General features: G+C 37.2%; 7 protein-coding genes across 14 annotated transcripts; 4 read left to right on the top strand and 3 right to left on the bottom strand.

Annotated features, from left to right (window-relative positions):
• Positions 1-9,486: 9,486 nt before the first annotated feature.
• On the bottom strand, positions 9,487-17,479 carry LOC106871813 (uncharacterized). Of its 3 annotated transcripts, XR_016242922.1 has the most exons (3): positions 17,340-17,479; positions 16,627-16,741; positions 11,690-11,827 (listed from the first exon to the last, which is right to left on the bottom strand). XR_016242922.1 is itself a non-coding variant. In XM_014918461.3 (2 exons), the coding sequence occupies exon 2, from the start codon at positions 11,482-11,484 to the stop codon at positions 10,102-10,104; it is 1,383 nt and encodes a 460-aa protein (XP_014773947.1). In that variant the 5' UTR covers positions 11,485-11,827; positions 16,272-16,413; the 3' UTR covers positions 9,487-10,101. The 3 variants fall into 3 exon arrangements, 2 of the variants coding, with proteins under 2 accessions (XP_014773947.1, XP_014773948.1); XM_014918461.3 differs by lacking the exons at positions 16,627-16,741; positions 17,340-17,479 and adding an exon at positions 16,272-16,413 and having other exon boundaries at positions 9,487-11,827; XM_014918462.3 differs by lacking the exons at positions 16,627-16,741; positions 17,340-17,479 and adding an exon at positions 15,709-16,354 and having other exon boundaries at positions 9,487-11,827.
• Positions 17,480-32,084: 14,605 nt separating this feature from the next.
• LOC106871815 (uncharacterized) lies at positions 32,085-40,935 on the bottom strand. Of its 2 annotated transcripts, none has more exons than XM_014918463.3 (2): positions 40,827-40,935; positions 32,085-35,449 (listed from the first exon to the last, which is right to left on the bottom strand). In XM_014918463.3, the coding sequence occupies exon 2, from the start codon at positions 35,139-35,141 to the stop codon at positions 33,981-33,983; it is 1,161 nt and encodes a 386-aa protein (XP_014773949.1). In that variant the 5' UTR covers positions 35,142-35,449; positions 40,827-40,935; the 3' UTR covers positions 32,085-33,980. The 2 variants fall into 2 exon arrangements, with proteins under 2 accessions (XP_014773949.1, XP_014773950.1); XM_014918464.3 differs by having other exon boundaries at positions 40,525-40,863.
• A 20,055-nt stretch (positions 40,936-60,990) lies between these two features.
• On the top strand, positions 60,991-74,964 carry LOC128248588 (uncharacterized). Of its 3 annotated transcripts, none has more exons than XM_089356681.1 (2): positions 60,991-61,581; positions 72,611-74,964. In XM_089356681.1, exon 2 carries the CDS (start codon positions 73,043-73,045, stop codon positions 74,477-74,479), a length of 1,437 nt encoding a protein of 478 aa, XP_089212807.1. In that variant the 5' UTR covers positions 60,991-61,581; positions 72,611-73,042; the 3' UTR covers positions 74,480-74,964. The 3 variants fall into 3 exon arrangements, with proteins under 3 accessions (XP_089212807.1, XP_052826136.2, XP_052826135.2); XM_052970176.2 differs by lacking the exon at positions 60,991-61,581 and adding an exon at positions 62,654-63,139; XM_052970175.2 differs by lacking the exon at positions 60,991-61,581 and adding an exon at positions 64,012-64,188.
• On the top strand, positions 63,967-94,895 carry LOC149134453 (uncharacterized). 2 transcript variants are annotated; one of them, XM_089356678.1, is made up of 2 exons: positions 63,967-64,188; positions 88,401-94,895. In XM_089356678.1, exon 2 carries the CDS (start codon positions 88,701-88,703, stop codon positions 90,492-90,494), a length of 1,794 nt encoding a protein of 597 aa, XP_089212804.1. In that variant the 5' UTR covers positions 63,967-64,188; positions 88,401-88,700; the 3' UTR covers positions 90,495-94,895. The 2 variants fall into 2 exon arrangements, with proteins under 2 accessions (XP_089212804.1, XP_089212803.1); XM_089356677.1 differs by lacking the exon at positions 63,967-64,188 and adding an exon at positions 83,075-83,227.
• Positions 94,896-111,868: 16,973 nt separating this feature from the next.
• On the bottom strand, positions 111,869-112,198 carry LOC149134452 (uncharacterized). The gene has a single exon (XM_089355918.1). The coding sequence runs from the start codon at positions 112,196-112,198 to the stop codon at positions 111,869-111,871; it is 330 nt and encodes a 109-aa protein (XP_089212044.1).
• A 5,206-nt stretch (positions 112,199-117,404) lies between these two features.
• Positions 117,405-121,840, top strand: LOC106871808 (uncharacterized). 2 transcript variants are annotated; one of them, XM_089356687.1, is made up of 3 exons: positions 117,405-117,527; positions 117,800-117,964; positions 120,266-121,840. In XM_089356687.1, the coding sequence occupies exon 3, from the start codon at positions 120,517-120,519 to the stop codon at positions 121,462-121,464; it is 948 nt and encodes a 315-aa protein (XP_089212813.1). In that variant the 5' UTR covers positions 117,405-117,527; positions 117,800-117,964; positions 120,266-120,516; the 3' UTR covers positions 121,465-121,840. The 2 variants fall into 2 exon arrangements, with proteins under 2 accessions (XP_089212813.1, XP_089212812.1); XM_089356686.1 differs by having other exon boundaries at positions 117,417-117,527; positions 117,800-121,840.
• A 14,266-nt stretch (positions 121,841-136,106) lies between these two features.
• Positions 136,107-136,775, top strand: LOC106871803 (uncharacterized). Its single transcript, XM_014918449.1, has one exon. It carries the CDS (start codon positions 136,107-136,109, stop codon positions 136,773-136,775), a length of 669 nt encoding a protein of 222 aa, XP_014773935.1.
• Positions 136,776-144,179: the final 7,404 nt, after the last annotated feature.

Below are 144,179 nucleotides of genomic sequence, written 5' to 3'. Positions count from 1 at the left end.
CAAGTCGCCGCGACTGGATGGTCTATCCTACGAATTTTTAAAAGTATGCCAAACTTGTTCGGAGACATACTGGCCGGTGTCTATGCAAACTGGCAGCAGAATGGGAGAATTCCCAAACCTGCAAGCCGGGGAGTGATGACACTGATCAGGAAGAACCCGAGCAAGGGGGAAATTATTAGTAATTTTCAGCCCTTAACTCTGTTGAATACAGAGTTAAAGATTTTGGCCAAAAGTTTTAGCAACTTGTCGTGGCGATCTTGTTGGAGAGGTGCAAACATGCGCCATTCCTGGCAGGACGATACATAACAACCTTCACCTCATACGCTACACCTTGAAGAGGGTGGGTAAAATTCCTGGCAAAGATGGGGCACTGGTAAATTTAGATTAGACTAAAGCATTCGATAGGGTTGACCACCGGTATCTGGCAGCGGCCGGACTGGATCAGACTTTCCATTGTTGGATCAACGCTATGTATAGCGACATCAATTACATTGTCCGCATGAAGATTTTGTTTTTTGTTTTCGAAACCGTTCGTTATTGAAAGTTCAGTTCGCCAGGATTGCCTCCTGTCCCCGTTTTTGTATGTGCCCTTGAACCATTACTGTGAAGGCTGGAGGCATCGGCGGGTAATCTGCGTGATCTATGCTACGGGAGAGGAACAATTGCGTATGCAGATGATGTCTCCATAATCGTGTCTGATGAAGAGCAGCTACCTCATGTAGAAAACGCCATCAAATGATACGAAGTGGTGGCAAGAGCAAAAATTAACCAGGACAAATCAGTCGGCTTGCAACTCGGCACCTGGAGGGGCAAGCTGATGCATCCAATAGCATCGAAGGGCGTTGGAAAGACAGTCCGGTTAAGTTGCTTGGGGTCTGGTTTAGACCAAATCTCCAGATAGAGAAAAACTGGAGCGAGGTCACAAGCAAGGTGACTCCCCTAACCCAGACCTGGTCTGGAAGGGCGTTATCTTTGCTAGGTAAGGTGCAGGTTGCACAGGTGCTTATAGCATCTGTGATAACCTACCGGCTGACCATTGTGCCTTGCCCTAGGTTGTAGCTGAGCAAGATGGAGCGACTCCTCTTCTGCTTTTTGTGGAGGGAAAGACCACTTGTGAGGCGCTCTATCTGCTGTCAAAAACCATTAAAGGCTGGGCTAGGGATGCCTTGGCTGATGATGTGAAAGTTCGCGCTGAGGCTGAGACACCTGTGGCTCTATCTGGATAGTGAGCAGGTGTGGTCACCGCACATAAAGTTCTTTCTCCCGCAATTAATGTTCCGGCAGGATTTAGGCCCATGGATCAGGTGGAAACCTAGAATGGGTGACTGGCAGAAAGTTGTGGTGAAAGAGTACAGCAGGGTTCGCCACCATCCCCTGCTGGAGCCTTGTGGAGCTTTAGGTGTTTTCGCTCAATAAACACTTACAACGCCCAGTCTGGGAATTGAAACTGCGATCCTATGACCACGAGTCCGCTACCCTAACCACTGGGCCATTGCGCATCCACTGGGGAGCAGGTAAGACATTTCATTTTCAATTTCTTCATTATTGTATTCATAAATTTTATTCGTTCGTTATATGTTTTATGTACCCCACTGTATTATCTGTTCGTGTATTGTCACCTCTTTATTAAGCTCAATAAAAGAAATCAATTCGTAGTTTGGTCTTCAAAGTTCAGGTACAGTTTACATTTCGAGTTAGTGTGTTGGAAATATTGATTGTTGGTTCGTTGCGGGTTTGTTACTGCCACTGTTTCTATTTTGTATTGTTATAACACTGTTACTGTGTATTTTTTATCTATCGTTGACAATATCAACCGTACTACGATATTGGAGGCTTTAGAGTATAACAGGAAGCAAGCTTCTTACCACACAGTCATGCCTGCACCTCGGGATTTTTTAAAATTAAAAACACAATGTCGGAACACAGCGGTAGAGAGCATTTTGTCCACCCACTTTTGAGTGCCAACATAGCCATGATATCAAAGGTAGGTATGTTGGAGCTGAAACAAATTTAACACATTTAAGTAATTTTTCTTACCATTATGACAACAGCAACATGCTGGCTCATAGAAATCTGACAAGAACTTTAATCATACTGGAGGAGCATGGAGAGATTGTGGATATAAAAACCACTCCCAACCCAACAGGACTGGGATTCTTAGGGAATTTCAGATACTGGTTGACCTGGAGGAAGTCACTCACAGACAATTTTTTCTCTTTCTGGAAAAGCAAGCAGATGCCGGTGTTAATAGAGGGCTGAAAACCCAAATCCTTCGTGTGCTGAAAATCAAACCAAAATGCCCACCACTGTTACTACCAATTCTAGCGAAAGAATTTTTTCCTTATACAGTTAGTGAAAACACTAAAACAAACATACACCCATCTCTTTCTTCTGACTCAGACCTCACGAAAGCAAAGGCCCCATCAGAAGATGAAGATCTGATGAAATCAAGTGAGACAGAATTTGACACAGTTGATCAATGTTGGTATCTATGAAGCAAAAATAAATCATTTGCACAGTGAACACTCACACCTGAAATGATGCATATTCATTCTTGATAAGTAATTGTAGATTCAAATGCAGAACATGTTAAATTGAATCTGTGTCAAATTTAAGGCAATGAGACATTACAGCATAATAGAAAATCAATCACAAAATCACACATCAAAAGCATCAACTCCATCATTGCAAGAAGAAAATCTTGAACAATCACATTTACAACCACAAACTACTAAAAAAAATGACTAAAACAAAAATAAACACCCAAACATAACCAATGGCCACACACACATATATTTCCTTTATCAACTTCACTTTTGTTCAGAAGAGCAACATTGGATTGATTGAGGAAGTAATTAACAAGAACTTTCTGACAAGTGGGGAGGGTTTCACTAAACTTTTTACTCCGATAAAATGCTGATACATACTGATACCAATGTGTATCTAGACTTCTTTTCCCACTTACCCCTCTGCCAAGAAGGTTGCTTTAACAGCCACATCTGAAGAACAAGATAAATGGTCTCTTCACTTTCTTTTTCTTTAACTTAAATGGCTGCATTAAAATAGGCTGTGTAATATCTTTCAAGCAAAAATAAATTACTTCAGTATAAAGTCTGAAATGAGGACTTGCTTATGTATTTTTTGTTTTGGTTGATTCAAGAACAAAATATGTTAATAGTTCTTGTGGGAGTCAAAGGAAAACTTCTTTCTAGGCGAAAGTGTTCATATAACTCATGCATGTTCTAGGGAATCTGGGACACCTGTATTTTGATGTGTTGTGTCTTGTTAGCCAGATGCTCCGTGATTATTTATGTCTAAACAATTTCCAGTAGATATGATTTAAAATTTCATCAAACTATTTGTTGATCAGTGTTGGTATCTGTGAAGCAAAAATAAATCATTTGCACAGTGAACACTCACACCTGAAATGATGCATATTTATTCTTGATAAGTAGTTGCAGATTCAAATGCAGAACATGTTAATGGCTGTTGTGTACGTTACAGGAAAACAACTTTTCTTTTCACACATAAATGTTGTCATAGTACACTGGAATCATTGATAAAAAGTATTCTTGATCTGGACATGTGTCTCGTAAGTGAGAAGTATATCAGGACCTGTTAGTTGAAATAAGAGTTGATGGCATTCATACATAATCTCAGTTCACTTCCATACATTCTGTTAGACTCCAACATAAAATATGTTAAACGCTGACATAGGGTTACGGTCAAATTTAAGGTTAGTGTTAAGTTTTAGGGTTAGTGGTTTTAGTGTTAGGTTAAGGTTTGGATTTATGGTTAAGGTTAGGCTTCAGTTTTAGGTTTAGGTTTACAGTTACCATGGGGGTTATAGTTAGGGTTAGGGTTAAGCTTAGTATTAAGATTAGAGTGTTATGCTTAGGTTTCAAAGTGTGGTTCAGGTTAGCTTTAGTGTTAGGTTTAAGGTTAGGATCAGGGTTACAGATCAGAGTAAGATTGAGTGTTAGGATAAGAGTTAATCTTTAGATTATGGTTAATGTTGGTGTAATTATCTCAGGTTAGATTTAGAGGTAGGGATTAGATTAGTGTTAAGTTTAGGAGTTAGGGTTAGGTTTACGCTTGAGATCAACATTTAAGTTAATGTTTAGTTTTAAGATTTGGATTCAGGTTAGGAATAGTATTTGGGCAGGGTTGAGGATTAACATTATGATTTAGGTTTAGGGTCACGGTTTAATGTTAAGACTAGGGTTTATTGTTAAGCTTAGGTTTTGGGTTAGGCTAATGTTAGGGTTTGATTTGGCTTTAGTCTTGGGGTTCTTGTCAGAGTTAGGGTTCAGGTTTAGGTTTGGGTTTAGGAAGAGTGTTATGGGAGGGTTAGGATTATCATGAAAGTTAGGATTAGTTTCAGGCTTAAGATAAGAATATGTTTTAAGGTTAGGGCTATGATTAAAGGTTAGTGTTAAAGGTTCAGCTTAACATTAGGTTTCAGTGTTAAACCTTATGGTTAGTGTTTTGGGTTAGGGTTAGAATTAGGGTCCAAGTTAGTGTTAGGTAAATTTTAGGATCAGTAGTGGATTAGGATTACGGTTATGATTAGGAGTAGTGTTAGTTTTAGAGGCAGGTTTAGGTTGAGGATTAGGTTTTAGGATTAGGATGATGGTTACCATTAGGCTGAGTTTTAGGGTTTTGAGTTAGAGTTAGGGTCAGTCTTTTAATGTTATGGTTAGTTATGTTTAGGGTTAGATTTATGCTTAAGATCAGATTTAGGGTTAGAATGAGCATTAGGGTTTCGATTTAGGGTTAGAGTTATGGTTATGGTGAGCTTTAGTGTCTCATGTTTGGTTAGGGTTAGGTTAGGGCCAAGGATAAAGGTTAGATTATGTTTAGATTTAGAGTTTGGATTAGCGTTTAGCAACAGGGTGAGGGTTAGATTATTAGCACTAGAGTTAGGTTTAGGATTAAGTTTATGTTTAGCGTTCAGGTTAATGTTACACTTAGTATTAAGGTAATGTGTAAGTGACAGATTAAGTGATAGGGTTTGTGTTAGGTTTATGTTAGGAAGAAGAGAGAGATGTGAAATATATGTATGAGTGTGCTCAAGCATATGTGTGTGTGTGTCTGAATAGATGTAGACATGGATATATAACAAAGGGAGAAAGAAACATATTCTTACTAGCATTTCATTCCCAGAGGTAGCTTCTTCATGGTTGCTGGGCCTGCTAGGTAGACATGTTCATGGATAGAAACCAGATAAATTTTAAAATATAGTTTTTTATTTGTTTCATTTATTAGTCCACAGCCATACTGGGACATTGCCTTGAAAGAATTTAGTCAATTACATCAACTCCAGTACTTAATTTTAAGTTTGGTACATCTCATATTGATCTCTGTCAAACAGACTAAATTACAGGATATAAACACAGAACACCATTTTTCATGTGGTGTTAAAGTAAAGACAGACATAAAAATAAATAAATAAAAACTTACAAACACATAAGTAGATAAAATATATAGATATCACAACTTTCATAACTGGAAGTTTTTATGGGACAATCTACTGAGGGCAATATGGTGGTGGAACAGTGAGGTTGACAGGACCATAAAAGAGAAAAGATGGACTTGGAAAGACTGGAAGAGTTGGGGTAGCAAAGAACCATATCAGATAGCTAAAAGAGAATCTAGTGTCATGTCTAACTAGAGTTGAAGCAGAAAGAAAGAGGTTTGCCTATGTCTTACAGCATGAAGATCAGAGACTTGAGGTGATCAGCATTCCAGATTGCCAAACAGTATGTTAGAGAGAATTGGGATGTTGCGGGAGAAAAGTGTGTATGTATGCCCTTGGTGATCCTGAAAAGAAACACATGGAAGAGCAACGATGAAAGGCTATTAAATGTGGAGAATGAATGGGAGAAAGGGAGTTTCCTTCATGTGTACCCAACAGAGAAAGCAACTATCCTAGTTGACAGTAGCATGATAGATAAGGCAATTTAAGATATGAAGATAGGGAAGGCCCCTGATCCATCAGGGATCATTGCTGAGATAGTTAAGATATCTGGTAGATAGTAGGAAGCTTAACAGAGAAAGTTGTGTTTGTATGTGGAAAATGTACAGAAGCCATAAAGACTATAAATACATGGGGAAACTGATTTCCTCAAATGTCCCAGAGGCTCTCGAGAAGTAGTAGATAATTTCTACCTAGGTGACCTAATTAGCAGTGGAGGAGGATGTACTGAAAATAATTGCTAGAATAAGAATAGGATGGAAAGAATTCAGAGCGCTTTTGCCTCTGTTGGCAACCAAAGGTCTTTCTCTCCAAGTGAAAGGAAGATTGTATGATGCATGTATATGAACTGCAATGCTACACTGCAGAGGACATGCAAAGGCTGGAGAGGAGTGAAGCTGGTATACTCTGCTGGATGTGTAATGTCAGTGAACATGTGCGTCAGCGGATTAGTATATTGAGAGAAAAGTTAGGTATATGAGGAATTATATGCAATGTACAAGAGAGGAAACTGCACTGGTTTGGTTATGTCATGTGAATGAGTGAGGGAAGTTGCATAAAGTGCTGATCACTTAAAGTAGGGCAAGAAAACATGGGCTGAAGAATTGAAGGCCAATCTCAAATGCTGAGCCTTAAGAAGGAGATGACAGAGGACCAAGATATGTGGCACATTGTTGTACTCAAGGAGAACCACCTACCACAACAGAACTGATATCCTAAAACCAAGTTGCCATGTAAAAAGCACTAGTGCTGGTGCTAGGTAAAATGTACCCAGTATGCTCTGTAAAGTGGTTGGCATTAGGAAGGGCATCCCACTGTAGAAACCAAACAAAAACAGGCTATGGAACCTGGTGCAGCCCCTGGTCTTGCAAGCTCCTATCAAGCTTCCCAAGCCATGCCAGCATGGAAAACATATGTTAAATGATGATGATATATATATGAATATCAACAGATATTTAGACAATAATCTTGTCAAACACCATAGTGGTGTGTGTTTGTGTATGCATGCATGTATATATGTGTTTGTGTGCATGCATGCACATGTATATACATATATGAGGGTGTGCTGAAAAGTTTCTGGTTCTAAGGGTATCATGAAAGTCCTGGTTGGAAGCTCAACCTTCTGGGTTCTTTTACAGGGCTTAGAAAAACTGAGGAAGTGCTGCAATAAGTGTGTGAACCTGAGAGGGGATTATGTTGATTAAAATCATAATTAACTGATCCTCTGTATTTTCTTTTACCCAAAGCCAGGAACTGTTCAGCACCCCTTGTGTGTGTGTGTTATCATCATCAACCATTTCACATCCATTTTAACAGTGAAACTTCTGACTTCAAGCAATCCAATAAAAAACAGTGCATTCTACATGGTGGCATTTAGAGCTAATCTTCTGCATGAAAGAATTTTCATTTGTTCTTTCAAAGTCTCAGGAAAAATGCACTGTACAATTTGTTCCTTCCTTCCTCTTTCTATAGAAGTAAACCAATATCTTCAGTTATACTTTGTTAGTCAATTTACTGACTGTTTAGTCTGGGTAATGCTGGTTATTTTGGCTAGTTTGTTATATCATAGATTCATATAAGGGAAATAAAAGATGATGTACATAATCCCAAAAGTATCAAAGGATTCGTGAATTTCACCAATTCTCCTTTTAAATGATAATATAAATTAACACAAAATGCCACCCTCTCACAAGTACCAACAGAGAACATCAACTTGTATTACATTTCATTCTAAACATAATTATTACAAACAACAAAGCACATACATCTTCGATATTATCGAAACTAACATAAAAATTACAGCTCTACAATACTCATTTCTTCTTGGAATCTCACATAACATCATCAAATGGGTTTTTTTTTTTTACCATCAGCACATCTCAAACAATCGAAACATATTACTACATACTCAATTATTTATTTGCAATTAAACAATGATATGGATTTAATACCAAGTCAATCGGTGATCATCAGACACTGTCCTCTCACTCTCAGCACAGATTTTCACAGAAGAGGAGTTTATGAAAGCCATCAACACTGCCAAGAACAACAAATCACCAAGAGTGAACAGATTCAGCAATGAAATCCTAAATGCTACAAGAAAAGCAGTCATACAGTAGTTGTTAAATACTTGAAATAGGATCTCTGAAATAATTCTACAAGAATGGGAAAATAAGGTAGTTATGTACACAAACATAACAAGTCTGTATGAATGAATTAGAGAGGTGTGATTCAGCTGTCAAATATTCCTGAGCTACATGTATGATGTGACATCAGGGTCATGCGCAGAGCATCATTTAACCTCATGGTACATCATAATGAAGTATCAGCAGTGCTAGGTGTTGCATACAATCAGTTTCAATGACTTTAGTGGAATCCAGAAATTTACACTCAGAACAAGTCTCATTTCATACAGACTATTAACTAAATTGGTTACTGTCATCAAAAATATTTACAAGTACTTGAGATACTGTGTATGATATTATGGATACAGCAGCTGCTTGTAGCTCCTTATAAAACTACAACAAAGATGAACCTTTCTTCTTTCATCTACCATTGTAATTCACTTATTGTTATAACTTGGGATAACCAGGGATTGGTTCTTTATATAGTTTAAAGATTATTACCTCTTTCAAACCTAATATTTACCTGTGATATTGCAGCCTTGGCAATATTTATAATAATTGGCATTGGTGCTATCTTAATAGCTGCAACAAATAAACAAATTTGTGTTGCTAGGCAACCAGCATCCAAAAATAGATGTCATGATACTGAAAATATCAAAACATCCATTTACCTGAAGAGTTCTATGGAACCAATGACCATGTCACTAAAACAAAGCTCGTGGAATATAACTGAGATGCATCAAGATGTGGGAACTATTATCGTTAGGTCTGAGTAAGTTATGTATGTCAGCAATTTTACTAAACAATATTTTGTAATAGTTTTTCCAGTGATTTGGGAATAAGAAAATCTTAACTTTGCAGAAAATACTATCTAACAAATATAGTTATGGTAATGATAATTATTATATTTTAATTAAAAATTTATAAAATTTTTATTTGTGCATAAATTTAAATATATAAATTTCTTTATTTTTATTCAGAATGATTGTGCCTAAAAAATCTTCTCAATAATATTATTAAATTTTGGGATAGTCATTTTTTTTTTTTTTTGCTAAATAAACACAAACACTATATATTCATTCTTCACTCGTTTATTACTGTTCTAATTTTTTTAATGTCCATTGTCCATAAATCTTTTGTCACACATCTGTGACCTCTTCAGCAACCCTTTCTGTCCATGTGTGTCCTCCTGCTCCACTTAATCTTGGACAGTGGACATAAGAAAAAAATAAGAACAGTAATAAACAAGTGAAGAACAAATGTATAGTGTATGTGTTTTTTTGGCAAAAAACAAAAAAAAATTACAATCCCAAAATATAACAATATCTGTTTCAAAACACAAATCTTGCAACACAAATTCATAAATGCAACTTCTCAATAATATTTTCTTTTATATATGTATTTATTTAGCATCATGACTTTTGAATGAAAATCATTTTCTCCAAATTTCACATCTAGAAGGTCTTACTCCTTTGTTTTTCCAGTCATGTTTAATGAATTCTATTTCCATAAGAAATTTTAATGACAAACAACAGTGAATAGATCTTTCTTCAGAATGTATTTATGGATTACAAGACTAGAACTCAATGAGGGACTTAATATATTTCGCAATGATAATCGTTGTCTTCAGTCTGCATTCAACTCTGGATTAAAAATGTAGACTTACTTCATACTGAATGATTCCATACAAAGTTTACAGTGATATAGTTCTATGTCCAGTCTATACTCATTTAGCAACTATTTCAAGTTTATAATTTACAAATAAGGATTTCCAAAATATTTTTGTGTGAAAATAATTCTCAAACAAGACACATTAGTAGACTACAAGATCATAATTCCAAGATCCAAATGATTTCCAACATATTTCAATTTGATAAAAGTTCTCACATGTGTGTATGTTGTTGGAGTGGAAGTTTACTTTTACAAAAGAGTTTCTCACACTTTACAGATATGAGACTTCTCTCCAATATGTATTCTGTTGTGCCTTGTTAAAATAATTCATGAAATAAAGTTTTCCACAATTGTAGAGGTTTCTACCATTGTGATAACATTTGAGGATTCTGACAGTCTTTCTCCAGTGTGTATCCTTTTGTGTCTTGTTAAATCTCTATTATTGGCAAAAGATTTCTCACATATTTTACATTGATAGGGCTTTTCTCCTGTGTGTATTCTTTTGTGTTTTGTTAAATCACCGTGAGACACAAAAGATTTCTCACATAATTCACACTGATAAGGTTTCTCTCCAGTATGACTACGTATGTGGATAACAAGACTTGAATGCTGAGTGAAAGACTTCCCACATATTTCACAGTAACATGATTTTTCTCCTGTGTGGATTTTACTGTGTCTTGTTAAATCCCCATTATCTACAAAAGCTTTCCCACATATATCACAGCCATATGGTTTTTCCCCGGTGTGACTACGTATATGGATCAAAAGTTTAGAATTTTCAATGAAAGCTTTCCCACATATTTCACAATGATATGGTTTTTCTCCTGTGTGAATTCTTTTGTGTCTGTTTAAATCACTGTTTGAAACAAAAGATTTTTCACATATCTCACAGCGATATGGTTTTTCTCCAGTGTGTCTCCGTTTGTGAACTACAAGACTAGAATTAACAGAGAAAGACTTCCCACATATTTCACAGTGAAACAGTTTTTCTCCAGTGTGACTACGCATGTGGATAACAAGACTCAAATTATCAGTAAAAGATTTCCCACATATGTCACAGTCAAACAGTTTTTCTCCTATGTGTATTTTCTTGTGTCTGTTTAAATCATTAATATTGATAAAATATTTCCCACATATTTCACAGTGATACAATTTTTCTCCAGTGTGACCACGTTTGTGAAGAACAAGATTCGAGTTTTCAATGAAGGATTTCCCACATAATTCACAGAGAAATGAACTCTCTCCAGTGTGTATTTTTTTGTGTCTGGTTAAATTACTATCAGAGACAAATGATTTCCCACATATATCGCAACTATACGGCTTTTCTCCAGTGTGACTACGTATGTGGATAACAAGATCAGAATTATTAATGAAAGATTTCCCACAGATTTCACAATGATAGGGTTTTTCTCCAGTGTGTGTTTTTTGGTGTTTTATTAAAACACTGTTAGATATAAAAGATTTGCCACGTATATCACAATGGTAAGGGTTTTCTCTATCATGTATTTCTTTGTGAGTGAACACTTCATGTTCTGAAAAGATCGTTTTCTTACAAATCTCACAGCAATATTCAGGAATATTTCTGTTTACTAATGTTTTTTTATTAAATGCTTCACTTGCTAAAGGTTTCTCACCACTGAATGTTTGTGTTATTGAGTCTACATTGTTAAAGACAGTTACGTTAGAAGTGTCCAACTCAATGTTTTCCATATTAATTCTTGAGGAATTCTAAAAACTGAGAAATGTCTGTAACTATAATATATTATGGCTCAGTTTAATGTCTTGGATACCATGGTCCTCCATCTACATGTATGAAACATATTCAATGTAAATATACTGTTTACTTACCACTAGAATATTTGTTACTAACTGGGTCTTCTCCCAGTAACTCACATATTGTTGTAGACAAAACACTTCTATTTCTAGGTTATTAAATGTGGATATGGTTAATGTATGCTATACAAGCTAGACATAGAGAGTTCATGACTAGTAGCAGACTTTCTGGTGGAATCTGTGTCCTTCTACAAGTTGTAATGGTTCACTATGAGCACAACTGTAAAGTGAGAAAAGATATGACAGTATAAGACAAAGAAAATATGAGGTATGTATGTATATATATATATATATATATATATATATATATATATATATATACAAATTACGTCATGTGTAAACACACAGAGCTGTGGCATAGGTGCTCATGTCAATATTTGCATATATGTTTGTATATTGCTAACATCAGTTGAATCTGAGAAACTTACTTTTCATTTCATAATTAGTCCAACCAAGTACGTCTAACTTTCACTGTGTTTAGTATTAATAATACTAATAAATAATCCTAACATTAAGATTACATAATTGTTTCTAACATTTAAATAATTGTCTCAAACATTAAATAATTTTTCTAAAATAACTATTAATGATGATTGTTTGTGGGAAGCAATAACAGATTAAGTTTTAGAAATACCTGACCATTTGTGAGAACATCTTGCTTACTACCAAGTGAATGTATGACTCTCTTTTTCCTTTCAGATGCAGAAGGCAGACAAAAAAAAAACTAGATGATTCCTCTCCCTTCCTGTCAGGACAGTCACTATAAACATCAGTGCAATGAAAGCAATCATACACAAGAGCATCTATTTTGGCACAGTACACCACCTCCACCCAAGCAACAACAAATTATCTGAAAATGTGTGAATCCAAGGGAAGAGAGAAAAGGAAAAAGGAAGTTGAACTATTGGTGACTAAACTGGTAATCTCACAAAGTCTGCTCAGTGAGTCTTAATGAAACCACTGATTACAAGAAGTCAAATTTATCTCAAGAGTAGGAAACCCTCTTTAGATATGTTTGGCAACCTTTATAGTAATGGTGTCTTAAGAAATCAACAAGATAAAAATAAAATGTTATCTAAGAAGTGAATCAAGGAAGTGAAGGTTCTGGAAATGGATGCCAGACATTTGGATGGATATGGGAGTATTTTAACTAAGTGAACAACAGCTAACAAACCAAGTATTGTGTACCAGGTATGGAAAATACATCTCTGACTTAGAAACTGAAGAAACACAAAGCAAGATCAGCCAAGAATTACAAGAACCAACGTATCAAAACCAGATGGATAACACTAACTGCTCAGAGAATCAGAAGAATGTAACCATAGTAGCCAGTCAAGAGAATATGATACTAGTATTTGAAACAACTGCAACAAGTAGCATACCTATTACTTTTATTTCAAGGACAAGAGGCATGCTGTGGATAACCCTGAAGATTAACTAGAGGTCTTTGCAAACACTGAAGAAGCCAGGGTTTCTTGAGTCAGTTAATTTAAGGTCAGTGTATCAAATGATGGTTAAGGGAAAAACAACAAAAGTAAACAGTATGATTGATAAGATTATCTGTGAAAATATTAAAGATACCAACACAGATATTAGCAGGTGCTAACAAAGTTGCACAATTGTTCGGGGGAAAAGGAAAGGTAAAAGAACAGCAGGTACCCTGATGGAAAAGGTAGGTACTAATGAAGATTAGTGGCCTCAGGAAAGACATAAGTAAACTGGATCAGTAGAACCAAGGTAAATAAGAAAAAACAGATAAGAGGAAATGTATTACATAAGGAAAATGGAATTGGTACTGTGATTTAAGAATTAAGCACCAGATAAAGTCAAAAGCTGCCAAGATCAGAAAATATGAAAGAAAGCACTTATATGCAAAATATTTTTTTCAATCAAACTTGAAGCATTGGTTTGATATACTATAAGGAAAAGAGATAAACGATATCTTAAGATGAAATGCTGAAGAAAGCAAGTTATGCGGGGAAGAAATTTGGAGAAAATACCAAATACAATTATAAAGTAGATAAAGCAAATGGAAAAGTATGCTGAAAATGTTGAGGTACTGATAAAGATGTTGTGAAGATAAAAACAAATATTTGAAAGTAATTAAGAAAGGTAGAGAAAAGGAAAGCTACTGAGTCAGATCTCATCCATGATTACCAGCTGAAAGGGTTTACAAATATCCATGAAACCAAAGCAATACTATTAAAAGAATATATGTCAAAAGGATAATATCTTTGTGATTAACCTGATATTGAAAGACAAACTGAAATGAAATGTTGTTTCAAATTACCAGCCAATTATGATTCTACCAATTATATAGAAACTCCTAAGAGGGATAATAGCATCTATGTAAGAAACACCAAACGTCTGATGAACAGAAAGTCAGTTCAAAGTAGAGTAGGGGAATGAAGGATTTATTATGTACAAAATGGTCTTGAACAATTGCAGAAAGAAATAGACAAATTGCAGTATCACATGATTTGATCATAGGAATGCATATGACCTAGTCCCACAGTCATGGATGAAGCAGTGCCTAGAATTGTTTTGGATTTTTAAAAAATGGTTTGGCACCTGTTAGAAAATGTAATGCAACATTGAAGAATAGAATCAATATCAAGAAGGGACAGATTAATAGAACTAAAGATTAGAAGAGGAATCTTTCATTGAGACAGCCCCACCCTCTATTGTTTGTTCCATTGTGACACCAGCATAGGAGGGTGGGGCGCTTTGTATATTGTATGTGCAGCGAGTACTCAGTAACCTAAAATGTGTCCTTTCACTCAGGTAATGTGATCGAGGAGTGGGTGGAGAGACAGTGGAAGACCACAATAATTAGGTACAAAGGGTAAAAAGAGGATGGAAGAGACAGAGTTACTGGGGTGAAGCCAGGAGGGGAGTGATGGTCAATAACAGAGGTGGATAAAGCAAGAGTAGGTAATGGTTGAATACTGAAGTCGTCCAAATGAGAGAGGAGTGTGTGATAGCAAGCAGTACAGACAAGGTGAAGAAGAGTGTATTGAGTACAGCTAGTTTGATACAGTCCCTAAAGCATAGGCGAAATGAATGGAAAGGGGAGAACAACAGAGATATGAGGATGGTGGTAGGAGTACCATTTGTCTTTTGTGAGCATTCCAGTTGACAAGATAAGATATTAGAGGCTATAAGTGTTGGGGAGATGAAGGAGATACAGTGATGGGGCATGGGGATATGGGGGAAGGCCACCATTTGTCATTTTTAGTGAGCAACACAGACAGTAAGATTATAAGAGCTGAGAGATAGACAGATCAGTTGATGAAGGAGAGAAGGTAGTCAACAGGTAGATAATACAAGGGTTGGATCAAGGATACAAAAGATGGCATCAAATGTAGGCTTGGCAGGACACATATATATATATATATATATCAGGATTCTACAAACAAATGGCCCAACTTGATATGTAGAAAAGATGTAGGCAGGAATTCCAGATAGTGTATCCAGTGCAAACTATCAACACACAAGAGGTGAAGTGGAATCACAGGAAGGTTAACAGAGAAAGTAGTGCTTGTATGTAGAAGATGAGCAATAAATACCAAGGACACACGGGAAATAGATTTTCTTGAATACTCTGGAGGTAACAGATAGTTTCAGTCACCTAGGTGACTTAATTAGTAGTGGAGGAGGATTAGCTGTAAGTATAGAATAAGAAGAGGATAGCAAAAGTTGAGAGAGTTATTACTTATATTGGTGAAAAAAAAACTCTCGCAGATTGTATGATGGTTTGTGCACCCTACATTGATCAGATCAAAAATTTGCAAGAGTGATTTTTTTTTATTACACATACTTCTCAAATTTATTGCTGAGCACCTGTAGCAAACTTTATCTATAGCTCTAAAGTATTCCTCACCACAATTTTGCATACAGGAAGCAATCCATGAAATCTGGACTATTTTGTGTTTATTCTTTTCCGTCCGGAATCACTCACCAATCTGAACCAGTGATATATTTGGTTGAAATCTCTGTTTGGGAACGCATGTAAATTGATAGTCACTATCACTATTAATAAGATAAATTTTCAAAAAATTTTAAATCGTAAGTTTATATCAATGTATTGTTTACACTTACTATAAAAGTAGTCTTCCCTATCCCTGATGGGCTTCCCATCAGTAACTGTCATAGTTGCTGGTGGTTTCCAAGATCTCTAGCTTTCAGTATATTTTTTTTCTAGTGACCAACCACAAATTGTGTTCTGTAATTGTTTAATTCATGGATTTTCTGTTTCAAGATATGAAATTCTCTTGATCACTGTAAATCTCACCTATGATCCTAGTAGTGGTCCAACATCGGCCATAAAACTCTCTTAACTGTATTTCAGGAGCGGAAAGATTTAGCTGCTATTTCTAGACGATATAGCAACCACTTCTTTTCAGCTTTTAAGAACCAGTATCAAACAATGGAACATACGTTGTGTTATTTCCTTCTTTCTTATAACCGTTTCAAAGTTATGTCAATAATTTATTTACTTCCATTTTTCTTTAAGAAACAAACGGTAGGCGGTAACTAGATTTATATTACCTGTTGGCAGAGATAAAAGGAAGAGTAACAAAAGTCACATGTGAAACAAAGTAAATCAGTTATTTGTAATGTGAAGTGTCCATTGTTGAATGTTTTCAAACTTTAATACTTACGGAAATATTTTATAAATGAGTTATAACTGTAAATGGGAACATAAATCAACAATCGTTATTCAAAGCGGAAACCAAAAGTATGCGCATGCGTAATTATTAGAAGAAACATAACTCTTGTTACATCCCCTAGCTTTCAATATTTAGTTTTTCGCAACATTGTAACTAATGCAATTTGTTTAACTTCATTGCCCCTCAAACATAACCTAATGCAAACAAAGCCTTGCATACACAGCAGCATTTAAATGAACACCGACAGTTTATTGTTAGTTAAGATGTTTTACTGCTAACTCTTTCAGTGCATGTGACTGCTTAGGATTCATTCTGAAATAACGTCATTCAATATATTTATAATCACCTTGCTTTGAGCCCGCAGCACCTAATGAAGTCGTAAGAGTGCCGTCGTGACACATGGCGTGTTTTCAGCATTTTAAAAGTTGGCAGAGTCCATCCTACTACAGATCTGACTATAGCTAAATAAAGAGACAAAGATGAATCACCTCTGTACAGAAATGGTACAAGGAACAAATAAAACGAATATATATTTTATCAATGGAGCTAATGGAAAATGTCAAAATTGGCGAGTACTTTAGCGACGCCAAAATATAACTGCAATTTTATTTTTCAAATCATGGTAAAATTTGGGGTAAAATTCTGGGAATTTGAGATATTCAATACAATTTCTGCTACAAAAAAAAAAAAAAAATATTGGAGTGTTACCAATTTTGTAGCAGAATAACAAATTAATAGAATGGGACTTCAGATATATAGATTGTACGATCAGTAACATTGACTGGGGGCACAAGTATAAGTAATGTACAAAGAAATGATTTTGAAGGAAACATGCACAACATTAGAAAAAACCTTAAAAGTTGCTATTGTAACGGTTTGTATTATGATATATGTTGAAGTCGGCAGTTAGCGATTGTATCGGGTGTTGCTGTTGCAGATGTGCAAGATGAATGAAGAACAGTGATCGCAGTTGTAAAGAAATATTTATTAACTGTTACTTTGTATAATGCCATACCTCGACGGGCAGGTGTGTGTATCATATAAAAACAATAGACTTACCTTTTCTTTTATTCTGCTGCTGCTTATGTTTGGTCAACTGCTAGCTGCCTAACTAGGAAATTAGAAGAAGATAAAGTGAATGTTAAGTGTAGGAAGTCGATAAAATGATACCTTCATTGTGCCTGACATTTAAACATCAGTGGTGTTGGGATAAGACACTGTATCATAGTTGACATTCTCACTGTAAGCCTTCTCTCAGTTGAATTATCTCACTAACTGGATTCTGCCCATGGTCGCCTCTGGGTCATATCCTTTTTACCAACTAACTTTTACCTACAGTGTTTTAGTATTTATAATTATCCAAACTAGTTAGAAAGAGAGACATAGTGTTGAGAACAATGAATTTCGTTGGCGGTCTGTTATCTCTATTCTGACTTTTGGTGAAATAGAAGAGGCTAGAAGGGCCAAGTGGCAAAGACATTATCTGCTTAGCAAAGGCATCTGGTAAATGTAACTGCTGTCACTCACAGAAAAACTATTGTTTTACCATGAGAAAAGTGCTGTTGAACTGTTAAGTGAAATTTGGTGATCGAGGATCAAATCCACACCATGCTTGCATGAATCCATTATATCACTCCCCCTCCAGAGAGGTTCCAGGAAAAGGAAACGAACGATCGAGGAAAAGAAAGAAATACATGGCTGAGAAAAGGTTTTGCATATCAGGAGAGAGGATCATTGAAATGTATACAGGACAATTTTCTATTCGGAGAGGTCCAAATAGCAGTGTCGCTTTGCGTGCCAAAATGTGCACTCAGTCACTGGGCAGTATGGAAAATGAGTTAACGCATGAGGGCGTATACACGAGTGCAGGTGCATATATCAAAATTCACTGTAAAATAAGCTCAGGTGAGCGAGTGAGTGTATTCTCAATCTATGATATCGTAGAGTTTCTTACAGGTTTGCAGTGTGTGAAATGCCTTGAAGCTTTTTCAGAAGTGAAATGTGTCTGGCGCTGGTGTGGGTAATTGCTGAGGTTAGCAAGAATGACAGTGTAGCATGCTGGAGTGATGCGTGAGACAGGTAATTTTCTCTATTTATCATGTGACCAAACAGGGGTCTAACAGAGGGAAATTATGTCTAAACATTAGCATAGAGCATGTGAACATCCAACGTGCATCAAGTCAGGAAAAGAGCTGAGCTGGCACAGACTTGTTGAAAAACAAGGCAGTAGAGGAATAACAGAGTTGTGTGTGCAAAAGGGCTTATGGCTGAGGTAGTATGCTAGTGCAGTGATTACAAATACAAAACAGTGATGAATATACCAGTGATTGAGGCAGTGCTGAATATGCCAGCCAATACATGAGGTATTAAAAGCCTTGAAATGTGCAAGAGCAAAAGTGAGGCATGCTGGCGTGTTGTAAGGGACAAACAACTTTCTCTATGTATACGTGACCATGTAGGGCAAGATTCGTGACAAACGAACTGTAGACAGAAACTTTGTTGAGGAAGTTGGTCAGCAGGAAGAAAAAAGGGACTTCCGGTAGGAAAAGAACAAAAAAATGTCAACAGTGAATGTGAAACGAATCTGAGTGAACTAAACAGAAATAACAGACGACTTAAGCCCTGATGTATGTAAAGTAATAGACATTTGGTAAATGTATTCTCGCAAGGAGTATGAAAAACAAGCAAGAAAGGCATGGAGTGGTGCATGAATGTGACAGTGTTAACATGCAAGTACATGTATGAACGTTGTGTGGTGCAGCAAAAGAAACGAACAGCATAGAAAAGAGCAAACAAAAGTGACAAATTTAGTTGGAAATAATGTCCTTTGTGTAAAGTCTTCTGCTGAAAGTGAGAAAAAGAGGTGCACGCAAAGAAAAAGAGGTTGTTGAAAGTCTATATGAGAGTCATAGGTTTTCAGAAAAGTTTGTAGACAATACAATGACTGTACATCGGGACGAGACGAAAAGCATGTGTGTGTCAAAAAGGTTGCATGTGCGGGCTTCCGTATTTCCTTCCAGTTTCTGGGCAGGTAGCTGTCGAAATGCTGCGCTTATTCGCTTCCATGATCAGTGAAATCTTTGTGCATCGGCAGTGTCGCATTATAGTGAAGTGAATCGTAGATTGCAAAGCAGTATAGAGCTTTCTGTAGCGCGTTGTGAAACAAGTCGAACGAGAGTTGTGGCTTGACGAAAGTGTTGAAAAGAAATCCGTATTTATTTTAGCTCGGGTCTCAAATGTATGTGACAACGTAATGGAACATGCAGTATCAGAAATTCAAGAATTCTTTACAGCATCGGAGTCGGCAAAATGCAGCAGCATCTAGCATCAGAAGGTAGCAATTGTTTTTAGACAGAGTGACCAATGTAACAGTTGTGTGAAGGTGGTGTCATTGGTCACCAGTTGTAACGATATGCAACGGCTCTTGTCGCATCAGAAGGAAGTAGTTCTTTCTAGTCGAGGTTACCGATTGTAATCATGGAGGCCCAGTGGTTAGGGCAGTGGATTTGCAGTCATAGGACCACGATTTCGATTCCCAGACAGGGCGTTGTGAGTGTTTATTGAGCAAACACACCTAAAGCTCCACAAGGCTCCGGCAGGGGGTGGTGGCGAACCCTGCTGCACTTTTTCACCACTACTTTCTCTCACTCTTTCTTCCTGTGTACCTGTATTTTAAAGGGCCAGCCTTGTCACACTCGATGTCACCCTGAATTTCCCTGACAGCTATGTTAAGAGTACACATGTCTGTGGAGTGCTCAGCCACTTGCACATTAATTTCACGAGCAGGCTGTTCCGTTGATCAGATCAACTGGAACCCTTGTTGGCGTAACTGACAGAGTGCACCAATTGTAATTGATGGATGTGACAACTGTTCATGCAAAGGCTGCAATTCTTTGGCTCGGGGTCACCAATTGTAATGAGATGTGTTATAGGCGTTGTTTGCCATTTGTAAGATGAAAGAACAGTGATCGAAGTTGTAAAGAAATATTTTTTTATCGTTACTTCGTATAATGCCATGCCTCAATGGCATAGAGTTATCTTTTATTGTATGTTGTTGCTGTTTATGTTTGGTCAACTGCTAGCAGCCTAACTAGAAAATCAGAGGAAGATAGAGTGAATGTTAAGTGTAGGAAGTTGATAAAATGATACCTTCATTGTGCCTGACATCTAAACATCAGTGGTGTTGGGATAAGACACTGTATCATAGTTGACATTGACACTGTAAGCCTTCTCTCAGTTGAATTATCTCACTAACTGGATTCTGCCCATGGTCGCCTCTGGGTCATATCCTTTTTACCAACTAACTTTTACCTACAGTGTTTTAGTATTTATAATTATCCAAACTAGTTAGAAGGAGAGACATATTGTTGAGAACAATGAATTTCGTTGGCGGTCTGTTATCTCTATTCTTGCTTTTGGTGAAATAGAAGAGGTTAGAAGAGCCAAGTGACAAAGACATTCTGCTTAGCGAAGGCATCTGGTAAATGTAACTGCTGTCACTCACAGAAAAACTATTGTTTTACCGTGAGAAAAGTGCTGTTGAACTGTTAAACGAAATTCGGTGATCGAGGATCAAATCCACGCCATACCTGCATGAAGCCACTACATTATGGTAGTTGAGAGAACCACTAAAATATCTTTAACTTTGCTGGGAGAAAAGCTTGAAACTAACAATTCAGGTTTTGAAGATGTGAAGAGAAAGGAAAAAAATTTTGAATTATAAGTAAAATTGCTACAGACACAAACACACGAATCAAACAAACATCTGTAGTGAAACTACCTCCCGCCATTAGATACAAACTACTATCGCCATTACATACAATCTTCTCATTTAAATATAAATAAATGCGAGCGTAGTAGAGAACCCATTCCTTGTCCATCACGTGACTGATCATTATTCGAATCGGCAACTTCTTCGAATCGTTCCCGCCAGAACGCAAACTGACCAATCACGGCCCCTAATAAGGTCACGTGATAGAGTAAAATTCTGAAGCCTTCGGGAGCCCATAGTTTGTTATAAATAGCTTTAACTCATACCCAATAATTTGTCTCGGTCCAGTTTCTCTTTGAGAACTGTTCCGTGTACCACACGACAGCAGCAGCAGTTCCAGCGACCACTTCAACAGCTTCGTCCAGCCACGATGACCACCGCCGTCGCCACATCAGTAATACGAGTCTGCGACTACTAACCAGCACCTACCAAGCAGCCTCTACACCACCAGCGTCAACACGACTTACTATGTACACCAAACCAAATTACCGCGGCACATCTCTCTCTTCGATTCTGTTAGGTGACTCAGCTTCACCACGGTAAATAAACAGACAAGAAATTCTCAGCCAGCGACGAACATCTGTATAACAAGAATCACGGCCCGGCATCGATGCCACGACATCACAACTAGTGATCAGCACTGCCACACTCAGCCTCTCCTCACTTTCACATACAGAACTTTTCCTATAGTGTACTAACGATCTGGTATAATTGCTCACGTGTTATTGACTCTATCTGCTGTAATAACTCACACATGTATCACTCACATACACACTTTTCTTTGTACGACGGCCTGTCTTTGATTATGTTCTTATATGTCGCATTCACACTCACACACAGACATACATCTGTAACGCTATAATAAATATCTGTTATTCATCTAATACGGTTGTGGTCTTTCATTACTGGTCATCTATGTTATCGTCGCATAACATATCATCTATATCATCCATGAGATATATAATTATGTGTTCGACCGTGTGACACGTTTAAATAAAAGGAGTCCTCTGTTTTTCCATTCGTCACCATTTCTCCTTTTATGAGTTCGCACGGTCGTACCTTACACATCAAAACATAGTTGTGGGTTTAAGAAGTTCGCTCCCCAATCATGTGATTTTGGGTTCACTGCAACTGTATGGCACCTTAGAAGCAAGTATATTTTGCTATAGCTCTGGACCAGCCAAATGCTTGTGAGTAGTTTTGATAAATGGAAACTAAGAATGAAGCCCTAAGTTGTGTATTTGTTCTCTCTCTCTCTCTCTCACTCACACACACACACACACACACACACACACAATGTAGCATATAGATGGGGTTATAATCCAAGTTATGCACTTGTGGAAGCTCATCTGCACATTCCAGTAATCAAATGTATGTATATAGATGTTTTATTTTAAACGCAGTAGACATACTACTTGAAAATTCTGGAGAATTATATTTGCAGAATAAAACAAAAACTGGAAAATTTGGAATATCTTTAATTCCATATAACATGTTTTAGTACAGGATATGAGTTGTAGTGGATTCATGCAGGCCTAGCGTGGATTCAATCCTTGATAGCCAAATTTCACTCAACAGTTCAACAGCACTTTTCTCACGGTAAAACAATAGTTTTTCTGTGAGTGACAGCAGTTACATTTGCTAGATGCCTTTGCTAAGCAGAATAATGTCTTTGCCACTTCTAACCTCTTCTATTTCACTGAAAGCGAGAATAGAGATAACAGACCGCCAACGAAATTCATTGTTCTCAACAATATGTCTCTCCTTCTAACTAGTTTGGATAATTATAAATACTAAAACACTGTAGGTAAACGTTAGTTGGTAAAAAGGAGATGACCCAGAGGCGACCACAAGCAGAATCCAGATAGTGAGATAACTCAACTGAGAGAAGGCTTACAGTGAGAATGTCAACTATGATACAGTGTCTTATCCCAACACCACTGATGTTTAAATGTCAGGCACAATGAAGGTATCATTTTATCGACTTCCTACACTTAACATTCACTTTATCTTCCTGATATGGCTGATCTGGACTGTATCAGTGATGTTAATAGTCAACACATTATATCGGACATAACATTTGGCACCCCTGATGTCTTAGCGGCAATAAACAAAATTAAACACAATTCAGCAGAAGGCCCTGATAGGTTCCCTGCTTGTATCCTAAAGGTGTGTTGATACCAACTTGCATCTCCTATTGCTAATCTGTGGAGGAACTCACTGGATGCTAGCTATATTCCTGGAAACTTTCTGTCCCAGTTTTCAAAAAGGGAAACAAATCACTTGCAGTGAACTATTTCCCAATCTCACTCACCTCTCATATCATCAAGGTATTTGAGAGGGTGGTGAGATCATGAATAACCCACTTTCTTGAAAGCAACAGACTGCTGAACCCCAACCAACAGGGTGTTCTGCATCACTTTGATGACATTGATGACATTTCGAGAGCTTTGGGAGAGGGCTCCAACACCAATGTCATCTACCTTGATTTCAGTGAGGCCTTTGACAAGGTTAATCATAAGATTCTCTTGAAAAAACTATCTAACATTGGTGTCTCTGGAAAGTTACTACAATGGACCAAGTGTTTCCTAACAGACAGAACCCAACACGTAGTCAAAGGAGTAAAATCAAGCCCAGTGAAAGTCAGTAGTGCTGTTCCACAAGGCACTGTGTTGGGCTCACTTCTTTTCCTCATCTATAGTGATACGACCACCGAAAAACAAAAACAAAAACGTTATGTCCCTTTTCCACGAGCTGGGTTTGAAACCGTGTTCTAGTTGTTCAGGTCAGTGGTATTTCCTTTGTCCGGTCAACGAGCACGGTTATTTATGGCCGTAGGAACTTGATCTCTGACCCTCTCCGGTCACCGAGAGTTTAAAGTAGATAGGAACTGTGAGAAACTAACCCAGCTTTGGAGGGGGGAACGCAGCACTGTTAGGTACGGTATGCCTATCTTTCTGGCTGATTACCTGACATAAATACGGGAGTGTAGATTTGGAAGCCCAGTGAGTGACAGGAGCAGTCAGGACAGAAGACCAGTCGGTGTGGGAGAAGCGGTCAGTGAAGAGAAGCCAGATGGACAGAGCAGTCGGTGAGAGAGACTGACAGAGAGAGACTGTTGGCAGAAGAGACCAGTCAGCGAAATGGATAGAGTCAGTGAGAGAGAGGAACAGACAGAGGGAACTGTTGCGGCTGACACGTTGATGTAGTAGCAGATTGCGTTTGGCCGAAGTAAAAGAAATTTGTTACGGTAAATGTTTGTTTATATTTTTTAAAGAAAGTGTACTTGCGTTGTCAAATGTTTTGTAAAGAAAAGAGGAAAAAAAAAATGAACTCTGTGTTGTTAAAGGTTTTTGTGAAGAAAAGAAAGAAAAAGAAAGAACTCTGTTGTTAAATGTTTTTAAAAGAATAGAAGAGAAAAAAAGAACTGAGTTGTTAACTGTGTTGTTAAAAGAAAGGAAAAGAAAAGAAAAACAAAAGAAGCAAAAGAACTTTGTTAAATGACTCTTGGTAAACGAACTTTGTAATGTGAAATGAGTGAAAAACTTTGTGATGTTAAATAGTTGAAAAGAAAAGGAAACTTTGTAATGTTAAATGTTGAGAAGAACTTTGGGCACTATCATGCTATTAGCTGTCAGAAGTGAAAGTGCTCACTGCCTGCTAGTGAAGTATCTGTCTGTCTGCCTGCATGCCTGTTGCTGGCCTGTCGATTCTTTGGCTACTGACAGCTAATACCATGACTGGCCGGAGCGAGCTATATGTCTGTCTGTCTGTCTCTCTCTATCTATCTATCACTCGAAAGTTCTCGCGTCCGCGCTAGCTAGTCGTGATGGACTCCTGATTCACTGGGCGTTCGTCGTCGCACGCGAGTTTTCTCTCGGAGATCCACGTGCGGCGTAACAATATCAATGACATTACTAACATCATTAAACACAGCAACATAAGAATCTTTGCAGATGATTCCAAGATCCAGAAGGTCATCAATATAGTGGGTGACCGGACATGCCTTCAGTCAGATCTACTGGCTGTCATCCAATGGGTGGAAAAGAATAATATGCTGCTGAACGAGGACAAATTTGAGTTAATCCACTTCGGAAAAGAGAATACCCTTAAACTCCCACACTCCCTTTCTTCAGGTGAAACTCTCATAGCATCAGAGACTTGGGAGTAATTTGTGGACAACAACATAAGCCGGGCCACTCATATAAACAGCAAAGTTGACATGGCCTGCAGAATGTGTTCCTGGATTCTCAGAACCTTCCAGTTGAAAGATATCCAGACCATTATCCTTCTCTTCTCCACTTTTGCCCAGCCCCACTTTGAATACTGTTGTCCACTGTGGTCTGTCCACATGAAACAAAGTATCATGAAAGTTGAAGCACCTCAAAGGTCAAATGTAAAAAAGATAGATGGCATGACAAGCCTTGGCTATTGGGGTTGACAAGAAAAACTCGGGCTTTATTCTCTCTAACACCGCTGTGAGTACTACATCATCTGCCTGATGTGGAAAATATTCCATCAGCATTGCCCAAATGATGTTGGCATCACCTTTGAGATACACCCAAGACCTGAGCCCCATGCTATCCGCCCATGACATAAATCATACTCACATCATATAACAACAATACAGTACAATTATTTCACTTCAATTGACACCACTCTCTTTAAGATTACACCAAAACACATTAAAGCAGAAACAGACCCCCATAAAGTCCAAGAAGTCTTTGGACAAATTCTTTCAAGAAATCCCAGATTTGTCTCTGTAAGCAATAACTCTCTACTTGAGTGGGCCATGTTGTCCGATTCCTGACTTGAATGACTTCGCCAGGTGGTGCTATTAAGTTCGACATGGCCTGGGCCAATACTGGCCAAAACCTATTGAAGTATATATACATACATATATATGTGTGTGTGTGTGTGTATATATACATGTATACATATATATATGTATATATATTATATCATCATCATTGTTTAACGTCCATTTTCCATGCTAGCATAGGTTGGACGGTTTGATTGGGGTCTGGGAAGCCAGGAGGCTGCACCAGGCTCAAGTCTAATCTGGCAGTGTTTCTACAGTTGAATGCCCTTCCTAACGCCAACCACTCCAAGTGTTGTGGGTGCTTTTTACGTGCCACCAGCACAAGGGCCAGAGGAGACTGGCAACGACTACGATCAGTTGGTGCTTTTTAAGTGCCACCGGCACAGATGGCAGTCAAGGCGGTGCTGGCATTGGCCACATTCAGATGGTGCTGTTTATGTGCCACCGGCACGGGGATCACAATTACAATTTCCATTTGATTTTGATGTACTTGACTCAATATGTCTCACACACATATATGTAAATTTCTGTGATTTTCCTACCCTGTATATTTTCTTAATATGATTTTAGTAATTTTGAAGTACATTTTTATGAAAAATTATAACGTATAAAGATGAGACATGTGCTATTTTGTCTCATAATTATATGTTAATTTTTGGCGACCCTGCTGATGAGAACACACATCACAAATCATTTTATTTGTTCATTAATGTTTGAAACCTAGTTACAGGTGGTAACTATTGTAAATGTTTTTATTTTTCATTCCCTTCAAAATTGCTCTTAACTGTGAATCGGACTTTAACTGTTCCTTCTAGCATGCAAGGTGTCCTGTTAGGGTCACCTCTTTTGTGTTTAAATGTACACTAATTTTATATGATGAAATATGTTGTCTTTTGACTATTTTATACATGCTAGCCACTGGTAGAAAAATTTCTGTAATTTTCCTATATATATATATATATATATATATATATATATATATATATATTCTATATATATGAGTGTGTGTGTGTGTGTGTGTATATAAATATATGTATATATATATATATATATATATATATATATATATATATATATATATATACACACAATTCGAACACAGACAGGTGTTCAGTAGAGCGGAAATGGCACGAGACCAGACCGGGGTGTCATTGCCGAGATATATGTAGTGTATGTATCGCTCTACTGAACACCTGTCTGTGTTCGAATTGTCCTTGCACAGGGGCCATCTGGACTCCCGTTTGCACTGTGAACAGGGTTTAATCTTCTCTCTTAGCTCCTTTGCGCCATATGGGCTCAACTCTCCTCCCCTCTCTCCCCCTCACACCTACTTCCTCCCACTCACCTCTCCTCTCTTGCTCTGACTCCTACTTCTTCTCTTCACTCTTACCCATCTTCTTTCCCCCTTTATCGTCACCCCACCCCAACCCCTACACAATCCAACCTCACCTTCCTTATCCATCCCATCCCTCATACCCACTCCCACATACCCATCTATATCCCCACCATGAGCCTGCCCACATACCCCACCTCTACCCCCCTCAGCCTACCAACATACCCCACCTCTACTCCCCTCAGCCTAACCGACACCCCACCCTTGCTTGCCCTACTCTCGCCTCCCCACCTCCCAACACCACACCACACCACAACACACACACTGGCACTGACCACTTCCCAGCCCCACATTCACACACGTCAAGGTCACCAGCCCTCTTCTACACGTACATACATGCTCTCTTCTACACACGCACGTGCACCTTCATTTTGGGATCACCACTACTTTATTATCACCCCTTCTTCCTAGCTCTCCTGTGTGACCCCTCTGTCCGGCATTCGCTATGATGTATCGCTAGCCACTACACATTCTTTATTCTCTCTCCTTGTTTCTTTCTGTGGAAGAGCATAAGCTTGAAACATTAAAGACTTTTTCACTTCCTGAGCATTAAACTAATACATGTCTGTTGTCTACACCACCTGTCTTCATCTTTTGGGGTTTTTTTGTGAATTCTCCCCACCTATAGATATATATATATTATGTATATATACTGTATATTTCTGCATATAAGATGACCTTTAGATGAGATAACGTCAAAATTTGTAAAATATTTCATGAATTTATCTCATATCTATAGTATAAAGATGACTGCTAAATTACAAAACCATCTGTGCTAGCTTTTGCAACAACAGGTATCTTTAGAAATATTGGTCATGCAAAGATGATGTTATCACAATTTTTTTTTTTACTCTTTCTTCTTCTTTGCTTTTGACAGCTTTTGTTTTGTTTTGTTGGGTTTGCTTTCATCTTTTCCTCTTTTGGCTCTCACACCTCTTTGGTCTTCTGGCGCGTTGGGGCTGAACCTGTATCATTGTTTCCCTCATTTGCAGTCCCCTCAAACGTGGCTTTTGCTTTGTTCTTTTGAGGGATTGTTGGGCCCTGAAGGTTTCTTCCATCCTTTTTGTCATCCTTGGGGCAGTTGTCGAATTAAATCATAAGAACAGAAGAATTTGTGTTTTTTTCGCTCTATCTGAGCTGTGGTTCTAGAGAAATTATTACTTTTAAGTGCCGCCACAATGAAGTTGTTGGGTGGGTCGCCTTCGGAGATCTTCCATGCATGCACGAACAATTCCAGCTCTTTTGATGACCAGTTCTGTGACATCTTTACTTTACTCGGGATATGGGAGAAAGCGAGTGAAGTAGTGGGACAGAGAGAGCGACAAGGAGATTGGTCAGGGAGGGATACAGAGGAAGAGGGGGAGGGAGAGAGCGGAATAGAAGGACAGAGAGGGGAAGAGAGAGAAGGAGATTGACCTGAGAGGGAGAGAGAATGAAAGGCAAGGAGGGAAAGAGGGTGACAGGTTAGCAGAGGGAAGTAGATAGGGTAAGAGAGAAAGAGAAAGCGAAGCAGAGGTGCAACAGAGAGTGAGAGCGAAATGGGGGGGAGGGGACAGAGAGAGGAAACTCTGAGACAAGGAGAGGGGAAAGACCATGTCAGGGATGAGCAAGCTATATATTCATGTACCTATATATACATACATGAATGTGTGCATATGTGCGCAAGTACACATTGTTACAATAACGAAATTGTCTATAGATACTTCGTATATATATATATACATATATATATATATATATATATATATATATATATATATATAGATAGATAGATAGATACTTCGTATATATATATATATATATATATATATATATATATATATATATATATATGTTATATAAATGTTATTTTTATTATAACACTAAATCATTAGAAAAGGAAAATATATTAAAAATTTAATAACTTATCTTACCTTTGGCTGGTTTGCAAGCTAGTTCAAAAGCACTTACCTTTAGAGGGGAGAGAGATATAAACAATAACAAACCTCCAATGTTAGTAGTTTCCGTAATTTTCCGAATTTTCAGTATTTTATCTCGGAAAAGTTGCAGTTATAGAGGTCGTTATTCCTCAAAGATCTGAAGAATAACAAACGTAACCAGTGTAGCTATCGTGTTTTGTTTTTTCCTTTCTATTTATATACCAGTACGACATGTGTTGAATTTGATTTAGTGCCTTCGTGTTGACAGGGTTTTTCCTAGTAGACGTAGCTACTATTATTGAAAGGGAATATTCTTTGAAAATGTATTGTACGTATAATACTTTTTAAAGCTATATTTCAGCTACAGACCACTTTAAGTTCGAATCACATCAATCTCACGGAGGTGCTGCAATACTTTTCTGGAGCTAAGTGCTTCACATTTTACCAGCATGGCACCATACATATATATATATACATATATATTGGGTTGGCAACTAAGTTCCCGCCGTTTTTTTAAATTTTGAAATCTATTTTTTTCGAGAATTCTATTTTTGAATCATTTTGGAATCTATTTTGTTTTTTTCTAGTTAATTTTAGTTAATTCTTGTTTATTTTCAGATTATTAAAATGGAATGTCAAGTTAAGATAAATGAACATTTTCAACACCTTTTTGCTTTTAATCAAGGTTCTAAGGCCGCAAATGCTGCTTGCAACATTTGTGCTGTGTCCACTACCCACTAAAACAATCTAGAATCCCCTAACCCAGGCATATGCCAATATTAGCCGTAAAAATAATACTCAGTCTGGTGTGATGATTCGAAAATACAACACATAAAAAACCTAACGGTATATCTTTCTTCTACCCTTCTGAATAGATTTTGCCTAAAATAATGATTTTACTAATTGCTATTTAATCTTTTAGGTTTAATTGAAACAACTGTAAGGGACTATACTTGATTTTTGCAGATAATAATTTTTTATTAAATGCTATATCTCCATTTTCTTAATTTCTTTTGAATGCTTATATATATATATATATACATATATATATATATAAAGTGAAGTATATTGCCACTTAAGTGTGGCTGACCCCTAGGGGTGGATGTTACTGTTGCTTTTAGCCCCAGGAGGACATCTCCTCCAGCTGGCTTATCGACACACTACTGTGTCCTGTTTGCCAAGGGAAGTTATCCCTCTCATCGTGATCTGTAGCACGAACGGACCCGGGTTTCAGGGTTATTTCCCTTCGTCAGCGTCCGATAGCCACTGATCTTTGATGAGAGAGATAAATTCTTGGCAATCTTATGTATACTTTTCCAGTGAAATTCTTCACTGATATCGAAAAGGTGAAAACAAGCAATGTTAATTCTCTAAATGAAGTATTAACAGTAACTGCACGATAAAGTGAAGTATATTGCCACTTAAGTGTGGCTGACCCCTAGGGGTGGATGTTACTGTTGCTTTTAGCCCCAGGAGGACATCTCCTCCAGCTGGTTTATCCACCCCTAGGGGTCAGCCACACTTAAGTGGCAATATACTTCACTTTATCGTGCAGTTACTGTTAATACTTCATTTAGAGACTTAACATTGCTTGTTTTCACCTTTTCGATATCAGTGAAGAATTTCATTGGAAAAGTATACATAAGATTGCCAAGAATTTATCTCTCTCATCAAAGATCAGTGGCTATCGGATGCTGACGAAGGGAAATAACCCTGAAACCCGGGTCCGTTCGTGCTACAGATCACGATGAGAGGGATAACTTCCCTTGGCAAACAGGACACAGTAGTGTGTCGATAAGCCAGCTGGAGGAGATGTCCTCCTGGGGCTAAAAGCAACAGTAACATCCACCCCTAGGGGTCAGCCACACTTAAGTGGCAATATACTTCACTTTATCGTGCAGTTACTGTTAATACTTCATTTAGAGAATTAACATTGCTTATATATATATATATATATATATATATATATATATATATATATATATATATATATATATATATATATATGTAACCTCGTGGGCATCGGTACCATTTTCCTCTTTCTCCGTTCTTCCATTCTCCGAACTTTCCATCTTCCCGACGAAGGGCTACGCCCGAAACGTCATACACTCTCTCTTTCCTTTCCTGAGCGTCCAATAATACTATCCATATCACGTCCTCACTTTGTTGTTTTTTTGTTATTGTGTTTTTGAACTATATATATATATATATATATACATACATACATACATACATACATACATACATACATACATAAAACAACATCAGGTTTGGTAAAGAAAAGGTTATCACGTACCTACCTTGTCGCTGTTGTGATTATAGAGAGACAAAGAATTTTATATATATAAATTAAGCACATGTATTAAATGTTAATTTAAGGGTTGATATGTAACTGTAAATACCTTGCACTGTTGCAACTACTACGATAATTAGTAACTGGTAACTGAATGGGTAAATGTGTAAAATAAGATGATGTTAGTGTTATCACATTAGAATTAAAAGTGAAACAATATTAAAAGTTATGGAGATGTACTTGCATAGCAAGTGACCTGATCTGAGATCGTGTGCTGGAACGAAAACAATTGCAGTGTGGAAGGTGTTTATAAGTCATTTAAAATAACACACAAAAACCATTAGATTCACTTCAACATTTAAATTTAATTTGTCAAAATATTTTCATCGCTTTGAGACTGCGACCTGTTCACTGACAAAATTCCATGCAGCACGGAATTTTGTCAGTGAACAGGTCGCAGTCTCAAAGCGACAAAAATATTTTGACAAATTAAATTTAAATGTTGAAGTGAATCTAACGGTTTTTGTGTGTTATTTTTAAATGGCTTATAAACACCTTCCGTGCTGCAAATATTAAAAGTGAAAGAATAAAAATGAAACAATATTATATCACATTACAATATAGATGTTATTTTTTCACTTTTGACACGTAATACCGAACCAGTCTAAGAGATTGCTCCGGGCCCACATTAGGTTGGAAGTTGAAAATTTTTTTAGCCCATGACACTCCATGGACCCTGAGTAATACATATGTAAAATTTGAATAAAATTGGATGGGTAATTCTTGAGTTTTAGTGAAGTACACATACAGACAGACACACATTCTCAGTTTCATATATAGAGAGATTGCCAGTGTTATTCTCAGAGGCTAGAATGGAGGCATCTATTTCCTTGGTGGTGTTGCCACATCTGGTCAGATACTTGCAGAAGGAGGACATGGTGGTGAGATGCTCCTTAATTCAGACATGTAGTGGTTGTGTTGTGCTACCAATGTAGTGGTTGTCACATTTGGAGCATCATATTTGGTATACTTCGCACATATGTAAGCGCACATTAGAGTTGCGAATGGGACAGTTTGTTAGTGTGCAGGGCTGTTGTACTGCACATGACCACTTCATTAATAGGTGTTTGCATAGCGACGGTCCTGAATGGGCCAACCAAATGTTGAGTCCTTCCCTGCAGATAGCCTTGTAGATGGCCAAGGTGGTTTTCTCATTAAAGTGAGGAATCTTCAGGAAACAAGCTTTAGAGAGATTCCTGTGACATTTAGCTGGCCTGTATTCTGGTATGGAGTTAGAAATGGATGTAGGATATCAGTTGGCCCCCAAGTGTCTTTAGGAACTGAGTAACATGTGCAACCCAGCTGGTGTGGTCACTGCATCTTTTGCATATCTGGTTGATCTTGTTATGTTCATAGTTCATCTTGGCCATGATAGAGAGGGCCAATTTATAGCAGATGAAGAGGTCCTGGCAAGTATATTTTCTGTAGAACACTGTGTCAATTTTCCCCTCGTCCATGATGTTTAGCTGAAAGTCGAGCAAGAAGAGAAAACCATCACTGTTAAGGTGTTCAATGGTGAAGCTAATACATTGGTTCATTTTATTGAACTTCTCCAGTATAGTGGAGACATCTTTTTGGGATGGGGCGAGCATGAGAATGTTGTCCACAGACCTGATGAAAAAGGTATATGCATGGCAGACGCTTTGTGCCCTATGCTCCAACCAGTCTAAAGAAGCAATAGTGAGCAGGCCTGAGAGGCTGGACCCCATAAGCAGGCCTGAATACTTTTTGTAGGTGTTGTCCAAGAAATCAAAGTGTGTTGGTGACTATAACTGATAGTAGCTGGTGAATGTCAGAGGAGGTAAATCTGAAGCAGTTTAGGTTCAAGGAGGCAATACATTCTCTGATTGGGTCAATCATGGGAACCGAGGTGTATAGGGAGACCAGGTCTAAACTGAAAGTATACCTGTTGTGTCTGAGCATGTCAGGTTTGAGACAAAGCAGTTGTTGGATGACCTCGTCTGAGCTGTTGACATGACCTGGGAAAGTTGACAGTAGGGGTTTCAGGATTCTGGATAGGAGCCATGAGATTTTGTAGAATGGTCTCTCTATACCAGAGACTATGGGTCTGAGGTCCATGTTTATGCATCTCAATAAGATGGTAAAATGTAAGCATTCTATTGTTGTGCATGGTGAAGTTCCTTTTTATCCTTGCTGGGAATTCACACCGGTTACAGATGTTGATCTAGGTGTTGTTGATCAGTCAAATCGTCCAACCCATGCTAGTATGGAAAGCGGACGTTAAACGACGACGATGATGATGATGATGAAAAAAGGCTTTCCAAAATATTTTAGCGGAAGCGTTATTATCAAATGAGAGTACACTGATAGAAAAATGATAATTCCAAGACATTGATTTCCATCATATTTCACCATGATAAATGTTCTCCAATGAGTGTATGTTGGTGGACTACAAGTTTAGATTTGTAACCAAAGAATTTCTCACATTTCACAGTTAAAAGAATTCTTTCTAGTGTGTATTCGTTTGTGTGCCTTTAAGTGACTGTTAGTCTTAAAAGATTTCCCACATATATCACAATGATAAGGTTTCTCTCCAGTGTGTATTCTTTTGTGTTTTGTTAGATCACTATTATTAACAAAAGATTTCCCACACACTTCACAGCGATATGGTTTTTCTCCAGTGTGACTACGTATGTGAATGGTCAGTTTAGAATTCTCAACAAAAGATTTCCCACATATTTCACAGTGAAAAGGCTTCTCTCCAGTGTGACTACGGTTGTGAACTACAAGACTGGAATTGACAGAGAATGATTTCCCACATGTTTCACAGTGAAATGGTTTTTCTCCAGTGTGGATTCTTTTGTGCTTTGTTAGAATAATGTTGGAGACAAAAGACTTCCCACATATTTCACAGTGGAAGGATTTTTCTCCAGTGTGTATTAGTTTGTGTCTTGTTAAATTACTGTTAGAGACAAATGATTTACCACATATTTCACAATGACAGGGTTTTTCTCCAGTGTGACTACTTTTGTGGATAACAAGTTTTGAATTATTAATGAACGATTTCCCACAGATTTTGCAATAACAGAGGTTTTCTCCAGTGTGTATTCTTTTGTGGCTTGTTAAATGAATATTGGAAACAAAAGATTTTCCACATAATTCACAGCAGAAGGGTTTTTCTCCAGTGTGACTACGTATGTGGATAACAAGATTTGAATTATTGGTGAAAGATTTTCCACATATTTGACAGTGATACGGTTTTTCTCCAGAGTGTATGACTTTGTGTCTTGTTAAATCACTGTCAGAAACAAAAGATTTGTCACATATTTTACAGCGGAATGGTTTTTCTCCTGTATGACTACGTATATGAACAACAAGATGAGAATTTTGAGTGAAGGCTTTCCCGCATATTTCACACTGAAATGGCTTTTCTCCAGTGTGGATTCTTTTGTGCTTTGTTAAATTACTGTTCGAGGCAAAAGATTTTCCACATATTTCACAGTAAATATTTCTGCTTACCGATGTTTTCTTATTAAGTGTTTCACTTGCTAATGGTTTCTCACCACTGAATGTCTGTGTAATTGTGTCTACATTGTTAAAAACAGTTATGTTAGAAGTGTCCAACTCATTAATGTCCTCCATTTCAATTCTTGAGGAATTCTTAAAAATTAAGAAATGTCAGTCTCTATTATGACTCAGTTTCTTGTCTTAAATCCCATGGATTTACATTTGTGGAAAATATACAATGCAGATACATTTTCTACTGAATAGATCCTCTCCCAGTCAGTATTGTAGACAAAAATGCTTCTATTTCTACATTAATGAATGTGGATATGGTTAATGTATGCAGTGTAGACTACAACACAGAATCCATAAATGAATGGCAACAAACTTTCTGGAGGAATCAATGTTCTTCTACAACAGGTTGTAATAGTTCAATGCTAGCACAACTGCAAAGTAAGAAAAGATATGACAGTATAAGAGTGGATAAGACTGATGTTGGATAAAAAAAATGCACGAGTACATGTATACAGTAGTTCAATATGCATGTTATAAGTATGTGTGCGTGCGTGTGTGTGTGTGTGTGTGCATGCACACACACATGCAAACAGGAATCCCTTGCTTTATGCAAATAATGCATTCCTGAAAATCTGGCTGTAACACAAAATACCATAAAATGAAATTAGTTTGCCTATTGATTTTCATGTTATCAAGTGAGATTGTGTTCCTAAAGACAATTTAAAAAAAAAAAGCACAAGAAAACAACAGGAAACAAGCAACACAATCACCTTCAAAGATGAAATTAATTTCTAAACTCACACAGTAGAATATAAGTATATACGTAAAAATCACAAAAGCATATCAAGAAGAATATGGTTAGGGAATTAACAAGAATCATATCATAAGAGTACATTCTTACCCCAAAAGATGTTGACTACTGTGTGAGGGATGTAGGTAGATATCATTTACTATCTTTATCACCAACATCAGCTTAAGAGGTGAAGAACTTATCCAAAGTTGTTTGTTGTTTATAAAACATAATCTTTTTGTACAGCTCAGTGAAGGAACAGAGCTCATTGTAAACTCCTCTTCTAATTTTTGTTATATTCACAATTAGGATCATTATCAGCAAAAACTTGAAGATCTTCCTCTATAAATGCCAATACTTTAGCAATAATTTTTTGTAGTCAATTTTAGAGATTTAGGAGGAACTTCCATTGTCTCAGCTTGTTCTTTTTCTAACAGCACCAGCTCCTTATTAGATAAACTTTCGCTCTGGGATACTAGCAACTCAATCGCATCATCCTCTATGACTTCTTCAAATACTAAATCCTTTGCAAGTATCACAATATCTTTCTGAATTTGATGTAGTCTCTCTGCTTGGGGATACAGTCTGGCCTTTTATTTTCCCAAGTACTATTCAAAGTTAAAGGTTTCACTTCATCCCATGAGCTATATTACCATTATTTTGAACTTCTTCCCAGAATCTCTAACTGTAGGTTTACCCTATCTGTCAATTGCTTTCATAAGTTGTTTGAAAGTTATTATATGATATGCCTTGACATTAGCTATCACACCTTGATCCACTGACTGGAGCAGAGAAATTTTATTCTTAGGGATATATTCTACTCTCACATTATCAGAAATGTCATCTAAATTTGCAAGGGGTTTGATGCATTATCTAAAAGAAGCAATGCTTTGTTGTAAACATGTCTAGCACTGTATCTTTCTCCAGCAGGACAAAAACATTTGTAATCTACTCTTTGGAAAGGCTCTTAGTCAATCATGCCTTGTAATTTGAATGCCAAATCAGAGGTAGATTAAGCTTTGTGTAACTCTTGAAAGCCCTTGAATTTTCATAGTGACACACAAGTAGGGGCTTTAATTTCATATCACCAGCAGCATTTCCTCCTAAAAGAAGTGTCAGACAATTTTTGGAAACTTTAAATCTTGGTGTTGATTTTTCTTCTTGAGAAATAAAACTTGTAGCCGGCATGTGCTTCCACAAAAGTGCAGTTTCATCAACATTGTATACTGTTCTAGTGTGTAGCACCCTTCAGCAATCATTTTCGTCAACTGCTTGGCATAATTAGTGGCAGCCTCTATGTCAGAACTCAGTTTCACCAGTCAGTTTTATGTTGTACAAATTCATGCACTTCTCAAACCATTTAAACCAGCTTTTACTAGCCAAAAAGGAATTTTCCTTAGAAGTTTCACTTTCCTTTTTCTGCAAATATCACAAACTTTTGACCCTTTTGAATTACCATCATGTTTATTGGCACAATCAACACAAACATGTGTTTGTGTTGACTATATAAATTTGTGGATTTTTTCATGCACCATGCTGCTCCAAGAAAGCTCCTAGTACTGGTGGCTATTTCTTTGGAGGATACATTGGTGATGATCAAATGCTATGAAAAAAATGAAAAGATGGTACTGATAGTGCATGCCAATGGCTTATGTCAGACAATGATATCTGCAATTATTCATGATATGGTAAGGGTTTCAACTTACATCCAAGACATTGCTCCAAAGTTGAAGAACACCAAAATTACCAATGAAAGAGGCAAGGCAAAATCATTGGCGAAATGGAGCAGCTTCTTTCCCTGTGGTTTCAATGGCAACTCATTAATGTATCCTTATATGCCAGATGATAATTCAAGAGAGAGCACTTTGTTGAACAATGACCTTAAGAAGTATCCCGAGGAGATGACAAAGGATTTGAAGGCCACTTCAGGATGGTTTAGGCAATTCACTTTTCTGAATGTTACAGTCCAAGGCAAAAGTGCATCAGTGGACACAGTAGCAGTGGCTAAGTTTCATACAACTTCAGTGAAGATTATTGAAGACAATGGCTTTATTCCTCAGTAAATTTTCAATGTAGATGAAACTAATTTTTCTAGAAAAGAATACCAGACTGGTCCTTCATAGCTAAAGAGAAGTTTGTACCTAGTTTTAAGGTCTCTAAAGATCATGACTCTCATGTCAGAAGCAACTGCTTGTAAGTTAATGCCTCTCTAAATTTATCATGCTGCAAATCCAAAAGCACTTAGGAATATCCCAAAACATGTTATATGGACGTCAAAAACCAATGTTTGGGTGACAGTCATAATGTTTGAAGATTGGTTTTTCAATCGCTTTCTTCCAGCAGTCAAAAAACTACTGTAAAGAGAGCAAATTTCATTCAAGGTCCTTTTTATTTTAGGCAATGCTCCTAGCCACCCACAAAATGTCATTGACATTTTTCTTAATATTACTGCCTTACACCTACTGTCTAACACCACCTCTTTACTGCAACAAAGCCATCATTTTTAATTTCAAGCATTACTACCAAAGGTGTATACTCAAGCAGGGAGTAGCAACATCAGAAATGGAGGATGGCACCACACTCTATAATTTCTGGAAGACATATGATACTTGCAAGGCATGGAAGAATGAAACAGAAATGCCATTTGGAAGAAACTGTGCCCTCAATTTGTGAATGATTTTAAGGGTATTAACACTTCTGAAGTAAATAAAGAATTGGTGGAATTGTCAAAAGAACTGAACATGGATTTGGAGGAGGAGAACCTTGACACTTAATTGATGTTGATATGCAACCATTCATAAAAGAAGAGTTGATGGAGCTTCATGAACAGTAATAACAAGATGAGAGACACAGCAACTGGGACCAGAACTAAGGCACAAGATGCAGCAAGCTTTTGCATATATGCACTCTGCGAAAATTATGGGGGCTGTTCATGGTGTTTATGTTCCTTATAGAGTTATCCTGGATGACAAGAAGAAAAAAAACATTCAAGGCACTCTAGACAAGTTTTTATTGCACTTTGAAAGTCAATGGTTTGAGTTGCAAATGCCTGATGACGAACCAATTCCTTCAACTTAGATGTCAATGCTATTATCCATGCTTCTCCTCCAACCTCCACTTTTGGCCAATCAAGCACTCTGATGTCACCAATCAGGTAAATGTATAATTTATTTTCCTTTTATTTTTGATTTTTTCCCACCCAAAATATGGTCATAATTTGGCATGCACTGGAAAGACAATCCAGAGAGGAGATAAACTTAGTAGAGTTCATTAGAGACATTGTTGGTTTATTGGTAGCCATGTTAAGAGAGTATCTCATCAGATAAGACTTATTCTGTCTTTCTCGGTACAGACACACTCCTAATATTCAGCTTAATATTCTTGGCAAATAATCTCCGTAATGTCTTTATATAAATTAATGTGATTTGTTGGAAACTTTATATAGTGTGTTGGTTTTTATATGGAAACACACAACCTAACCAAATATCCATCATCCACCTTACCAAGCTGTGGCATTTTTCCTTTTATTTCATTTCTCGAGTTAAGTCGCATGTGTTGGAACCGATTATCAATTTAAGTTGAGGTATGCCTGTACAGATATTACTTTTAAATAGGGAGCAAATGGGGCACAATGAGGAGTTTTTACTGTATTTTTGATGTTGAGGCAAAATATATTTTTTACAAATGTCTACAACCTTACAAAAACTATATCAGCTAAGCAAATGGCCTTCCCTAAATGCATTAAAAAACATTATAACATAATCTGAACATAATTCAGAAAATTATCGCCGTTCTCTTTGAGCATATAAAAAACAAATTTTGCTGAAGCAAAAAGCCAAGATAAGGTAAATTTGCCATTTCAGTTCTCCAGAAAACAGGCTCATACACATCTATATCCATCCCTAGACGTCCGAAAGATCAGAAAAGCAACAAAAAATTTTAAATATCTAGATCAAATGAAGAGGATGAGGGGACAATGGCACATGATATGAAATTAAAGGAACTCGACTGAATAATTAAAAAAAAATCTACATAAAATATTCTCTATAGCTTCTTGATCATGCAGTTAAAGAGAAATTATTGAAATTAGTCATTACTCATTTTACCTAATTTTAAACATCATGAAAATGATCAAATTAGACATTAGTGTGGAAAAAAATTTACTTGGAATCCAGTAGAGAAAAGAATATTGATTGTTAAAAACCAAAAATTATTCAGATATTTTATTAGCAACCTCAATTACAATTGGGTCAAAGTTGAGGGAAAATTTCTTGAAAAAAAAAAAAGGCCATGTCACCTATGTTTCGAACACTTAACTTCAACAACAACTATACTAACCAATCTTTACTCTTAAAGACGTTGCAATATTTGCACAGATTTTACCGAACACGCCATCAAAACAGCTGGGAAGGAGTGACAGATAAAATGTCAACATCGAAAGAATGCCTTTGCAATGTAATGATTTCAAACAGGTAGGGAGGAAATAACGAGAAATCAGAAATAACTCATTTTGCCCCAACAATTTTTTTCTTTTAAGAAATGTTTTCGTTTCTACGATGCTCGGGTAATAACTTCAAAAAATTAGTCTATGCAGTTATTAAAGTGAAGTCTGTAACAATAACATTGAATAGATAACTTTTATGCTCGTTATGTATATGGGTGAACAGTCCAAATAAAAGACAATTATTTACTAAAGTTTATAAAAAAGTGAACAACCTGTGTTGTAGTGGTAATCCAAATAATACGTGTTTTAGATTTGAAGGCAAACTAAACAGTGAAGGACCAAGAAAGCTAATTACACTTAAGTTGGTACGTTATGGAACACCGACCCAGAAACATCAAGGTTGCCCTGTTATCCACAAACATTTATGTTTACCTTAACATGAGATAACTACCAGACATGATATAATTAACTGAACTCAAAATTATGTTAATCACAAACGTTAACGTTTACCTTACAATGTGTTAATTATTACATATGATTATAATTAAATTAAATTAATTAGTTACAAACATACCAAGTAAACGGTGTCATCGATAACATGTCCCTCACTATAAATATACCGGTGACAGATGATAAAGTCCCTAACATAATCTTACTATAATAAGACTCTTGTGTCTTTCTCCGTCACAACGTATGAATGAGAAAAGAAAGAGTGAAAAAAAACAAAGCGTTTCAACTCTGTGTGAGTATATGTGTGTGTATGTAAAAAGCGAGGTATGTGAATATTTGTGTGTGTGTGTGTAATACAAGTAGGCTGGTGATATAATAATACTCTCGTACTTTTCTCCGTCACAACATATAAATGAGAAAGGAAGGGATGATGGCGAAATATGAATGTATGTATATGTGAGTGAACATTTAACGCGGAAAAAGAAAAGTCAAATAACGTTTCAACTCTGTGAGTATATGTGTGTGCGTGTACAAGGGAAGTATGTGAATGTTTGTACGTGTGATTATGTACCTTATAATATAATTAAGTCGTGTTTGTTTATCAGTGGACAAGATATTTCAAGAACCGCAGGATGGATTCGGATGAAACTTGCAGGGATGTTTGGCCTCGTGACTGGCACGAACTGATTAGATTTTGGGATCGATCTGATACCGGACAAGGATTCTAGATTATTTTTCATATTTTCATTACTTTACATGTATATGTAAAGTTTCACACAGTTCTCTTGTACACGCACACACATACACTCACAGTTCAAACGCCGTTTATTGGCTTTTTCACTCCTGGTCTATGTGATATGGAAAGACGGCTCGTCTCGAAAGGCAGTTTAGACCCTACCACATGTCTAAATTCAAAGACTGAACTTTTCGGATCATGTCCACATGTGACCAAATATTTGCTACGTTTTTGGTCCCCTTGAGTTTACTGATTGGACTTGCTTTCTATTTTTGTGTCTCTCTATAATTATTACTTACATTTTTTTTTATATTTGTACTGATAGGACCTGCTGATGGGACTGTACTGATAGGCTCCTATATTGTGTCTATGTATAAGCTTTTCACCTTTTTTTTACCTGGATTTTATATTTTTATAATTTTTTAAATTATTTTAATGTTTTTTTATATAATTATAGGGGTTAATATTTTTGTATTTTTCCACATATATTTTTCTGTTTTCTCCCCTCCAAACTTTTTTCCTGTACGCTTATAGACATGTACAAGGAACTTTATATGTGCGCGTGGATGCGTGCGTATGTAGATATATGCGTGCATATACAGAGATATGTGCGTGCGTATATGGATATATGCGTGCATGCGATATATATATATATATAGAGAGAGAGAGAGAGGGAGAGAAAGAGAGAGAGAGTTGAAAATATATGGAAAAAAAATATAAAAAGTGGAAGAGAAATGCCTTCGTTTCAAATAAGTTAATATCCTTTTATAAATATACACATATATGGATGTCGTGAAATCCAACCGGTTTTCGCTATTCAAATTAGCTTTTCAAGGGACATTGTACAATAATCAGTTCTCGTGACAGAGGGGTTTCATCTTTTTGGATGTTTTAATAATAAGAATGAGTCTAGATAGTAAACCAAGGGAAGCAACAGGTGGCAAGGGGGACAACTGGCTCCTTTTAAAATGGTCAAATTTGTATATTGAGGTGTGGTCTGTACTCTTGTATGAACAAGTTTTCCTTGTTTTGGTGTTCTTGTACTGAGATTGAATCTTTGCATTGGTATAATGGGAAGATTTGAGATACTCCTTTTCAGTTCATGCCATCCAAAACACATCAAAATAAATATCCCATTCAATCTAGCAAAAAGGATCTGCACAATTGTATCTGGCACAACCACGCGGGAACTTCGCCTACAAGAACCAGTGCTAGAAGATCACATGTAATGTGTCTACTAAGACCGAATTGTTCTCAAAGGAAATTTAGCGAAGTAACAAAATGTATACAGGCAAGACAAGTGAAAATTACATAAATATATACAAAGTTATCCGCAAACTAGTTTCGAAATTAATACTTTCTTACCGAAAATATCTGTTTCTCATCAGTACGGACTGCCAAATAAATATAATTCTCAGAATCGTATACTAGTTGTTCCCCACGAATGAGGCACGTGCACACGGTTCTGTTAATTATATTTATGGTAAGATTCAGAAGTCTTCATTTTGGTGCGCTAAATACAGAAATATCTCTGCAGAAAATGGTTTCTGCATCGAATATACCAACTTTGAGAACGTGGTTATGGTTAATTAAATTAAAACATTAGGGTAAAAAATTGGATATTAATTAATATCAATTTAATACCAGGGAACAAGCACATTAAAAGAATCAAGGAGTTGAGAACAATTCAGTCTTAGTAGACACATTACATGTGATCTCCTTCTAACACATTAACAGTCCACCTAGTGGTCTCCTTTATATATATATATATATATATATATATATATATATATATATATATATATATATATATATATATATATATATATATATATATATATATATATATATATATATATATATATATATATATATATATATATATATATATATATATATATATATATATATATATATATATATATATAGGTGCAGGAGTGGCTCTGTGGTAAGTAGCTTGCTTACCAAACAAATGATTCTGGGTTCAGTCCCACTTTGGTAAGTATCTTCCACTATAGCCTCGGGCTGAAAGAAGCCTGTCGTATATATGTATATTTATATATATATATGTATATTTATATATATATGGATGTGTGTGTATATGTTTGTGTGTCTGTGTTTGTCCCTCAACATCACTTGACAACCAATGCTGGTGTGTTTACATCCCCGTAACTTAGCAGTTCAGCATAAGAGACCGATAGAATAAGTACTAGGCTTACAAAGAATAAGTCCTGGGGTCGATTTCTTTGACTAAAGGCGGTGCTCCAGCATGGGCGCAGTCAAATGACTGAAACAAGTAAAAGAGTATATGTGTGTGTGTGTGTGTGCATGCACGTGCATGTGCATGTGTGCATGAAGGCACGTAGCTTAGTGTGTGTATGTGTGTGAAGGCATGTAGTATTCGACTCATGATTGTGAGGTCATGAGTTCAATTCCTGGCGACGCGTTGTGTCCTTGAGCAAGACACTTTATTTCACGTTTTCTCCAGTCCACTCAGCTGGCAAAAATGTATTGCACCTGTATTTCAAAGGTCCAGCCTTGTCACATTCTGCGTCACACTGAATCTCTGAGAACTACATTAGGGGTGCACGTGTCTGTGGATTGCTCAGCCACTTTCACGTTAATTTCACGAGCAGGCTGTTCCCATCTGGGACCCTCATCATCATAACCGACGGAGTGCTCCTTTTTAAGTGGGGACACAATGGCCCTGTGGTTAAGGCAGCGGACTCATGGTTGTAGGATCGTGGTTTCAATTCCCAGATCAGGCGTTGTAAGTGTATTGAGCGAAAACACCTAAAGCTCCACGAGACTCTGGCAGGAGGTGGTGGTGGCGAACCCTGCTGTACTCTTTCACCACAACTTTCTCTCACTCTTACTTTCTGTTTCTGTTGTACCTGTATTTCAAAGGGCCAGCCTTGTCACACTCTGAATTTCCCCGAGAACTATGTTAAAGGTACGTGTGTCTGTGGAGTACTCAGCCACTTGCATATTAATTTCACGAGCAGGCTGTTCCGTTGATTGGATCATCTGTAACCCTCATCGTCGTAACCAACGGAGTGCCACGATGATATATATATATATATATATATACACACACAAATATATGTATATATATACAAATATTTCTTTTTTATAATCAACTTTTTATTTCCAGTTTCCCTGTTATAACTTAAGACAGCACAGCCAGGGGATCGTGAAGTCATGTATAAAAGAAATGGAGAACAGGACCTTTTTTTTTTTGAAAAGAAGAAAAGAGAAAGCAACATAATGAGAATGAATGGAAATTTAATTAATACTAGGTTTGCTCATGTAAACACATGACCAAATTCCTATTCATCAATCTTAAATAATTCTTCACTCTCCTCTTGCTTAGTTTGATTTTTTTAAAAAATATATATCTATATATTACCCTTTTCTATGGAATACAAATACTCATCACATCCCCTTTACATCACTATATCTTATACTATCTTTGTACATTTTTTATTTTACAGTTCCTTCTAACAATTGCATGACCCTCCATATATAGGGCTATCATTTTATCTATCTCTCCCTACTCCTCTTTTTTTCTCTCCATGTTTGGATAAAAGAAATTATATCTTTCCTTAGTATGTAATATACCTAAAATTTTTGGTATTTTATTTGCAGAATTGTGTCCATGTACTCCCCACCTTTTTTCTTTTGCATTCCCCTGCCTATCATCATACCCATTCTAACTGTTACTAGTTTATATTACTTATCGCTGTACCTTATAATTACATATATTTTTCTGCTGATATATGCACACATGTATGCACATATAGTACTTCTTGGTGTCCTACATATCTACACCCATGTGTGCATATCCAGGTATGGATCTTATATGTTATCTATATTATATCTATTGATTTGTGTTTGTTTTCTTATAAATATGTAAGTACTAACATGTATATTAATATGAACGCGTGTATCTGCATATATATGTATGTTTCACATACATATATATAGTACTTATAATGTATGTGTATTTATATTTATATGTGTGTACCTCTTCTCTCTTTGCTCTGGTATGTGTATATTTGTACTGTGTTTTCTTTGATATGTATACTTTAATTGTACAACAACTAATGTGCAAATGTGCCTCTACACACGTATATGTATATATACACAAACTCTTCTCCCTATTAAATTATTTTTCTCCTATATTATGTATAAATTTTGTTTCATTTATGTGCACCCTCCTACTACCATTACATATGTTTCTCACATAATGCTAAGCTAGATTATTACCTCTAAAATAATTTTTTGTTGATACCAAAACACATCTACTGTATAACCTAACACATCAATACTTCTCGTCGTCGTCGTTTAACGTCCGCTTTCTATGCTAGCATGGGTTGGACGATTTGACTGAGGACTGGTGAAACCAGATGGCTACACCAGGCTCCGATCTGATTTGGCAGAGTTTCTACAGCTGGATGCCCTTCCTAACGCCAACCACTCAGAGAGTGGAGTGGGTGCTTTTACGTGTCACCCGCACGAAGGCCAGTCAGGTGGTACTGGCAACGGCCATGCTCATCTCGCTCGAAAAACCTCATGTGTCACCCGCACAAGAGCCAGTCCAGGGGCACTGGCAACGATCTCGCTCGAAAGGTTTCATGTGTCACCCGCACAAGAGCCAGTCCAGGGGCACTGGCAACGATCTCGCTCGAAAAACCTCATGTGTCACCTGCGCAAGAGCCAGCCCAGGGGCACCGGCAACGATCTCGCTCGAAAGATTTCATGTGTCGCCCGCACATGAGCCAGTCCAGGTGCACTGGCAACTATCCCGCTAGAAAGATTTCATGTGTCGCCCGCACATGAGCCAGTCCAGGGGCACCGGCAATGATCCCGCTCGAAAGATTTCATGTGTCGCCCGCACATGAGCCAGTCCAGGGGCACCGGCAACGATCTCGCTCGAAAAACCTCATGTGTCACCCGCACAAGAGCCAGCCCAGAGGCACCGGCAAGATCTCGCTCGAAAGATTTCATGTGTCGCCCGCACATGAGCCAGTCCAGGGGCACTGGCAACGATCCCGCTCGAAAATCCTACGACAGCCCCGCACAAGAGCCAGTTCAGGGGCACCGGCAACGATCTATTTCTATTTCACTTGCCTCAACAGGTCTTCGCAAGTGGGGTTTAGTGTCCAATTTAACTTGATTTCGATTTCACTTGCCTCAACAGGTCTTCGCAAGTGGAGTTTAATGTCCAATGAAGGAAGGAAGGTATGCATAAGTGGACTGGCTGGGCCTTAGATTTATGTCTCACTTGGCTTGCCGGGTCTTCTCGCGCACAGTATATTTCCAAAGGTCTCGGTCAGAAGTCATCGCCTCGGTGAGGCCCAATGTTCGAAGGTCGTGCCTCACCACCTCATCCCAGGTCTTCCGGGGCCTACCTCTTCCACAGGTTCCCTCAACTGCTAAGGTGTGGCACTTTTTCACACAGCTATCCTCATCCATTCTCGCCACATGACCATACCAGCGCAGTCGTCTCTCTTGCACACCACAACTGATGCTTTGTAAGTTCAACTTTTCTCTCAAGGTACTGATACTCTGTCTAGTATGCACACTAACATTACACATCCATCGGAGCATACTGGCTTCATTCCTTGCAAGCCTACGCATATCCTCAGCGGTCACGGCCCATGTTTCACTGCCATGAAGCATGGCTGTTCTGCTATAAAATAAATTTATTTTTTATTAATTTACTCTTCTCCTTCCCAGCTCATTTATCTCCCCTACATTTATTTATCTTTTCCATATTCCTATCTTTATTCCCTATTACAATCTTACTTTTTTCATCTTTATAGTCACACCAAGTATATACTATTTTATTTGAAATAGTAACAACTGTATTTTTGTCTTTACTTATTTTTCTGCATTCTATTTAATACATACTAATGAATATTATTTTTTATGCAAACATAAGTCTCTTTTATACTTCATATTCTATCTTTAACCCTTTTTACCTCTCTATTTCTCCTACCATTTGTTTAACTATCTAGTATTAGCTCTTTATATACCATCTCCTCATGATAAACTTCATTCTTATGTATTGAAAATTTCTTTAAAATACATTGCACTACTTAACGATTTCAAAGGTCAGGCCATATTTCAATTCAAACCTAGGATTGTCTTTACATTAGACATTTCTAATACATATTTTGCCCTACAGTACTTATTTGGAGCTAAAATTTCTAATTTCCATACTCATCTATAGAGGGAACGTCTTTAATACTGCTTTGCTTCTATCTTCAAATAACCATTATAGCCCTTAGTTACAATTAAACATCCAAAGATGACTAACATCCTTTTCTCACAAGGATGAAAATATGAATCTCCTAGATCCAATTTTTCTGCTATTTTCTTTCTCAAGTTCATTGTATTTTCGTTTATACTTCCTGCACTGAAGAGTACATTGATATATTTAATTAAATCAATTTAATGTAATTTTATTCAATCATGAATTTGCATTATAATTTTTATATCTCTGTACAAAACGATCATCTGCAAGAATTAAATTTCTTATACATTTTAACAACTGGTCTCCTCCATTTTTAGATAATTTGATTAATTTTATGGGACTTCTTTCCATAAATTCACCACACAGTAATACTAATATATATATATATATATATATATATATATATATAGATAGATAGATAGATAGATAGATAGATAGATAGATAGATAGATAGATAGATAGATAGATATAATATTAGGGAATACAATTCCAAAACTTAGAGTGAAAATTCAATTTAGCAATTCTAAATCAAATTTCCCAATATATAATACATATATATATATAATTTAGAGAAAAACCAACCATTAAAAAATTCAACAATGAAAAATGTCATCTAGCAAAATAAATATACCTCAAAAACCCTATTCCAAAAATCAATAAATTACTCAATCAATAAATAGCAAATAACAGTAAAAGACTACGTGCGTTTCGTGGCTATATTTAAAATAAATTCAATTTTAGACCTGAAGGGTAACTATATTTTTAGATTGAATCAAATTTATTTTAGATCAAATTGAATTTATTTTAAATATAGCCACGAAACGCACATAATCTTTTACTGTTATTTGCTATTTATTGATTTTTGGAATAGAGTTTTTGAGTTATATTTGTTTTGCTAGATGTTTTTGAATGACATTTTTCATTGTTGAATTTGTTAATTTTATATTTCTCCAACAATTTTCATCCTTTCTTTGTATTTTCATACCTTTACATATACTTTCCCTATCTTTGTAATTATATTTATTTGTATTTTTATTCCATAACGGATTTGATCCTAAAAGTGAATCCAAAACTATTTTAGAACTTGTTATTTCAGTATCTAAAACAATGGCACCATTTGCCAATTTATATTGGTAAATGACTACAGAAATGCTATTTTATATTTATTTTTGATCCATGCCTATGACAAAATGAACTTACCAATATTTAGATACCTCACTCATTGATTCATCACAATATTTCATTATTCTTAATCGTTATTCATCTTTGGAACAACAGAGCCTAAAAAGGACAAGAAACCCAGATAGTGGGACATTTTTGTGCCGACTAGAATTGAACCTGGTTAACTTGGTTTTCATATTTGTCTCCTTCCTTTTTTGAACTAACCAGCTGTATAGATGTAAACACAATTCCTTCTTTCTTTCCTTCTCTTTTCCAATGATACCCCTTTCAGATACACATTCCCACACACACACACACACTCTCTCTCACTGGACAATGATGGCAACTTTTTGAAAAACAACTTTCTTCCAAACAATGCTCCCCCCCTTAAATAGCCACCTGGTTTTGCCATTTTTAAAGGCCAAAAATCAACTTGTCATCTATTAAAAGAACTGACCAGCTGTAAACATAATTTTCTTTCTTCTTTTACTCTTCTTTCTTTCTTTCCTTCACTTTCCCATTGACACTCCTTTCAGATACACAAGCACACACATACACATACTCTCTCTCACTTTACCCCCATTCCTCACCCTCTTTTACTATCCTATATATCTCTCTCCACCACTACACATTCAATAATACTATAAAAAGAGACAAATCCTCTCAAGAAAAATTAAATCTGGAGAATCTACTAGAATAGATGCAAGCGCTAATTTATAAAAACATGTGACATATTAATAAAAATCTGTAAATGTACAACCATCCAGATATCTGAGTACATTATTATTTTTTGTAATAAATATATATCATCATCATCATCATCATCATCGTTTAACGTCCGCTTTCCATGCTAGCATGGGTTGGTCGATTTGAGTGAGGACTGGTGAAACCGGATGGCAACACCAGGCTCCAGTCTAATTTGGCAGAGTTTCTACAGCTGGATGCCCTTCCTAACGCCAACCACTCAGAGAGTGTAGTGGGTGCTTTTACGTGTCACCCGCACGAAAACGGCCACACTCGAAATGGTGTCTTTTATGTGCCACCCGCACAAGCCAGTCCAGGGGCACTGGCAACGATCTCGCTCGAAAATCCTACGGGAGCCAGTCAGGCGGTACTGGCAACGGCCACGCTCAAAATGGTGCATCTCATGTGCCACCCGCACAAGAACCAGTCCAGGGGCACTGGCAACGATCTTACTTGGCTTGCCGGGTCTTCTCACGCACAGCACATTTCCAAAGGTCTTGGTCAGTAGTCATCGCCTCGGTGAGGCCCAATGTACGAAGGTCTTGCCTCACCACCTCAGCCCAGGTCTTCCTGGGCCTACCTCTTCCACGGGTTCCCTCAACTGTTAGGGTGTGGCACTTTTTCACGCAGCTATCCTCATCCATTCTCACCACATGTCCATACCAGCGCAATCGTCTCTTGCACACCACAACTGATGCTTCTAATGTTCAGCTTTTCTCTCAAGATACTTACACTCTGACGGGTATTCACATTGACATTACACATCCAACGGAGCATACTGGCTTCATTCCTTGCGAGCTTACGTATGTCCTCAGCAGTTACAGCCCATGTTTCACTGCCATGTAGCATGGCTGTTCGTACGCATGCGTCATACAGTCTGCCTTTTACTCTGAGTGAGAGTTCCTTTGTCGCCAGCAGGGGTAAGAGCTCTCTAAACTTTGCCCAGGCTATTCTTATTCTAGCAGCTACACTTTCAGCGCACCCACCCCCACTACTAACTTGGTCGCCCAGATAGCGGAAGCTATCGACTACCTCTAGTTTTTCACCCTGGAATGAGATAGAAGTTGTTTCCTGTTTGTTTACAGTCTTTATTGCACCTGAACATCTGCCACAAACAAAAACTAACTTGCTAGTTAACCTGCCTTTGATGTTGCTGCACCTCTTATGTGTCCATAGCTTGCACCGGGTACATATATATATATATATATATATATAATATATATGATATGTGTATATATATGATATATGTACATATATGATATATATAATATATACATATATGATATATATAATATATATATATGTGATATATACAATACAGAGTGGTTGGCGTGAGGAAGGGCATCCAATTGTAGAAACTGCCTGATCAGATTGGAGCCTGGTGCAGCCATCTGGTTCACTAGTACTCAGTCAAATCGTCCAACCCATGCTACCATGGAAAGCGGACGTTAAACGATGATGATATATATATACATATATATATATATATTGTATTTCTTTTTGTGTGTTCTTAAATGGCTTATAAACATCTTCCACGCTGTAATTGTTTTTCTTTCAGCCCACGATCTCAGATCAAGTCACTTGCTATGCAAGCACATCTCCGTAATATATATATATATATATATATATAATATAAATTGAAGTTGGCCGAGCGTTGTTTTCTTTCTTGTCTTGAGGTTCACGGCCAAACGGCTGGGTGGATTCGCGTGAAAAATGGCACACATGTGGAGATGGGTGTATAGATTGAAATTCGCTTTCTATTTTTCCTAGCCCCCATACTTACAGAGAAAATTGATTAAAACAACCTGCGTGCGTGCGTGTATGTGAGTGTGTCACTAAGCCATTCATACATATAATCTCTCTCTCATATACACACAGACCATCAATATTACTCTCTCTGTCTCTTCACACACACTCACAAAAGCAATTTATATACACACTACACATTCTGTCTCGCACAGCCCATCAAACACACCCCTACTCACATCAATTCTTCTGTCTCACGCAACTTCAAAAGAACTTCACTGATACAACCACGCTCTCCCCTTTTTTCCCCAACCACATATTAAAAAAATATTTTCACTTGTCTGGGCATCGCTATTACAGACAAATTCACAATTCGACTCAAGAGATAAACACAAACCACCTCGTGCTGACTGCAAGACTCCCGCCCCCAACTTCTTCAATTTTGACTTTTTTCCGCAACACTAGCCCTAAAAGCCTAGCCCTAACCCTAACCCTAACTCTAAAACCCCAACCCTAAAACCGTAACCGTAGGTACAGAAATGTTTTGAAATTTTTGTCTGAATTTTTCCGCATATTTACAAAAAAAAAAAATTCTTAAAAAAAAAATTTTATAAAGATTTTTGGAATTTGTTTTCAGAATCATAATCCGTATTTTCCTGCATATTTTGAAAAAAAAAATTCTGAAAAACGTTTAAAATGAAGGAAATGGGGGTGGGGGTAATTTAGGAATGTCGATTTTTGCCAAATTTTTTGCAGATTCGTATTCGCCGTAGCCGAAAAGGTGTGTGTGTGGCGGGGGTTCTGTCGGAAAAAAATCTCAAGAAAGGGTGGTTTTCTTTTTTTTGGAGGGGAGCTGTTTTCTGACAGGTTTGAGGGGAGGAAATTTTCATACAGCTGGAGGCTTCAATCAAAACAGGGGACCCGAAATGATAGGGTTGAGAAACGCTGTTATAGATTATGACTAACTGAAAACGATCACAGCCACATCATCCAAACAGACCAGGTGAAACCGGGCTTAGCTGCTAGTATATATATATATATATGGTGTATACATATATATATTTATGTATATGAGCATGTCAGTCTGTATGTGTGCATCACTAAACTTGAGAATTACCCAACCGATTTCATTCGAATTTTACACATACCCTACTAGGGTCTATGGAGTGTAATGGGCCAAAAAAATTTTCAACTTCTTGCCTAATGCGTGCCTAGAGCAATATCTTAGACTGTTTTTGGTATTATGTGTCAAAAGTGAAACAATAGCATCTCTATTGAAATGTGAGATAATACTTTCAGTTTTAATAGTTTCCCCATTAATACTTTCACTATGTATATAATATATACATAGTGAAACTATTATCTCATATTACACACATACATGCACACATATTTATAATGTATGAATGTATATATGTATGCATGTGTATATATATCTGCACGTATATATATATATATATATATATATATATATATATATATATATATATATGTGTGTGTGTAAGGATTTTTGAGCGAGATCGTTGCCAGTACCCCTGGACTGGCTCTTGTGTGGGTGGCACATAAAAGATACAATTTTGAGCGTGGCCGTTGCCAGTACCGCCTGACTGGCCTTCGTGCCGGTGGCACGTAAAAGCACCCACTACACTCTCTGAGTGGTTGGCATTAGGAAGGGCATCCAGCTGTAGAGACTCTGCCAATCAGATTGTTGGCTGGTGTTGCCATCCGGTTTCACCAGTCCTCAGTCAAATCGTCCAACCCATGCTAGCATGGAAAGCGGACGTTAAACGATGATGATGATACAGATGTATGCAAATTAGGGATTCCTTCGGCTGCTTGTTTCTGTGGAAACTGTCAGAATGGTTTGGACGCATCCGATGAGAACCCAATAATGTTCAAAAATTGATTAAGGTTATTCATCTGTGGAGAAATAGCTAAAATTTGCCCTACTTACCATACGTTACATATTTATTATATCATACCTTGATACTGTGTGGACTAACATCCCTGTTGACAGGCCGCTGGTATTTATAGACTGTTAAACACTTTCGGGATGCAAACTTCATAGAGTACCTGCAGCATTTGTTTGAGTATATAAACAGTGTGGATGCTTGTTTCTCTGATGAGAATGATGTGGACATCTCTGATGAGAACTCAATAACGTTCGAAAATCGATTAAAGATGTTCATTACTTTTTTCAGTCTGCAGAGAAGTGGCTAAAATTTGCCGTTTATAATTATACCATATGTTACATGTATATGGATAGATGTATATATATGTGTGTATCTATCTATCTATCTATATATATATATATATATAAGGAAATATTCTGTTTGTTTTCTGTGCTGTTTTTCATTTTGTCCACATTTTTTTCTAACGTCCTGTACCCAGATATGCATCTATATATACATGTAGATGTAGGTATGTACATACATGTACGTATATATGCATATACTCACATATTATTTGTATTATTATATGATCGAATGCACGCGTCCTTTTTGCAAGTAAGTTTTAACTATATTTTCTGATGCTACTATACCTACCTTTGTATCTTTCTCCCCCTCTCGTTCTTCCTTCTGTTGTTTTTCGCCTCTCCCCTTCACTACTATTTTTCTCTCTCTCTCTTCCTCCGTCTCTCATTGCTCACCTATGTTCAACTTCCTCCCCTTTTTTTCTCTCTCTACCACTCTTTCTCCTTACCCCTCGCTGGTCACATGTTACCGGCTACTGCTTTCTTTCTTCTCTTGGCCACTGCCATGCTAGTACCAACTTTTTTCTCTCTTCCCCTCAAGTTCGTCACATCACAGCGTTCAGTATACAGATATTTTTTTCACATCTTTCCTACAGCCCTTCTTTTTTATTTTCACTGTTTCGTTTTTCTGTCGTGTTTTCTGTTTGCCACTTAATTCCGCCGCAGTACAAATTTAATTTAATTTAATTTGTTTCCACGGGAAGAGCTATTCTAACAATGCGTCCTGCCCTAACTCTTCGAAATGCTTAGTTTAGAATAGGAGCAGCTGACGAAGGAAATATTCTCTATGTGGCCTGTTTATGTTGTTTTTCATTTTGTCCACGTTTTTTTGTGACGTTCTGTACCCAGATATGCATCTATATATACATGTAGATGTAGGTATGTACATACATGTACGTATATATGCATTTACTTACAAATTATTTGTATTATTATATATATATATATATATATATATATATATATATATGTATGCATGTATATATGTGTACATACATCTGTATGTATATATACATTTATGTGTGTGTGTGTGTATATATATATGCATGTATGTCTTTATATATGTGTATATATGTATGTGTATATATGTATGTGTATATATATAGATGTATATATATATATATGTGTATATATATATATATATATACATATATATGCATATATGTGTATATATATATACATATATATGCATATATGTGTATATATATATATATACATATATATATGCATATATACATATATATATGTGTATATATATATATATACATACATATAAATATGCATGTATACATATATATATATATATATGTATATTTACATATATATGTGTGTATATATATGTATATATATATAAACACGTATATGTATATATATATATACATATGTATACATGTGTATATATGTGTGTATACATATATATATATATACATTTTTTTATATATACTTGTGTGTATATATATATATATATACATTTTTTTATATATACTTGTGTATATATATATATATATATATATATATATATATATATATGTATATACATTGTATATATGTATATATACATGTATGTATATATATATATTTTTTATGTGTGTATATATGTGCATATATATATATTTGAATATATATATATATATATATGATAAATTAAGAAATGGAGTGAAACGCAGGTGTTATTCAAATCTGTTTACTTCTGGCATATATTTCGAAGAAGACACTGGTATTATTCCTGAGGGAATAAGATGATGTAAAACAATGCAATCATCTCGCGAGGGAAAAAATAGGAACAAAACACATCAATAAGCCATTTTAACCAAATGCGATTACCACGTATATGATGGAGGGAACACTGGCAATTTATGTTTTAAAAAAACTGTTAATAGATTTAACGTGAAAGGCAATTTAGAGAAAGGGATGGAGGAGAAGGAAAGAAATTTACAGAAAATTAAGTGTGGTGAAAGATAGTACGATAGATGAGTGGAAATAAAGCTTTAAGGCATGTAAATAGGGGCTGGCTTGGCAGAAGGCTGCACCAAGCTTCACTGTCAGTTTTGACAGGGTTTTAACGGTTGGATACCCTTCCTAACATCAACCCCCTTATAGAGTGGACTGAGTGCTTTTACATGGCACCAACACTGGTGAGGCTTGTTTTGGCATGGTTTTTAGATCTTGATGCTCTTCCAAACACTAACCACTTTATAGTGTGGACTTGGATGCACCAACACTGGTGGAGTCACCAAGTAATTTACAAGACAAAGATTCTTTGAGAGGGAGTGGGAATTAAAAGAGGTGGCCTTGTGCCAGGTGATGAGAGGTTAGTGTGACAGGGGGATAGAAACAGGTGTCTTGCTGTAGAGGAGATACATGGTTACCCAGTCAGAGAAAGAGAAAGAGAAATATGGTGGTGAAGTGCCAAGGCATACTCTCAAGGTACAGGGATCAATATATAAATGGGATGGTAGAGTATTGTCAAGGGTGCATGAGTAGGGAGTAGGGACTTCATATAAATGTGGGGTTGGGAATGCTATAACTGGTGAAATGTCGGTACATAGAGGAGGTTGGGGACAACAGGACAGTAATGCTACAGTGAGCAGGGCAGTGAGGACAAGACTGGGGAGCGGGAGATAAGCATAAGCATAGTGCATGAAAAAGAGGAAATGTGAAAAAGTGAAGAGGTGTAGTTTGTTTTGTTGGGGTAGGGTGTGTGAATTTTTTTCTTGATACAGTGCTCCCAGAACTCAGTTTCGCTGGGATGGGTGGGTTTTCTCAAGAACCACATATCACCAGTCATCTTGGTCCATTGTCATCTCTTCTGTGAGGCCCAACATTCTGAGATTGGTCCTGTTACTTCATTCCATGTTTTCCTGGGTCTCCTTCTTCCACAGGTACCATACACTTTCAGTTATTGGTACCTCTTTATACTGTTGTCTACATTCATATGCATCACATGTCCAAACTAACTCTTTTGCATGCTGCATCTGATTCCTCCTATGCTCAACTTTTCTCTTACAACCATGGTGTGTAGCCATTCGTACACAAGCATCATACAGTATGCTATTCACTCTGAGAGAGAGTCCTTTTGTTACCAACAGAGGTAATAACTCTCTGAACTTCTATCGTACTCCTATACTAGCAACAATACTTTCAGAACATCCTCCACCAATGTTAACTTAGTCAACTAGGTAACAGAAACTGTCTACAACCTCAAAAGAGCCTCCTGGGCATTTGAGAGAGTTTAATTCCCGTGTGTCCTGAGTGTGTATTGTTCCTGCACATCTGCCACACATGAAGACGACTTCTATTAATTTACATGTGATTCCACTGCACCTTTTATGTATCCATAGCTTACACTGGGTGCAACAAATGGAATTATTTCCGACTCCTTTTCTACATATTGAGCAAGGAAGTGAGTAAGAGAGTCTTATCTGCTTTCTTGTGAACAACAACTTCGCTAGGTTAACTTTAAGGCCTTTTGATTCCAGGTTTTGCTTCCATACCTGGTCAGCCATGTGTGGCGACTCAAAATGAAGTGATCCCATACGATATCAAGTGGAAGATCTTAGAACGGCCAGGTCCCAACATAACGGGAGTGTGCGCTGCAAGCTCTGCATAGCTGAACATGCTAGGATACTCAAAGACTCCCTGAGACCTGGGTTGCTGAGTACTCACTAAGAAATTTTCACACGTGCATCCACTTCAAGCACTACCAGCTGCAAACACGGGATTCCCCGTTTGCTGACTAAACCCAGAAGAGTCCTTACGATCCATTAGCAAGCCAAGTGATATATCTCTTATTCCCCTCTCTAAATAGCTGGTCTAGAAGAGATAACCCGTCCTCACTAATGGCAGACTTTTTATTCTCTGTTTACCAATTAACCAATGACTGTAACAGCTTTCCACCTCCCAAAGGTGAAGAGTTAAATTTGTCTTCGGACTAGACAGTGGTTCCCAAACCATGCGTGGCAAGATGTAATAAGGTGTGCCTCAAAAAAATATGAAAATTACAAACCGAAATTCACTAGAAAGTTCATATATAAATGTCTAAGTGGCAAAAAACTAAATACTACTAATAATTTAAGAATAAGAGTTGGTTGTGTCATTCATTTCATTTAGGCTAATTATGGTGAACTAAATTAGCATCAATCTATCCTCGAAATTGACGTCTTATGGACATATTCAGTGCACGACTATGTTTCAATTTATTTCGGCTATAGCCTCTGCAGTTTTCATGTCAATAAGTGTGAAAAATAAACTACTGAACTAAAGCATATGATGTTGAACTAAATCTTTTATTACGTCCTCATGTAATGCGGCAATACTTGAAGTTTTTCATTGAAAATAGTGGCAAGAATTTCCATCTTTTCAATTAATTTTGAAAGACTTCTCAAAAGAGTCCGATAATATTTGACACACTGCCACTTTTCACAGCTCACTGATCATTTGTCTCAGTTTGAGACTATTAGTAATTTGTGCTCTTTGTGCAATACTATTCATATATTCATATTAACAGACTAAGAGTGGCTGTGTGGTAAGTAGCTTGCTTACCAACCACATGGTTCCAGGTTCAGTCCCACTGCGTGGCACCTTGGGCAAGTGTCTTCTACTATAGCTTCGGGCCAACCAAAGCCTTGTGAGTGGATTTGGTAGACGGAAACTGCAAAAAGCCCGTCGTATATATGTATAGGTATGTGTATGTATATGTTTATGTGTCTGTGTTTGTCCCCCAACATCGCTTGACAACCGTGGTGTGTTTACGTCCCCCATCAATTAGCGGTTCGGCAAAAGAGACTGATAGAATAAGTACTAGGCTTACAAAGAATAAGTCCTGGGGTAGATTTCTTCAACTAAAGGCGGTGCTCCATCATGGCCGCAGTCAAATGACTGAAACAAGTAAAAGAGAGAGTAAAGAGAGTATAAAATGGAAAAGTTTACTAAGATGAAACATAACCATGACGATTATGAATCTGAAAGTGAGTGTTCGTCAAAAGCAACTAAGCGTAGTGATAATAATGCGAAAGCTTGACCAAATCGTAAATATTGCTATAACAATTTAAAGTTTGGGTTTCATTGGACTGGCATCGAGGATCAACCTTTTCCGCTGTGTGTTGTTTGTGGTGAAAAGATGTCTAACGAAGGTATGTTGCCTAGCAAGTTAAAAAGATATTTTACAACTAAACACTCATCTTCAATGTAAAGATCTGAATTATTTCCAAAGATTGCTAGAACAGCAATCTAAACAAAGAAACCATTTTGGCAAAAGGATGAATGCTTCTGAAAAGGCTCAAATCGCGTCTATTGAGAGAGCCGAAATGATTGCACTACAAATAAAATTGCATACTTTAGTCGAGTCGATTATCTTACCCGCTTGTAGAAAGATGGTTAAAATCATGTTGGGTGACGAAGCCGATCAATAAATAAGTAAGATTCCGCTCTCAAATGATGCAATCTATTGGAGAATTATAGATTTATCTGCTGATATAGAGAAAAATGTACAGAACAAATTTCAGAACTCAGAATTTGCTCTACAAGTTGACGAATCAACTGACATTAGCAACAAAGTACAATTACTTACATTTATTCGCTTTATTGATGGTAACCAAACCATAAATCGGTTCTTTTGTTGTGAAGAAATGCCACTCATTACAAGAGGTCAAGATATTTTTGACATTTTATCTGCCTAGCTAGAAAAATAGAATTTATCCTGGAGTTTATGAGTTGGAATATGTACCAATGAGGCACCATCTATGATAGGCTCTATTAAATGTTTTGTATCTCTCGTACAACAGCAAAATCCTAATGTTATACGTACTCATTACTTCCTACATAGGGAAGTACTAGTTTCAAAAAACAATACCAGTTGAATTAAAGTATTAAACCAAGTTATTGAAATGGTTGATATGGATTCTCAAAAACAAGCGCTTACTTTTCCACACAAAAGTCAGATGGCTCTCAAAAGGTAAGGTGCTACGTCGCATACATAAACTCCAGAAGGAACTGCATACATTTTTTAAAGAAGAAAAACATGACTGCTTCTTGAAATATCTACAATGTGAATTTTGAGTTTCCAAGCCAGAATATTTAACAGAGATATTTGCACAACTTAATAGCGTCAACACAAATATGCAAGGTAGAAATGAAAACATTCTCACTTCGACAGATAAGCTAGTTTCATTTAAAAAGAAAGTTGTAATTTAGTAAAATATAGCGGCTGGGTCGTTGGTAGTTCAAGTGTGCGGGTTATTAAATGGAAGACCAGTTAGTATGAATCACCATAAGACATTTTGGTCAAACTAAAGGGTTTTACCAGGTGGGAAATAAAAAAATAAAATATTCTAATAGGTGTAAAACAACTTGCTGCGAACGAATATGAAGAAAAAAACGCGCGCTCGCGAACATCCTGAATGTTCCGAGACGCCTCACCGGAGCCAAGAAACAAAAGAAAAATAGTGTAATAGTTGTAAAACGACTTGCTCTGAACGAATATGAAAAAAAAAGAAAAAATGCGCTCCCGCGAAAGGCGGGGTGGGGAGAGGACTCGGAACATTCTATCGCCTCTGAACTATAGTGTTTGACCCTGTGACAAAATTTTTTTTTTAAATAGTCTAATAAGTGTAAAACAACTTGCTGGGAAAAAATATGAAGGAAAAAAATGCGCGCTCGCGAACGGGGGGGGGGGGCTCGGAACATTCACTTCGTCACACATCACACTCACAGACACTTACACACACACATATTCGTTTCCAGCAAGTTGTTTTACACCTATTAGACTATTTTTAAAAAAATGTTGTCACTGGGTCAAACACTATAAACCAGCAGGCAGACAGACAGACAGCTCCGGCCAGTCATGGTATTAGCTGTCAGTAGCCAAAGAATCAACTCAAACCAGCAGTAAACGTTCCTTGTCAGATTTTTCTACTTTCACTTCTGACAGCTAATATCATGACAGTGCCGAATATTTTTTTTTTTTTTATTTCCCACCGGGTCAAACTCTTTAGTTTGACCGACATTTTTGTGCATAAATATATTGTTTATTCTGTATTAGCCTTTTGTGGTGGAAGCTTGTAGAATGATACAAAAACATGTATGTAAACATACAAAGAAAGTTTTGATTTTGCTTTTGCACTGAAAGAAGTCACATATAATATTTGTATTACAGTATGTATGCATGTGTGTAATGAGAACAGTCATTTTTAGAAAGTGTGTGTAATAAAATATCTTCGTTTACGAACCATATATCTTGTGTCAAGGTAAATAGACATGGTGAGTCGCACGTGGGTGATTGCGCATGGAGCTATAGAGAAGATATGAATCTTTGACCGAAACCTAGCAGGAATTGAGTTTTCTACAGTGTAGCTCAGAACGAGTCTAGTGTCTCAAAACGAAGCTAGACATTTCCTCGATATATTCGTCTGCTGTGCAGGTCGACTCACATGTTACTATGTAATATGTAATTCTGCTACAGCTGAAGGTTGAAATGTCTCCCTGAACACGTAAAAGCTGCATAAAAGAAATGACTCCTATTATATTTGACAAATCTGGAAGAAAAAATAAATTTTTATCTTCCGTCATTGAACATAGAAGAGTATGATTGGGTTCGAAATCTCTTCATAAAAATTCCATCTAATATTGGTCTGAAATATGTGAAGAAGAAGAATTGGCATCTATATCCAGTGATCGCGAACTTAAAATCAAGCACGCTGAGTTACGTATCGATATATTTTGGATTGCTATTACAGGAGAATACCCGTCAGTAGCAAAAAAAGCTTTATCCGTTTTGATGCAGTTTTCCACATCGTATTTATGCGAGTTGGGATTTTCAACCCTCAGTCACATCAAATCCAAAGAAAGAGAGAGGCTCCGTTGCATCGAAGAAGAAATGAAGGTTCATCTTTCTCAAATACGTCCCAATAATGAAAACGTTTCCAAAATCATCAAGCGCATGTTTCTCGTTGATAATTTTGCTTCATATCGAATAGAGAGTAAGTACATGCAGGTTTTCTGTATTTTTAATTAATTATATATTGCTTTATAGTTTATGCTAATATGTATAAAATCCATTTATGTACAAAGTGCGCCAAAATATTTTGACTTCTTGTAAGGTGCGCTGTGTATAAAAAAAAAAAGTCTGGGAACCACTGGACTAGAGTCTAATGAGTCGTCCACGTAACTGCAGCCTTCGTGGATGCGAAACCATTGGTCACTCTATGACCAGACATTAGCTTTATTACTTTAATGTTCAATACTTTACAGTCTGCTTCTTTTTCGGATATATGATACATTGACAATATATATATATATATATATATATATATGTAGAGAATCTTGCATGCATGAAGTGGATTCGATCCACTATAGCCAAATTTAAATTAACACTGCAACAGAACTTTTCCCACGTTGGAACAATGGTTTTTCTGTAACAGCAGTTTTACATTTTCCAGATGCCTTTAGCTAGGCCGAAATAAGGATCTTTTTGGTTTGACGGGCAACACTTGTTTTCTTAACGAAACACTTTCAAACTTGGGATACTGGTAGAATGTGTCATATAAAACATCTTTTCTCTTAGCCTTCTTAACAAAAATTAGTTCTTAATAAGTTATTTCATGTTAAAGTTGTCGTATTTGTGTAATTTCAACCAATCACTGACGTCTATTGAGGTGAAAACAATTACTGCCGTGGAATGTAAACAACGGTGTCATGGGATCTTTTCCCTTGAATAAAATTAGTGCCGTTGTTTGTCAACAACAACTATCGGCGGTAGTTATTTATAACATCGTTCGTGCCTTTGGGTTAGGGTTCGGGTTTTAGAGTTAGGGTTATGGTTATGGGTTTTAGGGTTAGGGTTATGAGTGAGGTTATGGCAAAAATAATCATAACCCTAAAACTAACTTTAACTCTAAAACCGGAACCCTAACCCTAAAACCCTAAAGCTAAAACCAGTACAAACGCACGAACGATGTCATAAATAAGAGTAACACGGGTAGTTGTTGACAAACAACGGCACTAATTTTATTGAAGGGAAAAGATCCCATGACACCGTTGTTTACATTCCACGGCAGTAATTGTTTTCACCTCAATAGACGTCAGTGATTGGTTGAAATTACCGAAATACGACAACTTTTCACATAAAATAAACTACATAAAACATTAATGAAAAATGTTGCCCGTCAAACCAAAAAGATCCATGGAAGCTTAAGGTGGAAATAGCATAATGTGACATGCAAGGAAAATGTTTGTTCAAACTTTAATACTTGAGACGAATTTAACATACTAAGCAAGTATAAAGGTGCTATGTTATATCTGCTTTTTCAATATCCTCAATTGAATATGCAGCCGTTGAAACAGCTAGAGATAGTGTGTAATTTGAAACTCGACCCAAGACAATGTAACAATGGTGAGAGTGGAAAACATCATACCGGCTCAACACCGTGAAATTGGTGCCTGGGCTAAAGAACTGTCACGTGAACAACAGCCGTTGATTAAATTAGATTTTGGTTGCACATATAATCAAGCTGTGAATGAATTATGATTTGAAATTTGGTAAGTTGCAAAACACAAGTTCTAATCCATTCTTCACGTGCTACACGCTTATGTATGTTTCGCAGGTTTCTTGATGTGAGATCATGCTTTGAAACACATAGTTATATTTAGGGACGGTCATATTGCCTATAAACAATGCACAATTTATTTGATTTTCACCTTAGCTTTATTATTAGCTGTTTGCCAGTTAGTGTGCGCGCACGGCTTTTCATCTTGCTCGTGAACGTGAAAGACAATGGCGGCATCACCAGCACATGAAAAACTAAAGAAAAAAAAATGCCATAACAGATAAAACGGCTGATTTTTCATTTGACACCTTGGATACCATCACCGAAAGTTTGTCTTGATTTGGTCTAGTTCTGCTGAGATATATGTATTTAGTAACATCAAATAATATTCAACTGATAGCGTTTAACACAAGCATGTAAGGGTTTAGTAGTAATAGACAAGACAGAACAACAGCCTTTAATTAAACAATATATTCTTGGGACCCACATTATATGAGATGTGTGGAGGTATGCGTAGGTGGTAAGAAATAATGTAATGTGAAGTAATATAACGAAACCCCAAATTATGTTTAAGTAATTATATAGAAGTGCAACACAACGATTCTGGCAAAAGATATTTCTTCGTCCTGCCTTTTATCTACAGGATAATAATTCCAGGATGAAGTGTTGTGTCAAATGTAACAGATTCAACACTTCAGTCTGGAATTATCCTGAAGGTAAAAGGCTGGACGAGGATATATCTTTTGCCAGAGCCGTTGCACTTACAAATTAATCGACAGTAACTCTGTAGAGAATAATCTCCCTTGTTTCTCTCTCTCTAGTCTTAATATGGATTTTCAAATCTGTGTTTTCTTTCTGTTTCGCTCTCTGCCTAATTCTCTTTAACTAAAGAGTTATCCATTATAGTTTTGCTTCCCAAACCTCAGAAGTTAATAACGATTCTTTTGTCCATATTCTCTGAATCACTTATTAAACAAATTTAAACACTAACCAACACAAATCAACCAAATTATTCAAGCAGTGCAAGTAATATCTATTTGCGTAAGTAATTTTTTGTTCCTTTGTTAAGATATTTCTATGTTTACGTTTTATAATAATTAAAATTCATTGGTGATCGGCATATGGATCGTCAAATAGCTTTTAATGAGTATTAGGTTAAATTGTAAACATGCTGAAGATTAGATGAATATTTCAGTCATTCATTCAATGATTTCGAGATAAATATACGTACAGAAATGAATCTAATTAGGTTAATTACAATTGTATTCCACGAAGGAAAATGTTACGAAACTGAAACTGATTTCCTCAATTAATTTTTGGCAGAGTTTCGGATCTGGACGCCCACGTGTTGGATGTTCTCAGTTTTGACAATGACTTTTTTTTTTTTCACCACGGCCTTCGAAATGATGGGGGTATCTTTTTGAAAATTTGATTACCCCCCCCCCCCCCCCCCCCCCTCGTCATCTCACTCAGGATCGATTATGGCCAAATTTTTGTGTTTTTTTTTTGGCATTACGCACTGTAAAACCATGGGAGAAGTCTTTTCAGTAAAAAGAAAATTGTAAATATTTTTAGACGCAAAGATGTGATTTGGATGTTGTTTCTAGCACATCCCACGACTACCTTCCTCGTTTCTTTAGCACTCTCACATGCATTGATGTTATTTTAATACCCCGCCCATAAACACGTCCCTTTGCTGGGATATAAGCAACAAAAGTAAAGGCAGTTATGACTGAAAAATCAGATCTTGTGAATTTTCTAAAAGTCCCCTCCCCACCTCCACCCCTAGAGTCGTCAGCGCGCATTTTTTTTTCATTCTCGTTTTCTACATATTTGTTAACACCCACCAGGCTGGTTTATATTATTTTTTTTGTTCCCGGGTAAAGATCTTTATATTGACCTTTCCATAAATGTTTTTCTTGCATGCTCACACCGACCTCCACCCACCCCTACACATACACAGTTCTTAGGGGATGAACAATCATGATTGAAGTCCAGTTTTGAAAGTATATTCAACTTTTTCTTATTCTGGAACTAGCAGTATAACCCAACCTTGTCCGGGTGTGACTTATTACGCCATCTACGATAAGTCTTGCTAGGTGAAAATCAACTAAAAAAGAAAGCCTTACAATGAAAAAACCCTTGATGTAAATATGCTCATAATTCAAAAGACGATGAAATTAATAGGGAAAGTCTGAGCGTACGTAAATTTCATCCGTCTAATTAGCTATAGAAATGCTTGTGCAAAACAACTTTTTGCACTGCCCTGATTATACATAGCAGGGTAATCCCTTTTCGCAGGAGCTAGGACGGCAATTTGTGATGAAGCAATTGCTGGTGATCTGTTGCTACACAGTTTTGCCAGAATTCTATCAGATTGGGCAGAAGTTGTTGATGCACCATTTTGCATTATGTTCAAAGTAGCTTCTGGAATGTGGTGAATTGCTGCAGTCTGTTGCTGTCTTTCCCCAGCAAACTCTCTTCTTTGGAGGCATAATCTATGTATATATTAAACAGAACAACAAAAGTTATAATAGATGGCAGGGTCGGTAATTTTCACATATCTGTAATTTTTCAGATTAACACCCGTATGATTACCCAACCCTAAACCTAATCCTAACACCCTGACCCTAAAACCGTAACACTAATCCTAACCGTAACCCCTAACAACTCTGTAGTTATGCCACATGAATTATATTTTTGTGAATGATTGTTTACTTGCACGTGTATGCGTTTGAGAGAGTGAGAGAGGAATAGGGGGAGAAATGAATAGAGAACGAGGGCAATGTGTATGTTGTCACAGATCGCGTATGTGTGGTTGTGTGTGTTTTTACGTAACAATGTTATGAAAAATAGGTAAAGAATACTGAGAGGAAGGTTTAATCTATGACTTTGTATGTATCACTTTCTCTCTCTCCCTCTTTTACTCTTACTCTCTATATTATATGTTGAGCGCGTGTGTCAGAACGCTGTTCTAGGTAGAAGGGAAGAAATATAAAAGTTGCTAGAAACAACAACCAAATCTCCCTTAAATCACACAAAGTAAACGGAATTTAAAAAATCTAATTACTGCACTGGAAAGTTTACATCGAGAAAATTCCATTGATGTAAAAAATTTTACAAAAAAAGTGGAAAATGTGGATTTCTATACACTTTTAAAAAGGCTTCACACAGACACAACTTCAGCTTTATATATTAAGATTAAGAAAGGTATGTAAAAATAACTTCTTTTGATTAAAAAAAAAACTTGTGTACGTTTGTTGCACACACACACACACACACACACAGAAGTTGGTTGTGGATAAACATAGTTCAATACAATTGTGACTGGATAAAACTGTAGCATACGACTTGAGGGAAATTCCTCTCTCTCTGTTATATATACATAAATACGGATATAGTAGATAGCAGCTAGCCTTCGGCTGCCCATTTGGACCCTGTTGTGTCCACTACTCTGATTGGTTGGTATTGGCGCAGTTTGTCTCTTACTCTATTGCGCGCCAATATGCAACCCAACCAATTGCAGCCTTCTGATAAGGTCACGTGAGACAGTCTCTTCTAAATCTCAGTTTGCACCGACTGCTCTCTATAAGACGCTAGCTTCACACCATCTCGAAGTCTTTTGGTTCTAGACCTTTTGAGGTCTAGCCACTGACCACAGAGCACACAGCCAGTTCCAGCGACAACACAACAGCAGCCACATGGAGACTCATCAACTCTCGTCCAACAGCATACGGCAATCTCTTTCTTCGTCACCTCCATCTTCTTAACGTCGTCAACATCATCTCTCTACGTACACAGCAACACTCGCGCAGGTTCTATCTCCACACTGTTTGTGAATTACTTCACCATGGTTAGCAGCAAATACAACCTGCGAGAACTCCTGTAACAGGAGACCAGCAGTAGCATTGTAGCCACAACTTCTTATACGACATGTACCTCAACCGGCTCTGCATTACAGCCACAACTTCTTGATACGGCATTTCAACTATTGTGTACCTTGACTATGAGCTGATATTTATCATCCTTGTGTCTGAACATTCTTCTAACGTCATATTATAGACGCTTTCAATGCTCTGTACTTAATGCACACACATACATGATGGCCTGTCTATTATTATGTTTATATGATGCACACACACAGACACACATGTTAACCTATCAATAAAATCTTCTCTTAAACATTCTACTCGGTTGTGTCTATCTTTTCCTTCTGGCACTCATACACATTTATCCTTTTCATATTTATTGTATTGACCGTGCGATGTACTAAAGGAGCCATTCTCGTCACCTCTCCTTCGCATGGTCGTTTACAAAACTAACTTCAGTACAAACTATTTGCTATTTCTATATAAACACAACATGAAAGTAATATGTGGCTTGGCATAGAAAGAAGAGAAAAACCTTCGACAATCTTCTTTTGCTGTGTGCATGGAAATCGTATGAAATATGTAAAAAACCTGTAAACAAAAAAAATTTTGTGAGTGATTTGGTAAAACTTTACCAAGTTAAGTTTTGTGACAATATTTTCTCTCCATACATTCTAATGAAAAATCTAAAGAAAGAGATAATGCCACTCTCTCTTTGGAAGAGAAATTAATTTTGGCAGTGCTAGAAAGGTAGAAGACACCAGAAGTAGCCATGTCATGTAGGAGGTACATTGCCTCCAAAATTAAAGAAAAATGTGTTTACACTTATTTACCATAAAAGAAGGGCATGCCTACACAAGTGCCCCCCCCCCCCTTGACTTTATTTCCTCATAACGTTTAGTAAAATGGATATCTTTTAATGGAATGTTTTTGGTGGGGGTATACAATACGCATCTCTGTCCTTTCCCATTTTTCAGAAAGTTATGAGGAAACAAAATAGAAAGAAAATCCTTACGGGATCAACAACCATGGCTGAGAGTATACTTTTTTTCTTTTATTCTTTTGCTTGTTTCTGTCATTTTGACTGGATTTACTGGAGCACTGCCTTTAAGGGTTTTTAGTGAAAGCAATCAACTCCAGAGCTTATTCTTTGTAAGCCTCATATCAGTCTCTTTTGCCAAACTGCTAACTTACTGGGATGTAAACACACCAACATTGGTTGTCACACGATGGTGGAGGGACAAACACAAATCATCATCATTTAGCATCCATTTGTCCATGCTGGCATGGGTTGGACAGTTTGACCAGGGCTGGTAAGTTGAGGAGTTCCACCAGACTCCTGTCTGATTTGGCATGGTTTCTACAGCTGGATGCCCTTCCTAATGCCAACCACTTCAACAGACAACAGCCGCAACTATCATTTCACTTGACTTTTCAGGTCTTCTTAAGCACAGCATATCGCCAACGGTCTCGGTCACTAGTCATTGCCTCTGTGAGATGCAACGTTTGAAGATCATTCTTCAACGCCTAGTCCCATGGCTTCCTGGGTCTCCCTTTTCCACAGCTTCCTTCCACTAGTAGAGACTGGCACTTCTTCACTCAGCTGTCCACATCTTATGCCCAACTTTTCTCTCAAGATGTTTACACTCTGTTGTGCATATGCACACTGACAGTGCACATTGAGTGAAGCATACTAACTTCATTTCTTTCAAGCCTACGCATGTCCTTGGCAGCCCATGTTTCACTGCTGTGCAGCAGGCATCATACAATCTGCCTTTCATGCTGAGGGAGAGGCCCTTTGTTACCAGCAGAGGTAGGAGCTCCCTGAACTTTGCCCAACCTATTCTTATTCTAGTAGTTATGCTCTCAGAGCATCCACCTCTGCTACTGACTTGGTTACCTAGGTAATGGAAGCTATCAACTACTTCTAGTTTTCCCCACAGGCATTTGATGGAGTCTATTTTCTGTACTTGTGCACCATCCACATCCAAAAACTAGTTTACCTGTTAACCTTCCTCTGATATTGCTGCACCTCTTATGTGTCCATAGATTACACCAAGTACATCTTATGGAATTTCTAACTATGCCTTTCCTGCAGATCGAGCAGGGCCATCTACCTGAGGGGGTTTGTGATTTGTCTGCTTTCTTACTTATTAAGACTTTGGCTTTTGTTAGGTTAACTCTAGGGCCCTTCAATTCTAGACCTTACTTCCACACCTGAGACTTCTTCTCTAGTTCAGGTAGTAATTCAGCTATAAGAACAATGTCATCAGCATAGAGGAGCTTCTAGGGACAGCTTGTCTTATATTCCTCTGTTATTGCCTGGAGGACTATGATGAACAAGAGGGGGCTGAGGACTGAGCCTTGGTGAACCCCTATTTGTACCCTGAATTCTTCACTATACTTGTTGCTAACTCTTGCGTTACTGACAGCATCCCTGTACATGGCTTGTACAGTTTTCACCAACCACTTGCCTATCCTTAGTTTCCTTGTTGATCACCAGATAATATGATTGGGGGACCCTGTCAAAGGCTTTCTCCATTTCAACAAAGGCCAAGTACAGAGGTTTATCTTTGGCTATGTATTTCTCCTGCAGCTGCCTTACCAGAAATATAGCATCAGTAGTGCTTCTCCCTGGCACAAAACCAAACTGCATCTTATCTAGACTTACTCTTTCCTTAATTAGCTGGGCTATGACCCTCCCTGTGACTTTCATCACCTGATCTAACAATTTGATACCTCTAATTATTTCTGTTTAAGTGTCACTTTTACCTTTGTAGCAGTTGACTATGGTGCTGCTACACTAGTCATTGGGTATAACTCCTTCATGTACCACCTGGTTAACTATGTGTGTGACTAGACCAGAACCTATACCGCCAGATATTTTAAGCATCTTGGCAGTGATTCCTGATGGGCTGGGGGCTTATATATGATGGGATTCAGCTTCCATCTACCATATCCATTCACAAGGGTTTGATCAGCCCAAGGCTATAATAGAAGACACTTGCTCAAGGTGCCATGTGGTTGAGAAGCCAGCTTCTTACCACACAGCTTTGCCTGCAATGTTTTGCAATTAAGAAAGGTATGTAAAAATAACTTCCTTTGTTACAAAACTTGTGTACGTTTCTGTTACACACACACACACATTCACAGATTTTGGTTGTGGATAAACATAGTTCAATATAATTGTGATTGGGTAAAATTTCAGTACAAATTATTTGCTGTTTCTATATAAACACAACATGAAAATAATATGTGACTTGGCATGAGAAAAAAAAGGAAAAACCTTCCGCAATTTTCTTTTGTCGTGTGCATGCAAAAATTACAGCTCAACTCCAATTGAAATCCTGATCTTCAATATAAACTTAAAATGAACTTTTTTCAGAAATCGTACAAAATATGTAAAACACCTGAAAACAAAAAAAATTTTTGTGGGCGATTGTCATTTATGTTTTAAAAAAGAAGGGAAAATGGGTTAAATGAGAAGAAAAATATTTTCCATACATTTAGCTGTTCTTTCTAGCATACTGGGTTTTCTGGTGTTGGTATGATACTTTTTTATTTGCTGTTTAAGCAGAAATCCATGTATGCGTGACTAAAGTAAAACAGAGTTTTTAGCTTTTTGAAAGCACGGAGGAGAATAGGGTATTTTGTAAGAAAAATTAAAATCGAAAAAAAAATTTTTTCCCAGGTTTGTAATCTTCGTATTTTTCTGCATGGATTGAAAAAAATTTCAAAAAAAGAGTGAAAAGTTAAAAAAATTGTGGTGGGGAGGGGGAAATTAAAATTTTGAAAATGTGCTTTGTTTGCAAAATCATAACCTCCTATATCGAAAACATAGGAACCCAAAGAAATTTTTTGAAAAAAAAAAAAAACAGAATGGAGTGGGGTGTTTACACTTTACCTCTGCCAAAGTAAATTGGTAATTTAAATTTTTACCACACTCCCACAACCAAGCAACGCTGTGTGTAAGAAAACAGAAAAGTGTGCTATTAAAATAAAATATGTTTTATGTACCTCTTTTTTAAAATCACTGTGGATAAATTCCAGCAACAATCTTCTCAGGTTCTCCAAAAATATAAAATTATAAACAGAAATATTCAGTGGGGTGTGTTCATTTTCAGTCTTAAACAGTGCTTGCAGTGCATTCTTCTCTATTTGATAACCTATTTAAATGGTTTGAGATCTTTGTTCTTCGTCTCATTGAAATTCTAGAAATTAATTCTTGAAATTATGTTTTTGTTGGTTGAAAATTCTCTCCGGAACTGTATATGGTTTGCATGATTGTCATGAAGTGTTGAATTTTGTCACTAAAACTCCACCCTGAGTTCTTTCTCACCTATCAGTATGAAATAAAACATTCTTTGGTATGTGTATTTTGGCAGATGCATTTATGTTAGTCTCATGCATATTGCTTGATTATATGTAACTAGGTCTCTCAGGTATGGGATTTTAAATTGCTTGGTATGTCTTACAAGGCCTTTGGCATTTAGCAGTAAAATTGTGGTGATATATTGGGCATCAGAAGTGACCTTTGGTGTGGTGTTTGTAGCAGTGTCAGAGGTGGCCACTCTGTCTCTTTTGTTGTTTGTGGTGGTGTTGAGTGCTGGAGTGCATAACTTTGATTCTGTATTAGGTAGGGGGGCTCCAAAAGGGGGTCTCAGGGAGTAACATCTCTGCCTTCCTGAGCTAGTTTTTCACCACATTTTTTTAAAATCGTGGTAGAGGCCTTGGTCTCGGGACCACTCATGTTTAGAAACTGTGGTTGGGAGTAAGCAAGGGCATGCTCCCCATAGAAAATCCAGCTCCAAAAAAGCCTCATGATAGCAAAGGAGAATGGTCACCAGCCAGCCAGCCCAAAAGTTGGGGTGGGCTGCACCTGCCTACCTCCGTTTCTTTGGCATTGAGGTAGATCTGGCCACCCCCGTTAACGGGAACAAAACCCAGATTTAAAACACTGGATGATGATTTGATGTAAACAGGTCAGCTGTGTTACAATTCTCTGTGCCATATTTAAAAAAGACTGCTGTTTGGCTGCTGTCCATACTGCATATGTATATTGTTTTTTCTTGCAAGCAGTATGTGCAACATCTGCGTATTTCCAGGGTAGAGATAGTATGTGCTGTGACATGGTTGTGTGCCCCTGCTGATCCTCTTGGCAGTTTTTATTCCATTGGTAGCAGTTCTCACAGGGTTTGGCATGAGCAAATTGACAGCCTATTTCTGTCATTTGCTACCATTTATATAGGACTTAGAGATTACATAGGCTTTCTTTTCCCAAGGTTTCTGTTTCTCCTAGTTCTACTTCGTGCTCACCTTGGACTATTGGCCATTGTCAGCTTGCTCACTTGTTTGTATCTGTTCTTCTGTTTTCTGTTTTTGTTTCTTCGTGAAATTTGGATTTTAATATATCGTTGCATTACTCATAAATGGGGGTGGGCGTTTTGCATTTTATCAGAAATTATATAGTTAAATTTAAAGGCTCAGGTAAATGTTTATACCTATATTTTATAGATATAGAAATGTAGTAAAATTTCTAATGTTGAATCTTTAAGTATCCTCTATGTCTTATACAGTTTCTCTTTTTACTTCAGAATATCAAATGGCATTGGATTAAAAGGATTTTTTACATCAGCTACATCGTCATCAATGTTTATCATCTTTTAGAGACTAATAGAAGGTGTTATACAAAATAGGTATAACTCAATTTATATGTCTGTTGTAGAATAACTGTGAAATATTTCCTCTGAGTGAGATTGTTAATAACATTTCTCTACTTCACTATTTGGAATTTGTACCAAATGTGTTTACTTTCTAACTAGACTTGGAGAAATTTTATAAAGAAGCTTGCAACATCTTCAGATATGGACAAAGATCACAACTGATGGAAATATAGATGTAAAACTATTTGTAAGTACAAAAAACAAGAAAATGAGCCATATCTTGTGGAGGCAATAAAATTATGGAAAACTAATTTTGAAAGAAACTTAAGGAATAAACATTTTTATTCAAGACCTGCAAAGAACATGGGAAAATCATATCTCTGTAATATCTGTGGTTTATCATTCTGTAAAAATAGTTACTTAACTACTCACAAACGTATTCATACAGGAGAAAAGCCATATTACTGTGATATTTGTGGTAAATCATTCTCTCAGTCGGGCAGCTTGACTAAACATAAGCACATTCATGCAAAAGAGAAAGCATATCACTGTGATATTTGTGGTAAGTCCTTCACTGAAGGAAATTCCTTAACTACACACAAGCGTATTCATACAGGTGAGAAACCCTATCACTGTAATATCTGTGGTAAATCATTCTCTAGGAATGATTATTTAACTAACCACACACGTATTCATACAGGGGAGAAACCATATCGCTGTAATATCTGTGGCAAATCTTTCCCACAAACGTGTCGTTTATCTACCCACAAGCGTATTCATACAGGAGAGAAACCATATCACTGTGATATCTGTGGCAAATCATTCCCACAAACATGTGGTTTATCTACCCATAAACGTATTCATACAGGAGAGAAACCATATCATTGTGATATCTGTGGTAAATCATTCTCTGTAAATAGTACCTTAACTAAACACATACGTATACATACAGGGGAGAAACCATATTGCTGTGATATCTGTGATAAATCTTTTTCTGATTACAGTAGCTTAACTGCACATAGACGCATTCATACTGGAGAGAAACCATATAATTGTGATATTTGTGGTAAATCATTCTCTAGAAATTATCACTTAATTACTCACAAACGCACTCATACAGGAGCTAAGCCATATCATTGTGATATCTGTGGTAAATCATTTTCACAAAATGAGCACTTAATTTCTCACAAACGTATTCATACTGGTGAGAAACCATATCATTGTGATGTCTGTGGCAAATCATTCTCTGGAAGTAATAATTTCGCTAACCACAAACGTATTCATACAGGACTGAAGCCTTATCAATGTAATATCTGTGAAAAGTCATTCTCTGTAAGAAGTAACCTAATTACTCACAAACGAATTCATACTGGGGAGAAACCCTACCACTGTGATATCTGTGGTAAATCATTCTCTAGAAAATATCACTTAACTACTCACGAACGCATTCACACAGGAGAGAAACCATATCACTGCGATATCTGTGGCAAGTCATTCCATGCAGGAAGTAACTTAACTACTCACAAACGCATTCACACAGGAGAGAAACCATATCAGTGTGATATTTGTGGTAAATCTTTCTCTCAGAGTAGTGAATCAAATACTCACAAACGTATTCATACAGGAGCAAAACCATATCAGTGTGATATCTGTGGTAAGTCATTCTCTCGAAATGATCAGTTGGCTGCACACAGACATATTCATAGAGGAGAAAAACCATATCACTGCTACATCTGTAGTAAATCATTCTCTCGCAAAAGTCTCTTATCTACACATGAATGTATTCATGCAGGAGAATAATTGTCAGTGTTAGAAGTCATTCTATGAAAAAATATCTACTAAAGATATTCACACTGGTAGAATATAACAATATGATATTAACCTGCTAACACTATATTTTACATAGCTTCAACTATATCTACATTGGTGAGATAGTTTACCATTGTGATAGTTTAAATTAAAACACACAATACTCATGTTCCCTGAAGTTTGTCAATACAACCCCCAATGTGCCTATGTACCCTTTCCTCTTTGTCCTTTTTTTTTTGTTTTTTACTTTTTCGAGTTGTGCATTTGAGCCCTGTATAGAAGAAGCTAATTATAATTTTTTCATTTTTATTATTATTTCATTTTTTTTTTGTATTCCCTCTAACATTTTCTGAAAAGTAAAAGATACTATCGATTCCTTTAAAGTTGTGGGTAAATAGTTGAGTAATGCATTCTCATAAATCAGGGAAAACATCAATGTATAATGTAAGAAATAAAATGCATAAACCATAAAAAAATATTTCATTGGACTGCATTTGGGTATCTTCTGTGTTTAGGATTTTGTACATATTCTTTCATTTATATTGATTTAAACTTTATGCATGTATCCCATCATGGGAACCAACCTGTTCTTGATGAAATATATTTTCTTTTCTTTATATCATGATATTATCATGACCCTATTGTTTAAGTTGGATGTTTATTTGTGAGTGTTAGTTGCTATAAACTTAATATAAATTGAAAGTGGGTGATATTATTTGTGAATAATTATTATCATCATCATCAGTGTTTTAATTTCCATTCTGCAAATTGGTATGGGTTGGACATGTCTTATGCATGATATCTCTACATTTTCTCCATGTTTTGTCATTTCTACCGTGAGGCCCAGAATGGGTGAGGAGGGTACAAGAATTGAGAAGTAGTTGATGATAAATATGTGTTGTAGGGAAGAGTAAGATTAAGGGGTGGATGTAGTGAATGGTAGACAAGGATGGAGGGATGAGACTGTACAGAAATAGGTGAAGAGCAGCTCAATAGTAATGATACAATAGACAAGTGAAATGTGTGGTGTGGTAGGTTGCAAGAGTGTGAGGGAGAGGAGGCAAGCATAGTGCATGGGGAGAGTGAGAAATGTTTGGTGGTGAAGAGGGAGAGATGATTTAGTGGTACAGAAGGGTGGAGAGCACAATATTAAGAATAAAGGATGGATATCAAGTGAAATGATTTTTGGAAGTGAAAAAGATACCTTGTGCAAAGTTTTTAGGAGAGGTTTAATTTGAGAATCGTTCTTGTTGGGGTTTGTGTTTCACAAATCCTAGAGCTACTTCAACAGATGATTTGATGTCACAAATATTGTGTCACAACACTTCAGACATTCCTCTATTTCTGCAAGCTTTGAATTTAAATGTATTTCAAAATTTTTTTATCATTTCTGGATTTTTTTAAAGAAGCGACTTTAATTCTCAGATGTAAACTGGATTTCAGTGGCCTCTTTCCATATGGTTAAAGTAATACCTTGCTGTGAACCATCTGTGATCCAAGTAACACTTGGGAGTTTTGTGAGTTCTGGTGAATCTGTAATCACCGCAATCCTTGTTCTTAGTTATAACATAGTTCAGCATGTACCAGTGACCAGATCAGGGATGCTTCCAGGTGCTTTTGTATTTTTCTACCTACCTAAGCACTGTATTTAGTGCAGTTCCAGTCCCATTCATCTAGAGGTCATGTGGCTGTAGAAGAAGCCTCACTGGCCAGCAAAAGCCAAATGCCACTCAAGGAGGAGAAGATTGTTGGTTGGTACCAGTTTCTTGGGAAATCAATTAAAGGCAGAAAGGAGAGAGTGGCAGAATTACTAAGAGTGGTGACACTACTGTAGAGAGAAACTGAATTTTCCAATCATTTCCAAGCTCAAAAAAGTGCTTCATTTGTATGACAAATGCACCAAGAAAGGAAAATTTGAGCCATTAGAAGAACTGTTCAGTATCACCAAAGTCTGCAGTGAATGGCTCAATGCAGATGATAAAATGCTGTACTCCATCCAACTCCAAAGCAAGGGCAAAGTGGGTTATTCAACAAGCAAAGCTGCAAGCAAGCACACTATCCATCCTTCCAAGAGAAGATATTCTCATGCTGAAGCCTCCCATTCTTTATCAAACTCAACAGCCCTGGATACTTACAGTGATTCTGAAGAAGAGATTGAAGAGTACAATTATGGTGAAGATGACAGAGTTGATCAAAATGATAGTGATAGTGATGGCACTTATTCTTCCACAAGAAGACACAACAAATCTGCAATTGGTACAAGATTTGTAACTGGAACAAACGTCTCTACTAACAAAGCTGTGAAAATCTGCAAGCAATTGTCAGAGGATGACATTGATATCCCAGCTCCTAATCTGCAAGGCATTTACAATGCACTGTTCAAGAAAGCTGGTGAAATGAAGAAACCCTTGATTGATACACTATGCAATCAGAAATGGAGCCTGCATTTCAATGGTAAACATATTGACAGAAATGAATATCAAGCAGTTGTCATCAAGAATGAAGCAAATGAAATCAAGATGGCTGCTCTGAAGCTGTGTGATGGCAAGGCTGAGACCATTACAGAAGATTTGAAAAGCAACTTGGACGAACGTCACTTATTTCAAAGATTATTGCTGATACAATGAGTGTGAATACAGGATGAAAGAGCAGGGTAGTGGTTAGACTGCAGAGAATTTCTTGAGCAAAGGCTATGACAAGCTACAATTCATGAGCTGCCAACACCATGTCTTGGACAGAATCCTGCACATTGGTATAAATGAGGAGCTAACAGGTGCAAGCAATTCATTCAACATCGAATATTTTCTTGTCAAAGAACTCATGACAAGTTATGAAGAACTCCAAGGCTCCTTCCAGAATGGAACTCATGTCATTGAAGATCAAGCTGGTTAGAGAGCTGATATGAAGTTTCTGTTCCACTTAACCCATGCCTTCAGGTTATTCCATGAAAAGCGAGACATACATTTCATCAAGTTTCAGAAAATTCCAAACATCAGTAATGCCAGATGGTATTCGCAAGCAATATTAGCCCTTGTTGCATTTTCCATCATGCCACATGTGAGAAATTGCAGATGGTCTGCCAGTTCATCTTGTATGACTGGGCAGACTACTGGCTCAGTGACCAAGTGTATGGAGCTGAAGATTATGCAGAGCTATTGCAAGCCTTACTATCCTACAAGACTTCTTTGAAATGCTTGACAAACCACTGGAAAGAAGAGCCCTCAAAACTAAACATCAGCAGAAGCAATCAATGCTGAGAGTGAGCAATTATGGTCATGCAAGAACTACACACTACATGCAAGAACAAAGCCAACCTGCCATTGCATTTCATTCTCTCTATTAGACTTGTCGAAACTTGGCTAATGACTAATTTAACTTAAAATGAGATACCTTCTTTTTATTGTTCTGGAATGCAGAATACAGTTCTTTTAACAATTATGGATTAAATGCTTTGGATCTTTTTCTCTTTTTTGTTTATTATTTTCTATCAGGGTTCTAGTTTTTGGAAATCCACCCAAATGCAACTAAGTATATTATATTAAGGTAGTTAGCTAGCAGAAACATTCGCACACCGGGCGAAATGCTTAGTGTTATTTTGTCTGTCTTGATGTTCTGAGTTCAAATTCTGCCGAGGTTGACTTTGCCTTTCATCCTTTCGAGGTCGATAAATTAAGTACCAGTTGCATACTGAAGTCAATCTAATCGACTGCTCCCCTCTCCCAAAATTTCGGGCCTTGTGACTAGAGTAGAAAAGAATAAACCACTATTGTCCCTGAAAGTTGTTTTTTGTATTTACTATGGATTGCTTGAAGCTAACTTTCTTCCTACATCTCGATCCCAGGATCTTATATATATATATATATATATATATATATATATAATATAAATAATATATATAAATATATGCATATATACATGCATATATGGGTACAGGACATCAAAAAAATGTTAAACACAATGAGAAACGAAAATATAGAAAACAAACTTTTTTTTCAAACAACAAAAAGAAACAAACAGAGAAACGAGACATGCAATATAAAGAATATTCCCCCTTCATTAGCTGTCCGTTTCATCTACTCCGCATTTCGAAGGTAAGGACAATACACGACTTCGTTGAAACAGTCCTTCCCGCAAAGCAAATTAAATAAAATTTGGGATTTTTTGCGGCGGGTAAAAGTGTTAACAAGAACAGGACAGCGAGAACAAGACAGTAAAAACAAACAGTGAGAGCTGTTGAGCCAAGACGATAAAAAAATTATTATGAACGCTAGGAAGACAAGCCATGAGAGGAGACAGGCAAAGGCACGTCTTTTCTTTAGGAAGGAAATAGACAGAAAGATAGATCCCCTTTTGTCACGTGTCATCGACGAGAGAGTCAAGGAGGAAGAGTGAGAGAGAGAGGGAATGGTGAAGGGGGGAGGAGAAGAATAGGGAAAGGGTGGGAGAGAAAAACAAAGGATGAAGAACAAGAGAGGGAGAGAGATAGAGATAGAAGAAGAGTGCGCGTCGTAATTATTAAGATAAAACTTACTTGGAAAACGATGCATAGTATTCGATAATATAATAATATAGATAATCATCATCATCATCATCGTTTAACGTCCGCTTTCCATGCTAGCATGAGTTGGACGATTTGACTGAGGACTGGTGAAACCGGATGGCAACACCAGGCTCCAATCTAATTTGGCAGAGTTTCTACAGCTGGATGCCCTTCCTAACGCCAACCACTCAGAGAGTGTAGTGGGTGCTTTTACGTGCCACCGGCACGAAGGCCAGTCAGGCAGTACTGGCAACGGCCACGCTCAGAATGGTGTATTTTATGTGCCACCCGCACAAGAGCCAGTCCTTACACATGTCACGGGTACAAGTGCTAGAAAGGCGACGCTGGGCACAGGTGTTATCCTGATTTCGCTTTCACTTGCCCCAATAAGTCTTCGCAAGCTGAGTTACGTGTCCAATGAAGGAGACGACATTGTCACGGGTGCCAGTCATCGAATATTGCGGATGAAAATCCATTGCATGAGGCTAGCCTCATCTAATTGATGTGGGTCCCAAACATCAAGTCTGCTGACATAATCAAGTTGATGCGAATGGTTTTCAACAACTGATTTGGATATTTGGGGTTATGTAATGGGTTGGTGTTGCTGTCAATCTCTGTTGATGACCAGAGCGAGGTTATCTGAGCAAAATCTTGAAAACCTCTTCTGGCTTATATGTTCCGTAAAAGCATCTTCTCCATACACAGTGCTTTCTTGCCTTTTTTAAATAAAAAAGCATGAGGTATTGGTAATATTAGTTTTGGTTCTCCTATTTCAGAGTAATCCCAAGTACACAAAATGCATCTCGTTGCAAGTTCATGTTGAACTACATTAAAGCGTCAAGTATCTAATGAGTGCACATGCGCAAGAGACAGTCTGCAGTTAGTTACTTGTTAGTGTGCTTGAAGTTTAGTGTCGATGAAAGCTGAACAGACATTTTGGCAAACCCAATATACATATGTACATAAACACACACACACACACACAGAAATTTAAGTCACAATATATGGATTTGTGTAATCCGGTAATGCTCATAAAAAAGCTCCTTAATGTATCATTGATAATGTAAATTATTTGTATATTTTTGAGTAACAAAACAATTTGTCGTAGATATAAGATTTTTCCTATTGTTAAATAATAGTTCATCAAATATTTCTCTGTCATTTATGTGTACATATACACACACACACAAAAGCTTTTGATTCTTTCCACCATGAGCAAATGTTTCAATTTCTTTCTGTTGAAGGCATACCAAGTGAAGTTGTAAGTGCTATCTGCTCTGTCTATGCAGACTGCAAACTTTTCTTATGCACTTCTGACACAGACACCAACACATTTGCAGTCAACGTGAGTTCTCCAAGGGAACACCTTAGCTCCTTTCCTTTTCATTATAGTCTTCGACTATGTACTACAGTACACTTTGGTATTAGAGCAATGCATAATTCTCTATCCCAGCCAAGGTTCATGTTATCCAGCATTGTACCTCACTGACCTCAAATTCACAGATGACATTGTACTCATCTCACATACAATCACAAATACTCGGATTCTCCTCACAAACATGGAGTCACCTTCCATAATCTTTGGTAAAAATGCTGATGTAGGAGATCTTACACTTTCATCAGGGCCCATTGAGTCAGTTACCGATTTCTGCTAACTGGGTTCTCGTATTTTCTCTTGCAGTACTGATGTTAAAATTTATAAAGCAATAATATGGCCAGCATCTGACAAGCAATGGAAAACTTCAAAAGCACCACAGCTGTCATATGATCTAAAACTATGCCTGCTTCATGCTACAGTAGAATCTGTTCTGTCCATGACTCTGAATGCTGGTCTGTTATGGTCGCCCAATTAGATGATAGACATGCTTGACCTCTGCGTAAGGCCTTTAACATCTATTATGCCAACCATATATCAAACAAGTCACAACATGCATCTTTACTGCCCGTCAGCCAGACAATCAAACAAAGGCAGCTAACATTCACAGGCCACTACCTGCGTTGGACAAGTCAACTTGTCACTTTTTTTTTTATATACCAATGGTTCTCAACAGGGCTCCATATGAGCCCTGGAAGTCCATATTAAGATTCTGTTGTTAAAATTTATCTGCAATAAATCGTTTATACTTCTACTATACACAAACTATTTTGATTTTTTAATATAGTTCCTATTATTTAATTATAAAAATACAGTAGGATCTTTTCTGTTTGGCGACCACAGTTTCAAAAATCAAAGTTTGTTGAAAATTTTAAAATTTGGTACATTAATACAGTTTTCCAAGTTGAATTGATGGAGTTATTTCACTCTTTCCAGAAAAATTTAAAAGAAAAAAAACCTTATAGAGGTTTAAAGTTTAATCATTTTCACCCAGTCAGGAAACAGGATTTAGAAGTTATCATTTTGTATGTGACTGCATATTTTGTCAACGTCCTGAAAATGGCACTTGTTTTTTTTTTATATGAAACCATAAACAAATGAATTACGCACGACATATAACCCTCATAGCTTTTTTTATTTTTCGGAATTTTCAGAAAATTTTTATGAATTTGTATTCTATACGTGGGACTTCATACGATTATGTAGCTGTTATTTTTAGCACACTTCACAATCACCTCAATGACAAACAAAAAACGAGTAAACAACACGTATTTTATAGTTTTAAGCATTCAATGTGAATTTAATGCGATAAACAACACAATACAAATTAAATATTTCTCAAAATAATAAACTTATAGCACATTACAAATTAAATATTAAAAAAAAACAAACAAACATCTCAACAATCTTCCCAGGACCACCTTAACTGGATGATGGAGCAGGTCCTCCACATATACTTCCCTAACATAGCTGTTATAATCAACAGCTGTGCAATGGCTCATCCCCAGTTCTTCAAGGTACTACTAAAGCAGCACGGTCCCGAACGCGCAGTCGCGCGTCAGCGCTAGCTAGTCGTGAGTGGTCGATCCTAACCCTAAACACATATTCATTTGCACACGCGGGATAGGGTTAGGGACAGGGTTAGGGTTAGGATCGACCACTCAAGACTAGCTAGCGCGGACGCGGACGCGCGACTGCGCGTTCGGGACCGTGCTGCTTTAGTAGTACCTTCTTCAACACAAAACTGGACTGAAGTTAATTCCTTAACCCATGAGTAAAGGAAAAAAACACTAGAGTCCCAAGAGGAAGGGCGCCATGTGTCTTTCCTCACTGACACAGACTCCATGCATCCTTGGTGCATGCATCGTCAATACATATTCTCACCACGTTTTCTTGTACTCATAAAATGCTTCTTCATTTTGCATAATTTTCTTTTGAGTATAACACCCTTTTCTTGTGAGTACGAAACTGCATCCTCTTCTGGTGTGTGATTTAAGGCCTATTTGGTTGCAATTTTTAGCATACAAGACAACCATCTCAATGACTGGAACATATTTAGTCAACATGTACTTTCTCATAGACAAAATAGTTCGCATGTTTGGCTTGTTACTATGGAAACAGGCATGACTGGCTAAAATTACCCCAAATTTTCGAACTTTAATTGCTAATAACTATTTATTTATGGCAAAAATAAATTTCATGGCATTGATTAGCATATAAAAGTATATTACACTGAATATGAAATCAATTCGAACAGAAGAGATTGAAAATTGGCAGCCAAACAAGAAAAGATCGAATGGGTATAGAAGCCCAGTAAAAATAGGAATTAAAGTGGGTGAGGGCATGGACAAAAATAGGTTGAGAGCCAGTTCTATACCTTGTAGGGACGTATGGCTGCGAACTTATGCAGAAGACAGGACTAGGCATTGTCTCAGAGTTAGTGCGCGTAATGTCATCTCGCAGTCAAAAGAGACATGCTATCGAGCTGGAGTCGACGTTTGCACGTGTACGTGTTTGTTTTGTGAATAATTTTTTTAACACGTTGCATTGAAAATATTACTGCGAGTAGAAAAATAAACGATTATAATTCACTGCAGCTAAAAGACATAAAAGCAAGCTGATTATAATAAATTATAAAATTACAGCTAAAAATATAAAGCCAGTTTGAGAAGATACGAAACTTTGGCTAATGTTGCCTGCTTAACATTAATGTAGATTAGATTTACTAAAATCTATGAATCTCAAATTTAGCAACGAGATAATTTCTTTGGTAATTTGGTAAAAAAAGAACAACATACTAATTCACTGTTTACATCTGATAACGGTAAGTTGACTTGTTTTAAATCTGTATTATTACAAGTAAATAATAGAATTTTTATTTACACCCATTATTACAATATGCGAAGGAGGTGGAATTGACTGCATCCGTAGCTGAACAAAACAAGGCATTGAAATAACCGTAATCAGTTTGAAAGTTACATTATTTAGTTTGTCGCCTGTATGGGTTCTCGACTGTTAACAAAAATATTTTTGATGTCGTTCCTGTCCCGGTACATTGAAGAATCAAACGATGCTCGGCGATTCAAGTGCTCCCCTGCCGTCATACCTGCGATAATGCTAAAAGTATTTTGGGATGTCTCAAAATTTTTAGAGAGTAATATTAGTTTCCCTTGGCGACAGGGCTGGCCTTAGGATGTGCGGGACCCTAATTGGGAACAATTTTGGTGGGCCCCAGATTCCCAGTCAACTTGCACCTCAGAAATTCCCTCCCCCACACCGCGGAGTTTTTTTTTCCTCGTTTTGTTTTCAGATGCTATCAATTAATCTCGCCTAATATACTGCAGAGGATTTTTTCCCCCATTGCGGCGTATTAGGTGATCAGAATAGCGGCTGTTTTATACGTTTAATAACTGCTATTTCTAGTAAACTAAACAGCCATGTTAAGGACGGGCTGTCTTTCAGTTTATTTAGAACAGTGTATATGTATGTATATATATGTATGTATATATGTGTGTATGTATATATATGTATGTGTATATATATATATATATATACAATACCGTTAATAGAAGTGCACTGTGGAAAGTCCTCCAGAAACTTGGTTGTCCTGAAAAGTTCCTTGCTTTGGTTAGGTCTTTTCATGAAGGGTGGAGTTAATGTTAGATGTAAAATGTCGGAGCCTATCTCAATACAAAATGGAGTGAAATGGGGATATTCTGGCACCAACCCTATTTGCCATATATTTTGTGATGGTTTTCTGTATTGCATTCAGAAACTGCAGATATGGTGTTTACATCCATTATCAAACCTCTGGCAGCATATTTAATATCAGGCACTTTGCTGCAAAAACAAAGGTATTTACCTCTATCATAAGAGACCTTTTGTATGCAGATGATTGTGATCTAGTAGCGCACACAGAGATTGATATGCAACACATTTTGAATGCATTCTCTGATGCTTCCACTGCCTTAGGATTGACAGTCAGTCTCAAGAAAACTGTTCTCATGTACCAACCTGCCCCTGGTAAGCAGTATATTGAACCAAATATCTATGTGTATGGTAAATGACTTGGTGTAGTCAATCAGTTTGTCTACCTGGGAAGCACCGTTAATAGATATGGCAATTTGGATAATGAAATTCCATACAGAATTAGGAAAGCAAGTGATGCTTTCGGAAGGCTAGAAAGGCGTCTCTGGAGTCAGCAAGACATATGCAGGAAGACAGAGATAAAGGTGTACAAGGTGTGTGTACTCTCTTCTCTTCTTTATGCCTGCGAGAAGTGGGTCACGTATCGATACCACCTTAAACAACTGGAACGTTTCCATCAGATGTGTCTCAGACGGATCTATGGCATTAAGTGGGAGGACTGCATCAGTGATTGAAATATTGGAAAGCTCTTGTGTTAAAGCAAAGGCTCAGATGGAGTGGTCATCTGGTCAGGATGAAGGATTCAAGGATGCCAAAACAACTCTTTTATGGAGAGTTAGCTAAAGGAGAACGACCTCCACATAAACTAAAAAAGAGGTATAAGGACTTGCTGAAGGCTTTCTTAAGAAATGCTTGCATCTCTCCTGACACATGGGAGGTCATAGCTATTGACTGTAGGTGATGGAGAAGGATTGTGAACGAGGGGACAGCTACTTCTGAGAAATCTCGAGTTGCGCATGAGAAAGTAAGGAGGGATTTCAGGAAGGGCATTGCTGTTGCACTTCCAGATGGTAAGAGTCTTCCTATGATGCTGACCTACAGTGTCTGTGCAAGACCCTGCCTCAGTAAAGCTGGACTCAAGAGTCATCTTCATAGTCATAAAGTGAGATAGATGATTGACAACCAGGCCGCTGATGGTGGTGGTGCTACACCATACTAATCATATCTGTCAGGTATGTAGAAGGGAGTGTAATTCAGTGGGAGGACTTAAATGATCTGAAGCTCAAAATAACTGCGCTTGCAAAGAACATGGTGTCCAGGGCTGTGATGGAGGAGGGCTACAAGAGCTTGAGGTGCATAGAAAAGCCTCTGCTTACCAAAAGTATGCAAGAACAATGTTGGGAGTGCTGTCGTCACCTTCTTAACAACTTTTGTCATGAAAATCAAATTCTCATTCTTTCTGATGAAAAACTTTCATGTTTGATCTGGTCATCAATAAGCAGCCACATTGATTAATATTGATATTTAAACATATTTATATGTTAAAACAATAAAAACATGTCTAACTGCATCAAAACTATCGTTGTGTCCTTTATTGAGAGTGTTCTAATGAGTATGACAGGACTTTTGCAAAACCTGGTATGTATATATATATGTGTGTGTGTATCATTATCATCATTTAACATCCAGAGAGAGAAAGAGAAAGATCAACAAAGCATGGTGATGAAGACCAGCTTCATAACTTTTGAAAGTGTTATTTGAAGAGAGTATGCTGAGATACTTAAAATATCTGGTAGTGTGGGTTATGGCCTAGTCACCTGTATTGCAAACCAGCTAGTTCACGAAGGAGTCATACTCAATGACTGGCATAGCAACACCATAGTCAACTGCTACAAGGGTAAAGGTGATGCTTTAGATAGAAATAACTACAGGGTATCAAACTGCTGGATCAGGTAATGAAGGTCATGGAGAGTGTCATAGCTCAACTAATTAAGGAGAGAGTCTATTTAGATGAGATGCAGTTCGACTTTGTGCCCTATGTTCCTGGTATGGCAACTTCAGGAGAAATACCTAGCCAAAGATAAACCCCTATTGTCATGGAAACACAGGTACTCAAAGGAATTCTATCATATAATACAACCCTCATCAACATTGAGAACAAGCTCAAGGATATAAAAATATGACCTCCCTCAATCCAAACTCACTGAAGTTATTAATCTAGCAACAGAAATTTTGAGAAACAGCACACAAGGTTGTAATAGATACATGATACCTGAAAAGAAAAAGAAGAATAGGTCTTCTCTGCTGTAGGTAACCTAGCTCTTGGGCTAAACAACAACAACAAAGGATGTTTCTGCAGAGAGATTATTATTGTTTACAATGCTATTATGTAACAATATTATATAATGTGAAGGTGTAGCTATAGTTTGCAAATTTGTAGATTTTACACAAAGTCATATAGTCATCATCATCATTTAATGTCCACTCTCTATATGTTTGACGGTGCAAGGTTGTGGAGAGGGAGATACAGAGGTATAGAGGGTGCTATAGTAATTGGTGTCTGATGATAGAAATGAGGGAACATTGAGAATAATAGCAAATAAGAGATGTATTAAGAATGGAATATAGCAGAAGAAAGAGATCAGTAGCACAAAAGGAGTTGATTGGCAGAAATAGTGTGATAGGGATGATGATAAGCAATGGAAGTGGTTCCAGTGGGGAGGGGAGGAGGGATGAAGGTAAGCAGAAAGGGGGAAATGTAATATGTGCCAATTCTGCTCTCAAGTGATTACAGCAGCAGAGTAGTACCATAGATGGTGTAGTGATAATTGTAAGGAGACGAGAATTGTGAGGAATGTTTAATGGATCAGAGTGAGGGAGGAGATGAAGCAAAGCTCCTTATTTATAAGTCATTTTAGGAAATCATTTTTGCTGTGATTGATGTATCTTCATGAGCACAGCAAATCACCTATTATCTTCATCCTCTGTCATCTCCTCTATAAGGTTCAGCATCTTGAAATCAGCCTTCAATACTTCAACCCATGTCTTCCTGGGTCTCTCTTTTCCACAAGTTCCAACCACTTTAAACAGTCAGCACCTCTTCATGCAATTGCCTTCATCCATGTGCATCATTATTACCTTACGAGCACATCTCTTGTGTATACTACACCTGACTCCTCTTATACTTAACTTTTCTCTCAATACATTAGCACTTTGTTATACGTGCACATCTAAGGGAATGAACAGCTTCATTCCTCTCAAGTCTTCACATGTCCTCTGCATTTAGAGCCCATGTTTCACTATATTCAGCATTGCTTTTTGTACACAAGCATCATACAATCTGCCTTTTATTTGAAGAGAGAGACCTTTTGTTGCCAACGGAGGTAATTGCTCTCTGAATTTTCTCCATCTTATTCTTATTCTAGCTACTGTACTTTCAGAACATCCTCCCTCCATTGCTAATTAGGCCACCTAAGATAATAGAAACTATCTACTACCTCTAAGAAGCTTCCAGAGCATTTGAGAATATCAATTTCCTGTATATCCTTACTCTTTAAGGCACCTATGCCTCTTCCACATACAAACACTACTTTCTCTCTTAACCTTTCTGTGATGCCATTGCACCTCTTGTATATCTATAGCTAGCAGTGGATACACTGTATGGAATTCCTACCTACACCTTTCCTACATCTTGAGCAAGGCCATTTACCTGAAGTGGGTAGAATTCTGCCTGTTTTCCTGCTTACTAGAGCTTTGGTCTTTGTTATTCCAAGTTTTGCTTCCACATCTGGAATTTCTTTTCAGTTACAGATTCTGCTATGAGAATGAGATCAACATATATTAGTTCCCAGAGACAACCTGTTTTAAATTCCTCTGCTGTGGCATGGAAGACAGTGACAAATAGGAGGGGACTGAGAACTAATCTCTGGTGAAGCCTACCTGTATACTAAATTCGCTGTATACTCATGGCTAACTCTCACTTTACTGACAGCACCCCTGTACATGACTTGTATGATTTTCATAAACTATTTTTCTACCCCTACCTTCCTCAGAGGCCACTACATTACAGAGCGAGGGACTCTGTCAAAGGCTTTTCCAGGTCAGTAAGTGACAAGTACTATGGTCTACTCTGAGCTAAATACTATTCTTGTAGTTGTTTGACTTAAAAAATAACATTGGTAGTACTTCTTCCTGGTACAAAACTGAACTGCATTAACAAATTAAGAAATAATTCAACTGTTGAGATAAATGTTTATATGTATAGTTTATCAATATAGAAATGGAGTAAAATGTCTACTATTGAATTTTGAATATTTTGCATATCTTATACTCTTTCTCTTTTATTTCAGAATATCAGGTATCATTGGATTAAAAGAACTCTTTACATCAAATACATCATCAATATCTAAACAGAAAAAATAGAACCTTTTTTTTTATATAAATATGTAGTGGAATTACTGTGTAGAATCTGTACAAGATTAGTTTAAATCTAATCAAAATTGTCCCAAGTTACAAAAGAGTTTGCAGCATCTTCAGATATAGAGAAATAAAACAGTTTATACAAATATAGCAGAAGAAATATTTGTTTGGAATAAAATGTAACAAGGAAAATAAGAAAAATATCTGTATATTGCAGTAAGAGAAAAAAAATGATGGAATTATGTGAGGCTCAGGTTTATGGTAAAACACAGTCTAAAAGGATTGATTTTCCTAATGAGATACTGGAAGAAAAAGGAAAATCATCATACAGCTGTGATATCTCTAAAAAATCATTCTCTCAGAAAGGTTATCTAACAAGTTACAAACATATTCATACAGGAGAGAAACATCACTGTGATATCTGTGGTAAATCATTTGCTGGAAGTAGTGATTTAACTAAGCACATACGTATTCATACTGGAGAAAAACCATATAACTGTGATATCTGTGCTAAATCATTCTCTCGTAGTAGTGATTTAACTACTCACAAACGCATTCACACAGGAGAAAAGCCCTATCACTGTAATGTTTGTGGTAAATCATTCTCTCAAGGAAATACCCTAAATAGACATAAACACATTCATACGGGAGAGAAGCCATATCACTGTGATATTTGTGGTAAATCATTCTCTCAAAAGGATCACTTAATTACTCACAAGCGAATTCATACAGGAGAGAAGCCATATCATTGTGGTATCTGTGGTAAATCATTTTCTGGAGGAAGCAGCTTGATTGCCCACAAACGCATTCATACTGGTCAGAAGGCATATCACTGTGAAATCTGTGGTAAGTCATTCTCAGAAGGAAGTAATTTAACTAAACACAAATATATTCATACAGGAGTGAAAGAATATCACTGTGATATCTGTGGTAAATCATTCTTTCAAAAAGGTCACTTGATTAGGCATAGATATATTCATACAGGAGAGAGGCCATATCAGTGTAATATCTGTGGTAAATCATTTTCTGTAAATGATCACTTAATTACCCACAAACGTACACATACAGGAGAGAAGCCATATCACTGTGATATCTGCAATAAATCATTCTCTGGAGGAAGCAGCTTAACTAGACACAAACGAATTCATACAGGAGAGAAGCCATATCACTGTGATATTTGTAGTAAATCATTCTCTAATGGAAATGCCTTAAATATTCACAAAAGCATTCATACAGGAGAGAAGCCATATCACTGTGATGCCTGTGGTAAATCATTCTCTGTAAGAAGTCACTTCACTATTCACAAACAAATGCATACAGGAGAAAATACATATCAGTGTGATATATGTAGTAAATCATTCTCCAGAGGAAGCAGCTTAACTAGACACAAACATACTCATACAGGAGAGAGGCCATATCACTGTGATATCTGTGGTAAATCATTCTCTGAAGGAGGTACTTTAACCACTCACAAACATATTCATACAGGTGAGAAACCATTTCAATGTGATATCTGTGGTATATCATTCTTTCAAAGAATTCACTTAGTTATTCACAAACATACTCATACAGGAGAGAAACCATATGGCTGTGATATCTGTAATAAATCATTCTCTCAAACAAGTCACTTAATTATTCACAAACGTACTCATACAGGAGAAAAACCATATCATTGTGATATCTGTGGTAAATCATTCTCTCAAAATAGTGATGTAACTAAACACAAACGTACCCATACTGGAGAAAAGCCATATCAATGTGATATCTGTGCTAAATCATTCTCTGGAAAGGGAGATTTAACTAAACACAGACGTATTCATACTGGGGAGAAACCATATCACTGTGATATCTGCGGTAAATCATTCTCCGTTAGTGATGTCTTAAATAAACATGTTCGAATTCATACAGGTGAAAAACCATATCACTGTGATGTCTGTGGTAAATCATTCAATATTAATAGTAACTTAAATATACACAAACACATTCATATGGAAGAGAAGTTATATTCCTGTGATATGTGGTAATATATTCTCTTAAAGACATCACTTAATGACTCCTGTATATTCATACAGTCCAATAAACATAATACCATAAATTCCATGAAGAAATATATAACCTTAAATGTATTGACACTAGAAAGAAGTAACAGTATGATAACAACCTCCCAAACTATATAACCACAACTATGATGACATAACTTACTACTGTGATAATACAATAAAGTCATTATTTCAGAATACTCATCATTGTCAGCGTCTTACATCTGCTTTCCAACCTGGCATGGGTTGGAAGGATCATGGTCCAAGTCAGTTCTTATTAAGAGTCACTGCTATCATAGACTGACACTTGTACATGTAATTTTGATTTAGTTTCTATGGGCAGATGTCCTTCCCACTACCAATAATTTCACAGTATCCTGGGTGCATTTTCTCATAGAATCAACACTTGGGAGGTTGTAAGGAAACCTATGCTTTTCTACCTGTTTGCCACTCACCTATTTGTTCAAGAAATCATAGATGATAAAGTGTCACAAATGCAGGTTTTTAAACTACGGTCAACATAAACAAAATAAAAACATCAGGTATCACATATTTTGTAACAGTGATTAGAAAATATATATATAGAGAGAAAAACGATTTGTTTTCAATGTCTGAACGAGAAATATACAGTAACAGTACTGAATAGTAAAGTTTATATGCCAACAGAATGTGGCAGTCCTATAAAAGATGATATTACTGTTGTTTTAGCCCCAGGAAAACATCTTTTCCAGCTGGTTATCGACACACAATTTATGTCCATACAGCATTTGTAAGGGATGTCATTGCTCCCATCTCTAGCCTTAAGTGATACTCACAGACCTAGGTTTCTGAGTGGTTACTCATCCTCACTGTGAGAAGACCACAAGCTAGTGATGAAAGCTCTCTCCACTCGCAAATACTACATATTCTTTAAGTGACACACAGTTGCTGATATCGTAAAGAGCAAAACAATTTGTTTTAAATCTCTGAGTGAGAGATATACAGTAATAGTACCAAGTAGTAACGTTTATATGCCAACAGAATGTGGCAGTGCTATAAAGGACACTGTTACTGTTATTTTAGCCCCAGAGAAACATCTTTTCCAGTAATTATCAACACACAATTTGTTTTTCTCTATACGAGATCAGTGACTGTCGCTTAGAGAATATATAGTGTTTGCGAATGGAGAAAGCTTTTGTCACTAGCTTGTGGTTTTCTCACACTGAGGACCACCCAGAAACCTAGTTCTGTGAGTGCAAATGCTATATGGACACATCAGTTGTAGGGTAGTGTAAATATGATATTTAGAGTAAATATGACAATATATCAGCTGTATGTATCTATATAACACCATCATCATCAAGTGTCTGCTTTCCATGCTGGCATGGGTTAGATGGAACTGGTAAACCAGAGAGCTGCACCAGGTTCCAGTCTGATTTGGCATGCATCCTATGGCTGGATGCCCTTCTTAATGCTAACCACTTCAAGAGTGTAATGGGTGCTTTTTATGTTCCACTGGTACAGCTGCTTTTATGTATCACTGTCATGGGTGCCAGTTATGTAACGCTGGCTTGATGAGTGTTCTCAAGGGCAGCATATCACCAAAGGTTTCAGTCATTTGTCATCACCTCTGTGAAGCTCAACGTTTGAATATCATGCTTCAGCGCCTTGTCCCATGTCTTCTCGGATATACGTCTTCCTTAAGTTCCCTCCACAGTTAAAGATCAGCATTTCTTTATACAGCTATCCTCATGCATATGCATCACATGACCATACCAGCACAATTGTCTCTCTTGCACACCACATCTGAATTTTCTCTCAAGGTGCTTACACTCTGCCATACATGCACACTGACATTGCACATCTAGCAAATCATACAAGCTTCATTTCATTCCAGCCTATGTGTATCCTCAGTGGTTACAGCCCATGTTTCACTGCACACAGGTATCATACAATCTGCCTTTCATTCCAAGGGAAAGGCCCTTATATAAGGTAGTGTATATATGTTGTCTAGAACAAACAATATAACAACATATCACTTGGGTATATATATATAATTTAGTTGTTCCATCCCGTAAGCAACACACTACCTTTGGTATCGTATATAGGGCCAAAGTCCAGATAGAAGGCTCGCACGATTATAGAACTTATACAGGGGCTACAGAAAATTCTTTCAAAACCAGGCTGTATTCGCACAAAAATTCTTTTAGATAGCCTGGCAAAATACGTCTGGCAATTAAAGGAAAATGGAGCCCAGCCTTTCAACGTGACATAGAGGATTTTAGGTAGAGCATCGCCTTACAGACACAGTGCCCATAAAAGACCATTGAAATGCGATCTTTGTTTATTGGAAAAACTGAATATTTTATTCGAAGATAAGAAGGCGCTAAACCAAAGACGCGAACTTTTAAATGCATGTAGACATGCCTCCAAATTTAAAATGTTGGCAAGTAATATACCGTATGGATAGTATTCTTTTATTAATTTACTTGTTTCAGTCATTTGACTGCGGCCATGCTGGAGCACCGCCTTTAGTCGAGAAAATCTACCCCAGGACTTATTCTTTGGAAGCCTAGTACTTATTCTATCAGCCTCCTTTTGCCGAACCGCTAAGTTACGGGGACATAAACACACCAGCATCGGTTGTCAAGCGATGTTGGGGGGACAAACACAGACATACAAACATATACACACACATACATATATATATACATATATACGACGGGCTTCTTTCAGTTTCCGTCTACCAAATCCACTCACAAGGCTTTGGTCGGCCCGAGGCTATAGTAGAAGACACTTGCCCAAGGTGCCACGCAGTGGGACTGAACCCGGGACCATGTGGTTGGTAAGCAAGCTACTTACCACACAGCCACTCCTTCGCCTATATATATATTTTTTTGATAATGTTTGACTCCTTACTATTGGATTGGTACCGCATTATAAATGATTTATTTAGCGTTGTAAGAATTTTGTATAGACCCCTACGTCATTTTAAGAAAACCTTCAACTGTTATATACATAGTTTTTTCTTCTCTCTTGTTTTTACTTTTTACTTCATTCTCTTCTATTTATTTTAAAACACTTTGTATGCAAATTTTACCATTTTTATGGACGATTCGACATATTGAATTCTATTATGCATGTATTTTCGCCCGATTTTAACTTTTATACATCCAGCAGTTTCTTAAAAAGTTGTCTGCATATATACGCTGAGATCTAAAAGGGTTTTTTATGTAGATGTCTGTATTGTAACAACACTTACGTATTCATATGCGTGCGTCTGCGCTCACATATAGGGCCTGGGTTTGCACTTGTGCATATGCAGTTTCGTGCGTGTATGTTTTTGTGTATACATGGGTAAGAGTATATGCTTATATTTATTTACACATACATGCATCTATTCGCGTGTGTGCATCTATGTTATATATGGGAATGTGCGCTTAGGTTCACACTCACACATACTTGAATGTGTGCATACGCATGTATACGGTTATGTTCGCGAGTATTTGCGTACATATCCACATATGTATCTATATACGTGAGGCTATATACATTTTTGTATACACATATATACGCAGTCTAAATTTTATGCAGGTTTACTATATACATACGTTCTTGCTCATTTTCTCTCTCTACTTCTTTCTTCCCATTCCCACCTTTCTTCCTTTTCTGTCTTTCTTTCTTTTTCTCTTTCTTTCTTCCTTTCCTTCCTCATGACAACCACACTTTCCCCCTTTTCTATATTAATAACGTTACTATAGATACGTTACTCTTTACCCCCCCCCCACTCCACAGCTTAAGATACAATTTTTGTTACCATCGCATAAGTTTTTTCGTGCGCAAACTATAATACGTGTGTATGTATATGTGTATAAATTTGTATTCATGTATATATTTGTGCCTTGCAAATATATACCTATATAAGTAGATTGTCTGTGCGTATGCATCTGTGTATTTTGATGTATATATATACATATATATATGTTGTGGATAGCCTAGTATGCGTATATGCTATTGTAATTTTATTTTATTTTGAATGCAGCTTATATTTTATTTTATTTGATTTGATTTTATTTGATTTGATTTTAATGTGTTAATTCGAATATAATTAATTATTTACAATATGTATTTTGAGCCCATTTTTCTATTTAAGGTTTTCTTCGATATTTTTTAAAAATAGGATGAATCTATATTAAATTCATTTGTTTTGTTCATTACGCATCCATGACCATTATTTGAAACAACCAATCAAACGGATCCTTGTGTTTTAAATTTTATATCACTTTTGATTGCATTGTTATTCCTTTCCCATTTCTAACAAAACTGTCCGATGAACGGGAACATGAAACTCCGAGTAACAGTCTTTTGTTATATTTCTGCTGCTTTTAAATAAAGCATATTACTCTACCTCTGGTATTTGAGTACTCTTTTTTCCACCTTGTTGCACATTTCATGTGCTTACTCCGGTATATATATATATATATATATATATATATATATATATATACACATGCATACATATATAGTAAAGTTTATATGCCAACAGAATGTGGCAGTCCTATAAAGGACAATGTTACTGTTATTTTTGCCCTAGGAAAACATCTTTTCCAGCTGGCTATCGACACAATTTGTGTCCCTTGAATTTGCAAGTGAGGTCATCGCTCTTATCTCTAGCCTTACATGATATAGACCTAGCTTTCTGGGTGGTTACCTGTCCTTAGTGTGAGAAAACCACAAGCTAGCGACAAAAGCTCTCTCCACTCACAAATACTATATATTCTTTAAGTAACACACAGTTGCTGATCTCGTATAGAAAAAAAAGAATTTGATTTAAATCTTTGGGTGCAAATGTTATACGGACACAAATTGTGTGTCGATAGTCAGCTGGAAAAGATATTTTCCTGGGGCTAAAACAACAGTAACATCGTCCTTTATAGGACTGCCACACATTCTGTTGGCATATAAGCTTTACTATTCGGTACTGTTACTGTATATCTCTTGCTCAGAGATTTAAAACAAATTGTTTTTCTCTATGTATATATAATAAGAGTACATTTAGACAAATATTTATATATATATATATATATATATATATGAAGGTAGTGTGTTTCTTTGCTTCATTCATTCATTCATTCATCATCGTTTAACGTCCACTTTCCATGCTAGCATGGGTTGGACGATTTGACTGAGGACTGGTGAAACCAGATGGCTACACCAGGCTCCAATCTGATTTGGCAGAGTTTCTACAGCTGGATGCCCTTCGGGATGGAATAACTTATTACAAACTTTGTGTTGATATTGTCCAAAAGGAAATAGTAGCTGTTACTTTTGGTTTCTTGCAAAAGGGATCTCTGCCAAAATTTGAAATTCATTTTACTCGACTCTTCCACCAAGCTGGATCCTTAAGCAGTAATTCTTTGGAGAAAGTTTCTACATATTGTTTTCAAAGCCGTAATGTCCAAACTTGCTAAAACTCTCCTTTTCCAATCTAATTGATACATAATGATTGGGAGTTAATGATGCTGACATAGTATCTTTCATTACATAACATATCTAGCCCCCATCCTCATCAAAATCTGTGGAAATATGCTGTAATATGTTTCATTCTCAAGAAAAGCAATGTTTCTGAGCCTAAAAACTATTGATCTGTCACTCTTCCAACTAATCAACAGTGATGGAGTTGTCAACACCTACTTTCTCCAACACCCTGACTCTTTCTCCTGCCTCATTATTCACTAATTCAGCTACTGTACATGCTGATATGTTATAGACCTTGTCTGTCTCCCACCTCACAGTTGCCTGTATATCTGATATACAACAAAACTGCTCTATGTCACCCAATAGTGGTCTCCCTTCCTCATTTCATTAGTAATATCTTTTGTACAACTTCATCTACTGGAGAACTGATTCCTAATGTCACTCAGTGATGATGCCTTGGCATTGAGATCTATGAATGTAATTTAATATGTGACATCAGTTATGTGTGACCACCAATGAATTGAAAGCTTTCTGTCGGAACACATCATTGCATTGATAGACCTTGTACTAACCCACACTATCACCTATATTGCTGTCCAAGGTCATACTCTGGCAATAAAGAGGGTGTGGGTTACTTGGATCTTTCAAAATATGAATATAAATATAATCGTCAGATTGTGTTATGATTTTCTAATATTTGATGTAGAGTGGTGGGAAATGATCTGGTAAAGAAACACTAATAAAACTTTTTCTGGTCACTTATAGTCTTTTCAATCTAGAACTATTTCAATCAAGAAACAGAAGCTAAATTGAAATAATCAAAAATATTCTAAAAACGATAATTATTTAGTGAAAATAACAACCAAGTAACAATAGTTTTGATACCAGACCATACATATATTAAAGGAAAACAGGAAAGATGAATTTGCAAAAAGGAAAGACAAAAAAACAATAATAGATATAGACTATATTCCAAATCTTTCACAGATCAAAGCATTCAGTACAAGCATAACTTGTCGAAAGTAGAAAAAAATATTAGAAAGAATCAAGAGATAAACTATTGAACTTTAGCCTCCCATTATTTCAGCCAGATCTATCAACATGCAAAGTGTATCAGAGACTGAGCAAGGTTAACTAAGGCTTTGTTGACCTCAAATGGGTTGTATTCCTTTAAAATATATTCTGTCACAAACAGGTAGTACAGAATCACCTTCATGTCATTGTCGAGACAAAAACAAAAAAAAAACTGATATTAAATTGTTCAATGCTGAAATTACCAGTCTGTGAAAGAAGGTATTTTAAAAATGGGCTTTGTAAAGCTACCAAAGTTGGAGGTACAATTTATTTTCAATGATCCACCGACCATAAATAAGATCTTCCAATTCATGGGAACTATAAAATGATTCAACAACAGAAACATTTAACTGTTCTTCTTAGTTTTTTTCTTTCTTTTTATTCTTTTAAATAAAGGATATTGTATATCTTTCTCGGTATGTCATGGTTTCCAGGTATCGTGTGGAAAATATTGATGAATAAAGTGTACTTTGCATTGGTGATATAAATATACACAAATATATATATCACTTCTACTAAATATCCTACATTAAGTTCAATGCATGAATATATTATATGTTAGGTAAATATTTATCGAAAATTCAGTGTATGTATATTTTAGCAGTTGTGGTATATCTATACATTACATTAATGTTCAAGGTAAGGTATGTATAAGTTAGCTGTCATGGTATTTATCTTATATTATTGTTCGATGTATATGTTTTTTACTAATAAGCAAGAAAACAGACAGAACCCTACCCCTGTCATGTAGATTGCCCTACTTAATATGTAGGAAAGGTGTAGGCAGTAGTTCAATACAGTGAACCCAGTGCAAGCTATGAACACACAGGAGGTGCAGTGAAATTGCTGTAAGTTTAACAGAGAAAGTAATTTTTATTTGTGGAGAATGCACAGGTGTCATAAACTCTCAGATCACACAGGAAATTGATTTTCTCAAATGCACTGGAGATTCCTTAGCGGTAGCTTCTGTTACCTAGGTGACATAATTAGCAGTGGAGGAGGATGTTCTGAAAGTGTAATCGCTAGAATTAGAACAGAACAGCGAAAGTTCTATCTGTTGGCAACAAAATCTCTCTCTCTCTCCATGGCTGGGTAACCTTGTATATAGAGTCTCTACAGCAAGATGCCTGTTTCTGTCTCTCTATATTCTGCTGAGTGTTTGGTGTTAGGAAGGGCATCCAACTGTAAAAATCTTGCCGAAACAGTTGCAGAAGTCTGGTGCAGGCTTCTGCCTGGCCAGCTCTTGTAAAACTGTCCCACCCATGTTAGCATGGAAGGTGGATGTTAAGCGATGATGATGATGATGAAGGGGTGGCAAGAGGGAACAGGGGAATGGGGGACAATATTCAGCATTTGAAAAGAATAAGGTTTGCATGGTTGCTTGCCAACATGTGTATATAAATTTAACCCTGCTTTTAATTTACCATCAGTCATTCAATTCACACTTGCTGCATCTACCAGAAGAAGGTGTGGTATACATGATTGTTTATACAAAGATAAGTGGTGCCAGTAATTACTCCACTAGTATGTATACTTATCATATATCTGATGCAAGTGAGCTAGTTATGCCTTTTATATTGTAATACTTTCGCTGCTGGTGTGTTGATGCCAGTGACAGGGAGTGAGGATTGATGAAAGCTTTCCATGCAGGTTTTTAGTACTGAAGAAAGGTTTCTGGTATAAGTGGTGGGGCAGATGTGAGGGTGCACTGCAACGACCAAACCACATGGCTACCCCATAATGGGAACATAGTAATAAGAGAGGTAAGATTTTGATTTTCAACAAATCAAAAATGAAACTTCTAATGATTGATACAAATAAATGTGATGTTTTTAATATTTTTCTCCTCACACACATTTATTCTATTTAAAAAAATTGAAAATTTATGATTTTTCTTTACCTCCTCCCCATTGCTTCTGTTTATAATTTTAAAATATTGGAGAGCCTGAGGTCATTGCTGGGATTTATCCAGTGATTTAACAAAGGTATGTGTGTAAAAGACAATTTATTTTGATAGCATACTTCTGTTAGTAAGTTTTTTCGGTGAACCTGGCGCACAATCAATCCCCATCACCAAAACCAACCTTTCCAATTTTTTTTTCACCAGATTCCTATATTTTCAATGATGGAGATTCCAAATATACAAAAAACCACGTTTTCAAAATTCCCCCCAAAATTTTTAATTTTTAACTTTTTTTGAAATTTTCTTTTTCGATCTACGTGGAAAAATACGGAGAGTAAGAATAAAACTCCAAAATTGATCCACACCCCCATCGCCACCCCATCTCACTGTCTAAAAGTGAAAATGAACAGCTATTTTGTCCGTTTGTGCATGTATAGATTTATAGTGAAACAGCAAAAGGATCACAGCATGTGAAGCCCTCACCATGAAACTCAATACGCTAAAAATAACAGCTAAACGTCTGGAAATTTTTTGTTTGTGTGTGCATGCGTGCAACAATTTCTACACCTTATCCGAATGAAAATACACAGAAATATGTTTTACATGTCTGTCATAAACGTCTGTTTTGTTTTTTCACTTTAAAGGTAAACAATTCTGATAGAAATTTTAAAGTAAAGATAAACACTGCACCCGTTAATATCATGAAATTTTTGGTATTTATTTACAACTAGCAGAAATACCCGGCTTTGCCTGGGTTAAAGAGAATAATGAAATCTAAAAACGCCGCCTAGACTACGCAACCCTCAACTGTTAGTAGCTACGATACCATATTTCTACCTTAATAACTCTCCAATCCATGCCAGCATGGAACATAGACATTAAGTGGAATGCTAGAAGAAAGTTTTCAACTCATATCTATATAAAGTAAATACACGTAATTCAGAAACACGTTTTGTGTATTTTATTTCGTAACCAAACAAACAGGTACAGATTATAAATAATGAAAGGCCAATTTTGGTGATTCATTTGACAGAGGTAGTAGAGAGACAATGCGATGATAAATCTGAGGTTGGATCTTGAAAGTTTGGATGAATGCTGCCTCAGTTAAATCTCTTGTGGTTCCAAATGATGTCATCTGTAGTACAGCGTCGTATTGTCTAATTTTGTTTTGCAAATGTTAGGAATCTTGGTCAGTTGATGATAACAGTTTCTTCAATAGCTCTGGAGGTTGGGGATTGTGGAATTGTTGGGAATGTTTTTAACTTTGGTGTTATATGTATTGCTTGAATTTCTTTGACATGAAATATATGTATTTTCACTGGGTTTGTAAAAGAGAGTTGTGTAGTTCTCGAGTTTTAGGGAGACACACAGACAGACACGCATTCTCATCTTTATATATAGAGATATGTATACACACACACGCACCCAGACACACGTATATATATGTATATCAATATAAATATATGAAAGTCAATGAAGTTTCGTAAAAGAAGGTGATCATGTACATATTTTCTTGCTGTTGTGATTATAACACCTCGTAAACAATGTTCCTTGTTTTCCCTTGTGGAGCATATGCAAATAGGTTTTTTTTGCTGCCCACTCTTGAGCAGCCAACATACAGTTGTCCATGTGAGAAGCAGGGCTCTTCCAAGAGAAGACCAGCTACTGTTATGTTCAGGTTAAAATTTCATCAACATCAAAAATATATGAATTTTCATGGGAGTTATGGCCGTTATGCATAGAATATAATTTCCAAATTGCAGACAAAATTTACAATCGATAAATGTCTTAGAACAACCAGTCTCTCATCTGGGAAGGTCTTGAAATCAATGTTACCAACTGGGGACTATGTGTGTCACAGTGATAATAAAAAGACTCAAAGGAGGTCTGCAACGAAATAATTTTACTCAACACTTAGCAAGTGAATCAGTGGAGGCAAAGATGCGTCTCATTTACTTTACAATTTATGCACAACATTGCAGAAATCACAATGTAAGTATATCTGAAAGGGTAGTCTTACACTGTTGTACCGTTGAATTACAAATAATGCTCATCTGTTATTTTCGGGTTAAAATTTCATCAACATCAAAAATATATGAATTTTCATGGGAGTTATGGCCGTTATGCATAGAATATAATTTCCAAATTTCATAAAGATCCATTCAGTACTTTTGACGTAGTTTTGGATAAGAAAACAAATGACTAATGTGTCTTTGTGTGCATGTGTGTGATGGGTGTATATATGTATAGATATCTGTATGCATGTATATATGTGTACATATTACATGTACATCTATCTATATATATATATACATCTACACATATGTATACATATACATGTATGCATATAGATCTATATATATATCTATACATATACGTGTACATATACATCTATATGTATACATATACATCTCTCTCTCTCTCTGAAAGTATCTGTCATTACAATATCGAAATGTGATTGTTTTCGTTAGTGGAATAACGTGTACATATACATCTATATGTATACATATACATATCTCTCTCTCTCTCTCTCTTTCTCTCTCTTTCTCTCTCTCTCTCTTTCTCTCCCTTTCTCTCTCTCTGAAAGTATCTGTCATTACAGTATCGAAATGTGATTGTTTCAGTTAGTGGAATAGTTTCAATTTTGAAGTGAAAGTATTTGACATGAGTGTTTTTGTTTCACTTTTGACACGTAATACTTAAATAGTGGAGGAGATATTATGTTGCCGTGGGCTCGAACTCTGCAAGAAGTTAAACATTTTTTTGACTAAAACACAACTGGAACCCTAAGTAAAGCATGTGTAAAATTTGAATGAAATTGGTTGCGTAGTTCTCGAGTTTTAGGGATTCACACAGACAGACACACATTCTCATTTTTATATATATAGATTACACCATACTCGCTAAACATTATTTTGAAGTGCGGTTTTTATGCTATTGAATGAGCTGTAAATAAATTTAGGGCTTTGGGTTATGGTTAGGGTTAGTATTTAGCAAGTATGGTGTTACTGTAAATATACACAAAATTCTTATCCAGTCACAATTTTGTTTATCAGCAACCAACCTTTGTGTGAAAGTGTTTGTGTGAATGCATGCACAACAGGACTATACACAGAAATTTTGTTTCAGAAAAATGCTTCCTACATACCTTGCTGTCAATTCATTGGGCTAATCTCAACAAAATACTACAAGTTTAATCATTGGCTCAGCACCTGTATTTGTGTTTTTCACTCCAAAATAATGAAAACTTTAACATTCTTCCAAAATGGGACTTCATCCATGTGTGTTCATGTGTGTATATTTCCAGGTGTGTGTGTGGGTTGTGCAGAAGAAAAACATTTACAGGAATGTACTCATAAAAATTATATTAAGATAACTTATCTTTATATGTCATGTTTGCAGTTCTCCATATAAACGATAGCAAAGTGTCTATCAAATGAAATTAAAATCCTGGTTCAGTAACAGATCGATCAAGTTAGTGAAGTTTTAATGCATTTGGTAACAACATATTCTCTCTTCTAATTAAATATTGAATAAAAGAGAAAATGTTCTCTGCACGTTTTCAGTGTTTATTGCTCCTGAGCATTTGCCTCACACAAAAACTATTTTCCCAATTAGCCTTCCTTTGATATTGCTGCACCTCTTAGGTGTCCATAGCTTACACTGGGTACATCTTATGGAGTTTCTACCTACGCCTTTTCTACGGATCAAGCAGGGCCATCTACCTGAAGTGGTTTGTTTTGTCTACCTTCCTACTTATTAGGACTTTGGTTTTAGCTAGGTTGACTCTAAGGCCCTTCAATTCTAATCCTTGCTTCCACACCTGAAACTTCTCTTATAGTTCTGATAGTGACTCAGCATTTAGAGCAAGGTCATCAACATAGAGAAGCTCCCAGAGGCATCTTGTCTTGAATTCCTGTGTTATTGCCTGGAGGACTATGATGAATAAGAGGGGGCTGAGGACTGATCCTTGGTGGACCCCTACCACTACCCAGAATTCTTCACTGTACTCATCACCAACCCTCACCTTACTGACAGCATCCCTGTACATGGCTTGTACAGCTCTCACTAACCATCCATCTATCCCTAGTTTCCCCATTGACCACCAGATAAGGGATCGGGAGACCCTGTCAAAGGCTTTCTCCATGTCAATGAAAGCCAGGTACAGAGGTTTATCTTTGTCTTACCAGAAATATAGCATCAGTGGTGCTTTCCCTGGCACGAACCCAACTGCATCTCATCTAGGCTGACTCTTTCCCTAATTTGTTGGGCTGTGACCCTCTCCGTTACTTTCATTACCTGATCCAACAACTTGATACCTCTGTAATTATTTGTATCTAAAGCGTCACCTTTACCTTTGTAGGAGTTGACTATAGTCCTGCTACACCAGTCATTGGGTATGACTCATTCATGTATCACCTCATTGACTATATGGGTGACTAGACTATAGCTGACACCGCCAGATATTTTAAGCATCTCTGCGGTGATTTCTGATGGGCTGGGGGCTTTCCCTGTCTTCATACCCTTAATTGCTTTATGTACCAAGGTACTGTCAATTCGGATAGCTGGTCCCTCTGTTGAGTCAACAGTTGGAAAACTCTCTTTCTCCCATTCATTCTCTTCATTTAGCAACCTTTCATAGTGGCATCTCCAAATCTCTCTCCTTGCAGCTTCGTTAAATGCAAGTGAGCCGTCATCCATGCGGACACATTTCTCTCCTATGACATCACAATTCTCTCTCATGCACTGTTTTGCAACACAAAACACCTCAAGTCTTTGGTACTCATGATTCAGAACATTGGCAATTTTTTTCTTATCTGGCTAAATAAACCTGTCTCCTAGATTCCCTTCTGGCAGTTTGATACAATTCCCTGCTACCACCGTTCTTCCAGTCCTTCCATGCCTGTTTCTTTTCCCCAATGGTCCTGTCAACTACATTGTGCCACCACCACGTTACCTTAGGTTGAGAGGGGACTTTGCACTATCCACAGATCTGGTCAGTGGCCCTCAACAGGTTGTCCCATAGAAACCTCCAGTTGTCTTCCACATCATGTGAGGCTATATCCCCCTCTATTTCGTCAAAAGCTTCAAGTAATCAGTACATATTGTAAAGCTGAGTTTGTGAGTGTGTGTTGCACCTATAGAAATCCACACCTTACAAGATAACAATCTGGGAGTCGCACCAATGGATTCCTCATGGTCAAAAATGCCCGGAATCAGCCATTTATTACTTTTTTTTTGCTGCCTAAGATGTGAATTTTTGCATTAAAAATAATTTTAAACCATAACTTCTAACAATTTTCAAGTCGGAGCATGAGTTAAGTCCCCTTCTAGCGACAGTGTAAAGAGAGAGAGAGAAAGAAATAATAGATTTTTTAAATTTCATCTTTTTAGGGAGTGATACACAATATAAACGACATTCTCCGTTTCTCCACAACTAATTTCCAAATTTGCTGAATTCGTTGCTCTACTCATAGCGACATATAGCTGGTTGTGCGTGAACATGGGAGAGAGCAGAAGTTACCAGAGCAGAAGTTACACGCTCCTTTGCACATGATCACGTATTATTTTGTAAACAATGTTACGAAACTGTTCATGTTTTCGAATTATAATATATTATTTACAGGATTGTAAAATACGGCGTTTTATAACAAAATCCATTTGTACCGAAAGCATATATACATATATATATATATATATATATATATATATATATATATATATATATATATATATATATATATATGCTTTCGGTGCAAATGGTTTTGTTGTACGACACCGTATTTTACAATCCTGTAAATAATAATAATAATAATGGTATTTTTTATATAAGCTTAAAGTTTATGGCGTTCACCGGGCAATGACTAAGGAAAACAGTCTAATAACGAGGCATATAAGCCCTCGACAGAAAAAAGAAGGCTTTCCTATCCGTGTGTGAAGGTAACACAGTCATGTTAATAAAGGGATGTGGGTTCATGTCCCACGCAGATGGGAAAGTCTTTTTTTTTCTGTCGAGGGCTTATATGCTCCGTTACAAGACTATTTACGTTAGTCATTGCACGGTGAATGGCATAAACTTTAAGCTTATATAAAAATACCATTATTATTATTTACAGGATTATATAATACGGCACCGTATAATAAAGCCATTCGCACCGAAAGCATATATATATATATATTTATATATATACATGCTTACTATAGCCTCAGGCTGACCAAAATCTTGTGAGTGGATTTCGTACTCGGAAACTGAAAGAACACTGTCGTATGTATGTGTATATTTGTATATGTGTGTGCCTGTGTCTTGTGTTTGTACCCCCACCATTGCTTGACAACTGATGTTGCTGTGTTTACATTCCTGTAACTTAGAGGTTTGGTAAAAGACTCTGACAGAATGAATACTAAGCTTACTAAGAATAAATCCTGTGGTTGATTTCTTTGACCAACGACGGTGCTCCACCATGGCCGCAGTCACATGATTGAAGCAAGTAAAGCAATAAAAATCTATGCCATTTTAATCCCAAGCACAGCCGGGTATCTCTGCTAGTATGTCTCTAAATCTCTGTCCATTCTCAGGATCCTTAAGCTCCCAGACCTTTCTCCTCCATGCTGGGCATCCATTTAGCCCTGATCCTGAAGCTGCTAACTTCTAATCTATGTTGTAGGGTGCATTCTTCTCCTGGGAAGGTTTTGGCATTTATAAGTAGCCATCGTTCCCATTTCCTGGTGAGGATGTATTCAATTTAACTAGTGTGCCTACCAGATTGGCAGGTGAATAGGTGACTGGCAGGTTTCCTGAAGTTAATGTTACAAACCATAAGATCATTTGCATCGCAGAACTCCTGCAGCCTGGTTCCCTCCTCATTGTGGGAACCAAAATCACAGCCTCCATGTATGCCATGGAAGCCCCCTGCATGTTGTCCAATATGCCCATTGAAGTTACCAGCCACAAAGAAAAGGTCCTTGTCATTCGTTGATGAGGTAGTCTGCAAGAGGATGTCATAAAATCAGTCTTTCTTTCCATCATCTAGCCCCGGCTGAGTGGCATGTCTAAGTAGAAATGAGTGGAGTCCTTCCTATGACAAACACTAAGCAGACGATATTTAGCAGTCTTCAATGTTAGAAAAAAAAGAAAAATGGATTTCAATTGGAGTTAAACTGCTTTTTTCTTCCCCCTCCTGAACCTCAAATTTCCACATCTATGTCAGTTTTAATGTCAAGCCATAAATTATTTTTGTGTTGTGTTTGTATACAAGTTTTAAATGCTAAATCTTTTCTAACTTGGTCAATCTATCACTGAACCAGGATTTTAATTTCATTTGATACACACTTTGCTATCATTTATATGAAGAATTGCAAACATGGCAGATAAGTTAGTTCTATATTTTAGAGATGAGGAATTATATAAATTATTTACGCGTAGGAGTGGCTGTGCGGTAAGTAGCTTGCTTACCAACCACATGGTTCCGGGTTCAGTCCCACTGCATGGCACCTTGGGCAAGTGTCTTCTACTGTAGCCTTGGGCCAACCAAAGCCTTGTGAGTGGATTTGGTAAATGGAAACTGAAAGAAGCCCGTTGTATATATGTATATATATATGTGTGTGTTTGTGTGTCTGTGTTTGTCCCCACCAACATTGCTTGACAACCGACGCTGGTGTGTTTACGTCCTTGTAACTTAGTGGTTTGGCAAAAGAGGCCGATAGAATAAGTACTAGGCTTACAAAGAATAAGTCCTGGGGTCAATTTGCTCGACTAAAGGCGGTGCTCCAGCATGGCCACAGTCAAATGACTGAAACAAGTAAAAGAGTAAAAGAGTATTATTTACATTTGACAGATATTTGTCCTCATCTTGTTTGTTGTTAACACAACGTTTTGGCTGATATACCCTCCAGCCTTCATCAGGTGTCTTGGGGAAATTTCGAACCTGGGTCCTCATTCCTAAGATATTTTTCACCGTTGTTGTTATTATTATTATTCAGTGTTTAGTGGTTAAAAGTGCGGGCTACTAACCCCAAGATTCCAAGTTCGATTCCAGACAGTGACCCGAATAATAATAATAATAATAATAACAACAACAACATCGAAAATACCTTAGGAATGAAAACCCAGGTTCGAAATTTCCCCCAAGACACCTGATGAAGGCTGGAGGGTATATCAGCCAAAACGTGTTAACAACAAACAAGATGAAGACAAATATCTGTCAAGTGTAAATAGGGATGAGTTATTTTAATAGAATTTTTATGAGTACATTTTTCCATAAATGTTTTTCTTGCGCACTACCCCCCCCTCCACACACACATATACACCTGCACATATATGCATGCAGATATACATAGATGAAGTCCCATTTTGGAAGTATGTTAAAGTTTTTATTATTTTGGAATGAAGAACACAAACACAGGTGCTGAGCCAGTGACTAAATTTGTAGTATTTTGTTAGGATTATTCCAATGAATTGACAGCAAGGTATGTAAGAAGTAGTTTTCTGAAACAAAATTTCTGTGTACGGTCTTGTCGTGTGCACATTCAAACAAAGATTGGTTACTGATGAACAAAATTGTGACGGGATAAGAATTTGGTAAATATTTACAATAACACCATACTTGCTAAATACTAACCCTAACCAGAATTCCAAACCCTAAATTCATTTACAGCTCCTTCGATAACAACCACACTTCAAAATAGTGTTTAGCAAGTATGGTGTAATTGTAAATATCTACCAAAAATTTCATGATTTTAGAGGGTGCAGCATTTATCTTTACTTTTAAAAAAAAATGGAGTTGGTGGGGTCATACACATATGATGGAGAATTATTCCATATCATGTTTGTTTTTATCAGAATCATTTACCTGATGTATATGACAGGTATGTAAAACATGGTAAAACTAAGCATAGGCACAGGTATGACTCTGTGGTAAGAAGCTTGCTTCCCAACCACATGATTCTGGGTTCAGTTCCACTGCCTGGCAGCTTGGGCAAGTGTCTTCTCCTATAGCCTCGGGCCAACCAAAGTCTTGTGAGTGGATTTGGTAAGCAGAAACTGAAAGAAGCCTGTCGTATACATATATATATATATATATATATATATATATATATATATATATATATATATGTATACGACATATATATATATCTACTAGCAATAAAACCTGTCATTGATCATGTAATTACTTTTACTGTTTATTGGGAGCCACATTGAAAGTATTATTATATGTATAATTTACTCCTCCTGTATGTGTGTATTTTTAGAAGAGAAAACCATATAATAATTGAAGTAGAAGAAAGATCAATATCATACATGAACTTGTGTTTGTTTATGATATGACAATAATATGTGAGTTGTATGTGTTATTTTATTTATCTATACTGTAATGGCAATGATATATTTTTATAAGAGAAAAACATGTAATAATTGAAGTAGAAAAAAGATCATTTTTATACCTGAAGTTCTGTTTTTTTATTACATGATAATAAGTGAGATGTATGTGCTATTTTCTTTATCAATATAGTAATGGCAATTATATAATACAGTTCATCGACATAGGTAACTTACTCATTCTTGAATGTAATGATAGTAATGGTAAATGAAGTTATTGAAGTATTCATGTTGCATTAAGAATGAATATTTCTTTATGAACAATGTTTTTTGTTTTATTTCGGGGAACATACAGTGAGAATGTTTGTGTCAATGAAGTTTGTGCACAATTAATCTTGTATCATTGTATAATTTTGGTTGAGACAAAATATGTAATAGCATGTAGTAACGCCGTGCGCATGCGTGGAATTCAACAACCAAGCTTTCCCACTTTGATCGATCTCTTTCTTGCTGGCCAGCGATTGAGCAAGGACGTGTCTAGCTGTCTCTCCATCTTTCAAACTTACGCTAGACAGCTCGCATCAATATACCAACGTCCCAACAACCATGTTCTGACACACCGAAGACGTCTCAACAAACCAGATTAAAGATGTATAATTTCCACCATGAATAAATATTGTTGTTGTTGATCAGTTTGGAGTTCTGCGTTCCGTTCACTTCTAATTTAATATAGGAAAGTCAGGTGTACATCTAATGATGTATAACCTACTTTCCTAAAGTGGTGACCCCGACGTGATTCAAACACGCAGCCCGCTGAGCTATTTAACACTTTCCTATAACTGGTGACCCTCCGACAATGTGTTAGGTGACCCCCCCGACGTGATACAGACACGCAGCCCGCTGAGCTACAATAACCACTATTCCTATAAACTGGTGACCCCGACTAAGAAACAAAACGCGGCCATGGATTCTGGACTACCAACCTATAACTGGTGACCCCGACTAAAGAACAAATGCGGCCATGGAGACTGAACTACCAAGCAACGATGACCACCAACATCTCCAACCATAGTCAACACGACTTACTATGTACACCCTCTCTTCGATTCTGTTAGGTGACTTAGCTTCACCACAATAATAAACAGACAAGAATTACAGCCTGCGATACTTCCAATTGTGTACTCAAGAACTTGGTATAAAACTCTCACGTGTACTGACTTTCTATCTGCTATAGTATCTCACATACATATAGATGGCCTGTCTTTTATTATGTTCTTATATGTCGCATTCACACTCTCACATACACATACATCTTTTATGCCACACTAAATATCTCTTGTTATTCATTTTATACGGATGTGTTTATTATCTTTTATCGTCTCATTACTGGCTATTTATGTTATCGTAGTATAACATATTTGTATATCATCTTTGATATATTATTTTGTGTTCGACCGTGTGACATGTTTAAATAAAAGGAGTCCTCTGTTTTTCCATTCGTCACCATTTCTCCTTGTCGTCACATGCGAACAATTTCATCTTGGGTTAAAAAAATTTTCTTGGAGGTTTTCGCTAATGGTTGTACAGAGATTTGTGTGTCGACCGTCTGTAAAAGCGCACCTCTTCAAACACCATCATCACCAAACAGCCTTTTCGCCACCAACTTCGTTCAACCAAGATTACCACCGCGACGACAACAACAACTACTACCAACTACGAGCATTCCCCCGACGTCGCCAAGTTTCAACAGGACATCATTGCCACCACACATACAGAACACAGCTATAGCAGTTCCTGCGCCGACGTCTTCACCACCAATGTACTGTCTACCACAATGTCGTGTGCCAACAACCACAACTCCAAGTACACAAGCAACCAATATCAACACACTCGGTTTTATCTTCACTGTATGAGTGGAATATCCACTCACGCACAACAGTCAGAACTAACCGACTAGGATATTTAATACCAGGTAACAGGTCTCAACTAGCATCCGATGCTCAACTATAGCTCTGCTCACTGACCACGACTTCCTGTGTATTAACATTCCAAATTTCCTTGTGTAACTTTTATAGAATATTCCGTACCAGGTAACAGGTCACAACTAGCATCCGACGCTCAACTACAGCTCTGCTCCTTTGACCACAACTTCCTGCGTATGGACATACTATAATCTTGTGTAATTCTCATACGAACTGGATATATAGTTTTTTTATCTCTACAGACACTTTTAATATGTTCTGTGATTTCACTCACACACACACTTGTGCACTCACACATTTTCTTTCATTTTGTACATTGCATGCATGTATCACACGAGTGTACATTTCATTTCTTTCATTTTTCTTTGTGTGTTTGTGCTACATCTTGTGGGTGGTTTTCAGTGGCCATCCTGCCTCAGGCGTTCCAACAGAATAATATTATCATGCGTTCTGCACTGGCAGAGGAGCCCTGTAGTAACGCCGTGCGCATGCGTAGTCTCACGCATGCGTGGAATTCAACAACCAAGCTTTCCCGCTTTGATCGATCTCTTTCTTGCTGGCCAGCGATTGAGCAAGGACGTGTCTAGCTGTCTCTCCATCTTTCGAACTTACGCTAGACAGCTCACATCAATATACCAACGTCCCAACAACCATGTTCTGACACTCCGAAGACGTCTCAACAAACCAGATTAAAGATGTATAATTTCCACCATGAATAAATATTGTTGTTGTTGATCAGTTTGGAGTTCTGCGTTCCGTTCACTTCTAATTTAATATAGGAAAGTCAGGTGTACATCTAATGATGTATAACCCACTTTCCTAAAAGCATAATAGGAGTCTTTTAAATGGAAGACAATGTGGAGATGTACCTGGTGGTTGTAGTGAGTTAAATAATTCGATGGGGTAGTTGACACTATCCTGACCATCAACAATACTGGAAGTTTATTCAATAGCGTATTATTAATGGTATGTAGAGGAAGATTTTTTGGAGCCAGAATAAATCTCTCACTGATATGATCTGTATTATTGTAATTATGAAGAAGATTAGGAAAGGTTTCATACATCAAATCATCAATGGAATCAGTTGAATTATATATTGCATTAAGTGTAAGAAACTGTTCTTCATCAGTTGGAACTCTCCCTTCACCGAGTTTCAAAAGCTACTCTGCAAATAGTTCAGCTTATTGATCTCTTGAAAGCATCAATCTCATAATAATTGAAGTAGAAAAGAGATGAACTTCTGTTTGTTTATTATATGACAATAGTGAGATTTATTTTTTATTATATTCACCAATACAGTAATGGCAATTATATAATACAGTTCATCGACATAAGTAATTTAGTTATTCTTGAATGTAATGGTAGTAATGGGAAAATAAGTTATTGAAGTATTTATGTTGCATTAAGAGTGAATATTTCTTTATAAACAATGTTTTTTAGTTTTATTTTGGAGTGCATAAGCAAAAAGATTTGCTGTTGCTCCCGCACATGATGCTCCTACATAAAGATGGCCATGTGAAAAGTATGGTTGTTCAAGTTGCAATCCAGCAACTTTTAGTGTTTGGCCCTGACTTTTATTAATGCTCATGGCAAAAGAAACTTGGATAGGAAACTGTAACCCTTTAAATTAGAATGGGACATTAGATGGTATAACTGGTTTGCGAGGAATTAAGACGATGTCACCTTTATCACAACCAATGAGAATATTTGCCTCAATGCTGTTCCCCATAAGTTTGTGCACAAATAATCTTGCACAATTGCATAATTTTGGTTGAGACAAATTACGCAATAGCATAATAGGAGTCCCTTGTTTCAGCTGATGACAATGAAAAGCTGAAACTGGTGGTTCTCGTAAGTTCAAAAATTCGATGAGATAGTTAACACTATCCCTATCATCAACAACACTGTCAATTGAGTTGTAAGTGAATATTTCTCCTGGAACCTTATTTAATAGCATATTATTAATGCTATGTACTGCAACATTTTTTTGAGCCGGGATAGCTCGCTCACAGATCTAATCTGTATTGTAATTATGAAGAAAATTAGAAAAGATTTCATCCACCAAATCACCGACGGAATGAGTTGAATTACATATCAGATTGAGTGTAAGAAACTGTTCTTCATCAATTGGAAGTCTCACTTCACTGAATTTCAAAAGCTGCTCAGCAAATAGCTCAGCTAATTGATGTCTTGAAAGCCTTGATCTCATATTTGTTGAAAGTAGAAGTGTTTTTACATGATGCCATAATACAGAAGACTTTATCGAAGCATTGAGCTCATCCACTTTTGTTCCTCTCAGAAAAAACTGGTAGTGTTTGTCGGAAGTCTCCTGACAATAATACTGTGATATTTCCCATCATGGAATAGCAATTTCTAATGTCTCATAATGTCCTGTCAACAGCTTCAAAAGCTTTTTTGTGGGCCATGGTACATTTGTCCCAGACAGTTAAGTGACATCTTTGTATTAGTTCACCCATTGCAGAATTTTTAGATATATTACAAACTGGATCTTATTTGTTACATAAATATAGAAGTAACTCGAATGTTGAATGGGCAGTCCAACCTCCAGGTAGTAATGTTGCTGCAATCCCAGAAGTAGCAGTAGCTAAAGCTATTTTATTTTCTTGACAAACTTTAGCCAGGAGGAATTTAATTACAAATGTTTTCCCAGTACCTCCTGGAGCATCTAAGAAATAAAGTCTTCATATGCTATTGTTAATACTTTCTATGAGAATGGAATATGCATGACGTTGATCAGGTAGATTATCATTTATGTGCATGGTCAGTTCATCCTTATCATAGGAAATTTCTCTCATTATTTCAGTGGACAGAGTGTTATGATCCCCTCTATTAGTTAGTGGGAGGCCTAAATTTTTTATAGGTTCACTTCCCATGGAAATAATTTGATCTATTTCAATCAAAGCCGCATTGTATATAGCATCAGTGAAACCAATATCTTGCTCAGGATTATTAAACTGAAGTTGGTGCTTGAAATCTTCAGCAAGATCATTTCTGGACATATTCCACAGTTGAACAGGATTACTTACTTTTCAATTTTTGAGAATAATAGCAAAAAGACATCTTAAAATCTTAGGTGCTTTTGATATTGAAGCTTCTTCTAATGTAGCTTCCCATTGCTGATCATTCGCAAGCAAACCTAACTTGAAACACGCTTCTTGATATCTTCTCAAATCTCACCATCAACTTGTTTCAAACTTTCTCATGAAGTTGGTCCTCTTTTTACATGAAGAAGCATTCTGAGATGAACGCATTTATTTTGGTTAGGATGTACAATATATAATCTACCAATTGTTGTTTCAAACTTAATATCAGAATGCCCTTGAACCTTTGTACCTATTTTGCATCTATTCTGTTTATTCTTACACCATGTGTAATAAGAAGGAACCAATTCATATATCTTCTTTCAATTTTTGCTCTCTGCAAATAAAACTTTTACCGATACAACTGCTTAATATATAATTTCTTTCTATGTTCATAATTAAATCAATGTTTTCATGATTAGACACAGGTCCAATAGAATAGCTCTCACAAACACACTACGTACAAATTCGTTCTTCAGGAGTTTTCAAACTACATAATACGCAGAATTGTCGGATTAAGACAGTAGGGTGTTTTGAGGGAGATTTGGCTGCTATTTCTACCAAGTCTAGTTACCATGTAGAGGTCTGATCTTAATTTTCATTCACATATTTGCATTTCAAAAATTAAACATAACCTTTTCTATAAATCAACTATCGTAAACATTTTCTACGATGACATTTTCTATGTATATGTTTCTACCTTAAAAGACATCAATTATCATGACATACACCTTCACTCACTCACACAAACTCTCTTTCTCACATACACACGCACACGCACACACGCACACACACACACACACACACACACACGCACACACACACACACGTCCATTTCATACATCTTTCAAATTCTGCTCTCTGCAAATAAAATTTTTTACGGATACAACTGCTTACAAAAATAGGGATTAATGCATAATTTCTATGTTCATAATTAAATCAATGTTTTAATGATTACAAAGAGATCCAATAGAATAGCTCTCAGAAACAGACAACGTACAAATACATCAATCATCACGACACACACCTTCACCAACTCACTCTATCTCTCTTTCTCACATACACACGCGCAAGTACGCATGCACACACGCACACACACACGCACACACACACACACACGTCCATTTCATATATCTTCTTTCAATTTCTGCTCTCTGCAAATAACATTTTTACGGATACAACTGCTAACAAAAATAGGGATTAATGTATAATTTCTTTCTATGTTCATAATTAAATCAATGTTTTAATGATTAGAGAATAGCTCTCAGAAACAGACAACGTACAAATTCGTTCTTCACAACTCCTGAAGCTGTTTTCTGACAAGGAGGGGTCAGTCAGGAAATTTTCATGCAGCTGGAAGCCTCAATTGAAACAGGGGACCCGATATGATAAGGTAGAGAAACGCTGTTATAGATTATGCCTAACCAAAAATGATCACAGCCACATCATTCACACAGACCGGGTGAAACCGGGCTTAGCTGCTAGTGTATATATATATATATAACGTGAGAGAGTTAGGGGTTGGGGGTACAACCCACTAAGGGATAGTATCTATCCAGTATACTGCTGGGAGGGTACCCAATTATTGCTACACTAGTGCTATACTAGGTGCAATCAATGGGAGCGGGTAAAAGTGGAGGTTTTACCCAAAATTTGTGTAACAATTAGAAAATGGAGGATAATATGCTGAACCCAACTACTTGCAGACGGTGTATCCCGTTGAATTCATTAATTTAATTCATAGCAAAAGTGACAAAAAAGGAAGAAAAGAAAAAGATTCTTCCTTTTTTGTCACTTTTGCTATGAATTAAATTAATGAATTCAACGGGATACACCGTCTGCAAGTAGTTGGGTTCAGCATATTATCCTCCATTTTCTAATTGTTATATATATATATATTCTTTTACTTGTTTCAGTCATTTGACTGCAACCATGCAGGAGCACCGCCTTTAGTCGAGCAAATCGACCCCAGGACTTATTCTTTGTAAGCCTAGTACTTATTCTATCGGTCTCTTTTGCTGAACCGCTAAGTTACGGGTACGTAAACACTAGCATCGGTTGTCAAGCGACGTTGGGAGGACAAGCACAGGCACACACACACACACACACACACACACACACACATATATATATATATATATATATGATGGACTTCTTTCAGTTTCCATCTACCAAATCCACTTACAAGGCTTTGGTAGGCCCGAGGCTATAGCAGAAGACACTTGCCCAAGGTGTCATGCAGTGAGAATGAACCCAGAACCCTGTGGTTGGTAAGCAAGCTACTTACCGAACAACCAATCCTGCGCCTGTATATGTATATATTTGTCCCTCCACCATCGCTTGACATCCGATGTTGGTGTGTTTACGTCCCCGTAACTTAGCAGTCCGGCAAAAGAGACCGCTAGAATAAGTACAAAACTTACAAAAAAATAAGTCCAGGGATCGATTTCTTCGACTAAAAGGCAGTGTTCCAGCATGGCCACAGTCAAAATGACTGAAACAAGTAAAAGTGTAATATTTCTGTGTACTTTCTCTGTCCATCCAGATAAGCTGTAGAAATTGTTGCGCTTGCGCAAACACAAAAATTCTCCAGACATTTAGCTGTTAATTTTAGCATATCGAGTTTCGTGGTGATCCTTTTGCTGTTTTACTATAAATCTACGCATGCACAAACGGACAAAACAGTGGGACGAGGCTGCGAGGTGGGTGTGGATCAATTTTGGAGTTTTTCATATAAAATTTCAAATTAAATTTTTTCCCTATATTCGTAATCTCCGTATTTTCCCACATGAATTGAAAAAGAAATTTTCGAAAAAAAGTTAAAAATTAAAAATTGGCGGGGCTGGGCGTGAAAAGGATCTATTTTAAAACGGGGGCCACATTTTTCATTAATGTTTTACGTAGTGTTTTTGGTACGGAAAGACTTTCAAACTTCGTATACTTATCTATTTTGTGTTATAGAACAGAAAAATATTTTTGTATTCGAATTTATTTCATGTAAAAAATTGTCTTATTTCGATAATTTCAACCAATCACTGACAAGTATTCAGTTGTTTATATTTACTCCTTTGGCTGATTAAGCGATGTAAAGCGTATTTAATCTCCATACCTTCGTTTTATTTGGTTTTTTCATTTTAAATTTGCTTTAACCCTAACCCTAACCCTAGGGTTAGGGTTAGGGTTAGGGTTAATTGTTTCAGAATCGTTTGTTTATGTAGTCGGCACTTAATGTATATCGGCTGAATGGACGTCAGTGATTGGTTGAAATTACAGAAATACGACAACTTTAACATGGAATAACTTATGGATTTCTTTTTTTTTTTTAAGAAGACTAAGAGAAAAAGATGTTTTATATGACACATTCTACCAGTGTTCCAAGTTTCAAAGTGTTTCGTTAATGAAAAATGTGGCCCCCGTTTTAAAAAAGATTCCGTGAAAATAAAAAATTGTCTTTTTTTTGTATATTTGGAATCTCTGTCATCGAAAACAAGAATTCGGGAAAAAAAAAATCGGAAAGGTTGGTTTGGTGGAGGGGTAGCTGTGCGCCAGGTCCGCCCTTTTTTTCTTACACGCACACACACACACCGACACACGGCCTCGCATACCGAAGGAATGTGTTTATGGGGAGAAAAATATTGAAAAACATCAATACATGTGTGAAACAAAGAAACGCGGAAAGTGGTTGTGGGATGTGCTAGAAACACCAGCCAAATCTCACACCTTTTCGTCTGAAAATATTTTCAAGTTTTTTTTTTAACTCGAAAGTTTTTTCTCGTAGTTTTTAAGTGCGTAGTGCAAAAATAAGATTGGCCAAAATCGGTCCAGAGAGGGTTGGTGAGAGGGTGTGTGATGACTCCATGGTAAACAAAAAAAAAATTGGAAAAATCCCAATCAAAACGGAGAAAATCCAATTTATGAGGACTTCCTGGTCCAAAACTCCGCCCAATAATTAAACGTGGCATTTTCACCATTCCAGATATTATCCAGGGACATAAGTCATGTCAAAGGTTAATTCAGGAAATAATTTTTGTATTAGCTCTGTTACACACACACTCCTCTCTTAATCTCAAAAAAAAAGGCGAGAGTTATATCCCCTGATTGTATATCTTCAATAATCTAACTTCCGTTTTTATTCTGGAAATATTTGATTTCGTCATATTTTCTGTTATTGAACAATAAACCCTAGTAAGTATTTATCACTTTTACACAGAATACACTTCTTTATCTTTCTCTCTCCCATATTATCTTTACACCTACCTACAATATCTGTAAAGAAGCTACAACATTTCTTAAACGTCAATTAAAGTAACAGAGAGACCAACATATTTTTTTTATCATTTCAGCTGTCATTATTAACTGAAGTAAATTTATACGAATTATTTTTGCTATTAATGCTTTGTTTCTACATTTAATTATCCTCTCTTTGTTCATCATTATATTGTTTCTTTTTATTGTAGAATCTATGAAAACAATGTTTGATCTTTAATTTAGTGAATCGGCTATGAATAATGCTTCTAGAGAGCATCAAGACTGTTATTATCCACTATGATGTACTGTAACACAGCTAATCCTACACAATATGATGGTGTAGCTGCAACCTAAATCTGTAGACTTCAGAGAAGGTAGTATGTTATAAACTTAATAACAATGTGGTGAATACCCCATTTTTTTTTTCATGTTAGCAAGTCAAACATGAATTCATATATTTGCATTTGCTTGGCCCTGTATCATGTCTTAGTTTTGCCGGTATCAACAGATGTGACAATATCATCATCTTTCAGAACAATAAGTGATTTAGATGAAATCAAAGCGTTGCCATTAAATGTTAATTAGATATAGCGGACTAGCCATTATATACCTGTTTAGCCAGGCAATCGAGACTCTGTAGTGGAGAGCACTAAAACATAAGAGAGTTCAGCATTGTTATTCCAATCATCAACATTCCCAGATTCATGACCATATGTGCAACCAATAGTGCTGTGGATGAGCCCACCAGACTATTTTTTTTTTACCAATACCACAGTTCTCTTCTGACTCTTGGATCTTTTTTGTCACCGTCACAGTTTTTGAAATTTTAAAATTAAATGAAAATGTTCAGATTTGATGTATTGATGTAATTTTTCATGCTGAATCTGATGTTATTCATTTGTTCGGGAAAAAAAATTTAGAAAACTTTTATCGATCCCAAAAGGATGAAAAACAAAGTGGACCTTGGTGGAATTTGAACTCAGAATGTGAAGATGGATGAAATGCTGCAAAGCATTTTGCCCAGTTTGCTAATGATTTTGCCAGCTCACTGCCTTAATGAAAGTAATATATTACCACAATGAATGTTGTATGAAGTTTTGCAGTTTTAATACATTTAAATGAATAGTCATGCGAATTTTTGGAACAGGCAATAAAAAAAGGAAAAATCTTCAATGAAATTTTATTTAGCGAAAATTACAAAAAACAAACTATGTTATATTACTGTTGTTCAGTTCATGTAAACAATACATTTTTTGTAGCAAAAAAAAAAAATAATAAAAAAACGAAAGCAAAAGTTTGAAATGCACTCTAGGAGTTTCTCAAATTACAGTTTTTGTATCTCATGTGTCACATAAACTCACAGAGATACAAGTTGACCATAGAAAGGTGGGTTCCACAGCATCAGTTATTTGCTCCTTTTACACTGGCTCATGTGCTTTCCACTTGTTGCATGTGGGTACCATTTTTGGACTTAATAAACTCAACACTTGGTTCACTGTTCTATGCTGAAAATTATAACCATAAATTTCAGAAAAATGGGAGTAGGCCAAGTAGCATGGCTGTTTGCACACAGGCATCATACAATCTACTTTTCACTTTGAGGGAGAGGCCCTTTGTTACCAACAAAGTAGAAGCTCTCTGAACATTACTCAACTTATTCTAGCAGCTATGCTTTCAGAGCATCCACCTCTACTGCTGACTTGGTCACCTAGGTAATGGAACCTCTCTACTACTTCTAAGTATCCCACCAGGCATTTAATGAAGTTTATTTTCTGTCAACAACTTTCTCCGTGTCAACAAAACCTAAGTACAGAGGTTTATTTTTGGCTAAGTACTTCTGCAGCTACCTTACTTGGAATATAACATCTGGCACAAAACCAAACTGCATCACATCTAGACTAATTCTTTCTTATTAGTTGATCTATGACCCTCTCCAACTTTCATCACCTGGTGCAACAATATGATACCACTGTAATTATTTCTGTCTAAGGCATCCCCTTTACCTTCGTAACAGTTGACTGTGGTGCTTCCACACCAGTCATTGGGTATGACTCACTTGTGGACAACCTGATTAACTATACAGGTGTCTAGACTATATCCCATAAAAACTGACAGCAACAGAAAAGATTTTGTCTCTTTATAGAATCTATAGGCATGTCATGTTAAGGTGATGGAATATAGAAATGAATAAACCAATTCTATTAGTTCCTATAAACAGTATACTTTCATCCCCACATTGTACTGATGCAACACACATTCACTGAGGCATTTCTATATATATAACCCGTTGATGAACTTATGGAACAGTGTATCTGTTTTCATCGCTATGATTCACTCCTTTGAGTTAATTTATAGCCTTTTCTGTGTATTTTGTTTCTGTGTGATATTTTCTTGTTGATATCATATGTATAGTAGTCAATATTGACAGCTACAGTGATTTATTCATCATGTTGAGATGTAAAGAAAACCATTTGTAAATGTTATCCTTCAGTTCTATACTTATCATTAAATTCAGTTATATTTCTCTGTAATTGAACTGGAAAAGTAAGGTTCAGTTGTTAAGGTAAATGTTTATATCTACAATTTATCAATATAGAAATGTAGTCAAATGCCCACTGTTGAATCTCTACTTTTTAAATATCTTCTAATCTTATGAGGTTTCTTGTTTATTTCAGAATATGAGATGGCATTCGATTAAAAGTATAATTTAACTTCAACATGATCAGATTTACTACAAAGATTGCAACAACTTGAGATATTGACACTGATAAAAGTTGATGGAAATATATCTGTAGAAATAATTGTTTGGAATAAATATAAAAGCAAAAAATAGAAATATCTATATATTGAAGTGAGAAAAGAAAAATTATGGAAAAATGAATACTGTGAAAAATTTCAAGGATTGACATATTTCTTTCCCAAAAAGATGTCAAATGAAATAGGTAAAACACAATATCACTGTGATATCTGTAAAAAGTCATTCTCTCAGAAAGGTAACCTGACTACTCACAAACGTATTCATACAGGAGAGAAGCCGTATCACTGTGATATCTGTGGTAAATCTTTCTCTGCAAGTAGTAATTTAACTAAACACAAAAGTATTCACACAGGAGAGAGACCATATCACTGTGATACCTGTGGTAAATCATTCTCTCAAAATGATCATCTAACTAAGCACAGACGTACTCATACAGGAGAAAAACCATATTGTTGTGATATCTGTAGTAAATCATTTTCTCAAAATAATGAGTTAACTAATCACAAGCATATTCATACAGGAGAGAAGCCATATCACTGTGATATCTGTGGTAAATCATTCTCTGGTAATAGTGACTTAACTACTCACACACGTATTCATACAGGAGAGAAACCCTTTCACTGTGATATCTGTGGTAAATCATTCTCTGACTCAGGTAACTTAGCTCCTCACAGACGCATTCATACAGGAGAGAAACCATATCACTGTGATGTCTGTGGTAAATCATTCTCTGCAAAATGTAACTTAACTACTCACAAACGCATTCACACAGGGGAGAAGCCATACCACTGTTATGTCTGTGGTAAATCTTTCTCCCAAAACGATCACTTATCTATACACAAACGTATTCATACAGGAGAGAAACCATATCGCTGTCATATCTGTGGCAAATCATTTTCTCACGGAAATACCTTAACTACTCACAAGAGGATTCATACAGGTGAGAAACCGTATCAGTGTGATATTTGTGGTAAAACCTTTTCTCAAAATGATCACTTAACTATACACAAACGTATTCATACAGGAGAGAAACCATATCACTGTGATATCTGTGGTAAACCATTCTCTCAAAAAAGCCATTTAACTACACATATATGTATTAATACAGATGAGTAACTTTATCAATGTCAGGAGTCATTGTATGAAGAAATAAATCTGATATAGTCATAAATGATTTACAGAGAAAAGACAATATAACACTATTTTGTATAACCAGAGCTGTATCTACTTTGGTGAGATAACTTTCCATTGTGATATTTTTAATTGAAATAGTCTTTTACAATACTTGTATACATTCCTTCTGACATGTTTCCAGAAAAGATAAAGCATACAGTTGATTTATTTGACATTGTGAGTAAATACCTGAGAAATGTATATTTCATTATACTATAACATATATGATATACTGTATACATTGTTTCTTACATATATTCTTGTGTGAAATTATATGTAGTGCATCAAGTTAATATAATAAATTGGAATTTAATTAAAACTGTTTTACTCTTAACTTATTCTGCTACAATTTTTATATGTAGAATTATTATCACCATCATAATTTAACCTCCATTTTCCATGCTGGCAGAGATTGCACAGTTTAACAGAACTGAACAAACCCAAGGATTGCATTGTGATCCATTGGCAGTTTTTACGTCTGGATACCCATCCTAATGCTAACCACTCCACAACATGTGCTAGATCTATTTTTCATACCACCAAAACTAGTGAGGCTGCCATGCATGAAGGACTATGGAACCCTGAGAGGGCAACTTTGATAGGGAAAGCGGGGTAAAAGTATGAGAGAAGGGGCTAGAGCAGAGTGATGTAGAGGAACTACTTACATTTTAAGAAAGGATGGGAATGATTGACTGGAGCTGGAAAGTGATAAAATAATGGTCATGAGATGTTAGATTAGACCTTCAAGGTACGAGGTCGGTAGAAATGAGAGGGCACAGGGACCAGAAGTGAAGTGAGAAGTAAATGCCTGATAGTACAGAGCAGTGGAATAGCAATGATAAAACAGTAGACAGGAGGACAAGTGAGGGATGATGTGTAGGTTGAGGAGTAGGTGCAAAAGAGGGTGGCAGGTGTTGTGCATTAGGAGAATAAGATGTGGTAAAAGAGGAAAGATAATTTGGTAACTCAGTAGGGGATGGGATCAATGAAAGTAGGTGAAGAAAACAGCTACCTCTTCATCCATTAATACTAACAAGTGAAATGGTTCTAGGTAGTAAGTAAAGTCAATGGTATGAAAGAACTGCAGTTAGTGAGGTGTCTTGAGGAGGAAGGAAATTGAGTGAAAGGTTCAGTTGTGCAAATATATATTCATATATTCGGCTGTCTGTTGTAGGTCAATGGTAATTGTTCCTATTCAGTAATCATCTTGCATGTGGGCTACAAGGCCTGCTATTGGTGAATTTACTTCATGCAACGGAGATGTAACTCCTCTCATGCTCTTTCATATTCTCTCTGTTGTTTCTCTGCAATGGCTGGAATTATGAGTTTCAGCAATCTATGCCACTTATTGCGCCACAGGGCCTTCTTCCTGTCTGGCGGGATGCCAGAGTTCTTCATATGTCTCTTCAGCATATCCTTGTATCTCAACTTCTGGTCACTATGGGTTCATCTGCCCTGACACAGTCTAGCATAGAAAACTGCTTTTGAAGCTGCTTTTGCTGCCCTCCATCCTGCAAGCATGTCCCACCCAGTACAGTTGCAATGAGGTAATGAGGGTCTCAATGTTAACTGTTAGTGCAGTGCAGGACCTCTAAATCTGTTAAGCAAGATGGAGTGCAGATGATGAAATTAGACTCTCTTCAGGGCAGTAGAAAGCCATGCATTCGATGGCAAAGAGGAGCCATGCATTCAATGGCAAGGGAGTCTGCAGCATTGTACACCTTAGTGTTGTGGGTAATGTTATGGCAGCTCCATAGATGCTTCTCGAGAGAACCAAAAGTCTTTGTGGCAGATTGCATTTGCCTCTCAACTTTGAGGTCAGATGAGTTAGTATGAGCCACTGCGCTGTCAAGATAGGTAAAGACCTTGGTGTACTTTAAGGGCTCTCCATGTACAGTCATTGATTTGGGCTCACTTGGTCTATTAGGACATCTTGGTGAAAGCTGGTAGAGCAGCTCAGTTTTCAAAGTATTGATGTTGTGACCAAACTGTCTGTTGCATAAGAAAACTGGTTCACAATGTGCTGTATATCTTCAATGTTACTGGCCACAAGCTCTGAGTTGTCTGCTTAGAGCAGTTCTCTGTCACACATTTCCCTGGTTTTGATGGAGGTACAAAGACAGGCCAAGTTGAAGAGCTTTCCATCTGTTATGGTGCAGATGAAAATCCCCCTTGTGTAGATTGACCCTCATGGTGCCAAGCATAGCTACAAGGTAAAGAGAAAAGTGCAAGGGCAAGGACACACTCCTGCTTCACACCATAGTTGACTGCAAATGCTTCACTAAATTGCCAACTGAAACTAGTTGTTTCATTCCTATGTGGAATTGCTTGATGATGTTGATAAGCTTCTCAGGGCACCCATAAGTCTCTGACACTTTCCAAAGAATTTTTTGGTCCACTGTATCAAATGCCTTGGAAAAATATACAAACACCACAAAGAGGGGTTGGGGTTCCTCTGCTGCTTTCTCCTCTAGCTGTTACAGTGTGAAGATCATGTCTGTGGTTGATCTCCATGGCTTCAAGCCATATTGACTCTCTGGTAAGACCTACTCTGAGATGTTTTCCAGCTGTTTGAGAATGATTTTCACTAGCCAGCAGTGGCCAACAGAGAAATTCCCACATTCTGCTTTTTCCCCATCTTCTTTTAGTAAATGGTGACTATCAGAGTGTCCTTGAAGTTTTGGGGTACACACTCATTAAAAAGACAAGTGTTGTACAGCATCAACAGCTAAGTGTGAAGTTTTTGATCACCTTTTTTGAGCATGTGTGAAGGAATGCCATCCAAGCCTGGTGCTTTGCAACTTGCTATAGCCTTCAAATGCTTTCTCCAGCTCCTGCAAAGTGATTTTATGGCAAAGGTCATTTTGTCTATGGTACCACTCTAGCCATTTATTGGACAGATCCTTGCTGATTGAGCAGGTTACAGAAATGTTCCTTCCATCTAGCTCTATCTCCTGAAGTTTGCTCCTGTCTGCTGACTTAAATGGTGCCACTGCATTGCTCCTGGGTCCATAGATGGCCTTAGTACCGTAAACAGCCCAAGATAGTTGTGTTTGCTTGCCATCCTCTGCAAAGTTTCTGCCTGCCTGCACCACCAGTTGTTCTTCAGCAATCTCATTTCCCTCTGAACTTGGGACTTGATTTCAGCAAAAGTGACCCTTCTCTTCTCTGAGTTCTGCAGATGTCACTGGTGCAGACATTGATTTTTGTCTAGCAACTTCTGGATCTCCTCTCTGTGTTCCCAGAATCACTCAGATGTTTTATGCTGAGAGGGCCCAAGGATCTCCTCAGCAGCAAAGACTGCTTTCTTTAATGCCTGCTAATGCTCTGCGATGACATTCAGTCCATCTGAGTGGACTGCCATACCCTTAATCACAGTAGTCAGTCTCTGACAGTGTTCTGCATTTGGTAGCTGGCTGATGTTAAGCTACTCTGACTTTTTGCTGGTTAGGGTCTTTCTCCAGTGTAGAGTGGATCCTGAGTCTTATCTGACCCTCACAAAGTAGTGGTCAGTTCAGTATTTGTGCACAGGATCTCCTGCAATCCATCCTTCCAGGTAACGATGTAGCCCAGCAAATAATGGAGGTCAGACCAAGTGTGTTTCCATGTGAAATAATTCTTGTTGGGCTGATCAAAGAGTAAATTGGTGACAAAATGCTCTTGCTGTGCACAGAAGTTCAGCAAGAGTTCTCCATTGGAGTTCTTTTTGCTCTTGCCAATGAGGCCTGCACAGATCTCACAATCCCATCTTGGCATTGAAGTTGCCTATAATTAGCAACGTCTTGGTGAGGAAACTTGCCTACAATCCTTATCAGCTCTTGGTAGGATGCCTCTTTCTCCTCCTCTGGGTAGGTCATTGTTGGAGCATATGTATCAATGAAAGTCAGGTATCAGTTATTCATGGTTGGTGTTCATATGATCATCATCCTCTCTGAGATGGCCAATGGGAGGAAAGGTAACCTTTTGGTGGTCTTGTCAACAGCAAAAACCATGTCTGCGTCTTTTTTTCATAAACCAGGTGTAACCCTCCTCCTGCAACTGGCTCTGCCCTTTGATCCTGATCTCTTACCCCACCTTTTGTAGGGCTTCCCTTCCAGGGTGGGCAGTACTCCCTGAAAAGAGCTACCCAGACACTCATACTACTGCCTCAGCCTGCTGGTGCTCAAAGTTCAGCATTGATTGCGACCATTGGGCACGAGTCACCTGTGTGAGAAAAGTTTTAGTGTGAGAAAAGTGTTGTTGAACTGTTATGTGAAATTTGGTAATCGAGGATGGAATCCATGCTATGCCTACATGAAGCCACGACACATACCTTCTTAACTATTTGATGAAGATATTTATAATTTCTAAACTTTTACAAAGACGCTATATGAACGAGCTTAATCATAAATTAACAATCTAACTGAAATTTTGTAAATTCATAACTTTAAATCTATATATATTCTGTTCTATAAACGGTTTATTTGCACAATACAGACATTTATGTATACACATATTTATATATACTTATATATATACACACATACACATCTATAATTTATGTATACACATATACACACATGTGCATATACACAAACACAAGTTTAGTTATCTATCTATCTATCTATCTATCTATCTATCTATCTATCTATATATATATATATATATATATATATATATATATATATATATATATATATATGTAACGTTTATAGTTTTTTGTGAAGGCTGCGATTCTCTTGTTCGGGTCACCACTTGTAACGGTATCACTATTGTGTTGTGTAGTCGATGTGTCACCTATTGTAACGATAAGTATTATTTATCAATTGTACTTGTTATAAGATGGACGATGATCATGATCAACATTTTTATAGAAATGTTTATTTTATTTACCGTTACTTTATATGTTGCCATACCACGACAGGTAGGCCAGTGTAATAGTATAACAGTTTGTATATAAAACATGCAAGGTTAAGAATTTCGGCCTGTATCTGTATGTACACTTTTTCATAGTAGTGTAGTGAAACTACCGATCGCCATTATACACAAAGAAGCCATCTTCCCCGCTGTTAAATATAAACAAGCGCGGCCGTAGTGGAAAACACACATTTGCCTATCATCACGTGACTGATTATTCTTCGAAGCGGCAACTTCTTCGAACCGTTCCCGCCAGAACGCAAACTGACTAATCACGGCCCCTAATAAGGTCACGTGATAGAGTATTTTTCTGATGTCTTGTGAGCCCACCATCAACTATAAATAGATCAAATTATACCCGGCAAATTCGTCTCGGTTCAGTTCTCTTTGAGATCTGTTCCGTGTACCACACACAGCAGCAGCAATTCCAGCGACTCCACTAACAGCTTCGTCCAGCCAAGATTACCACCGCCGTCGCCACATCAGCAACACGATTCTACGATTACTACTGACCAGCATCAATCGCCACCAGCGTCAAGACGACTTTCTATGTACACCAATCCAAACTACCGCGGCACATCTCTCTCTCTTCGATTCTGTTAGGTGTTTCATATTCACCACGATTAATAATAGACAAGAGAATTCAGCCAGCGACGAACGTCTGTCCTCAAGAGCCCGGCCCGGCATGGAAGCCAACATCACAACCCAGCCTCAACTTCTTTCACATACAGACTCTTCCAATTGTGTGCTCAAGAACTGGTATAAATGCTCACGTGTTACTGACTCTCTTTTCTATCTGCTGTATATAGCGCATACACATACATGTATCACTCACATACACTCTTTTCTTTGTACGACAGCCTGTCTTTTATTATGTTTTTATATGTCGCATTCACACTCACACACAGACATACATTTTAACGCCACAATAAATATCTCTGTTATTCATTTTATACGGTTGCCTTCTATCGTCTCTTCATTACTGGTATTTACGAATTCACATATGTTATCGTAGTATAACATATTTGTATATCATCTCAGGTATATATTTTGTGTTCGACCGTGTGACGCGTTTAAATAAAAGGAGTCCACTTTTTCCATTCGTTACCATTTCTCCTTTTTGAGTTCGCACGGTCGTTCTTACAGTAGTATTTATATATAGAGAGAGATGGTAGGATTATAGAGAAAAGGATGCGAGCTCGTATGCCTGCTTGTGTCCATGGCTTTAGATGCCCAGTCGCTAGCGACCAGCGACCAAGCTGTCGAAGCGTCACTGCTGGTGACTAAAAAAGAGAGAGAGAAGTTTGCTTGGAGGTCTCCTGTTTTTATAGCCATGAAGCAGGGTAGTGAGTGCAAAGGATTTAGCTGGCGGTCTTGTTTATCTCTATTCTAGATGGAGTAGAAGAGGTCAGAAAAGGGTCAAGTGGTGGAGACACCGCTTCGAAAACCGTTGTTCTACCGCGGGAAAAGTTCTGATGCAGTGTTGATTCAAATTTGTGTATAGTGGATCGAATCCACTTCACGCCTGCCAGATTCTTACATATATATATATATATATATATATATATATGGTCATGACTTCTGGTACTTGACTGAAGAAAGAAAGCCAAGATTGGCCCGTCTTTTTTGCTCGTCCTAATTGCTGTTTCTCTTGTCTGCCTTTGTGTCGTCTATCTGTCCGAACGTTTTAATGTCCTCTATTGCGTTTTTGTTCCATTTATATATACATAGTTGGAATATAAAATATCATAAAAGATGAAGACAGGTGTATAAACAACAAACAGGTGTATAAACATAAACTAATACATGTCATTGATTGGTTAAAATTATCCAAATACTACAACTTTCACACGAAATAACTTCTAAAATACAAATTTTTGTCAAAAACGTTAAGAGTAAACCCTGTTCTATGTGACACATTCTACCAGTATCCGAAGTTTCAAAATGTTTAGTTAAAAAAAAATTAATTAAAATATCTGGCCTTCAAATTGAATAGATCCTTATACTCTCCCAACTCCTGCTCTCTTGCGGGGTCGCTGTACGTCTGCTTCAGATGCCGGTCTATGTCTTCCTCTGAGGAGGCAAGTTTAACACTGCGCTTCTGCCCAAAAAATCCTTAGTGAACTTGAAGGGGTTGGAGATAGAGGCAGCACGCTTGCATGCCCTCTCACAGTGCCGCTTTCGGTGCCATTCAGCCCGGCAGAGAACCCTGATCTTTTCCCATAGGCTACACATTAGCTGGGCCAGGCCAATGCGTTCCTCATCTCCGGACTTCTTGTATTGGGACTTCAGTGCCTTCATATCCTGCCTGATGTTATGGATCCTAACAACTCTTTGATTCTTTAAGTACGTTGTTCCAGAGCTTTTCTTCTCCTCTTCGCTGAATCGTCCAGCTGCAAAGCTCATATACATCTATCTATTTTTTTATAATTTACATATATATACAACTCATACACACATGTATCTATTTATATTAGAACATTATCTTATATATATATTAATTCAAAACTACAGAGATGTACTTGGATAGCAAATGACCTGATCTGAGATCGTGTGCTGAAACAAAAACAATTGCAGCGTGGAAGGTGTTTATAAGCCATTTAAAAACACACAAAAACTTCAACATTTAAATCTAATTTGCCAAAATGAATAGTTACCTCCCCTGCATTTTAATAGTCAAATTTAAAATATTTAGTTTCAAATGCAGCATGGAATTTTGGTCAGTGAACAGGTTGTGGCCTCAAAGCGACGAAAATATTTGGTTAAGGGGGCACCAGTTTTCATTTATGTTTTATGTAGTGTTTTTGGTACCGAAAGACTTTCAAACTTCGTATACTTATCTATTTTGTGTTATAGAACAGAAAGAAAATTTTGTATTCGAATTTATTTCATGTAAAAAATTGTCTTATTTCGATAATTCCAACCAATCACTGACAAGTATTCAGCTGTTTACACTTATTCCTTTGGCAGTTTAAGCGGTGTAAAGCGTATTTAATCTCCATTACTTCTGACATTTTGCAGAGGCAACACACGTGTGTTCGTTTTCCCTAACCCTAACCCTAATTGACTTGCTCCTTCCCTCAAAAACCATGCCTTGTGCCTATAATAGAAAGGTTTATTAGCTACTGCCAATATGCTTCAGCCATTTTTTGACAAGGAAATAATAATTTTATCACCGCGAGAATCGTTTGTTTACGTAGTCAGCACTTAATATATTCGGCTGAATGGACGTCAGTCATTGGTTGAAATTACAGAAATACGACAACTTTAACATGAAATAACTTGCGATGTACGTTTTTTTGTTAAGAAGACTAAGAGAAAAAGATGTTTTATATGACACATTCTACCAGTGTCCCAAGTTTCAAAGTTGTAGTGACGTCAGTTGGCGCCAAAATACAGTCGCCATTACTGCGTTTTCATCCACGCATGCGCAGCGAATAGTTCTGGAAGGAACACAGGAAGAGTCCCATGCGCATGCGTGGAATTCAACATCTAGAACGTTCCCGCTCTTTTCATCCTATTTCTCGGCCGGCCGGCCATGAGCATGGTCATGTCAAGCTGTCTCTCCAACATTCCAACGTCTCAGTAACCATGCCTATTTCCCCCATAAATAAATATTGTTGTGTTGATAGTTCAGAGTCAGCGTTTTGTAGTTTCTACAGAATTTAATATAGGAAAGCGGGTGTACACCTAATGGTGTATAACCACTTTTCCTATAATTGGTGACCCCGAATAAAGAACAACCGCAGCCGAGGATTCTGATCTGCCGACCGACAATACTACACTAGCCGCCGCTGACATAAGTAAATACGGCACTTTCCTATAATTGGTGACCCCGAACAAAGAACAACCGCAGCCACGGATTCTGAACTGCGACCAATAATACTACAATTGGTACCTCGAGCTAAAAGATCTACGGACCTCATTTCAACAGCCATTGAATTCGTAGGTTTCGCGACGTTCAACATCAGGATTGCCTCTACATTCTCATCAAATACAAGTGAAAAGCTGAGAAAATTTTTTCTACGTTAAAGTTTTTCCTTTTGTCAAAGACTTCTTTATTGCTAAGACCTTTGTGGTTTTTCACACAAAAAACTTCACGGTTATTTCATCCTAACAACCTTTTGAGCAATTTCCTACATGTTTCACGAGACGTCAATTTATTCTTACACAGCGTCCTCTACTTGCTGAAAATAGCAGTAAAATGCACAGTTACATTTCAGTCTCCGAATTCATGACAGCATTTCACAATGCCACTCAACGGTACCTCTCAAATAGACGCCCGCACAATTTTACTCAGTCTGCCTGTGAATATATTCACCACAGTTTTCACAGTGAGATATTAACTCTACAGCATTTCGAACAGCTATCCGACCAAGAACTAACCGGATAACTCTATGGAAGCCCACACGAGCAACGTTTTTCGACAGTCATAGATTGAACTTTCTTTGCATGCACCTACTTTTACATTTCAAATGCTACCTTTTAGTTTTTCAGGACCAGGACACTTTCTAGCCAAGTTTGTCATTTTTGCTTATTTCAATGTTTTTTTACTGCACATCTTTACACGTAAAACTCATTTCACTGAAACAACTGAATTCAGATGCATATGTTTTTGAATGTTCTATATATTTTTTTTTCTTTCTCTCGTTGGCCATTGGTATTGCACATTTCATGCACACGCATTGCTCACCTGTTTTTATTGCATGGCTTCTACTACAGGTTCTCCTTTTGAATGTCTGAAATTCTTACTTCGCACGCACCCAGTTCTACACATGCACCACAATATTATGCCTTTAGAGTTGTTATCATCATGTCTTTGCCCACTCAGTTTTTTTTCGGATGTCAACTTATGGTCTCTGCGTTCTTGTCAGACACAACTTATCTCTGTTCGACCCCAGGTTGGTCACGAAGTTAACAGAGAAAATTGTCTGTCCAAGGCAACGCGCCAGCATGCCACAATGTCGTCGTTCGGGCTAATCTTAGCAAATGCCCGCGACAACAACGCCAGACACAATTCACTTCTGCACCCCTTCAAGGCATTTTTCACGAAAAATGCAATCCTGCAAGAAAGCTTTTGCTGATATCATAAATAGAGAATGCACACACTCACTCGCATCATATTATTCCACAGCTGCAGGACTTTCTTTTGGTCTCACACGAATAGATACCAGTCCCGTATACCTTCTCAAGATTCTCTCTCCTGATACGCACCACATGCTACCATCCTGCTTCCAATGGAATGGTTGAGTGTTTTCATAGGCAATTTAAAGCTGCCTTACACGCCTCGCCCAACCCGCAGTCTTGGGTTGAATTTCTTCAAGGTCGACGCTAATGGTCGTACAGAGATTGTGTCTGTCGACCGTCTGAAAAAGCGTACCTTTTCAAACACCACTGTCAACATCATTACCACCACACATACAGAACACAGCCAGTTTACAGCGACGACATCAACAACCACGACGAACTACAAGCATCGCCCCCCGACGTCGCCAGCAGCAATACGACTCAACGTACTGCCAACATCGTCAACATGATTTCTCCAAGTACACAAGCAACCAACATCAACAAGCGCGGTTTTATCTCGACTCTGTTAGAGTGGATGTTTTCCACTCACGATCAACAGACCAGCTAAAATGTTCAGTACCAGGTAACAGGTCCCAACTAGCATCCGACGCTCAATTACAGCTCTGCTCACTGACCACAACTTCCTGCGTATTAACATTCATTTCTTTGTTTTTCTTTGTGTGTGTTTGTGCCACATCTTGTGGGTGGTTTTCGGTGGCCATCTTGCCTCAGACGTCCCTCCAAAATTTCTATTTTCGTGCTTCCACACTCGAGGGGGAGCCATTGTAGTGACGTCATTTGGCGCCAAAATACAGTCGCCATTACTGCATTTTCATCCACGCATGCGCAGCGAATAGTTCCGGAAGGAACACAGGAAGAGTCCCATGCGCATGCGTGAAATTCAACATCTAGAACGTTTCCACTTTTTTCATCCTCTTTCTCGGCCGGCCGGCCATGAGCATGGTCATGTCAAGCTGTCTCTCCAACATTCCAACGTCTCAGCAACCATACCTATTTCCTCCATAAATAAATATTGTTGTGTTGATAGTTCAGAGTCAGTGTTTTGTTGTTTCTACAGAATTTAATATAGGAAAGCGGGTGTACACATAATGGTGTATAACCACTTTTCCTATAAAGTGTTTCGTTAAGAAAATACTGGTGCTCCCGTTTTGAACAAGATCCTTGGTTAATGTTTACAACTTGACCCGGATACAAAAATCATAGAAAAATAGTGCAATGGGTTTTTAAAAAGATGTGTAGGAAACGAATATGACAAAAAAAATGCGTGCAACGCAACGGGAGAGTGGGGAGAGGACCTAGGAAAATTCATAAGATCCGAGTCTTTCACTAATAACTTTTAGGAAAATGGGTTTTTTTCAAATAGGATACATTACGATTATAGAGAAATTTGTGGGTAAAATCTTTTCCAAGGGGGTGGGAAGAGGGCTTCGTAAAATTCACAAGATCCAATTTTTTCCCTTGTAACTGTTAAGAAAATGTGTCTTTTTATTGAAATTTTGTTTAAATATCTTTCAAACGGCATACATTACGATTATAAAATAATTTGTGGGGAGAGGACTTTTGGAAAATTCCCAAGATCCAAATTTTTCCTTGTTATATTCCGAAATCACATTCAACTTTCTACAGATACCCTAGCGTAGTACTACAACACTACGTAGTGTTTATTTCTACCCACTTTCAATAATTTTTAATGTTTTGGCTTCAGTTTTGTTTCATTTTATCTTCAATTATTTTCAAGCTTTTTAACCCATCCGTCGTTATTCTCATTCACTCAGAGAGATAGATACACACATATATATATACACATATTATATACATACATTTATATACATCATTGAAAAAACCTCATTTTCCTAAAAGTTATGAGGAAAAAACTCAAATCTTGTGAATTTTCAAAAGTCCTCTCCCCACTCCCTTGGAAAAGGTTTTACCCACAAATTTCTTTATAATCGTAGGTAAACTTTAACCAACTAGGGTTAAATTTTTCCGTTTATATAAACAAAAAGAAACCAAATCAATTCCATAAGGTCAATGAAAAAACATTTAAAATATATACATACAACAAAAACAAAGTAATACAATACAAACAAAATGTCCCACATACTAAAAACAAGTGAAAGCAACAAATTAAATAAGATAAATATGCTATATTTACATATATACGCCATTATTTCTTTACTCACACACATATATTTATTGATACTTATAAAACAAACACAAAAACTGAAACCAACTCTATACGGATATAGAAAAATAAATTGTATATATATGCATCAAAATCAAAATAATACCAATACATACATACGCTTACAATACATACGGTTCAATCAGGCTAAGCTACAGACTGAAAAGTACATCCATCTCAGAGATAGCATTAATAACGATGTTGCCCCTGGAAGGATAGGCCAATTGTGCATACTTCCGTCTTCCTTTACTGGTAGTCCTAGTTATATGCACAAACGTACGCAAGATGCCATGATTTACGTTCGGCACTACGGTGGGCCCGACCTTTTCATTAGCTTCACTTGTATTGCCAGGTGGAATGAAATACAAGTGAGTCTTTTGCCCGGTCAACAAGCCCATGATAGGCCTGATGTCATTGCGAGAGTTTTTAGACTTAAACTACTTAAAGTCAAGGACCTCCTCACCCCACCAATGGCCAAATATTTGGCCATGTTAAAAGCTTCATGTTCACTGTTGAGTGGCAAAAGAGGGGCATGCCTCACGTACACACACTTCTGTGGTTAAGTCAGAAAATAAATGCAAATGACATAGATAGGCTAATTTCCGCTGAAATACCTGATCCGGGCGTTGATAGTGAGCTCCATAGCATAGTGAAGTCTAATATGGTCCATGGCCGTTGTGGGCCTTCCTACACAAGGAAAAATTGCTTGATAAATGGTGTATGCTCTAAGAATTATCCCCCAAAATTCGTGTCCCAGACTCAAACTGCTCAAGACGGGAACCCACTATATAGGCGTAGAAAGCCATACGATGGAGGTTTAACCTTAACCATAGGGAAATTCGAAGTTGACAATAGATGGATAGTACCTTACTGTCCGCTTCTTTCAAAGACATTTAAAGCGCATATCAGCGTTGGATTTTGCAATTCCATCAAGTCAATCAAATATGTCTGCAAATACATTAATAAAGAGTCTGATGCTGCCATCTTTGACCTCCAAGGCATCAACCAACATGATGAAGTAACGCAATACCAGGCTGCACGGTACATAAGCAGCAATGAAGCGTTTTGGCGTATTTTCGGTTTTCCAATACTCGAAAGGTATCCTGCCGTTGTTCAGCTTACTGTTCATCTGGAAAACGGCCAAAGAGTGTATTTCAGTGAAGCCACTGCTGCCCAGGTAGCATAGGCTCCATCAGATACTACGCTTACTGCGCTTGTTAAACTTTGTCAGGTTGATCCTTTTGCACGGACACTCCTTTGCACATAAGCTCCATCTTACTACACCTGGAACAACAAGACGTGGAGGAGAAGGAAGACAGGTAAAACTGTTGACGGGCACGAAGGTATTAAGTTCAATGATTGCCTTTGGCACATTTATACAGTGCACCCAAATCAAACTGAGTGCTTTCATCTCCGTCTTCTTCTACACGAAGTAACAGGCCCAACTTACTTTCAGGATTTAAGAATTGTGGATGAAAACGTTTTTGCAACATACAAGGAGGCATGTCAACAGCACGGTCTTCTTGAAGATGACGGGCAGTGGCAAACCTGCTTATCAGAGGCTTGTGTATCCAAATCGCTTGGAAGCCTTAGAACACTTTTTGCTGTTATACTGCACAATTGTGCACCCAGTAGTCCGTATTCTTTGTGGCTTCAATTTAAGAATGACCTGTCCGAAGACTTTAGGTGAGCCACTCAGCTTCAATTCCCTACTTTAAACATAGATTTCATCGATACAATATACAACCTAGCACTGATTGAGACTGAAAACAAAACTTTAGCTTTAGGCAGTGATGTAATGACCACCTACGGGCTTCCCCCCACTGCAAAGCCTACCTCAAATGATCTCCCTTCTGAGATTGTTCGGTAAACATCGTACGACATTACTGAACTATCCGCATATGTACAGATCAATGAGGCACGCCTGCTACCTGACCAGAAGCATGCCTACGACACTATCATTCAGCAAGTCCAGGGTCATAAAAGTGGCGTTTTCTTCCTTAACGCTCCCGGCGGGACAGGCAAAATGCTCATAACTAGACTCATTCTTGCAAAAGTAAGGCTACAAAAGTGCATCGCAATAGCTGTGGCAACTTCAGGCATAGCTGCTACTCTGGCCCTGGTGGTAGGACTGCACACTCTATGTTTAAGCTTCCCCTTAACCTCGCAAGTTCACCAACGCCTATTTGCAACATTTCAAAGACGTCGGACAACGGACAATTGCTCGCACAATACCACCTGATTGTTAGGGATGAATGCACAATGGCTCACAAGAGTGCTCTTGAGGCATTAGATAGAACTTTGCGAGACATAATAGAAAGCCACGAACCGATGGTGGGGTGTCACTGTCTTGCTATCTGGGGACTTTGGGCAAACCTTGCCATTGATTCCGAAAGGCACAAGGGCGGATGAAGTAATGGCGTGTCTTAAGTCTTCACCTCTATGGGATCATGTTGTTACTTTAAAGTTAGAATCCAACATGAGAGTGCGCCTCAATGAGGACCCATCGTCAGAAGATTTTGCAAGGGACATTCTCCTTCTTGGCAATGGTGAAGTTCCAGAAGACGGAAATGAAGATGTTGACATAAGTAACATTTGTACAATAGCCAGTACTATCCAGAGTCTTCAAGCACAGGTTTTTCCAGGCCTAGAAGTCAAGAATGGAGATCTAGATTGGCTTTGCCAAAGAGCCATTTTGGCTCCTAAAAACATTGCGGTCAGTGCAATCAACAACAGCCTCTTACTGCATTTGCCTGGGGATGTGACAGTCTATAAATCAGTAGACACCATTCCCAATCAGGATGAGGTAGTTGATTATCCCACTAAAGTTTTGAATTCCTTGGAGCCTTCAGGTGTACCTCCACATATTCTTACTCTTAAAGTAGGTAGCCCTGTTATGCTGATAAGGAATTTAAATCCACCGACATTGTACAACGGTACACGCCTTGTTATCACAAAATTACTTCCCTATGTCACTGAAGCAACAACTATGACCGTTTGTGGTAAAGGTCAAGACATCTTCATACCACAAATTCCCCTTGTGCCTTCGGCTGCTGACTTACCCTTCACATTCTGCAGAGTGTAGTTTCCGATTATACTCAGTTACACCATGTCCATTAATAAGTCCCAGGGGCAGTCGCTGTTTGTCGTTGGACTTTTACTTAGCCCAACCATGCTTTTCACACGATCAGCTGTCGGTTGGCTGCCCAAGAGTGGGTTGTAGGAACAATTTATATGCCTTCATCCCCCAGGGGAAAACTAAAAATGTTGTTTATAAGGAAGTTTTGTAGACTTGCCGTACTGGTGCCGTATTTCAGTCCTACGTTATTGCTTTTGCTTTATTTTTTCACTTGGTTGTTGTCGTAATATTACACGTGTGGTTCTCTTAAAGAGTTACTTAGGTGTTAGTCTTGCCATAAAGCATGAAAGGTGCTTAAGGGAGGGGATGTTAATCGCTTTATTAGTTTCAGAGCCTTTTCGAACTAACGCACCCGGGCAATGCCGGGTATGACTGCTTGTTATTATTATTACTATTATTATTATTTTATGTTTGACTTTTGTTTTGCATTTGTACAAGTTGGATCCAAGTCTCACCCAGAGACCTCAAGAGACAACAAGTTAGAAGTTCATGTAGGTGTTATGCCTAGGGTACCATATATTTGGATTTGTACAGTTTTGTTCTAGTGAATGTTTAAGAAACCATAAGAAAATTATGTGTTTGTTTTAAAATTTGAGATCACATAGACAGTATTTTACGTAGGATATGGGCAGTTCCCATGAGCACTATCTTTTGAACTTCAGCCATTTTGGGGTTTCCTGGTATCTGAGCTAGGTAGTAATCAGCCCGTTTCGCTGTCATTCCCAGGGCACCTATGACAATAGGTATTGTTTTCGTCTTCAGATTCCACATTTTGCTAATTTCTATTTCAAGATCTTTATATTTGCTCAGTTTTTGGTAGGTCTTGACAGATATGTTTATATCGATTGGGACAGTCATATCAATGAGGAGGCATGATTTTTGTCTGAAGTCTTTCAGTATGATGTCTGGCCTATTTGCGTCTATCTTTCTGTCAGTTTGAATGGTGAAGTTCCAGAGGAGTGCAATGTGATCATTTTCAAGTACTGGGGGTGGTTTGTGTTCCCACCAGTTTTTGTCATGCGGCAAGTCCAGGTTTTTGCATATTACCCAGTGAATATATTGTGCAGCTCTATCATGCCTGTTGAGATACTCTGTAGGCGCAAGCAGACTGCACATGAAGACAACATGATCGATGGTCTCATTTTGTTGTTGGCATATACGACATAATGGGGAGCTGCCGTTCTTTAATATGTTGGCCTGGTAGTATTTGGAGGTAGGCATTGATCTTGGGCTGCTATGATAAACCCCTCTGTTTCTGATTTCAAGCCAGAAGCCATTAGCCATTGATGGGTAAGGGCTTTGTCAATATCTGCATTATTCGCTCTCTTTGGGTATTTGCCATTGAGAGGTTTTACATGCCATTTTTCAGTCATAATATCTAAGGCAGCAATTTTAGCACGGGTTTTCAAGCGCTTAGCTTTTTCTGCAGGTGTTTCTAGTTCGTCTAATTCTTGAATTTGTTGCAATTGGAATTCACTTAGATATTCCTTTGCCTGTTTTGTTACTGAGTAAGATGCTTTCTTGCTTTCATGTTTTGAGACAAGTTTTAGCATCCAGTCCGCAGAGTTTTTCAGATAGATGTCTAGGCCAATTGTGGCTACCTTCATTGTTAATGCCAGATGTAGAAGTCCTCGGCCTCCCTCTTTTCTTGGCAGATAAAGACGTTCTATATCTGCCTTAGGGTGGTGCATTCTATGCATTATCAACAGTTTTCGTATTTTTCTGTCAACATTACATATTTCAGTAATTGACCAGTTAACGATATTGAAACTGTAAGTCACGACTGGTATGGCTAGAGCATTGATCGCTTCGATCCTGTTTCTCGCGTTCAGCTCTGTCTTCAGTATTGCTCTCACCCTGCGATAACATTCTCTTCTGATCCTTTCCCTCATCACCGAATGCTTGATATTGTCCCCTTCAATTACCCCTAGGTATTTGTAGCTCTCCGCTGGTTCTAACTCTTTTATGACATTTTGCTGGTCAAGGTTCACATTAGACGTTTTTGTCATTTTTCCTTTGATAAAGGTAGCTTTTGCACATTTATCAAGGCCAAATTGCATCCTGATGTCATCACTAAATTGTTTAACAATCGCTAGTAGGCCTTTGAGTTGTTGGTCATTTTTTGCAAAGAGCTTTAAATCATCCATGTAAATGAGATGATTTATATTTTTATCAAATATTTTATAACCATACTGTGCATCATTGAGCAATTTTGAGAGCGGTATTAGGGCTAGACAGAAGAGGAGTGGTGATAGTGAGTCACCCTGGAAAATGCCACATGAAATTCTTACATCTCCAGCATTTAGAGATTCATTGTCATTGTTCAACGTCAGTGTGGTTCTCTATGATCTCATACTTACAGATAAAAAGTTTCGCAGAGTAGGAGCTATTTTATACATTTCCAGACATTTCCTAATCCAGCTATGTGGTAGGCTATCAAAGGCCTTTTTATAGTCTATCCAGGCTATTGACAAGTTTTTGTGTCGCTTGTGACAATCTTCTAAGATCATCTTATTGATGAGTAGCTGATCTTTACAACCATAAGATCCACGTTTACATCCCTTTTGCTCATTAGGGAATATGCTACTTTCTATTAAAAAAACTATAGGTGTCCTCGGTTAGGACAGATGTTAGCGTCTTATACATTGTTGTTAAGCAGGTTATGGGTCGATAATTTTTTGGTTCGTTTGTTTCCTCATTTTTTGGAAGCAGGAATGTTAAACCATTAACTAACCAAGAGGGCATCAAACTAGGATTTTGCAAAACATCGTTGTAAAGTTTTGTCAGCAGTTCATGGCTCTCTGGGAAGGCATTCAGCCAGAAGTTAGGAATTTTATCCTTTCCTGGAGACTTCCATTTGCTTGACCTCCTGAGAGCAGATCTTATATCTTCTACCTTGACCCCCTCCCACTTTTGCTCCTCTAAGGAGTCTAGGTCTGTAGTTATTCTATCAATCCAAGGGGCCTTTTCATTGTGTGTTTTATCTTCTGCCCAGATTTTATTCCAAAATTCTTGCACTTCTTCTTTTGATGGGACAGACTTTATTGTTACTGGTGTTTTCCCTATCTTCCTGTAGAAATTTTTGGGATTATTTTTGAACATGTTATTATCTCTGAAGAATCTAACACGCTTTTCATACCTTGCTATACGGGCAGCTTTAGCACATACCTTTTGCTTGATGGTTTCTATGATGGTATCAATGTCAACTATGGTTTTCACATTATATTTTTTCTTTAGTTTTGGGGTCTTTGTAGGTTTGATACTCTTATCAAATTTAAGATTTTTCAAACATTCTATGTCAGATCTAAGTAGCTTAATTTGGTGTTGAATGCGCTCTTGCCGGGAAGGCTTTTTGTGGGAGTGTTGTCGTTTTCTAATCTCTTCACCACATAGAATCGTTGAGATTTTTGCGGATGCATAGTACAGGTGGTTGAGATCTGTAATATCAACATCATTAGCTGAAATTATATCCTTAAGTGCAAGGCGGATTTTACCAATTATTTTCAGGTTTTGGTTAGAATTGCGAATTTTGGGGAGAGTGTCGCGTTCATTCATACTGGTTTCTTTAATTTTCAGCCATTCAATCATGATTTGATTTTTTAGATCATGTAGTTCTGTTGCGACGATTTCTGTATGACTTTCTTCATCTATTTGATTTTCACCTGCCTTAGTGTTTATGGTTGGTTCAGAGAGTATTTCACTTTGCCTATCAGTTACCTTAACTCTTTCAATCATTACTGTATTTTCATCAGCCTTGGGCTGGTTTATAATTATTTCCTCTGTAGTATCTACTTTAGCTGCAGTTTCATTCTTTTTATCCCTTACTGCTTGTTTAATTTGGTCAATCTCTACTTCAGTTAGTAATTTTTTTTTCATAATGTTTCTTCTGACGTTGGCAAGTTTGTTACTGTCTATGTAGGGTCTTACTTCAAGGTGTTTCTGTCTCCAGTTTAAGTAGGTTTGTACAGTATTAGATTTATCTGTAGGGAAATATATGGCATGGTAGAAGGCTGTAAGAACTTCTTTATTATCTTCCCTAGACCATTTTTCATTATTTTTCTTTTGGTTATTTGATGACGAACATGGATGGCCATCTGTTGGAATATTCCGGTTGTGGGGTACTTCCAGCTCCTGTGTGTCGGGAAGATTTGAACCAGTAGCAGATTTCTCGTCTCGGATCGGGTTCATTATCCGAGTAAGTGGTCCTTTATAACCCGGTCGATGACCATCCGGTTTGTATTTTGTTTTATTAACAGTGAAGCATAACAAGCTTTGACGTTGACGCTAGGGGACGGATCTGTCTGTTTATGGTAAATTTTTTGAGACAACATCGTCTCCGAGCTCTCGTGACGTAGCTTCTTAAAGCTAGCAGATCTATATCGAGTAAGTGGCCCTTTGTGATTCGGTCGACAACCAATCTGGTTTGTGATCTGCTTTGTTATCACTGAGGCATGACGAGCTTTGGCGTTGACATTAGGGGACGGATTTGTCTGTTTAAAGTCAGTTTTTTGAGACAACACCGTCACCGAGTTCTCAGCATGTAAACATTGCTCGTAGCGTAGTTTCTTAAGGCTAGCAGATCGGTATTCATCTTTATTTTTTTGTTGATAGATTTATCTCCGGGCATAGTGTTTTTTTTTTGTGTGTGGCGTTTTAAACTTATGAATGGTTCACTCTGTCTTTGTTCACAAAATGAAAATAAATAAAGAAGGAAAAAAAAAGTTTTGGTTTTGCTTCGTTTGTGATATGTGTTTTCGTATGCGTGAGTGTGTCCTGTGATTTTCACGTAGTTGTGTAAACATTAAGATGCATGTGTAGTTCTATGGGTATCAAAACGTATATATCATTGTGTACACGTTCGAGTGTATGCATAATTATTCAATATATGTACTTATTATTTTGTTCTATTTCTTTTTTATATAGTTTGTAAACTTTCCGGTGTTGGTTTTGCGTGTGTGATCGCACGTGTTTCACTGAGACATCGTGCATAGGAGGACCTGTGCTTTGTATGGCAGTAAAATTTCATTTTTTAAAAATAAAAATATTAAAAAAAAATTATCTTTATTAAAAGACCGCTTCCTTCAAATCTTCCACCGGATCTTTTGCCTAATTCCATCGATGTTATTGGATTAGATTTGTTTTTGTATAGGGAGCCCAGTGTAGCACATCCATGTTGTTATTCAGCCCGGTGCTCTGTTATTATTATTATTATTATTATTATTATTATTATTATTATTATTATTATTACTCAGGTCACTACCTGGAATCGAACTTGGAATCTTGAGGTTAGTAGCCTGTGCTCTTAACCACTACGCCATATGCCCGTGAACATACCTTAGGAATGTGAACCCAGGTTTGAAATTTCCCCAAGACACCTGATAAAGGCTGGAAGATATATCAGCCGAAACATTGTGTTAACAACAAACAAGATGAGGACAAATAACCGTCAAATGTAAATAATGTAAATAATGGATGCAATTTACTGTCATGAAAAGGTGAAATGAAACTGCCCTAAAAAAATGAAAGTAAATTGCAGTAGAAACTGGAAGTGATGACAGTAACATCTCATAATTTCATATAAACAATGTGTGTGATATACCAATTACATATAACATATATATATCGTTTATTTTTTACTTGTTTCAGCCATTTGACTGCAACCATGCTGAGTCACTGCCTTGAAGGGTTTAGTTAAATAAATCAACCTCAGGACTTTTTTTTAAAGCTTGGTACTTATTCTATGGGTCTCTTTTGCCAAACTGCTAAGTTATGGGGATTTAAATACACCAACTCCGGTTGTCAAGCAGTGGTGGAGACAAACACAGGCACAAAGACACACACACACACACACACACACACACACACACACACACACACACACACACACACACACATACACTCACATACACACAGGCATACACATACATATACATACATACATACATGAAAACAATAGTATAATCACAGCTGAACAAGCAGCTGGGAAGAAAGGAATCTGGGGATGTACTGAACAACTACTTATAAATAAGGTAGTAATGACGGAGGTACGGCACCACAGAAGAAATCTGGTCTCCATGTGGCTTGACTATAAAAAAGCCTTTGACTCTGTCCCCCATTCGTGGATGCTAGAAGCCCTCCGACTTGCTAAAGTCCCAGGGAACTTGATTAATGCCATATCTAACCTGACATCTTCCTGGGCCACCATCGTGAAGTTAAATACAGTAAGTGGATGTATCACCAGCAAAAAAATACAATATCGCAGGGGGATATTCCAAGGAGACAGCCTCTCTGTGATGCTGTTCATACTGTCGGTAAACCCATTATCATACATGCTGAAGAAGTCTGAAGGGTATCTAATTGGAACGCAGGCAAACAGAAACACCAAAATTACGCACTGCTTCTTTGTCGATGATTTGAAATTGTATGCCAAGAACATGGATGATATGAAAAAAAGCCTCGACCTGGTCACAACATTTTCTGGTGATGTAGGACTAGAGTTTGGCCAAGATAAATGTTCCTATATGGTTGTGGAACGAGGAAAGGCTAAAAACCACCCTAACAACATCTCCATCAATGGCCTATCTGTTTCTCCAATATCTGATGAGGAATCCTACAGATACCTGGGAGTAGATGAAAACGTATCATATGAAGGTACCTGTAACAAGGAACGTGTTACTAAGGAATACAGAAATCGGGTTAGGAAAATATGGACCTCAGAACTCTCTGCGTTCAATAAAGCAATAGCCCACAATGTGTTTGCAGTACCAGTACTCATACCGACATTCGGGATACTTGACTGGACAATCGATGAAATCCGAGCCCATGATGTGAAGACCTGAAAAATACTAACGAGCACGAACAACTTTTACATCAATAGCGATGTAGACCGCCTATACCTAAAACGAAATAAAGGAGGGAGGGGCCTAACATCAATTCAGACTGCCTTTGAATGCCGTATCATATCTCTTCGACATCATCTCATAACCACCAAGTGTCGAAGTGCACCCCTTGATGAAGTCTGCAGACATGAGGTAAATACCATCATGAGATTGGGAAGGCAACTACTTGACAAGCATTCTCTTTTCGACAACCCTGAACTCTTACCCAAAGAAATTGCAAGACTCTACCGTAACATAACATCAGAGGAGAGGATAAATGCATTCCAGCAGAAGACCATGCATGGATACGTTAACAGAAAGCTCCATAGTGATAACAACATTGACAACCAGAGCAGTCTATCGTGGACAAACAATCGGGTCACCAACTCTCACTTTGAAGGGTATGCCTTTGCTATTCAAGAACAAGAAATAGCAACCAAATTCCTAATAAACAAACGGGACAGAGAGGTGG

Source organism: Octopus bimaculoides, chromosome 8 (genome assembly GCF_046866305.1).
Source record: "Octopus bimaculoides isolate indiv1 chromosome 8, ASM4686630v1, whole genome shotgun sequence".
Taxonomy (NCBI): Eukaryota; Metazoa; Mollusca; class Cephalopoda; order Octopoda; family Octopodidae; genus Octopus; species Octopus bimaculoides.
Note: the sequence above shows the minus strand (reverse complement) of the source record. Positions and strands in the feature narration are given on the sequence as shown.

Coding starts and splice junctions, on each gene's coding strand:
- LOC106871815 (XM_014918463.3), bottom strand. CDS start 35,141: ATGGAGGACATTAATGAGTTGGACACTTCTAACATAACTGTTTTTAAC.
- LOC106871813 (XM_014918461.3), bottom strand. CDS start 11,484: ATGGAAAACATTGAGTTGGACACTTCTAACGTAACTGTCTTTAACAAT.
- LOC106871803 (XM_014918449.1), top strand. CDS start 136,107: ATGGCGTGTCTTAAGTCTTCACCTCTATGGGATCATGTTGTTACTTTA.
- LOC106871808 (XM_089356687.1), top strand. CDS start 120,517: ATGTCAAATGAAATAGGTAAAACACAATATCACTGTGATATCTGTAAA.
- LOC149134452 (XM_089355918.1), bottom strand. CDS start 112,198: ATGCTATTAAATAAGGTTCCAGGAGAAATATTCACTTACAACTCAATT.
- LOC128248588 (XM_089356681.1), top strand. CDS start 73,043: ATGGGAAAATCATATCTCTGTAATATCTGTGGTTTATCATTCTGTAAA.
- LOC149134453 (XM_089356678.1), top strand. CDS start 88,701: ATGATGGAATTATGTGAGGCTCAGGTTTATGGTAAAACACAGTCTAAA.